Source organism: Panicum virgatum, chromosome 1N (genome assembly GCF_016808335.1).
Source record: "Panicum virgatum strain AP13 chromosome 1N, P.virgatum_v5, whole genome shotgun sequence".
NCBI lineage: Eukaryota > Viridiplantae > Streptophyta > Magnoliopsida > Poales > Poaceae > Panicum > Panicum virgatum.
In genome coordinates, this window is record NC_053145.1 from 25499571 (window position 1) to 25643749 (window position 144179).

The following is a 144179-nucleotide window of genomic DNA, read 5'->3' on the forward strand; positions in this document are numbered from 1 at the left end:
ATTGATTGTGCTCAGCGGACAGTTCACTTATCGGCATCTGATGGCCAAGAGGTGACAGTCAGTGCTTTAGAGCCTTCGGGATTTCTTCATCAGATGGAGGCTAGACCCACGGACGGTATTCGCGTGGTGTCTGAATTCTCGGATGTCTTTCCAGATGATCTGCCAGGTATGCCGCCTGAACGCGCCATTGAGTTTTGTATTGATCTCTTGCCTGGCACAGCTCCTATTGCAAAGCGTCCCTACCGTATGGCACCTATAGAGCATGAGGAAGTCAAGAAGACTATTGATGAGTTGCTAGCCAAGGGCTATATCCGTCGCAACTTCTCTCCTTGGGCTTTTCCATTATTGCTGGTAGATAAAAAGGATGGCTCGAAGAGGATGTGTGTGGATTATCGGGAGCTGAATGCAGTTACTATCAAGAACAAGCATCCACTGCCCCGTATTGAGGATCTCTTTGACTTGCTTCGAGGTGCCCGTATATTCTCGAAGATTGATCTTTGTTCGGGTTATTTTCAGCTGAGGATCTGTCCTGGGGATATTCCGAAGACGGCATTCACCTGCAAGTACGGGCTATATGAGTATACAGTCATGTCCTTCGGCTTGACTAATGCCCCGGCTTACTTCATGCATCTGATGAACATGGTCTTCATGGATTATCTGGATGTCTTTGTGGTGATCTTCATTGATGATATTCTGATCTTTTCCAAGACAGAAGAAGAGCATGAGGAACATCTGAGACTCATATTGCAGAGATTGAGAGAGCATCAGCTATATGCCAAGTTCAGCAAGTGCGAGTTCTGGATCGACGAGGTTCCATTCCTCGGTCATGTTATCTCTCAGGGAGGCATTGCTGTTGATCCGAGCAAGGTGAAGGATGTGCTAGAGTGGGAGACACCGCAGACAGTGAAGGAAGTCAGGTCTTTCTTGGGCTTAGCTGGATATTATCGGAGGTTCATTGAGAATTTCTCCAAGATCGCGAAGCCTTTGACTTCTTTGCTGGAGAAGAATGTGGCTTTCGTATGGACTGATGAGCGTCAGAGAGCCTTTGATGAGCTGAAGAAAAGGTTGACTACGGCGCCAGTCCTGACTCTGCCAGACCAGACGAAGAGGTTCACGGTATATTGTGATGCTTCGAAGGATGGTCTTGGGTGTGTTCTGATGCAGGAAGGCAGAGTGATTGCTTATGCTTCACGGCAGTTACGTCGGCATGAGCTGAATTATCCCACCCATGATCTTGAGTTAGCCGCAGTTGTGCATGCTCTGAAGATTTGGAGGCACTACTTGTATGGGCAGCGTTGTGATATCTACACTGATCACAAGAGCCTCAAGTACATTTTCACGCAGAATGAGCTGAACATGCGGCAGAGAAGATGGCTAGAGTTGGTCAAGGATTATGATATGGAGATTCACTATCATCCGGGCAAGGCCAATGTTGTAGCAGATGCTCCGAGCAGAAGAAGTTATGTCAACATGGCCGTGGCTTTCCAGATGCCTCCAGAGTTATGCGAGGAGTTTGAGCAGTTGAGTCTGGGCTTCTTGCATCATACTTCGAGTGCAGCGTTTGAGGCAGTACCGACTCTAGAGGCAGAGATTAGGCAGTATCAGAAGGATGATGAGAAGCTGCAGGAGATTCGTGAGTTGCTCAAGAAGGGCAAGGCCCCACATTTTAGAGAGGATGATCAGGGTACCTTGTGGTACAAGAACCGGATATGTGTGCCAGATGTGAAGGATCTTCGGAAGTTGATTCTGAGTGAGGCCCATGATACAGCTTACTCCATTCATCCGGGCAGCACGAAGATGTATTATGATCTGAAGGAATGTTTCTGGTGGCATGGGATGAAGCGTTCAGTGGCAGAGTACGTGGCTATTTGTGACACCTGTCAGCGTGTCAAGGCTGAGCATCAGAGGCCTGCAGGTCTGTTACAGCCTTTGATGATTCCAGAGTGGAAATGGGAGGAAATCACTATGGACTTCATTGTTGGATTGCCTCGTACTCAGAAAGGGTACAACTCCATTTGGGTAGTAGTGGATCGATTGACGAAGGTTGCTCACTTCATTCCAGTGAACACTACTTACTCCGGTGCTAGACTTGCAGAGTTGTACATCTCTCGAATTGTCTGCTTACATGGTGTGCCCAAGAAGATCATATCTGACAGAGGGTCTCAGTTCACTTCTCGATTCTGGGAGCAGCTTCATGATTCATTGGATACGAAGCTGCGTTTCAGTACAGCTTATCACCCTCAGACCGATGGGCAGACAGAGAGAACCAACCAAGTGTTGGAGGATATGCTGAGAGCTTGTGCTATCCAGTATGGTACTAGTTGGGATAAGTGCATGTCATATGCTGAGTTCTCTTATAACAACAGCTATCAGGCCAGTCTGAAGAAGTCTCCCTTTGAGGCATTGTATGGCAGAAAGTGCAGGACTCCTCTCTATTGGGATCAGATTGGTGAGAAGCAGCTCTTTGGCCCTGAGATCATAGATGATGCAGAGCAGATGGTTCAGGCTGTGCGAGAAAATCTGAGGATTGCACAGAGCAGACAGAAGAGCTATGCTGATGGCAAACGGAGAGACCTGACTTTCAGTGTTGGTGACTATGTGTACCTGAAGGTGTCTCCGATGAGAGGAATCCGTAGATTCAATGTCAAGGGGAAGTTAGCACCTCGGTATGTGGGGCCATTCAAGGTGCTAGAGCGGAAAGGCAAAGTTGCTTATCGCCTGGAGTTACCTCTCAGTCTCTCAGGAGTTCATGATGTCTTCCATATATCTCAGCTGAAGAGGTGCTTGCGAGTACCCGAGGAGCAGGCACCCCTGGATGGAGTCGATGTGCAGGAAGATCTGACTTATACTGAGCATCCGGTGAAGATTCTGGAGACATCAGAGAGGGTTACTCGGAATAAGCGCATCAAGATGTGCAGAGTTCAGTGGAGTCATCACAGTGAAGCTGAGGCTACATGGGAGCGAGAAGACGAACTGAAGAAGACATATCCAGATCTCTTTGCTAGCCAGCCCAGCTAAATCTCGAGGACGAGATTTCTTTAAGGGGGTAGGGTATGTAACACCCTAATTTAAATTTCAGAATTTATTAATAAATTTAATTGGCTTTATTTAAATTTCTAAGGTTTAATGTGTTTAGCCTTGCATTTAATTTAATTTTGTTTCATAAGTAATTAAAATTTATCATAGGTTTAAATTTTGTGTTGCAATCATGTTGGTGCACACTTTTATTTGAGTGTGGTTTGAATTCAAATTCATATTTGAATTCAAACTTTGTTTGAATTAGAAATAGCAAAGTTTAGAAATAGAAAAAGAAAGGCAAAACCCCAAAACCCAGCCCAGCCCTTCTTTCTCTCTCCCCGCGGCCCGGCAAAACGAACCAGCCCAACAAAACCCTGCGGCCCAAGTCAACCCAGCACCGGCCCAAACCTTTCTCCGCGTCCCACGGCCCGCTCACCCCCGCTCGGCCTGCAGCCTCTCCCTCACCGCGCCTCAAGCCCAACCGCTCGCGCAGCAACCCGTCACCCCGCGTCGCCCCGCATGGGCCCGCCTGCCAGCGTGCGCCCGCTCCCCGCTCGCTGCGTCGTGGCCCCACGGGTCAGACCCATCTTCCCCGCCGTGACGCCCGCTCGTGCTCCCGTCTGCCCTGCTCGCTCCGCTCCTCTGCGCCATGGACCAAGCCACGCCACCCGCCCCCGTGACCCACAGAACAGCCTCGCCCAGCCTCTAGAAGCTTCGCCTGAGCCCGGGATCACGCAGCGCAACGGCTCGATCCGCTTCTCACGCGCGCGGATTCAATCCCGCGAATCTCGCCGGCTTTCCATCTGTGGCACGCTTGCCCAGGATCCCCGGCCCTCCTTATCTAGCGCCTGTGACCTTCCCTGCACCTCACACGCCACACCGCCGCCACCTTCGCCCTCCAGCGCAGCCCAGAGCCAAGCACAGCCACGCCCCGCCGCAGCTCCGTCGTGCCGCGCCCCTGTGCCGCCGAAGAACCGCTGCTCCGCTGCATACTGGGCCGCCCCAACCCCCACATAAGCTTCGCCGCAGCCCTAGGAGACTTCCTGCAGCCCCTGCACCGACTTTGGGCCCTTGTTTTGCCGGAATTGAGCCCGAACTTCAACTCTGGTGAGCTCTGTTCGCAGCCCGATTCCTCGCCGTCGGTGGACCGCCGGCCAAGCTGACCCTTTGAACGCCTTCACAGCACCACCGCGGACCTTCCTTGGGGGAAAGGACGACCGGAGCACCGCTACAGCGTCTCCTCCGCGAGCACCGCCTCAGCGCCACTGCAGGAGCTCGACACTGACGACCCTGCGCCGCGTTCCAACCCGATCCCGACCCGCTGTAAGCACCCCAGTGCATCTCTTGCTCTTTTGCGCTAAGTAGCTCAGCACGTAGGCCGTTCACGGCATTGGAACACCGCACGACCGGCGCTCCGCCGCCGCGCAGCCGCGGTCCGCCGTGGCGGGCACCCCGCCGCGCAGCGCAGCCCCACGCAGGCCTTGCCTGCACTTGCTCTTGCACTATGTACACGACCACAGCCTTTTGCCCCCGTCCTCGAGCCCAGAGCACCGCACGAACGCGCACGCCGGCGAGTCATGCCGTGCAGACCCGACGCCGCCCTTGCGCTCGCCACCTAACGCCTCGGCGAGCCCCTCTGTAACCCTAGGTGGGCTACGCATGTTGCGCCGAACCCGCCTGACCCAAGCACGGGTCGATTTGACCCCCGGAGCATTGTTTTCAACGAACTCCGGTGAGGTTTGACTTAGCGCCGCCGCGGGAACTCGCCCTCCGGCGACCAGCGCCGCCGATCTCACGCCCAGACGCATCGTCACCATTCAATCCAGATCGAACGGCCCAAAACAGATCTACCCCAAGTCAACTTAAGCAGATAACGGTCAGCCCTGGCGTTTTTCCTTAAGAGCCCCCGCTCTTTACTCGAATCAACCCGCAGTCCACAATAGGGTAAAAGTATTTCCAGTTAAGCCCCTTATTTTTTTACGTTTTAGACCCTGAGTTTTCCCAGTTTTAAACCCGCCATCCCTAGACATGCAGTTTCGCGAGTTAGACCCCAGAACTACCCTTTAATTATGTTTTAGTCCTCGTTTTTGCCCAGAAACCCCTGGAACTTCAGTTTTCTTACAAATAAGCCCCTAGAACTTGTTTTTAGCCTAGAAAATGCGTTTTAGCTCCGTTTTTAGCGTTCTTTATATCCACGCGATCGTTGTAACGCGTAGAATAGTTTTAGCTTAGTTTTTCTTGCTGTTTTTATGTATTGATGTACTGTTTCTTAGTTTTTGTTAGTGTTTGCTTGTATGCTTATTATTGTGCATTGTTTGGCCATGTGTTCGTGAGTAGACGTTGATCCTTCTGAGGAGCCCCAGTACCAGTACCCGGAGCAGCCGTCTTCGGAGCAGTTTGAGCAGCAGCCAGAGCAGTACGAGGAAGGCAAGTATAACATGAACAACCTATCACTTTAAATACAATTTCATACTGCATTTTAATATTGTATGCCTATAAGGATTTCCTAGCCACTTTATATCCTTTATATATACCTTTGGGTTGCATTTTGGTTAGTTGTGCTAGGTTGCTGCGCTATAACACATTCTGGTCCTTTTTAATTAAATTGATTAATGGTTTACTTGAATTTAATTCTGAGAGTGGCACTCTGTGTGTCTTGAGTGGCTCACTTCTCGTTAAAATTTGGTTTTGTTAGAAACATGGTTTAGGGGGCCAGCACGGTGCTTAGTGCTTGGTTGGCCACTCTCCATAAGGACCGGTTCATAGAGCGACAACCTGGGACAACAGCGCTACCACAAGGCTAGAATGGGATAGACTTGGCGTAATAATTAGATCTTTTTGGTTTGGAGTAACTTAACTGCGGGGCAGGGGCGGTAAGCTTCTATGGCCCTCGTGCTGAGTGGCCTCGTCTGTGCTTCGTGTCTTGATGCCCACTAGACCTGCTCCATAGTCGCTGATCCACCCTCGCGGTTACTCCCTACCAACGAGATTCTTTGTAAAGGCCTCGTAGTGAGTCGCTAGTCATCTCAGCTAAGGAAGTGTGATGAACCTCTGGCGTAGCTAACGACTTGTGGGTAAAGATGTGCAACCTCTGCAGAGTGTAAAACTGGTATACTAGCCGTGCTCACGGTTATGAGCGGCCCAGATCCTCCTTTTGATTAGTGGAGTTATCTCATTCCGACGAGGGAGGTGCTTCTCGGGGTTACCTTGGTGGCTTGGTTTTGGTTTGGTTCTCAATAGTAACATGCTTAATCTTGATTAATTACTATGTAACTGGGTTAATGGTAATTCATCAACTTGTAGTAAATAGCTTTAATAAAATCTTGCCAACACTTAAAAGCTAATGCAGTTGAGTCAGCCAACCTTAGAGCCTCATAGTTTGTGTTATACTTGTTGAGTACAAGTTGTGTACTCACTCTTGCCTCTTCTCTACTTTTTCCTCTTGGTTACGCTACTGCTGCTCAGTTCCTGCTGACTCGAGGGAGTTCGTCCAGCGCTACCAGGACTACGAGGACTTCTAGGTGTTCGTCTCCCAGTCGACATCCCTGTGGCGCCCTGCTTCAGCTTCGGAGAGCTTTATTCGTATTTTGTACTTCGCTTCCGCTGTATCAGACATTTTTTGTCATTATTGTAATAAATAACATTCGTATTCGCTTTATTATATCTTTTTACATGATATGTGCTATGATATACTGTTCATTCTGTTGTATATACGTGGGACTTGATCCTGGCACGTATATGATTGCTCGGTTTATGTTCTTTTATAAACCGGGTGTTACACGTTGCATAAATTTCTAATGCGACTTTGTGGAACGAACTTTTGCATTGATTGCACCATTTCAGCCCATTTTGCATCGAGTTTCGTGTAGTAGCGAAACTGTTCCAAATGCTCCCAATGGAAAGAAACACAGCTAAACATGAGTCTAGGTTCCAATAGTGAGGACCGGGAGCGTTCGTTGCGAAATATTCCAACATGACTTCGTTGCACATACTTTTGCATTAATTGCAATAGTTTGGCCCATTTTACACCGAGTTTCGTGCAGTAGCGGAACGGTCCCAAACGCACCCAAATAGAAAGAAACACACCAAAACATGAGTTTAGGGTCAAATGTTGTGGATTGGGAGCACTGGTTGCGAAAACTTTCGACATGACTTCGTACCACAAACTTTTGCATTAATTGCCCCATTTTGGCGCATTTTGCATCGAGTTTTGTGCAGTAGCAAAACAGTTACAAATGCATCCAAACGGAAAGAAACGCACCAAAACATGAGTTTAAGGTCCACTGGTGTGGACCAGGAGCGTTCGTTGCAAACATTCTGACGCGACGTCGTGATAACGTTTGCATTAATTGCAATAGTTCGGCGCGTTTTGCATCGAGTTTCAAGTAGTATGGAAATGGTCCCAAATGCACCGAAACAGAATAAAATGCATGAAGACATGAGTTTAGGGTAAAGTGCTGTGGATCAAGAGTGCTGATTGCGTAAAATTCTGACACGACTTTGTGACACTAACTTTTGCATTATTGCAACAGTTTGGCATGTTTTGCACAGAGTTTCGTGTAGTAGCGAAATGGTCCCAACGCACCTAATGGAAAGAAATGCACCAAAACATGAGTCTAGGGTCCAACGGTGTGGCACAAACTTCTGCATTAATTTTTCCAGGTTGGCCCATTTTGCACCATGTTTCGTGCAAGTAGCAAAACGGTCCCAAATGCACCCGAATTGAAGGAAACACACAAAAACATGAGTTTAGTGTCCAATGTGGTGGATCGGGAGCGTTCGTTGCATAAATTTCCGATGTAACTTTGTGGCACAAACTTTTGCCTTAAGTGTACCATTTCGGCCCGTTTTGCATTGAGTTTCGTGCAGTAGCAGAGTGGTTCCAAATGCACCCACACCGAATAAAATGCACCTATACACGAGTTTAGGGTCCAATGGTGCAGATCGGGAGCGTCCGTTACGAAGAATTCCGACATGACTTCGTTGCATAAACTTTTGCATTAATTGCAACAATTTGGCGTGTTTTGCACCAAGTTTCGTGCAATAGCGAAATGGTCCCAAATGCACCCACATCGAATAAAACGCATGAAAACATGAGTTATGGGTCCAATGGTGTGGATCGAGAGCGCTCGTTGCGAAAAATTCTGACACGACTTGATTGCACAAACTTTTGCATTAATTGCAACAGTTGGCTCGTTTTGCACCTAGTTTCGTGCAGTAGAGAAACAGTCACAAATGGACCCAAAAGGAAAGAAACGCACCAAAATGTGAGTTCAGGGCCCAATGGTGTGGATCGGGAATGTTCGTTGCGAAAAATTCGGACATGACTTCGCACCACGAACTTTTGCATTAATTGCAACATTTGGCGTGTTTTGCACCGAGTTTCGCGCAGTAGTGAAACAGTCCCAAATGCACCCAAACAGAGAGAAACACACCAAAACATGTGTTTAGGGTCCAATGGTGTGGACCAAGAGCGTTCGTTGGGAAAAATTCTAACGCGACTTCGTCGCACGAACTTTTGCATTAACTGCACTAGGTTGGCCCATTTTGCATCGGCTTTCGAGCAGTAGCGAAATAGTCCCAAATGCACCGAAACAGAAAGAAACACATGAAAACATAAGTTTGGGGTCCAATGGTGTGGATCAGGAGCGTTCATTTCGGAAAAGTCTGACCCGACTTCGCGGCGCGAACTTTTGCATTAATTGCACCAGGTTGGCCCGTTTTGCACCATGTTTTGTGCAAGTAGCGAAACGATCCCGAATGCACCCAAATGGAAAGAAACGCACCAAAACATGAGCTTAGAGTCCAATGGGGTGGATCGGGAGCGTCCATTGTGAAAAATTATGATGCGACTTCATGTCACGAACTTTTGCATTAAGTGCACCAGTTTTACCTATTTTGCATCGAGTTTCGTGCAGTAGCGAAACAGTCCCAATTGCACTCAAACAGAAAGAAACGCATGAAAACATGAGTTTAGGGTCCTATGGTGTGGATTGAGAGCATTCTTTGCAAAAATTTCCGACGCGACTTCGTGGCACAAACTTTTGCATTAATTGCACCATTTCGACCCGTTTTGCGTCGAGTTTCGTGCAGTACCAAAATGGTCCCAAATGCACCCACACAAAATAAAACGCACCTAAACATGAGTTTCGAGTCCAATGGTGTGGATCGGGAGCGTTTGTTGCGAAATTTTTTGACATGTCTTCATGGTACTTTTTGCATTAATTGCAACAGTTTGGCCCGTTTTGCATCGAGTTTGGTGGAGTAGAGAAACGGTCCCAACTGCACTCAAATAGAATAAAACAAATGGAAACATAAGTTTACGGTCTAGTGGTGTGGATCAGGAGCATTCATTGCGAAAATCTTGACACGAAACAGTGACACTAACTTTTGCATTAATTGCAATAGTTTGGCGCGTTTTGCACCGAGTTTCATGCAGTAACGAAACAGTTGCAAACGCACCCAAACAGAAAGGAACGCACCAAAACATGAGTTTAGGGTCCAATGGTGTGGCACGAACTTTTGCATTAAATGCACCAGTTTTACCCATTTTGCATCGAATTTCGTGTAGTAGCGAAATGGTCCTAATTGCACCCAAACAGATAGAAACTCTTGAAAACATGAGTTTAGGGTCCAATGGTGTGGATCAGGATCGTTCTTTTCGAAAAATTCTGACACGACTTCGTGGCGCGAACATTTGCATTAGTTCCACCAGGTTGGCCAGTTTTGCATGAAGTTTCATGAAAGTAGCGAAAACACATTAGAGAAACGCATGAAAACATGAGTTTAGGGTCCAGTGGTGTGGATCAGGAGCGTTCATTTCAAAAATTCAGACGCAACTTCGTGGCACGACCTTTTGCATCAATTGAACTAGGTTGGCCCATTTTGCACCATGTTTCATGCAAGTAGTAAAACGGTCCCAAATGCACCCAAATGGAAAGAAACGCACCAAAACATGAGTTTAGAGTCCAATGGGCTGAATCGGGAGCGTTCGTTGCGAAAAATTCCGACGCGACTTCATGTCACGAACTTTTGCATTAACTGCACTAGTTTTACCTGTTTTGCATCGAGTTTCATATAGTAGAGAAATGGTCCTAATTGTACCCAATCGTAAAGAAACACATGAAAACATGAGTTTAGGGTCTTGTGGTGTGGATCGAGAGCATTGTTGCAAAAATTTCCGACGTGACTTCGTGGCACGAACTTTTGCATCACCATTTTTGCCCGTTTTGCATCGACCCACACCAAATAAAACGCACCAAAACATGAGTTTAGGGTCCAATGGTGTGGATCGGGAGCATTCGGTGCGAAACATTCTACATTAATTGCAACAGTTTGGCCCATTTTGCATCGAGTTTCATGCCGTAGCGAAATGGACGCAAACGCACCCAAACGGGATAAAACGCATGAAAACATGAGTTTAGGTCCAGAGGTGTGGATCAGGAGCATTCGTTGCGAAATATTCCGACACGACTTTGTGACACTAACTTTTGGATTAATTGCAACAGTTTGGCGCATTCGGTCCCAAATGCACCCAAACAGAATAAAACGCATGAAAACAAGAGTTTAGGGTCCAGAGGTATGGATCAGGAGCGTTGATTACGAAATTTTTTGACACTAACTTTGTGACACTAACTTTTGCATCAATTGCAATAGGTTAGCACGTACTACACCGAGTTTCGTGCAGTAGCGAAACGGTCCCAAATGGAAAGAAATGCACCAAAAAATGAGTTTAGGGTCCAATGGTGTGGCATGAACTTTTGCATTAATTTTACCAGGTTGGCCCGTTTTGCACCAAGTTTCGTGCAAGTAGCGAAATGGTCCCAAATGCACCCAAATGGAATGAAACACACCAAAACATGAGTTTAGTATCCAATGGGGTGGATCGGGAGTGTTCGTTGCATAAATTTCTGATGCGACTTTGTGGCACAAACTTTTGCATTAATTGCACCATTTCGGCTCGTTTTGCATCGAGTTTCGTGCAGTAGCAAAATGGTCCCAAATGCACCCACATCGAATAAAACACACCTAAACATGAGTTACGGGTCCAATGGTGCAGATCGGGAGCGTTCGTTGCGAAAAAATCTGACACGACTTGGTTGCACAAACTTTTGCATTAATTGCAATAGTTGGCTCGTTTTGCACCAAGTTTCGTGCAGTAGAGGAAAAGTCCCAAATGCACCAAACTGAAAGAAACACACCAAAATGTGAGTTCAGGGTCGAATGGTGTGGATTGGGAATGTTCGTTGCGAAAAATTCAGACATGACTTCGTACCACGAAATTTTGCATTAATTACAACTTTTGGCACGTTTTGCACCGAGTTTCGCGCAGAAGTGAAACGGTCCCAAATTCACCCAAACGGAGAGAAACGCACCAAAACATGAGTTTAGGGTCAAATGTTGTGGATTGGGAGCACTGGTTGCGAAAACTTTCGACATGACTTCGTACCACAAACTTCTGCATTAATTGCACCATTTTGACGCATTTTGCACCGAGTTTTGTGCAGTAGAGAAACAGTCCCAAATGCACCCAAACTGAAAGAAACTCACCAAAACGTGAGTTCAGGGTCCAATGGTGTGGATCGGGAACGTTCGTTGCGAAAAATTCGGACATGACTTCGTACCACGAACTTTTGCATCACCATTTTTGCCCGTTTTGTATCGAGTTTTTAGAGTACCAAAATGGTCTCAAAAGCACCCACACCAAATAAAATGCACCTAAACATGAGTTTAGGGTCCAATGGTGTGGATCGGGAGCATTCATTGCAAAAAAATTCTGACACGACTTTGGGACACTAACTTTTCCATTAATTGCAACTGTGTGGCGCGTTTTGCATCGAGCTTCGTGCAGTAGCGAAACTATCCCAAACGCACCTAAACGGAAAGAAACACACCAAATCATGAGTTTAGGGTCCAATGGTGTGGATCGAGAGCATTCGGTGTGAAACATTCTACATTAATTGCAACAGTTTGGCCCATTTTGCATCGAGTTTCGTGCCGTAGCGAAATGGACGCAAACGCACCCAAACGGGATAAAACGCATGAAAACATGTGTTTAGGTCCAGAGGTGTGGATTAGGAGCATTCGTTGCGAAATATTCCGACACGACTTTGTGACACTAACTTTTGGATTAATTGCAACAGTTTGGCGCATTCGGTCCCAAATGCACCCAAACAGAATAAAACGCATGAAAACAAGAGCTTAGGGTCTAGTGGTGTGGATCAGGAGCGTTCATTTCAAAAATTCGGACGCAACTTCGTGGCGCGACCTTTTGCATCAATTGCACCAGGTTGGCCCGTTTTGCACCATGTTTCGTGCAAGTAGTAAAACGGTCCCAAATGCACCCAAATGGAAAGAAACGCACCAAAACATGAGTTTAGAGTCCAATGGGCTGAATCGGGAGCGTTCGTTGCGAAAAATTCTGACGCGACTTCATGTCACGAACTTTTGCATTAACTGCACCAATTTTACCTGTTTTGCATCGAGTTTCGTATAGTAGAGAAACGGTCCTAATTGTACCCAATCGGAAAGAAACACATGAAAACATGAGTTTAGGGTCCTGTGGTGTGGATCGAGAGCATTGTTGCAAAAATTTCTGACGTGACTTCGTGGCACGAACTTTTGCATCACCATTTTTGCCCGTTTTGCATCGACCCACACCAAATAAAACGCACCTAAACATGAGTTTAGGGTCCAATGGTGTGGATTGGGAGCATTCATTGCAAAAAAATTCTGACACGACTTTGGGACACTAACTTTTCCATTAATTGCAACTGTGTGGCGCGTTTTGTATCGAGCTTCGTGCAGTAGCGAAACTATCCCAAACGCACCTAAACGGAAAGAAACACACCAAAACATGAGTTTAGGGTCCAATGGTGTGGATCGGGAGCATTCGGTGCGAAACATTCTACATTAATTGCAATAGTTTGGCCCATTTTGCATCGAGTTTCATGCCGTAGCGAAATGGACGCAAACGCACCCAAACGGGATAAAACGCATGAAAACATGAGTTTAGGTCCAGAGGTGTGGATCAGGAGCATTCGTTGCGAAATATTCCGACACGACTTTGTGACACTAACTTTTGGATTAATTGCAACAGTTTGGTGCATTCGGTCCCAAATGCACCCAAACAGAATAAAACGCATGAAAACAAGAGTTTAGGGTCCAGAGGTGTGGATCAGGAGCGCTGATTACGAAATTTCCGACGCGCCTTCATGGCACGAACTTTTGCATTAAGTACACAATTTCGGCTCATTTTGCGTCGAGTTTCGTGCAGCAGAAAAATGGTCCCAAATGCACCCACGCAGAATAAAACGCACCTAAACATGAGTTTCGGTCCAATGGTGTGGATCGGGAGCGTTCATTACGAAAAATTCTGATACGACTTCGTGGCACTTTTTGCATTAATTGTAACAGTTTGGCCCGTTTTGCGTCGAGTTTCGTGCAAAAGAGAAACGGTGCCAAATGCACTCAAATAGAATAAAATGCATGAAAATATGAGTTTAGGGTCCAGTGGTGTGGATCAGGAGAGTTCGTTGCGAAAAATTCCGACACTACTTTGTGACACACTTTTGCATTCACTGCAACAGTTTGGCGTGTTTTTCACTGAGTTTCATGCATTAACAAAACAGTTCCAAACGCACCCAAATGGAAAGAAACACACCAAAACATGAGTTTAGGGTCCAATGGTGTGGCATGAACTTTTGCATTAATTGCATCAGGTTGGCCCGTTTTGCACTAAGTTTCGTGCAAGTGACAAAACGGTCCCAAATGCACCCAAATGGAAAGAAACGCACCAAAACATGAGCTTAGGGTCCAATGGGGTGGATCGGGAGCGTTCTTTGCAAAATATTTCCGATGCCACTTTGTGGCACAAACTTTTGCATTAATTGCATACTTTCGGTCCGTTTTGCAACGTGTTTCGAGCAGTAGCAAAATGGTACCAAATGCACCCACATCGAATAGAACGCACCTAAACTTGAGTTTAGGGTCCAATGGTGTGGATCGGGAGCACAAACTTTTGCATTAATTGCAACAGTTTGGCCCATTTTGCACTAAGTCCTCGAGATCATCATAAGGTTTAAGGTTATCTAGACTTTCCATGAACTCATCGAAATCCTGATCAAACAAGGGATTAGTGAAATCAGTGGGATCAGGCATCCAGTTGCGAATAGGTTTTGATGAGGATGCCTGGGAGTCCCTAAGAGAGGTGGTCCCATCCGGTCAAACTGGGAGTATGCCTTCTCGAGTTTCCCGCAAGACTTTCCCATCGAAGCCTTATTTTTGGAATCTTTGTGTTGCAGAGTATCCTCGGCCATACTGAAGCAGTCGATTGTTAACGGCCATAATTTCACATTCTAAGCTGTCAACTTCTCGGAAATAACACAAGCTTTACACTATGTTCCATTCATATTTTGTTTAATTCTAACAAGTTCCACAAGTTTTGGATGAGTTTTGATTGCAGGAGCAGGTGTACCAAAATTGGGCAGAAACCCAGGCCGACCGGCCTCTCCTAGGCCGGCCGGCCTAGCATCTTCAAGAGCAATGTGCCGGCTTCGATCCAGTAGCCATGAGACACACTCATGAGGCTCTGAGTCGATGGTTGGCCTCTGGTTCAATTGGATACACCGAAAGGCATCAAATTTGGTCCAAAGACTCACAAGGCAGCCCAAAATCCAAAGTAATCCAGCAACCCAGTTCCCTGAAGAATGCACGAAGGCAGAGTGAAGCATTGGCAAAACCAGAGGCCGAGATGGGCCAGAGGGAGGCCGGCTGGCCTCCCCTAGGCCGGCCGGCCTAGCAATTGCAACCGCCAATCGAAACCAACTGCCAACCGACTCCAGGAGAGGATCAGAGCCATTGTCCGATAGGCGGTGGACACGTTGTGGCATCCCTAGGCCGGTCGGCCTAGGGGAGGCCGGCCGGCCCCACATGGAAGCCCCTCAAGCTAGGGTTTGGCGTGGATGTCAAGCACAACTGTATTACCTACTTTCAACCGATGCTACCTACAGTAACCGCCAGAACCGACCTTGGGAGGGCTATAAATAGAAGCACCATCCATCACTTCAAGACACACACCATTGGAGCTCTTCTGTTCGACTTGTACTTTCTAGAGTAGGTTAGTAGCTTGGGAGTTAAAGTCGAGTCGAGCTTGCTCGAGATTTCAGAGTCGTCGGAAGTCTGGTATAGCACTTGTATCTTTCTTTTGACTTTATTAATATAAGTTATCTTCTTTACTTTTCTGAGTCAGCTTTACTTTCCGTAGTCTTTTATTTACTCAAGTCTGAGGTTCAGCTTGAGTACGGAAGTTTTCCTTAGTGATCAAGAACTTATCTTACGAGTTTTCTCGCCCGAACTAGAGTATCTCATGTTAGTGCTCTAGGTTGAGGGGGATTTCTCTTGAAGGCCTCGAGAGAAATCCTAACACCGAGTGCAGACGTGGTGTCTGACCTTAGTGTTAGCTAGAAAGAGTGTTCCACCCCACGGAACCGTTGTGGTAGTCGGTAGGTGGTGACAGCCCTATCCGTCCTTTGTAGTCCACCACGTTCAGGAGTTTTCATAGCAGTAGTGCAGGTTGCCGTTGGACTCCCCTCTCATCCCTTTCTGAAGTCCTTCCTCTTCCGGCCGCCGAAGTAAGCTCTGCTTTCTCGAGAACTAGTTAGGTGTTTAGTCTGATCTAGAGAGGCTAGCTTGATAGTTCAGAATTGTATTAGGTGTCTTATCTCGCTCGTTGTCCTCCCAGCTGCTACCTCTCTAAGGATTATAATCTCCGTGTGTCGCTCGGTCATTGCCTGGCCATTTATCTCACTTACCTATCTGGCTTACCCCCGTCTAGTCAGTCGATCGATAAAGTTAGTATGGTTATCACTCGATTTACGATACTCTTTACCATAATACTTCCCTGAGGAAAAATACGATACCCTGGAATACTCCAAGGTGAACTGCTACAACGGTGATTCTGTGCGCTTGCAGAATATCTATTCTAATCGGGCATAAGAAATGCCAACATCGATGAGCTTGGAATCGACTCGATCGATCCCAGAAATCATGTCGCCCATCCAATTGTGTCGTGGGTTCGGGTTTTCTGGGTCTTGCTGCATCTTGGTCGGGCCAAGGGCTGATTCTGCAAGCTTAGTGCATCCCTCGATGGATCGTGAAACTCGATCTACTCCGTCGAGTAGTTCCGAGTTGAAAACTATGGGATACTTGATTGACTTGAGATAAGCCACGTATTTTCCAAGGATTTCAGAAAATTGAAAATTTTCGGAGTCGGGGGTAACGTCAGACTCGGCTGACTCACCTAGGCGAGTTGGGGTTGGAGCGTTCCCAGCACTTTCTGAAATGGGGTCAGGTGAAGTTTGAATCGATGGTTTCTCGCCGAGTTCAACAGATGATTCGAGGAGTTGGTCATCAACGTTTGCTTTTGGTTCCTTGGGGCGATTAGGTGGCCGGTGAAGTCACCTGATCCATCGGCCGTGAGGGCCCAGGAGCCAAAGACAAGAGTCGTGCCCTTGGGCACGTTGTTGGCGTCGTTTGATTCGGCCATCGGATTCGTTATTGAACTTGCCAAATCCCCAACCTGGCACGCTAGTTGTCGGTGTTTAACCACCAAGCCTGCTCAGGGATACCTTTAGCAATAGGATTGAAGACAAGGGATCGACTAGCTTTGGAACACAATGGTGCAAGGAACACAAGGATTTAGATAGGTTCGGGCCATGAGGTGCGTAATGCCCTACTTCTTGTGTGGTTGCTTGTATTGCCTTAGAGGTTGATGTGAAGTTGTATGTTTCGAGGGGGTTCCTGCCCTCCCTTATATTTTCTGGGGGGACTAGATTATATGGAAAGTTCTAGCCGAGTACTGTTAGAGTCCTACCTCAACTGGGTCGAGTAGTTTCATTGTACCACAACTAGTTCTATGCCTATTCAGGTAGTTACAACAGCATAAGGTACACCATGCGCTATCCCTTACTCTAGAATCTTCTATGCCTATGAGCAGTCCCGCTGCCCCGGGTCTGACAGCGACTTCATGGCACAAACTTTTGCATTAGTTCCACCAATTCGGCTTGTTCTGCACCGAGTTTGTGCAGTAACGAAACTGTCCCAAATGCACCCAAAACATTACAAAATGCAACAAAACATGAGTTTATGGTCCAATGGTGAGGATCTGGAGTGTTTGTTGCGTTAAAATCCTACGCGATTTCGTGGCACGAACTTTTACATTAATTGCACCAGTTTGGCCATTCTTCACCGAGTTTCATGTAGTAACAAAACGGTCCCAAATGCACCGAGACTTTACAAAACACACCAAAACATGAGTTTAGGGTCTAATGGTGTGGATCGGGTGTGTTCATTGCAAAAAATTCCAACGCGACTTTGTGGCATAAACTGTTGCATTAATTGCATCATTTCGGCCCATTCTGCATTGAGTTTCATGCAGTAACGAAACTCTCCCAAATGCAGCCAACCAATACAAAACACACCAAAATATGAGATTAGGGTCCAATGGTGTGGATAGGTGTGTTCTAAGCGAAAAATTCTTACGCGACTTTGTGGCATTAACTTTTGTATTAATTGCACTAGTTCGGCCCATTTTGCACCGAGTTTCGTACGAAACACACCAAATCATGAGTTAGGGTCCAATGGTGTGGATCGGGTGAGTTTGTTGCAAAAAAAATTCCTACACGACTTCGTGGCACGTACTTCTACATTAATTGCATCATTTCGGCCTATTTTGCACAGAGTTTCATGCAATAGAGAAACAGTCCCAAACGCACCAAAACGGTACGAAATGCACCAAAACTTGAGTTTACGGTTGAATGGTGTGGATAGGCTGTGTTTGTTGTGAAAAATACTGATGCGACTTCATGGCACAAACCATTGCATGAATTACACTAGTTCGGCCCGTTCTGCACCGAGTTTTGTGATGTAACGAAAGTGTTCTAAATGCACTCAAATGGTACGAAAGGAACCAAAACATTAGTTTATGGTTCAATGGTGTGGATCGTGTCCTTTCTTTGTGAAAATTTTTGATGCGACTTGGCACGAATTTTTGCATTAGTTGCATCAGTTCGGCCCAATCTGCACTGAGTTTTGTGCAGTAACGAAATTGTTTCAAATGCAGGTTAAACATTACGAAACGCAACAAAACTTGAGTTTAGGGTCCAATAGTGTGGATCGTGTGCGTTCGTTGTAAAAATTTCTAAAGCGACTTTGTGGCACGAATTTTTGCATTAATTGCACTAGTTCGGCTCATTCTGCACCGAGTTTCGTGCAGTAATGAAATGGTCTCAAATGCATCCAAATATTACAAAACACACCAAAACTTGAGTTTAGGGTCCAATGGTGCGAATAAATGTGTTCGTTGCGACAAATTCTTAAGAGACTTCATGGCACGAACTTTTGCATGAATTGCACTAGTTCGACCCATTTTGAATCGAGTTTCGCATAGTAGCGAAACGGTCCAAAATGCACCCAAATGGAAAGAGACAAAACAAAACAAAACATGTGTTTAGGGTCCAATGGTGTGGATCAGGAGTGTTCATTGCGATAAATTTCTAAGTGACTTCATGGCACTAACTTTTACATTAATTGCACAAGTTCAGCCAATTCTACGCCGAGTTTCATGTAGTAACAAAATGGTCCCAAATGCACCCAAACTTTACAAAACACTACAAAACATGAGTTTAGGGTCCAATGGTATGGATCGGGTGCGTTTGTTGTAAAAAATCTGACGCGGTTTCATGGCACAAACTTTTGCATTAATTCCACCATTTCAACCCATTCTGCACCGAGTTTCATGCAGAAACAAAACGGTCCCAAATCCACCCAAACAATACAAAACGTACCAAAACATGAGTTTTGGGTCCAATTGTGCGGATAGGGTGCGTTCGTTGCGAACAATTCCTACGCGACTTTGTGGCACAAACTTTTGCATTAATTGCACAAGTTCAGCATGTTTTGCACCAAGTTTTGTGCAATAATGAAACTATCCCAAAGGCACCCAAACAATACAAAATGCACCAAAACATGAGTTTATAGTCAAATGGTGTAGATAGGCTGTGTTCGTTGCGAAAAATGCCGATACGACTTCGTGACATGAACTTTTAGATTAATTACACCAGTTCGTCCCATTCTGCGGATGCTAAATTCTAAAATCCTCTCTTGGGTGTAGCATCTTTCTTTAGACTTAGGTAGATCTCACAGCTTACTTAAAATATTCCTCGGTTACTGACGGAGGTAGATCTATGTACCTCCCTACCAAATGGGGTCCCCGAACCCAGGAGACTACCCTGCTCGGTGAATCGGCTACAACTACTCGGCGCGCAGGACTCAGCTGTGCGCAGAGAGGATCCCCAGAGGATTAGGAAGAGAGGCTCCAACTAGAGGCCTAGATATCTAGAGATCTTAACCGACCTCCTTCCTTGTAAAACAACCCGAGTATATCATTTCTTGTACCCCTATGCCTCCTGGTCTATATAAAGGAGACGTAGGCCGACCCATAGACACTCTCCACTTTTCGCAGCATTCCACAAACCCTAATACAACCCTGAACACAGGACGTAGGGTATTACACTCATTGCGGCCCGAAACTGTCTAAGTCCCTGCGTCTTCGTGTTACCATCGAGCTCTTGGTCCTGAGATCCCCATCCTGAAATTCTACCACCGGGTACACCCCCTGGTGGACTGGCCGGAATAACAATCCGACTGTGTCAGACCCGGGGCAGCGGGACTGCTTATAGGCATAGAATGTTCTAAAGTAAGGGATAGTTCATGGAAGTACCTTACCTCTTTTGTAACTACTCGAATAGGCGTAGAACTAGCTACAATACAAAGGAAACTACCCGATTGTGTTGTAGTAGGATTCCAACTGTACTCGGCTAGGACTTTCCATGTAACCCTGTCCCCTCGGATATATAAGGGCGGGCAGGGACTGTGACATCCCGACCCAAGGCTTAATAGGATTAATAGGATAGTCATACCAATAAGTTGCAACTTCTTTTCCGGAAGCCGCTCTCGAAAGAACTCCAAGGTTAAGCGTGCTTGACTCAGAGAAATTTGGGGATGGGTGACTGACCAGGAAGTTCTTCCCGGGCGCGCACGAGTGAGGACAAAGTGTGCAAAAAAGACTGGTGTTGGTCTGTGAGGGTAGTCTATATCCTAAGTTAAGCTGCCAGATGTAAGCGGGCCCGACCTCGGGGAGGCGGGATGTTACAGAATGGTATCAGAGCTGACTCTCGCGGTTTCACGGGCACGTACGGGCGTAAGTGCACGGGCATGAGCACGGGCACGTGGGGGCGCAGATGCCACCAGCATGTGGACGGGCGCGTGGCGGGTCAGTGCGCGGGCATCTAGGATGCGCCGTTTGCACTGGATGCACAGACGTGGCACAGGGACTGTTGGCACTGGACCCACGGACGTCGCACATGGGCCGTTGCCACTGGACGTACAGGACGTGGCCAAGAGAGGACGTTCCTGGCTTGGGATTGACCGACGAGGACGTGGGATTGACCGACGAGGACGTCGGTCTCTTAAGGGGGTGAGTATGTGACATCCCGACCCACGGCTTAATAGGATTAATAGGATACTCATACCAATAAGTTGCAACTTCTTTTCTGGAAGCCGATCTCGAAAGAACTCCGAGGTTAAGCGTGCTTGACTTGGAGAAATTTGGGGATGGGTGACCGACCGGGAAGTTCTTCCCGGGTGCGCATGAGTGAGGACAAAGTGCGCAGAAAAGACTAGCGTTGGTCTGTGAGGGTAGTCTATATCCTAAGTTAAGCTGCCAGATGTAAGCGGGCCCGACCTCGGGGAGGCGGGACGTTACAGGGACCCCCTCCAAACAATCATCAACACCTAAGGCAATACAAACCACACAGGATGTATGGTATTACGCAGACTCACCGCCCGAACCTGTCTAAATCTTTGTGTTCCTTGTACCATCGAGTTTCAGAGCAGCCGATCCCTACCTACAATTCCTACTGCTAAGGGTATCCCTGAGCAGGCTTGGTAGTAAACACCGACAGTTGGCGCGCCAGGTAGGGGATTCGGCGAGTTCATTAGCGAATTCGTTGGCCGGATCAAGCGACGCCAACAACATGCCAGAAGGCACAACCCTCGTTTTCGGCTCTTGGGTATGCACGGCTGACGGAACGGGAGGCTTCTCCGGCCACCTCGTCACGCCTAACTTGCCTAAACCGAAAACCAGCTCCCAAGTCGCCGACACTCGCAAGCCTACTGATCTTGGCAAAAATAGAGTTCTACCCGAACTCGACTCAGACAACTTAGGAAACATGTCAACTCCGACCCGAACTCTCGGTTCAGTCAAGTTCGACACAAACTTTGATTCCGAAAAACCTCACTTTTCCAGAACTCTTGGAAAATACTTGACTCATCTCAAGATCATCAAACGCCCTGAGATCAAAAACTAATAATTACTCGATGGAGTAAATCGAGTTTCTCGATCAATTGAGGGCTGAATTAAACTTGTAAAAAACTTTCTTGGCTCATCTACATCACAGCAGAACCCTAAAGCACTAAACCCACCATAGAAAAGGTCGGGTGTTATGCTCTCAGGGATCGATCGGCTGAACTCAAAGCTGGCCGACTGCATCAAGGTAGCCGAAAGCACTCTGCAAAACAAAGAGCAGAAAATGGGAGGAGGAATCTGCGGGGGATCTGGTGAGACAAACCCCCGGCTTGTTCAGTTGGGACCGTCTACCTCCAGGATACCTCAGAACCCTTCACCGAAACCTGCTCATACTCGGACTCTTAAAACAGTCGAGTCCTCATTCGATCAAGACTTTGATCATTTCATGAATGGTCTCGAGAACTTTGAACCATTCGACGATCTCGAAGATTGGTCAGACAACGTCGAGCTATTCATGGATGCTACGGTCAGCCTGCCCAAACACGCTGACGCCCTTTGGGAATTGGCCAAGCTTAAAAAAGGAAAAGCCAAAGCACCAAAACAATCTAGCGATTCAATTTACAACAAACCCTGGATCAAGGAGCCTGAAGGGCTGACTCCCACTCAATCATGGCTACACTTGATGAACGAGAATGTCCTCCGTGTAGATATGGGCATCCCGCTTCTCGCTCACCCAAAGCATACGTACTCTAAAATCGGTAGGCTAACCAATTTTGAATCTGAGTACTCTTCCAACTCGGAGGATGAGCTAGATAACCTAATCCAGTACAGCAAGCAAGTCGAGTCCAACTTGGCTAAAAACTCGAAGTTTGATCAGGACTCCCTCCCTAACTTGGTCATATATGCAATGCCGCAAGGACGGACAGTGCACCTAAGGAAGACTCAAGATCCCAACTCCTCTGGTTCACAGCCAGTGGATCTGCCTTACCAATAGAGCACCCCTCTAGACCCGTCCTCAAGCAAACAGGACCAAGAAGTTCAAGATCTCTGCCGTGAAATCCTCATGGTTCATATCTCCGAAGAACCTGAGGGCGATCCGACGGAGCGTCTCAACCTCGATGACTACAACTCCGACGATTTCGACGAGTACCTTTCCGACAACATGGAAACTACTCCTCCCACAATCATTGAAGCCCAGGCTACCACCAAGGAGGACCTACCCGCTCCTCCTCCATCGGTAACCGTCACCATCCAACTGGATGAGCAGCATGCAGTAGAAGATCTCTATGAACATCGTCGCCAGCTCAATCAGAAGAGGGCGTTCAGGCGTCAGTGCCTCGCCAACAGCCTACAGGAACAACAAGGCGACAACTACAACTACTCCAACTGTGACCTTCGCAGCGTGATCAACGTTGGGTGCGATGCGCGCAACATAATCATCTCAAGGAGAAAGGAACGCGAGGAAGTCGAGGCTTAAATCCCTTCTTCCAACTATCGCATTCCACCGAAGGCTTTCGCATCCTTCAAGAAGTACAAGCCAGCAACCACCAGTACCCGTCCTCAGGGTAAACTGCGCACCCCACACCAGGGAGAATCATCTCAGGGTGGAAACAAGATCAACAAAGTACTGCTACGCAAGTGCTTTATCCACCCAAAGAGCTCTCACACGATCTTCCAGTGTGACTCACTCCGCAAGGCCCTTGGGGCACCTCCCCTAAGGGATACCCTCCCACAAATCTAGTCGACCCCCGTATCAATTAGTTTATCTCCGAATAAGTTTTATCCTGTCATGTAAACCATTGCTCACATTCAACGAGCAAGGGGAAGGTCTTAAGAATCAAAGTCTGTCATTTTACAGTTATTGTAATTTCGACAAATCCAAATAAAGTTGATCCTTTCTTATATCGACTACTTGGCTATCGCTCACAGGGCAAAAACCCCATCTAGAAAGTTATGCTCATCATTGAAGCAACTATCGAGTAGTTTTCACGGTTTACACTCGAGTGCTCTTTCGACATTTACATCTTGGGCAACCCAATGGGGTTTGTACCTAACAGTTCTGTCTTAAAAGTCACTCTAGTCCATGTTCTGGACATCCTACTCACCTCGCTCGAGTAGGCATTGGATACTCATTTGGCACCTTCGTCTTGGGCAACCCGACGGGGTTAGTACCTAACAGACTTGCCCAAGAGTTACTCCAGTCCTTGGTTAAAAGGATACCTTACTCGCCCCGCTTGAGTAAGTTTTAGATATCTTTCTGGCATTTACGTCTTGGGCAACCCAACGGGGTTCGTACCTAACAGTTCTGTCTTAAGGATTACTCCAGTCCTTGGTTAAAAGGACACCTTACTCGCCTAGCTCGAGTAAGTTTTGGATATCTTTCTGACATTTACGTCTTGGGCAACCTGACGGGGTTCGTACCTAACAGTTGTCTTAAGGATTACTCCAGTCCTTGGTTAAAAGGACACCCTACTCGCCGACTCGAGTAGGTCTTGGATACTCTTTTGTCACCTTCGTCTTGGGCAACTCGACGGGGTTAGAACCTAACAGACTTGCCTCAGAGTTACTCCAGTCCTCAGGTAGGACACCTTACTCGCCCAGCTCGAGTAAGTTTAGGATATTTCTAGAATACTCACGTCTTGGTTAACTCGACGGAGTTCAATCCTAATAGTCATATTCTAGAAATCAATCCAGTCCATATATAGGATGTACTACTCGATATGATTGAGTAGTTTGGGATACTTCCGCAACAGTTGCACGCTATCTGGTCAACTACTGTAACACCCGGTTTATAAAAGAACATAAACCGAGCAATCATATACGTGCCAGGATCAAGTCACACGTATATACAACAGAATGAACAGTATATCATAGCACATATCACGTAAAAAGACATAATAAAGCGAATACGAATGTTATTTATTACAATAATGACAAAAATGTCTGATACAGCGGAAGCGAAGTACAAAATACGATAAAGCTCTCCGAAGCTGAAGCAGGGCGCCACAGGGACGTCGACTGGGAGACGAACACCTAGAAGTCCTCGTAGTCCTGGTAGCGCTGGACGAACTCCCTCGAGTCGGCAGGAACTGAGCAGCAGTAGCGTAGCCAAGAGGAAAAAGTAGAGAAGAGGCAAGAGTGAGTACACAACTTGTACTCAACAAGTATAACACAAACTATGAGGCTCTAAGGTTGGCTGACTCAACTGCATTAGCTTTTAAGTGTTGGCAAGATTTTATTAAAGCTATTTACTATGAGTTGATGAATTACCATTAACCTAGTTACATAGTAATTAATCAGAATTAATTAAGAAAACTACTGAGAACCAAACCAAAACCAAGGTAACCCCGAGAAGCACCTCCCTCGTCGGAAGGAGATAACTTCACTAATCAAAAGGAGGATCTGGGCCGCTCATAACCGTGAGCACGGCTAGTATACCAGTTTTACACTCTGCAGAGGTTGCACATCTTTACCCACAAGTCGTGAGCTACGCCAGAGGTTCATCACACTTCCTTAGGTGAGATGACTAGCGACTCACTACGAGGCCGTTACAAAGAATCTCGTTGGTAAGGCGTAACCGCTAAGAGTTAGGTCGGCGACGATGGGGCCCACCTCCGGGGGTACAAGCACAGGAGCGCAATCCAAGCACAGACCAAGCCGGAGGAGCAGGGACCATTGAAGCTTACTACTCTTGCCCCGCAGGTAAGTTACACCAAACCAAAAAGACCTAATTAATAAGCCAAGTCTATCCCATTCTAGCCTTGTGGTAGCGCTGTTGTCCCAAGTTGTCGCTCTATGAACCGGTCCTTATGGAGAGTGGCCAACCAGGCAATAAGCACCGTGCTGGCCCCCTAAACCATGTTTCTACAAAAACCATCTTTTAACGAGACGTGAGCCACTCAAGCCACACAGAGTGCCACTCTCAGAATTAAGTTCAAGTAAACCATTAATCAATTTAATTAAAAAGGACCAGAGTGTGTTATAGCGCAGCAACCTAGCACAACTAACCAAAATGCAACCCAAAGGTATATTTAAAGGATATAAACTGGCTAGGAAATCCTTAAAGGCATACAGTATTAAAATGCAGTATGAAAATGTATTTAAAAGTGATGGGTTGTTCATGTTATACTTGCCTTCCTCGTACTGCTCTGGCTGCTGCTCAAACTGCTCGGAAGACGGCTGCTCCTGGTACTGGTACTGGGGCTCCTCAGAGGGATCAACGTCTACTCACGAACACATGGCCAAAACAAAGCATGATAATAAGCAGACAAGCAAACTCTAACAAAAGCTAAAGAACAGTACATCAATACATAAAAACAGCAAGAAAAACTAAGCTAAAACTATTCTACGCGTTACAACGATCGCGTGGATATAAAGAACGCTAAAAACGGAGCTAAAACGCATTTTCTAGGCTAAAAACAAGTTCTAGGGGCTTATTTGTAAGAAAACTGAAGTTTCAGGGGCTTTTCTGCTAAAACCGAGGGCTAAAACATAATTAAACTAAAACTCTGGGGTCTAACATGCAAAACTGCCAAGGGTGGACGGCGGGTTATAATTTAAAGAAACTTAGGGGGGTTCGGTGGAAATTTTTGGGCCAAACTGCAAATAATTCAGAGTAAGGATGGATCGCGGGTTAAATCAGGGAAAGGGCAGGGGCTCTTCAGAAAAATCTACTGGCGCTGACCGTTTTGTGGTCTGTTTGACCTTGGCCCTATCAGATCTCAGCCGTCCGATGCAGATCCGGTGGCTCAGGACGCGAGGCGAGGGCTGCGGTGGTGCGGGGTCGCCGGTGTGCGGTGTCCGCGGCGGAGCGCCGCCGGACTTCACCGAAATGGTGTTCCCGGGACCGTTTCGGCTCGTGTTCAGGTCGGGGAGCGAGTGTGCGCGACGGCGAACCCTCCTGGGCACATCCAAAGAGCGGGTCAGGGCTCGGTGAGGCATGCCGCGGCGAGGGGCGGTCCTAGGTCGCCGGCGAGCCGTGGTAACGTGGTTCCGGCCCGAAATTGGGTCAAGCTTTGCTACGGGAAGCAACCATGCGGCACGGGTGAACTTCTATAGTACCTAACACGGCCTATGGTTTCGCAGGGCGGCGGGTCGTCCACGGCGTGGCGGCGCTGCCAAGCAACGGCGAGGAAATCCCCGCGCGCGCAGAGGGAGGAAGGAAGGGGCACAAGGGCTGGCGAGGGTCCTTACCTCCTCGTGAAGCTCCTACGGTGGTCTAATTCGGCGCGGAAGGAGCGCAGCGGCCGATCCTCGTCGGCTCGGCGGCTCGGTGGAGATCCGGCGAGGAATTCCCGTGCGTGGCGCGGGGTAGAGGGAAGAAGACGCGGCCGGTGAGGATTCCGATCCTGCGGCGGTGCTCCTGCAGCAGCTCGTGGTAGCAGAGGCACTGCAGAGTGGCCGGACCACGGTAGCGCAGGGGCACGGCGAGGCCGAGCGGCGCGGGCGGCGCTGGATCTCGGCTGGGACTGCGGCTAGGGTTTAGGGCGGCGGGATGGGAGGCGTAGGGTGGCAGCGGTTGTGTTTAAAGGGGAGAGGCCAGGAATTTCGGCGTGCGTGCCCGGGTTGGCGTAGCGCTGCTATCGCGGTGGGCCGGTGCAACACGAGGGAAGTGGATCTTGGTGTGATCCAGCCCCGATGTGGCACTTCTAGAAGGAGGGAGGTGCTCCAGAGGCTGGCCTGTAGGTCCAGGCACTAGAGCGGGGGAGGCGGGGCCACGGGTCAGCGGAGAGCGGCGCTACGGAGCGGAACAGAGGCGCGGGCCGGGCGTCGCGGCGAGGAAGAAGGAGCTGCCAAGTGGGTCCGGCGCGTCAGCGAACGCAGAGACACGCGGGCGAGTGCGGTGCGGGCGAGCAACACCGACAGGTGGGCCCGGGTGCGCAGGGAGAGAGGGCGACGCGCGAAGCGAGCTAGGCCGCGGCGCTGGACCGGGCTGAGGCGAGCACGTCGCGCTGAGCGGAAAGGAGCGCCGACAAGTGGGGTCTGCCGGTCAGGGAAAGGGTGCGGGACGCTGGTGCGTGGGCCGCTGGGCATGCTGCTGCAGTGCGTGCGGGGGTGCTGGGCCGTGTGCGGGAGTAAGCCCATGCGGAAGAGAGCTGGGCGCGCGTGGGAGCAGGCCGAAGGGGAGAGGAGTCCCGGGAGCGTGTTTGCGGACTGAACCAAGGCGGGGTGAGGAAGTGGGCCGCCGGGAGAGAGAGGGAGCAATTGGGCCCGCGTGGAAGTGGGTTGGGCCAGCTGGGCTGAGGGTTGGGTTTGGGTTTTTTTTTTCCTTTTTCTTTTCCTTTCTATTTCTAACTCAAAATCAAGTCTAATGAATTCAAATAAATTTGAATTCACTCTAGCACTCAAACAATTAAAACAATGCTCCAGCATGATGCACAAACATGTTGACCCTAAAATAATTTTTAATAACTTATGCAACAAAATTAGATTAAATGCAAACTAAGCCAATTAAATTTATTATTAACTAGGAAAATTAAGTTAGGGTGTTACAAATCCTACCCCCTTACAGGAATCTCATCCCGAGATTCTGGGCTGGCTAGCAAAGAGATCCGGGTATGTCTCCATCAACTCTTCTTCCTTCTTCTGGCAAGTGAACTGTCCGCTGAGCATAATCAATTCTGACTCCCCACCTGGTAAGGGTCTCCATGCCCAAAATCACATCTATCTCTGAGGAATCAATGACAATCAAACCAGTGCGGAATTCTGCCCCCCTTACGACAATACTAACTCTGGAGCATATAGAGCATGTGTGTATCTGGCCCCCAGGTGAGGTAACTACCATAGCTGACCTCAGACACGAAACTGGAATACGATGCTGCTCGGCAAATGACTTGGAAATGAAATAATGAGTAGCGCCGGTATCGAAAAGCACCGTAGCTGGATAAGAGTTGACCATGAATGTACCAATAACCACATTAGGAGCCTCAGCAGCTGACTTGGCCGTCACATGGTTCACCTTCCCCTGTCGTGGCGCCCTGGGTTGGGCTGGGTGCCCCTGCTGTCCTGCCTGCCGTGGAGCCTGGGGTGCTGGACAACTTTTGGCATAATGACCTTTTTGCCCGCATTTGTAGCACATGCGGTGGTGGTGAATGGCACTACTTGGTTGACCTCCCTGTGAACTTAACGTCGCATCTTGCATTATTTCTGCTGCTTGCTCTTTGGACTCCTTGCGGCCGTGTGGCTGGATCACATTCATAGTGATAGTCAACCCATCAACATAATCATAGAGTGCTCGGTTCTTGACCTGTGTATCTATAGAGCACTCAGGATCCTTTCTCTTCTGGATGGTCTGTAGCTCATCGACTGCTGGACCGTCAAGGAAGAGGGAATCCTCTGCTAGCTGCTCTTGATGAGACATCTTTCTCTTTGTACTGGAGAACAACCTCTGGTCCCTCCTAGTTGTGGCTTCATCTTCAGTCACACGAACTTGACGACAAGGAACGCCATAGAATTGGCAACACGAGCAAGGTTTCTCACCATCACCCATTGCACTGTCTCCAAGGTCTTTTTGTTCTGCCGACATCTGAGCTGGGATAAAAGGAAATACAGATTGGTAAGGTCAAGGAAAAGAGAAAAACTCCATTATTTAAGGTTCTATCCTATTTAGATAACACTGCTCAGGCATTACTGCTGATAACTCCAGATAAATGTTACATAAATCCGGGAACAAGTAACTATAGCATAACTCTTCTGTCTTGTCTGAGAGATTCTCGAATTCTTCTGTACTATCTGTAGGCCGGGGTGTCACATCCCTACCCCCTTACAGAAACCGACGTCCCCGTCGGTGACGTCCTTGCCAGTGAATCCCTGGATATCATACCCTCTTCGTATTATCCTTCTTCTCAACAAACAAGACCGGGGAAACTCAAGGCATGATAAGGTAGAGAGGATAGAGTGGATTGTTTTACCCCCCAACGATCTAACTCATTTTATTATTTAATTAAATTTAACTTAAGACTGATTTTCATTAAACAAATTTAACTTCTAAACTATGCAATCAATCAAAAATCCAAATCAAGCATGTAGCATAATAACAAGCATACAATTTCACAACTTTAGCCGAGTTTAACATACGACTCGACTAACACAACGCGTCGCAGAACGTGCTATCGTATTATTATAAAAGGGTCAACTACCTAATACTCATGGTGGTCAGATGACTGATTCAGGCCAAAATCTACGAAGCTATTCTTCAGAGAGAGAAATCAAGGCAAGAAGGGTAAAAGTCAAAGAAGTCAAGGGGTATAATAGTAAAATAATTTCAGCAGGCAAGGATTGGTGAGAAGAAGTCCTAAAACTCGACCAGTTCTATCTAGGCTTCGTCCTACAGTCGATATGGCTCTGATACCACTCTGTAACACCCGGTTTATAAAAGAACATAAACCGAGCAATCATATACGTGCCAGGATCAAGTCACACGTATATACAACAGAATGAACAGTATATCATAGCACATCTCACATAAAAAGACATAATAAAGCGAATACGAATGTTATTTATTACAATAATGACAAAAATGTCTGATACAGCGGAAGCGAAGTACAAAATACGATAAAGCTCTCCGAAGCTGAAGCAGGGCGCCACAGGGACGTCGACTGGGAGACGAACACCTAGAAGTCCTCGTAGTCCTGGTAGCGCTGGACGAACTCCCTCGAGTCGGCAGGAACTGAGCAGCAGTAGCGTAGCCAAGAGGAAAAAGTAGAGAAGAGGCAAGAGTGAGTACACAACTTGTACTCAACAAGTATAACACAAACTATGAGGCTCTAAGGTTGGCTGACTCAACTGCATTAGCTTTTAAGTGTTGGCAAGATTTTATTAAAGCTATTTACTATGAGTTGATGAATTACCATTAACCCAGTTACATAGTAGTTAATCAGAATTAATTAAGAAAACTACTGAGAACCAAACCAAAACCAAGGTAACCCCGAGAAGCACCTCCCTCGTCGGAAGGAGATAACTTCACTAATCAAAAGGAGGATCTGGGCCGCTCATAACCGTGAGCACGGCTAGTATACCAGTTTTACACTCTGCAGAGGTTGCACATCTTTACCCACAAGTCGTGAGCTACGCCAGAGGTTCATCACACTTCCTTAGGTGAGATGACTAGCGACTCACTACGAGGCCGTTACAAAGAATCTCGTTGGTAAGGCGTAACCGCTAAGAGTTAGGTCGGCGACGATGGGGCCCACCTCCGAGGGTACAAGCACAGGAGCGCAATCCAAGCACAGACCAAGCCGGAGGAGCAGGGACCATTGAAGCTTACTACTCTTGCCCCGCAGGTAAGTTACTCCAAACCAAAAAGACCTAATTAATAAGCCAAGTCTATCCCATTCTAGCCTTGTGGTAGCGCTGTTGTCCCAGGTTGTCGCTCTATGAATCGGTCCTTATGGAGAGTGGCCAACCAGGCAGTAAGCACCGTGCTGGCCCCCTAAACCATGTTTCTACAAAAACCATCTTTTAACGAGACGTGAGCCACTCAAGCCACACAGAGTGCCACTCTCAGAATTAAGTTCAAGAAAACCATTAATCAATTTAATTAAAAAGGACCAGAGTGTGTTATAGCGCAGCAACCTAGCACAACTAACCAAAATGCAACCCAAAGGTATATTTAAAGGATATAAACTGGCTAGGAAATCCTTAAAGGCATACAGTATTAAAATGCAGTATGAAAATGTATTTAAAAGTGATGGGTTGTTCATGTTATACTTGCCTTCCTCGTACTGCTCTGGCTGCTGCTCAAACTGCTCGGAAGACGGCTGCTCCTGGTACTGGTACTGGGGCTCCTCAGAGGGATCAACGTCTACTCACGAACACATGGCCAAAACAAAGCATGATAATAAGCAGACAAGCAAACTCTAACAAAAGCTAAAGAACAGTACATCAATACATAAAAACAGCAAGAAAAACTAAGCTAAAACTATTCTACGCGTTACAACGATCGCGTGGATATAAAGAACGCTAAAAACGGAGCTAAAACGCATTTTCTAGGCTAAAAACAAGTTCTAGGGGCTTATTTGTAAGAAAACTGAAGTTTCAGGGGCTTTTCTGCTAAAACCGAGGGCTAAAACATAATTAAACTAAAACTCTGGGGTCTAACATGCAAAACTGCCAAGGGTGGACGGCGGGTTATAATTTAAAGAAACTTAGGGGGGTTCGGTGGAAATTTTTGGGCCAAACTGCAAATAATTCAGAGTAAGGATGGACCGCGGGTTAAATCAGGGAAAGGGCAGGGGCTCTTCAGAAAAATCTACTGGCGCTGACCGTTTTGTGGTCTGTTTGACCTCGGCCCTATCAGATCTCAGCCGTCCGATGCAGATCCGGTGGCTCAGGACGCGAGGTGAGGGCTGCGGTGGTGCGGGGTCGCCGGTGTGCGGTGTCCGCGGCGGAGCGCCGCCGGACTTCACCGAAATGGTGTTCCCGGGACCGTTTCGGCTCGTGTTCAGGTCGGGGAGCGAGTGTGCGCGACGGCGAACCCTCCTGGGCACATCCAAAGAGCGGGTCAGGGCTCGGTGAGGCATGCCGCGGCGAGGGGCGGTCCTAGGTCGCCGGCGAGCCGTGGTAACGTGGTTCCGGCCCGAAATTGGGTCAAGCTTTGCTACGGGAAGCAACCATGCGGCACGGGTGAACTTCTAGAGTACCTAACACGGCCTATGGTTTCGCAGGGCGGCGGGTCGGCCATGGCGTGGCGGCGCTGCCAAGCAACGGCGAGGAAATCCCCGCGCGCGCAGAGGGAGGAAGGAAGGGGCACAAGGACTGGCGAGGGTCCTTACCTCCTCGTGAAGCTCCTACGGTGGTCTAATTCGGCGCGGAAGGAGCGCAGCGGCCGATCCTCGTCGGCTCGGCGGCTCGGTGGAGATCCGGCGAGGAATTCCCGTGCGTGGTGTGGGGTAGAGGGAAGAAGACGCGGCCGGTGAGGATTCCGATCCTGCGGCGGTGCTCCTGCAGCAGCTCATGGTAGCAGAGGCACTGCAGAGTGGCCGGACCACGGTAGCGTAGGGGCACGGCGAGGCCGAGCGGCGCGGGCGGCGCTGGATCTCGGCTGGGACTGCGGCTAGGGTTTAGGGCGGCGGGATGGGAGGCGTAGGGTGGCAGCGGTTGTGTTTAAAGGGGAGAGGCCAGGAATTTCGGCGTGCGTGCCCGGGTTGGCGTAGCGCTGCTATCGCGGCAGGCCGGTGCAACGCGAGGGAAGTGGATCTTGGCATGATCCAGCCCCGATGTGGCACTTCTAGATGGAGGGAGGTGCTCCGGAGGCTGGCCTGTAGGTCCAGGCACTAGAGCGGGGGAGGCGGGGCCACGGGTCAGCGGAGAGCGGCGCTACGGAGCGGAACAGAGGCGCGGGCCGAGCGTCGCGGCGAGGAAGAAGGAGCTGCCAAGTGGGTCCGGCGCGTCAGCGAACGCAGAGACACGCGGGCGAGTGCGGTGCGGGCGAGCAACACCGACAGGTGGGCCCGGGTGCGCAGGGAGAGAGGGCGACGCGCGAAGCGAGCTAGGCCGCGGCGCTGGACCGGGCTGAGGCGAGCACGTCGCGCTGAGCGGAAAGGAGCGCCGACAAGTGGGGTCTGCCGGTCAGGGAAAGGGTGTGGGACGCTGGTGCGTGGGCCGCTGGGCATGCTGCTGCAGTGCGTGCGGGGGTGCTGGGCCGTGTGCGGGAGTAAGCCCATGCGGAAGAGAGCTGGGCGCGCGTGGGAGCGGGCCGAAGGGGAGAGGAGTCCCGGGAGCATGTTTGCGGACTGAACCAAGGCGGGGTGAGGAAGTGGGCCGCCGGGAGAGAGAGGGAGCAGTTGGGCCCGCGTGGAAGTGGGTTGGGCCAGCTGGGCTGAGGGTTGGGTTTGGGTTTTTTTTTTTCCTTTTTCTTTTCCTTTCTATTTCTAACTCAAAATCAAGTCTAATGAATTCAAATAAATTTGAATTCACTCTAGCACTCAAACAATTAAAACAATGCTCCAGCATGATGCACAAACATGTTGACCCTAAAATAATTTTTAATAACTTATGCAACAAAATTAGATTAAATGCAAACTAAGCCAATTAAATTTATTATTAACTAGGAAAATTAAGTTAGGGTGTTACAACTACTAAAATCCCTTGAGGAGTACATACAAGTTCTTGATACTCTAAAATAGGTTGACACATGTTTCTCGCTTGCTCAGTCTACTATGGGAATCTTCGTTACAGAAGCTTTTTGCCTCAAGTACTTGACAGGTACTACTCGCTTGCTTGAGAAACAAAAAGAAGTTCTGTTTTCCTATAGCACTCTGAGTAGTTGTCGAGAGCTTCATGTCTTCTTATCTATCAAGAAATTTCTTATACCTCCTAATACTCGATAAGAGTTCTTCTCTTGATGGGACAACAAAGTCCATATTAGCTTCGTGCTAATAAAACACTTCCTTCAAAAAGGAAACCCATACTAAGCCACAGCTTTCTAACACCTTGATAGTGCTATTCCCACTTGGTTAATCCTGAGGGATTCAATCCTAACCGGTCAGCACCATGGTTTCAATTTAGAACCATACAAACTCGATTCTATTCGAGATAACATTGCCGACCAAGGCACTGATGGATACAATCCCTTGTATCTACTACCATGACTGAGTGGGCCCGATGCCACCTACACTCAGGATCTTCGAGTACAACTACTCGAAACAGCAAAGGATTCCATAATCCTAACAACAAGTACTTAACATTACACAAATATTCCACTTTTATTCAAAAGTACTTCTGGCCCACACGCCAACTCAATTACAATAAAAAGTTCAAGGAGACTCGGCCTTGTTCAAGGACTCTACAATCTGGTCAGCCACCCTGGAAGTCTTCACCAAATACTGATGGAATTGATCATCCGTACAGTCAGCCCGAGCTCCTTGCCCAAGCGCGTCCAGGTGAGTAGATGGCCTGTAAGTCTTCACCTGCCCGAGTACATGACCCACATACTTTCGGGTGATGGTGGAGACATACCTCTCAAAGGCCCCTGGGACTTTGCGAAGTCTCCCCGCCAGCGTGAGCAGTTCATCTCCGTCCCTTTCTGGGATGTCCATGGCCTCGGCTACCTCCAGGGCGGCATCCCTGACTTTCCTCAAGCCTACGAGTTCTCGATGCATCGAGTCTCGTGACTGCGATAGGGTCTTGAGCTGTTGCAGAGTCGATGCCGCCTCCCAATCAGAGTCCTCCTTAATCTTCTTAAGCTTCTCTATTTCATCTGCGTTTCGGTACATAAGTATCTTTAGATCCAGTACCAAGCTTTTCTGAATCTCTAAAGATTTGGCACAAGCTGTGTCCTCGATTAAAAAATAAAAAAACTTATAAACACCAAGAAGATCAACTAGTCAAATGCATATCCAATGCTAAAGACTAACCTTTCTTTGACTGGGAGAGCTTCTTCAGCTTTCCCTCGAGAGCAGTCTTCTTAGATGAGATCGTCTTAACCCTCTCCTTGAGAGCATTCAGTTCTGTCTCATCCGAGGACTGGACACCCTACCTTCCCAGTGCCTCCTGCAAAATAAAAAGATCAGTACACTACTCGATCTAATTTAAAAAGTACTTGAAGTATTCGACTACTCACTGTTGATGCTCACTAACGATCATTTCTAGGCGTCAACTTGATCAGAAAATCATGAGAGTTTGCATTTCTTATATGCATCCTTATACAATAAAGTCCCTAAACCACACTTCACCTTTTAGAATATGCAAGTTGTGTTTTCAACCTAATATGCAGGTTAAGCACACTTTGGCCCGACATAAAATCACAGAAATTATTAGAGCACCGATTCAGGCTCAGATGGACAAAAGTGATGCAAGAACCCAATTCAAACAAGTCAAGACAGGCCAACCCCAGCGTGGATCAGACAAAGAGGCCCAAGACAGCCAACCAGAAGAAGTTGGGGGTGGTTGGTGGCCCGGGCAGGCCGACCGACCTACCTGGTCGGTCGACCTGGCCTGTGGGCCCCACACCTCAACCAGGGCATGTGGCGCTTCCCCATTGGTCCCCTACGTCGGTTGTGCTAGCTTCACCCCGTGGCTCCCTGAAATAAATAGAAGGGGGGTGGAGAATAGGACACACACACACACACACCACACACCACTCACCTCTCCTCTCTTGCATTCCTTGCATAGTCTTTAGGCTTAGTGGAGTTTAGGAGAAGTCTAGGAGTCATCGAGTCACCGGTGTTGCTCGAGAGTCTGGTATGGGTTCATCTCTAGCTCTCTCTTGTAATATTCGGTTGTTTGCAATAGAATTAGACTATGGTTACCGATATCTGCTTGAAGTATATTCTGAGTTATCAAGTATATGCTTCTTGTCATGGTTGCGTTATGATTCTATGCTTGCATTGTATGATCGCCCTGTGCTAGAGATGGTTAGTCTTTTGTTCTTAGAACTCTATCAACTACTCCAGTATTCGTATGATTGCTCTAGTGTGATGTCTGTCCATCCGGAGGGTGGGGGCTCCACGCGGGACACTAGAGGATCCCTTACTAGTGTAGACATAGTGTCTAGATTAGCTAAGTGTTGCCAGATGTCAACTACACCCACGGTTTGTAGAGGTAGCCGGCAGGTGGTGATAGCCCTATCCGAGCCTTTTAGTAATCCTCCACATTCGGTATGGGGGGTAGGAGGTACATAAAGTCGCCGGTGTGTGCGGGCTCCTCTCGTCGCTTCGATAGCGATCTCCCTGTTGTGTAGTTTAATCTCTGACGAGCTAACTAATGAGAAAGTGTAGATATAGCTAGCCTAGTACAGCTGACTCGAGCTCTGACTTTTACCTTGCTCCCGGCCTAAAGCATCTTTTATCTTTCTTTTATTTATTTATTCGAGAGGGTAGTTTGTGTGTGTGTCACACTACCTCCTACCATGTTATTATCTTACCCCTGTTTATGCATGAGAATATTCAATCTAGTTAGAGTTCACCCACTAATCTATATATTCTCTCACTCACCGCCTTCCCTGTGAAAATATAAATGACACTCCGGTATACTCCTAGGTAAAATGCTACAGTGGTATTCCGTGCGCTTGCGGATTTATTCGTGGTTCATGAAATACTGCCACCCCAAATTGGCGTCTGTGGGCGTCATCACTGGTGATGTCGTTAGGCGCCAACAAGCATTTTTGGCGCCATTGCCGAGGAAGGCACAGAGTGAAATATATAGATAAAAGTTGTGAACAAAATCAAAATTGGTATTCGCTTGCTAAACAGGCTAACTTGGCTTTATTTTCTTGTCTTTGTTGATATGAAAACAGGGTAGTGTATGACCAGTTTCGAGTTGCCGCAAAACTTTCATTCCGATCTAGAGTCACTTTTGAGAAGAGTTCGACCTCGTATCGTACCTCCTCAGATCTCACTCTCGGCAGTCGATCCAGTCATCGCATCATCGTCAGCTCCTAGAGCTATGGCCCAGAAGACGCTCCGTGATTACTCTGCTCTGTCTGCTAACTAGGTCCCTACCGGGCCCGAGGTTAACACTGGAGGAGAAAATTTCAAGATCAAGATAGATCTCATTGCGATGGTGCAGGCCAGCCCATTCTGTGGCAAGGCCAATGAGGATGCCAACGCTCATCTCTAGCAGTTCCTGGAGCTCTGTAGTACTTTTGTTATCAAGGGTGTATCACAAGATGCTATCCGGCTCCATCTGTTTCTGTTCTCTCTCTTGGGGAGAACGAAGCAAAGGTTTTATGCTAACAAGGCTGCTGTGCATACTTGGGACAAATGTGCCAAGGCGTTCCTCTCGAAGTTCTTCCCGATGGGCAAAACCAATGCTCTTCGTGGTCGGATTTCAAACTTCCAGCAGGCATCAAATGAGTCAATTCTGGAGGCTTGGGAGAGGCTTCAAGAGTACATTCTAGCATGTCCGCACCATGGAATGGATAATTGGCTCATTCTACAGAACTTCTACAACGGGTTGACACAGTCATCCCGTGATCATGTGGATGCCACTGCAGGTGGAGCTTTCTTCTCGCTAACCATTGAAAGATCTACATCATTGATCGAGAAGATGGTTTCCAGCCAAGGTTGGAGTGATGATCGCCTCCAACTGCGCCAGCGAGGTATGCACTCTGTTAAGGAGGCCGACATGTTTACTATGAAGATTGATCTCCTCCTCAAGAAATTTGAGGATTATTCCCAATATAAGGTTCAATTGCAAACACTTCAAGCCTTGGAGACTCGCATGACGTGCGAGGTCTGCGGGAATGTTGGACATTCGGGCGATAATTGCCCAGAAACCCAAGAAGAAGCTCTATTCCTCAATGGCAGCAATGGGTTTTGTCCACAAGGAGGTCAGGGGTGGAATCAACCACGCCCATACTACCAAGGAGGTAATGGGAATTCAAATTCTTTCGGTCCTAACCAGCTTACCTTGAGAGATCTTGTCTACGGCCAAGCGAAGATCAATGAGTCTCTTCAAAAGAAGTTGTCCGCTATAGACAAATCCATGGAGACTATCCATGCCATGATGGATGGATTCTCCACGGCTATGAAGAACCAGTTGAGTTTCAATAAGGCGTTAGAAACTCAATTGGCTCAACTAGCTGCTGCTACACCTGCTGCTGAACTAGGGAAGATTCCATGGCAACCCGAATCAACTCTAGAGAGCGTAAATGTCATCAATGCTATGTGGAAAGAGTCACTTAGTAGGACATCCCTCAGCTATGCAGAGAACCTCACACGCCCAATAAGAGGTGCGTGGGGCGAGTTGGCAGCCACAATAAGAGAAGATCCCGGAACCCCAGTGATCAGTTGCTCAATCTTTGACTATGAATTTGATCATGCCCTTTGTGACCTTGGAGCCAGCGTCAACATCATGCCCAAGGTAACTTTTGAGAAACTAGGCTATCCATCAATCTCCCCTACCACTATGTGTGTTCAGCTGGCGGATTCCACAATAAGATATCTAGAAGGAGTTTGTTGACGCTCACTAACGACCATTTCTGAGCGTCAATATTGCCATAATAAATGGACGGACATGCATTTCTTACACTTATGCCACTAATAAATCACTGAATTCCACATGTCCCTCTAGATTTCTATGAGTGCAGGATTTAGCTGAAAATGGAGGACATTCACACCCTTTGTACCGAGGAGCAAACACCGACTGATCCGATGTCGCCACATATGGACCAAAAGGCCACCAGAGAAGAAATCCAGTAGGAACGAAGCCCAGCCAAACACCATTGACAAGTGGGTCCTTAGAACAGCCCACAGGAAAAAGAGGTCGATGGGGCCATTGGGAGGTCGGCCGACTTGCCCATCGGCCCCACCGCCTTCAGGCTTCGACGTGGCACTCTCTAATTGGCTCACAACGCCGGTTCTAAAGGTTACCTGCTGATTCCACGGCCGAGGAGATGGTGGCTCCCCACTATATATATGAGGGGAGGGGTTCCATTTCTAACATCTCATCACAACATCAACACAACATTCATCCAAGCAAGATGTAGTTAGCTTCTCTTGTAGAGGTCTTAGGACTAGAGGAGTTCGGGTTTGAATCGTAGTTCGAGGTCTTAGAGTCTTCATGGAGAGTCTGGTATGTTTATTACTTTCTCTTTATGTAATTCTCTAAGTTTGTACTAGATGCTTATTTATTCCATTCAGTACTTTGGTTCATATGCTCTTGTTATGTATGTGATCCTTCTTGTGAGTTATGATTGTCTTGAGTGATTTATATGCATAGACTAGTCGTGTATCATGGCTTTGTTTCATGTTCCTTAATTGGGCGCTCTAGAACTAAGGCCCCGGATAGACAAGGGTGTCCTTGCGCAAGGCTAGAGTGGTGCTCGTGAGCGTAGGCGTGGTGCCTAGGTTGATGAGCACGTGTGAATGCAACTTTACCCCACGGTTTGTAGAGGTAGCCGGAAGGTGGTGACAGCCCTATCCGGTCTCGAGTAATCCTCCACGTTCGGGTAGAGGAGTAGGAGGCGCATAAAGCCGTCGAATGTTTAGGCTCCTCCTGTTCATCTGGTTGCGGTGTCCCTAGTCCATTGATCAGACTTTTTCCTTTTGCTGTGAACGACTCAGTTCAGTTGCTCGCGAGAGTACCATAGAGTGTAGCCGTAGTTATCCTTGATCTTGTTCTTTCCCTCTCCGACGTCCTAGGCATGTTATCCGGTTGTGCTTGTGTGATCACTACCCCCTTTTTACCATGATTATTATCACCCTACTCGGATCATTGACATTAATCCATAGTGGTTCCTCCTAACTTAATTAAATTCTATATACCGCCGCCTTCCCTGCGGAAATATAAATGACATCCCGGGTACTCTCAGGTAAAATGGTACGGCGGTACTCCGTGCGCTTGCGGATTTATTCATGGCTCATGAATTACCTGCCACTCCATTGACGTCTGCGGACGCCATCGCTGATTCCCAGTGGTGACGTTGGTAGGCATCAACAAGCATTTTTGGCACCATTGCCGGGGAAGGCATAGGTTGAAAGAATTTATTTAAGCAAGGAAAATCTCTATGGTTAGTGGCCAGTGATCTGGCAGGACAACCATGCTGCCTTCTTTTTGTGTGAAGACAGGGGTAGTCTCCGATCAATTTCAATTCGCCAACGAATTTCGCGACGAATTCGAGTCGACTTCAAGACAAGCGTGATTTGGCACTCTTGATTTCGAGAAGTCAACACTTTGGCAATTGAGTTGATCATGATTGCATCTACCCTTGGAAAAGGCTCGAATTCTCTATTCGAAGAAGTGCTCTATTGTTGTTGCCTGATCACCAACAGCAATGAACACAGCATCAACCGAGAAAGCGACCACATTATGGTGCAATCCAGGTAAGTAATTTCTAACAATTTAGGGGCAATACTAAGGGATGATATGTATCATGAGAAGTTCAACCTGATCAAAAGAGGACCAAATGATAATCCCGAAAACCCCAGACACCACATCAAGGTACGAATTTTTCCGATAATTCTCATAAAGCAGTGTCACACTTTGGAACTATTTCATCGAGCTATTCAAGGTTGACGAAATAAAATGTCTCATTCAAAAGACTCTAAATTTTGAGCCCTTGCCGACAGGTAAATCGGTAGTTATCCCATATTTGATTTCAACCATTGCATGTTTGAATTTCCCTCAATTCCATTTGCTTCCTTGCATGAACATTGCATCTTTTGCATAAAAACGCTTGCATATTTTGTTTCCTCATCTTTTTCATCATAAACCCCCATGAATCTTGGAATTAGACAAGTGCCCAAGGGGTAATTTTGGATGAAAATGGCAGCCATAAAAGTTTGGAGTGTAGTGCATGCATGAACTTGGATGATTTACATGTCCAAGTGCATTTGGGGCCACTCCTAGGCCTGCACCGGCCTACCCCTGCGCTCACTCATGCATTTTTGGACCATGTGGCAGCCATTATGAATCACTGAAAAAAGGAGGACGAAATTGGGGCTAGCCACAGGCCGGCCGACCCCTTGGTCGGCCGACTCAGTGGTGGTGCTCCTCTATAAGAACCGGTGCATAGGGAGCACATGGCACTCCCTCTGCCCAGTTATACTAGTTTCACTCTGAGCTCTCCTTTCCTCTGCTCTCTTTGCTCTTGTTTCTCTCCAAGTTCATAAGAAAAAGAAGAAAAAGATTTCCCTCTTTTGCATTTTCATTTGCATCTCATTTGCATTTCGTGTTTACCTTCTTCTCTTCACAAGAACGTGTTTGTGGTGGTACTACTACCCTGCAAGAACAGTTTTGTGTTGCGTCATCGGCCACAAGAACGATTTTGTGGAGTGTTATCACCCACAAGAACGATTATTGTGAGAGGCAACCATGCCCCACAAGGGCTACTAACTCTTGGACAGCTGACTTGGTTTTCACTAACTCTCGCATAATCCCTCCGAGTGTTTGGTTTGTTTGTTTGCTGCAATGTCTTTCAGGAACATCGGGAGGAAGATGTCGGGAGCGCTCAGGAAGGTGGCCGGGTCAAGCTCAAGTCGATCAAGCTCGCATCGCTCATCCACCCCTACACCAAGCTACACTCATCAAGATGAACAAGTTGAGTCCCAGGCGCCAGAAGAGCAACCAGCACAACAACAAGAAGAAGAGGCGCCGAATGACTCCCACCTCGACATTCGAGGGGAGCGAGAACTCCAAGCATACAACATCCTGAAGGATTGAACCTTCGGTCATACATAGGAGTTCGATGAGGACCTACTGGAAAAGACAGGTATGAACGCTGAATTTGCGAGTGTTTGGAAAGCCGTGGGTTGGTCTTCATTTGCTGAAATTTCTGAGTTAGGGTCAAGAGATTTAACCATTCAATTTCTTTGCACACTTGTGGAGACAAATAATGGGATTTCATTCCAATTTTTCGGGGAGGAATTTTCTTTGTCATGGAAAGAGTTGAGTACTGTTTTGGGTTTTCACCATAGGTGTAATCTTGATCTTGAGCAAGCAACCAAGGGTTATCACTGGGAAAGTTTTTGGCACACCATCTCTAGGTTAAATGCGTACACGCACCCACGTTGCAATGATATTTAGCATCCGACTTTATGTTTGATGCATAAATGGGTCGCTCTTACGTGTTTTCCTAGAGATGATGTCTGGACAGTTCGTATGGATGAACTTCGTATTTTTTATGCCATGGTGAACAAAATAAAAATTGCCCCTGTGCAAGAAATGGTTCGCCAATGGCTCGAAAATTTTCAAATGTCCGGACCAGTTGAGTGTACTTCTTTGGTCACAAGAATTGCTACAAGTTTGGGCGTGCTGAATTGGGCTCGATTTTCTTTTATCACTACTCCATGCCCATCGATCGATTTGGCATATTTAGTTCAAGGACATACTCTGAAAAGTGCTCCAGACGGCTCTATTATATTTTTCTTTCCCGGCTATATAAACGAGATCCCGCTTCCTAACTCGGGACTTTGTTTATATAAGAGCCATGGTTATACTTTTGAGTTGCAGCCCGCCGAAGCACCTCGCCGGAGTAGTGTGTCGGGAAGGATGACCAGAAGCCGGTCACGGAATGCTGTGATGGATATGCCGCCACTACAACCACAAGCTTTTCATGGTTATGCAGGTTATGCACCCATTGCTGGAACAGCCAGAGCCTCGTCCGGACAGCAGTCCAGTTGGGACCGATATATCCCACAACCTGATGCTGGGGGTTCATCCTGGCAGAGCGGTGGTAGCTCTAATTGGGATCAACCCGGACGAACAAACTGGGCATATGCCAGTGGTTCTAGTTCAAGCGGAGCACCTACAATCTTTGCTACCCGACGCTCATTTTCAGCTCGAGGTTATCGTGAACTCTCTCAGGGGATACACGACATCAACATCCGAGTCGGCGACATTGATGATAGGACGCAGTAGACCCATGGAGCTCTCACTCAATATATCCAAGACACCGAAAGATATCACGCACAACAACAAGCAAATCATGAAGCCACCATGGAACTGCTTCAAAAGCAGTATCAGGACGCTCAAGCATTCTACCAGCACTATGGGTATTACCCTCCACCCGGTCAGTAAGCCAGCTTGGGGGGAAGGAGTCCCCGAAGGTAACATGTATCTTGCATTTGCATATTTCCCTTTTCATCATCTTGCATTGCATGCTAAAAAAAAGTCGAGTCAGTTATCTTTATTTCCCTTTTAGTGTCTTTTTCTTTGTTTTCTCATGAGTGGTAAGAATGCCTAAGTTCTCCAGTTGAAATGATGAATAGTTGCTCTATTTTAATTTCCTTGTTATGCATAGTTTACAACTCATATTCTCCAAAAACTGAGTTCGTTGGTCTCAAAAAGTTTATCCGGAACCTGAAATTTTGTGGGTTGCGAGTGCATGATCTGAGTCTAAGCTATTGAGAAATATGACATGATGGATTAGAGTTGCTACAACCCTATTCTGAGCAAAATTTTATGTCCGGAACTTTTATCTTTGAAAACTAGAAAATAAAAAGTTCCTCGATGATGAAAAATACCTACCAGAACCATATGCACGCCTACAACGAAACAATCTTTTTACATGCTGCTTGTGTCATTTTGAGCTTTGTCAAATTTTGTGACCTTAGTGAGTTGCTTTTCATACTCTCATGATCGAGAATCACGTACACACCACCCCCACATGCTAAAACTTTCACACTGGAAGAATAGCATTTCCATACCATCCACTCATTTCTATGCTTTTTTATGTTCCACACTCCATAAAGTTTCTCCCAAAATTCTCTCCAATAAGGGCATGAGCTATGTAATGAAAAAGAGAAGAGAAGAGGGCCCATGAAGGCCCATGAAAAAAAAGGGGACACATGAAGGTCCATGAAAAAAAAATGGACACATGAAGGTCCATGCAAAAATAAGAAAATTAGCCATGCCCAAAATTTAAAGGGAGGAACAAAATCATGGAACACCTTATTTTCTCGCTTCCCACTCCATCCACCACATATCCACACACATGCACTTCTCGATCATGGTTGTATGACTTGCTTACTCTTTGGGTCCAATCTTTGACTTTGCAAAATATTTGAGACAAGTATGCCTTAGTTTTTCTCCCTACCTTGAGCTCCACCAAAAAGCCTTTAGAAGTAGGAGAAAGAAGGCGTACAAAAGGCCTTGGTGAGGATACAAACACTTGTGAACGAATGAGAGTGTCATTTGAGGAAATTGTTTTTATTTTTGAAAACTTTTGAAAACCTCCGGACGTAAACTTGAGCAAGGAATGGGTAAGTGGTGCTCCATGAAACGTTCTATCTCTCAACCTCCCAAGACAAGGAGAACGCCAAAAGCCCCATGAAGATTAAGTTAACGGGTGAGCAAAGTTTGACCAACTTATTCAGGTTGAGAGATAGAATGTTTAGTTGTAACTTGTGCATGATGAAGAGATGAAGCATTGTAGCAACTCCTGATCAACAACCTAAAGTTTAGCTTTGCTTAGGGACAAGCAAAGTTCAGATTGGGGGGTCTTGTTCACGCTCACTAACGACCATTTCTGAGTGTCAATATTGCCATAATAAATGGACGGACTTGCATTTCTTACACTCATGCCACTAATACATCACTGAATTCCACATGTCCCTCTAGATTTCTATGAGTGCAGGATTTAGCTAAAAATGGAGGACAATCACACCCTTTGTACCGAGGAGCAAACACCGACCGATCAGATGTCGCCACATATGGACCAAAAGGCCACCAGAGAAGAAATCCAGCAGGAATGAAGCCCAGCCATACACCATTGACAAGTGGGCCCTGAGAACAGCCCATAGGAAAAAGGAGAAGGTTGGTGGGCCCACAGGGAGGCCGGCCGACCTATAGGTCGGACGACTTGCCCATGGGCCCCACCGCCTTCAGGCTTCAACGTGGCACTCTCTGATTGGCTCACAATGTCGGTTCCAGAGGTTACCTACTGATTCCACGGCCGAGGAGAGGGTGGCTCCCCACTATATATATGAGGGGAGGGGTTCCATTTCTAACATCTCATCACAACATCAACACAACATTCATCCAAGCAAGATGTAGTTAGCTTCTCTTGTAGAGGTCTTAGGACTAGAGGAGTTCGGGTTTGAGTCGTAGTTCGAGGTCTTAGAGTCTTCATGGAGAGTCTGGTATGTTTATTACTTTCTCTTTATGTAATTCTCTAAGTTTGTACTAGATGCTTATTTATTCCATTCAGTACTTTGGTTCATATGCTCTTGTTATATATGTGATCCTTCTTGTGAGTTATGATTGTCTTGAGTGATTTATATGAATAGACTAGTCGTGTATCATGCCTTTGTTTCATCTTCCTTAATTGGACGCTCTAGAACTAAGGCCCCGGATAGACAAGGGTGTCCTTGCGCAAGGCTAGAGTGGTGCTCGTGAGCGTAGGCGTGGTGCCTAGGTTGATGACCACGTGTGAATGCGACTTTACCCCACGGTTTGTAGAGGTAGCCGGCAGGTGGTGACAGCCCTGTCCGGTCTCGAGTAATCCTCCACGTTCGGGTAGAGGAGTAGGAGGTGCATAAAGCCGTCAGATGTTTAGGCTCCTCCTGTTCATCTGGTTGCGGTCTCCCTAGACCATTGGTCATGATTTTTCCTTTTGCTGTGAACGACTCAGTTCAGTTGCTCATGAGAGTACAATAGAGTATAGCCCTAGTTATCCTTGATCTTGTTCTTTACCTCTCCAACATCCTAGGAATGTTATCCAGTTGTCCATGTGTGATCACTACCCCCTTTTTACCATGATTATTATCACCCTGCTCGGATCATTGACATTAATCCATAGTGGTTCCTCCTAACTTAATTAAATTCTATATACCGCTGCCTTCCCTGGGGAAATATAAATGACACCCCGGGTACTCTCGGGTAAAATGCTATGGCGGTACTCCGTGTGCTTGCGGATTTATTCGTGGCTCATGAATTACCTGCCACTCCATTAACATCTGCGGATGCCATCGCTGATTCCTAGTGGTGACATTGGTAGGCGTCAACAGAGTTGTGGAAAGGTTAATGGTAAAGGCAAGAATACCTACATATTAGTGGACTTTGTAGTCCTTGATATGGAAGGAGATCTTGGAATTCCGCTCATACTTGGGCGACCATTCCTCAAGGATAAAAATGCTAGAATTGATGTGGGGACAGGAAGAATCAGCCTTCGTATCATGGGAAAGACCATGAAATTCAAGTTCCAGAACAAAAGGGAGGTATTCCTGATTCATGAGGATAGTGAGAAACAAGGGCTATGGGCAGAGCCAGGTTGGGATGATCAAGATTATCATCCCCCTTCCAAGCCAGCTTGGGAGGATTGGGAAATTCATACTCCACCAACCGAGCCAGTGGAAGATGACCAGAAGATCCCTGACTTCATCACCAACACAGTATGGGAAGATCTGGAAATTGTCTATCCTGCATCCGAGGATCCTGTTCCTGCGCCTCCTACGCCACCAAAGAAGACCAAGAAGGTGTGGCACAAGAAGAACAAGACATCATCGACCGCTATTACTTCTCCAGGTACGGACAAAACGACCTCACCCTGATCACATATGGAGAAAGGTCCTGCTTTTTGGACCCTAAACCAAGAGCTAGCTTGGGGGAGGTTCCCTCCCCTAAGTCAACTGTATCCCTTTATTTGCTTTCAATAAAATTTGATAAAAAAACTTTCAAAAACAAAATAAAAATTTACTGCTTTATTTCCCTTTTTCATGATGTGCGGTAAGAATGTTTTAACTCCTTTTGATAAGTTGAAAGGATGAGTTTTGCTTTGCTCTATCATGTCTGTTGTGCCTAGTTTGAAAATAAGAGTTCTCTTGAGTTTAAATCTGCTGGTTATGCAAATATCTTGTCAATGAACCTGAAAGTTCCGTGGGTTGCATATGCTTGATTCGAGTCTAAGTTGTTGCGAGTTCAGATATGGTAAATAAGGTTGTGCAAGCTTGTTCTAGTGATGCTTGAAGTCTAGAGTTGTTTTCAAAAATTCTAAAAGAGGCAAGTTCCCCAGCGATATGCAAAGTCCTACCAGAGCCATATGTCATATTCCATGAAAACCCCTTTACACATATGTTGCTTGATATTCTGTTGAGTTTTGTCAAATTGTGTGACCCTAGAGAGATGCTTTTCATGCTTTCTCGATCATAAGCACATACACGTCCCATCCAATTGCTACATTCCTATACTGGGAATTGGCACCACCACCCATTCATTCCACATAATAAGTGCTCCATTTCTTGGTAATCTCTCTCGTAGAACATCCCTGAAATAAAATAAAGTCAGATTATGGTTGCCCCAAAAAGAGAAAAGATGGCATGCCAAAGAAGCATGACCCAAAAAAAAGGAGAGAGAGAAAAAAAGGGGGTAGCCATGTCCCAAAAAAAAGAAAGAGACATAGGGATGATTCGAGAGAGAAAAGCCATTACCTCAAGGAGTAAGTCATATCCATCCATCCATCCATCCACTCATACACTTGCACCTTTTGATCGAGATTGCATGACTTGTTTCTCCATGGATCCTCTCTTTGACTTTACAATAAATAGAATACAAGTGTGCCCTATTCTTATCCTACCTTGAGCTCCATAAAGGCTTGTAGTAGTAGGAAGATCAAAGGCAGATACTGCCCTGGTAAGGAAATACAAGATGAGTGCCTCGAGAGAGTTATCCTGGGAGCTTTGCCATGTTTTCAAAAATTCTTTCAAAATAGTATCTCCAGATGGATTGCGGATCTATGAACAAGTAAGTATCACTTTATGCACCGTTCTGACTTTCAACAGCCCAAGACAAGGATATAGCTAAAAAGCCTCATGAAGGAGTAAGGTAATTGAGCAAAGGTATGCTAACCGACTTATTTAAGCTTATAGATGAATCCCTTTGCTTCAGACTATGACATGACAGGTAAGGTATGAATCAAAATGGTTTTCTGATCAACAACCTGATTTGTCCTACTTTGCTCGGGACGAGCAAAGGACAGCTTGGGGGATCTTGTTGACGCTCACTAACGATCATTTCCAGGCGTCAACTTGATCAGAAAATCATGAGAGTTTGCATTTCTTACACGCATCCCTATCCAATAAAGTCCCTAAACCACACTTTACCTTTTAGAATATGCAAGTTGTATTTTCAAGCTAATATGCAGGTTACAAGCACACTTTGGCCCGACATAAAATCACAAAAATTATCAGAGCACCGATTCAGGCTCAGATGGACCAAAAGTGATGCAAGAACCCAATTCAAACAAGTCAAGACAGGCCAACCCCAGCGTGGATCAGACAAAGAGGCCCAAGACAGCCCACCAGAAGAAGTTGGGGGCAGTTGGTGGCCCGAGCAGGCCGACCGACCTACCTGGTCGGTCGACCTGGCCTGTGGGCCCCACCGCCTCAACCAGGGCACGTGGCGCTTCCCCATTGGACCCCTACGTCGGTTGTGCCGGCTTCACCCCATGACTCCCTGCTATAAATACAAGGGGATTGGAGAATAGGACACACACACACCATACACCACTCACCACTCCTCTCTTGCATTCCTTGCATAGTCTTTAGGCTTAGTGGAGTTTAGGAGAAGTCTAGGAGTCATCGAGTCGCCGGTGTTGCTCGAGAGTCTGGTATGGGTTCATCTCTAGCTCTCTCTTGTAATATTCAGTTATTTGTAATAGAATTAGACTATGGTTACCGATATCTGCTTGAAGTATATTCTGAGTTATCGAGTATATGCTTCTTGTCATGGTTGCGTTATCATTCTATGCTTGCATTGTATGATCGCCCTGTGCTGGAGATGGTTAGTCTTTTGTTCTTAGAACTCTATCAACTGCTCTAGTATTCGTATGATTGCTCTAGTGTGATGTCTGTCCATCCGGAGGGTGGGGGCTCCGCGCGGGACACTAGAGTATCCCTTACTAGTGTAGACATGGTGTCTAGATTAGCTAAGTGTTGCTAGATGTCAACTATACCCATAGTTTGTAGAGGTAGCTGGCAGGTGGTGACGACCCTGTCCGAGCCTTTTAGTAATCCTCCACATTCGGTATGGGGGGTAGGAGGTACATAAAGTCGCCGGGGTGTACGGGCTCCTCCCGTCGCTTCGATAGCAATCTCCCTGTTGTGTAGTTTAATCTCTGACGAGCTAACCAATGAGAAAGTGTAGATATAGCTAGCCTAGTACAGCTGACTCGAGCTCTGACTTTTACCTTGCTCCCGGCCTAAAGCATCTTTTATCTTTCTTTTATTTATTTATTCGAGAGGGTAGTTTGTGTGTGTGTCACACTACCTCCTACCATGTTATTATCTTACCCCTGTTTATGCATGAGAATATCCAATCTAGATAGAGTTCACCCACTAATCTATATATTCTCTCACTCACCGCCTTCCCTGCAGAAATATAAATGACACCCCGGTATACTCCGTATGCTTGCGGATTTATTCGTGGTTAATGAAATACTACCACCCCAAATTGTCGTCTGCTGGTGTCATCGCTGGTGACGTTGGTAGGCGCCAACACTCACCTCCAGCAGCTTGACAGCAAGGTCCACCTTTTCTCGTGGCAAGACACTTCCCGATGTGACCTGGGAAGTACTCGCCAGCACATCAGCCACAGCCCTTTTGGGCACATCTTCTGTCCTTTCTATATTATTCCTTGTGACTTGGGAATCTAAAGAAAGAGCATGCTACTTAATCACATTGAGAGCAAATAAAAGGATACCTTTCCTACAAGGCGCTACAAGCTTACCTGTAGGGGTCTCCGCAGGCTGTTTATCATTGCCTCCCTCAGGAAGCTTCTTGCCTTCTCCTCCTTCTGGAAGCTTGCCGCTTCCGTCACCTTTTGGGATTTCCTCATTGACTCTTTCCAAGTTCGGCAATGGAGAGTCCATAAGCATGGAGTCAACCATTGCCTCTGCATCATGAGCACTCATGTCAGGAGTGTTCGGGGGCTTCTCCACCCCCGACTTGGAAATAGAGTTGTTCTCAGTTTCCACGTCCCCCTCCAGGACCGCATCTCTACAAGGACAAAGTAGTTAAAAACTACTAGACTCAAAAACAGATCCTATGGCTACAAGTTCTAAGGAACTTACGCAGGAGCTCTTATTAGGGTAAACACCTTGATGCCAAATTTGCGGGCAGGCTTTGTGATCACGGCCAGCTTACCTGCATCAACGGATTTATTTACATCGGAACTACTCGCTGAAGGAGTAGCCCCAATCCCACTTGACGGGTCCACTGTGGTGGAGGGGACAGTCTGTCCCACCACAGTATCATCCCCAGAAGATGATACCCATGGTATTTTAGCCGCCCGACTTGAAAAGAAGAACACAAATAAGCAAATCGATACCAAAAGTATTCGATTCTGAAAACAACTAGCTACTTACCTATTGCTAGTAGTTTAAGAGGAGCCATGACGTTTCCTCGCCGCAGTTCGAGTACCTCTTGGATGCCCAGTTTGGGTATCAGTACTTGGAGTAGGGCTCCCTCCCCTATCACTCCTTTCTCCAGCTTCTTCTTCATCTGAACAACCAAAACTACGCATAAGTATTGTTTGTATGAAGTTTCATATGAATATATTTAAAACTTGGTTAACAGATCGAAAAATTTGGAAGAACAAAAGGGCGAATAAATGCCTGGTAGCGAAGGACTACTCTTAAGGCGATCCATGTCCTCCTACAGAAAGTAAATCATATCAGATTTACACTATGATGAAGTACTCGATTTCTACATATCGACTACTAAGTACCTGCTTCGGTGGATTGCCAGCAGAAAAAGCATCAGGTACAATTGGAACTTTCTTTACGTTCCTCAGCAGCCGTTGTACTCGACCAAACACTATATCATCTAAGATCTCTTCCTTCGAGTACCTTGATGGATCAGTTGTTCCTTGATACTAGAATCCAATGGTTTCCTGAGCCTGTAATGGCTGGATCCTTCGCTTCATCCAGTCGAATACAACAGCTTCTCCAGTCAACATATTTTGCCTCAACTTGGCAATTCGATCGAGTAGTTTAGAGACCTGACTCTCGTTGACTGGTTTTTTATTCCATTCAGGCCATTGGATTGGAGGGCCAGGAGTAATAGGTGGAAAGCATCCTAACTAGTTCTCGACATAGAACCACTTGGGTTTCCATTCGATCACTTTAATACTAAGGCTATATGAGATATACTCTCTATGTTTCCCTTGCCTAAGTTGGAGACCCGCACCTCCTACTACATCTAAGACGAAGGAGTCGGGTTGAGGCTTCAAATGGAAAAAGAATCGGAAAAGCTCGAAATGGGGCTCGATGCCCAGAAAAGCTTCGCACAAATGCACGAAGATAGAAATATGAACAAAGGAATTGGGGGTCAGATGATGCAACTAGATCCTGTAGTAGCCCAGGAGCCCAGAAAAGAAAGAAGAGCAAGGAAACCCCAATCCCCGTTCCAAGAATGAGGTAAAAGCAACAATTTCCCCTGTATTTTCATACGGATGATCTTTTCCCAGGGCAGGATGCCACTGGACAACAGATACGGGAGCCAAAAGACCTTGCTTTATCAGAGATTCCAAGTTGGATTGGGAACACTTACTTGTGTTCCAGCCATCCTCTTGAGTTGGCTCCGCAGCCACGACCTTCCCCTTGATTGTCTTCTTGGGTGCCATCCGAAAATCCACGAGATGCTTCACGCGCATACAATGGCGGAAACCCTAGGCTAAGAATGGGTAGCGCAAGGGGAGGAAGATCTCTAGATCTGGGGGCTCGAGAGATAAAATAGATCTAAGGCAGTGAAAACAAATGGCAGGCGGTGGGGTAAAACCTAAGTTACTGTTTCATTTTATAATAGTGGTAGCAGCATGGTAAAAACCTTCAGTAGGCCAACAGTCCGTTGCAAATCGCGGAAACAACGGGATTTTACAAGAGACATTCCTTTTTCTGAGATTATATTCTGGAAAAAGAAAACACTCACATCTCTAGTCGACTACTCGACTCTTCTTTCCTTAACTGGGATTACATTCCAGAACAAGGATAAGTACTCGACACAGTACAACTACTCGACACTACAACTCGAGTACTTTTTTATATAACTTTACAAATGACTCGGGTCTGCATGCACACTTGTTGGCTTCCTGGGACACCTGCTGCAGCTAGATCGGCCCGAGGCCATGACAAAGTATAAACTTATTATTCCGTTCAAGGGAATAATGATATTCGTATCCAGGGAGAAAAGTTTCAAGAGGTTTTGAGGTAGATTACTGTAATCACCTCGCAAGTCCTCTTGTAGCATCTTGTGGAAAAATTTCTCTTTCTCCCTGAATACATTGTGACAAGATTAAGTCTCCTCACCAGAGATGCAGGTCTTCGGTGCTCACACCCTAGGAATCCCTAGGATGTGACACAACAAGACTCCACTCATCCCCTAAAACCCTACCTCATTGGAATATGCAAGGAAATGATTTCCAAAATGGATTCGATGAGAGCATTAGGGATACAGGAGGAGGCAGCAGAGACTTCTCTTATCACTCGCAAGTTCTCTTCTAGCATCTTATGTTGGAAGGAACTACACAAAACTCAGGAGGGCGAGAGCAAGAACACCAACAATAAGCCATGGCTGCTGCACTTTGGTGCTTCTGTCAAAGGCCTCTCCCCTGCCTTTTATAGCCACAAGGGGGCTTGCTGATGGAGAACTCATGAATCAACAGTGCACGTTTCACGGATGCATTCATGGCAGCATTCACGGATGCAGTCAAAAGATGCAATAATGCAGATTCTCCGAACAGTACCGTCCCACGTGAGCACTGAATAAAGAGCCGTACATCTTGGGTTTTATTCCTGAAATTATTTCGGGTGCAATCAGTGTGGCGGATCCAATTGAATCATTTTTCTGGGATTTTACTCGAAAAAGAGGTCTTTTCGGATTCCGAATCTGATGAATCCTGCAAATAATTTGAAGGATGAAATCTGATGCCACGTCTTAAATCCTTAATTCCAAATCTATGCTTGGGGGCTACTCGCAGCAAAAGTGATTTTGATTTTAGGCTTGGGGGCTGCGGGATATAGGCATCAGAGATTTATTTTTCAAATTTTTTGGAAAATAAAGAAATAAAAAAGACTGAAGTGACCCTCAGCCTGATTCTGTGATTCAACCTAAGGCTTGGGGGCTACTCCATATGGAGTGCGAGTACTTCGCGCACCATATATGAACAAGATTTCGGGGCTTGAGCAACTCACAGTCTCGAAGCAAATGGAAGTACTTGGAGGACTACTCGACGTATTTGGAGGAAGGGTCAGAAGCAACCAGAAGGATGTTTTGACTACTAGACGCCTGCAGGGCTCGGCTACGAAGAGCTCGGGGGCTTGTTAGACCTGGGGCAGCGGGACTGCTTATAGGCATAGAATGTTCTAGAGTAAGGGATAGTTCATGGAAGTACCTTACCTCTTTTGTAACTACTCGAATAGGCGTAGAACTAGCTGCAGTACAAAGAAAACTACCCGATTGTGTTGTAGTAGGATTCCAACTGTACTCGACTTGGACTTTCTATGTAACCCTGTCCCCCCGGATATATAAGGGCGGGCAGGGACCCCCTCCAAACAATCATCAACACCTAAGGCAATACAAACCACACAGGACATAGGGTATTACGCAAACTCGTGGCCCGAACCTGTCTAAATCTTTGTGTTCCTTGTACCATCGAGTTTCAAAGCAGCTGATCCCTACCTACAATTCCTACTGCTAAGGGTATCCCTGAGCAGGCTTGGCGGTAAACACCAACAGACAGTTGGCGCGCCAGGTAGGGGACTCAGGGCTCATACGTCGAGTTCAATGGCAGCCAACACCGGCGTCGTCTTCTCCGCAAGCGTCACCGCCCAGATGGAGGTGACAGTTGGCTTCTCCTTCACCTTCGGAAGCTTCCCGGAGGTCACGGTTCCCAGGAACCCCGCTTCCAGCTACCCCGCCGCCGGAGGCAATGTCTTCACTGGGGTTAGATCCGATCTAATCCCCCCCTCGAGCACCTGTCATCTCTCGGATTCCCGAATCTGAGTGCTTCGACGTGGTGACCACGCCAACCAGGGTGACCCGTCGCCCTGATGAGTCTGCTGATGATCTGATCTTCCAGATAGATCGCGTTAGTAGATCCATCGCCGAGTGCATTCGACTCAGCGAATTCGCGCTTCACCATTGAGACGACTGTAACACCCGGTTTATAAAAAGACATAAACCGAGCAATCATATACGTGTCAGGATCAAGTCACACGTATATACAACAGAATGAACAATATATCACAGCACATATCACGTAAAAAGATATATTAAAACGAATACGAATGTTATTTATTACAATAATGACAAAATGTCTGATACATAGTATGCGAAAGCGTAATACATAAACGATAACTCTTGTCGGAAGCTGAGCAGGGCACCACAGGGACGTCGACTGGGAGACGAAACGCCTAGAAGTCCTCGTAGTCCTGGTAGCGCTGAGCGAACTCCCTCGCGTCGGCAGGAACTGAGCAGCAGTAGTGTGTCCCCAAGAGGAAAAAGAGTAGAGTAGGCAAGAGTGAGTACACAACTTGTACTCAACAAGTATAACACAAACTATGAGGCTCTAAGGTTGGCTGACTCAACTGCATTAGCTTTTAAGTCTTGGCAAAATTTTATTAAAGCTAATTACTACAAGTTGATGAATTACCATAATCCCGGTTACATAGAAATTAATCAGAATTAATTATGATGCTACTGAGAACCAAACGAAACCAACCACCCGGGGAAACCTGCCTCGTCAAAGGAAGATAACCCCACTAATCAAAAGGAGGATCTGGGCCGCTCATGACCGTGAGCGCGGCTAGTATACCAGTTTTACACTCTGCAGAGGTTGCACATCTTCACCCACAAGTCGTGAGCTACGCTAGTTGTTCATCACACTTCCTTAGGTGAGATGGCTAGCAAACTCACTACGAGGCCGTTACAAAGAATCTCGTTGGTAAGGCGTAACCGTGAAGAGTTAGATTGGCGACGATGGGGCCCACCTCACGGGGGACAAGCACAGGTGCGCAAACCAAGCACAGACCAAGCCGGAGGAGCAGGGACCATTGAAGCTTACCACCCTTTGCCCGGAGGTAAGTTACTCCAAACCAAAAAGACCTAATTAGTAAGCCAAGACCGTCATATTCCAGTCTTGCGGTAGCGCTGTTGTCCCAGGTTGTCGCTCTATGAACTGGTCCTTATGGAGAGTGGCCAACCAAGCACTAAGCACCGTGCTGGCCCCCTAAACCATGTTTCTAACAAAAACCAATTTTAACGAGACGTGAGCCACTCAAGCCAACACAGAGGGCCACTCTCAGAGTTAAGTTGCATAAACCATTAATCAAATTAATTAAAAAGGACCAAGTGTGTTATAGCGCGGCACCTAGCACAACTAACCAAAATGCAACCCAAGGGATATATAAAGGATATAAAGTGGCTAGGAAAGTCCTTATAGGCATACAGTATTAAAATGCAGTATGAAAATGTATTTAAAGTGATAGGTGGTGTTCATGTTATACTTGCCTTCCTCAAACTGCTCCTACTGCTGCTCAAACTGGTCAGAAGACGGCTGCTCCAGCTACTGATACTGGGGCTCCTCAGATGGATCAACGTCTACTCACGAACACATGGCCAAAAATAAGGCACAACAGTAAGCATACATGCAAACAATAGCAAAAACTAAGAAACAGTACAACAATACATGAAAACAGCAAACAAAACCATGCTAGAACTATTCTACGTGTTACAACGATCGCGTGGACATAAAGAACGCCTAAAACGGAGCTAAAACGCAAAATCTAGGCCAAAAACAAGTTCCAGGGACCTATTTGTAAGAAAACTGGAGTTCCAGGGGGTTTCTGGGCAAAACCGAGGACTAAAACGTGAAAACCGAAAAGATCTAGGGGCTAACGCATGAAAAGGTCAGGGGTGGATGGCGGGTTCCATTTTTGTAAAGCTCAGGGGTCTAAGCGAATAAATTCTGGACTAAACTGCGAATACTTTTGACTAGAGGTGGACTGCGGGTTGATTTCAAAAGAGTTCGGGGGCTCTTTAGCAAAAGCGGTAGCGCGAAGGGGTATCTTCTAATCTGGACCAACGGTTTTGGATCTGACGGTCCAGACTAAATCTGGATCTGATCTAATCTAGCCCGTTGGGTTCTGATCGGGCGGCTCAGAGGATTTGGGCGTGCGGGCGGCGGCGCTGACGGGACGGCGAGCGGCGGCGCTGCGCTGCCGCGGCGGTGACTCGCCGGAGAAGGCCAAATCGATGTTCCAGGGGGTTATTCGAGCCGCGATTTGTCTGGGGAACATCCACATGGCATGCGTAATGCACTGGTGGCAACAGGGAGGCGGTTCGGGGCTCGCCACGGCAAGGGGCGGACCTGCGCGGCGGCACCCGCCGGCGTGGGCACGTTCGCACTGTGCTGGGCTTGAATCCGAGTGAAAGGGGTCCGTGAGCGTGTGTGTTGTTAACGCAAACCCAAAACAAGGGTCACGCAAGGCTGGGGTGCTCTACAGCGGGTCCGCCATGGCGGCTCCACGGCGCGCACGACGGCTTGAAGACGGCGTGGGGTGTCTGGGCAGTTGGGGTGAGCCACGGCAGAAAATAACTAGAGCAAGAGGACGGGGAGGTTCCAGCGGTGCTCACCAAGGCTTGGCAACGGGCGGAGATGCGGCGCATGATGGTCCACGTCGAGGTCGGGCGGCGGCGATGGGGCAGAGCTCGCGGTCCGGGCGGTGCTGGCTCCCCGAGCTCCTGGGCTGCACGGGTCGACGAGTGGTTGCGCTGCGAAGCCGAGCAAGGGGTCAGGGAGGGCCGAGGACCACTAGTGGCGAGAAAATTCGACGGCGACCTGTTCTCACCTGACTTGAAATCCAGCACGATTCTGGCATTGCACGGGTAGAGCTCGGGGATGGTGGCTTCGGGGAGCTCCCTGGTGCTCAGGCGGAGCTTCGACGGGGTCTTTTCGGGGCTGTGGCGGGGTGGAGTGGTTAGTCCACGGTGGCGCAGGGGCTGTGCGTGGCGGAGCAAAGGCGGCTAGGGTTCGGGGTTTGATGTGGTGGCGAGGTAGGTTTCCAGAGGGGGCAGCGGGGTGGTTTAAAGAGGGGGCACCGAGATCTCGGCGTGCGCGTCCGATAAGGAAGGCCGGCGAGCATCTCGGGCGGGGATCGCGGCGTTCGGTTGCGAACGCGTGGTGCGGGGGAGACGAAACCGACAGCTGGGCACGGGGTGTCAGTCGCAGAGCGGCGGGGCGATGCGGGGGGAAGCGGGCCGGTGCTGGGCCGTGAAGCAGGCATCAGCAGGGCGAGCGCACGCTCGCTGGTGTGCGGGCCCAGGTGCGGGAACGGCGCTGCGCGTCCGCGCGGAAGAAATGCTGGCCGTGGAGACTCTTGCTAAGTGGGGAGTCCGGATAGATTGTGCTCAGAGGACAGTCTTATTGTCGGCTTCCAGTGGTCAGGAGGTTACTATCAGTGCAGTGGAACCTTCTGGATTTCTTGATCAGATGGAGGCTAGACCCACGGATGGTATTCGTGTGGTGTCTGAATTCCCGGAAGTCTTTCCGGATGATTTGCCAAGTATGCTGCCTGAACACGACATCAAGTTTTCTATTGATCTCTTGCCTGGCACAGCTCCTATTGCAAAGCGGCCCTACCGCATGGCACCTATAGAGCATGAGGAAGTCAAGAAGACTATTAACGAGTTGCTAGCCAAGGGCTATATCCGTCGCAGCTTCTCTCCTTGGGCTTTTCCATTGTTGCTAGTAGATAAGAAGGATGGGTCGAAGAGAATGTGTGTCGATTATCGGGAGCTGAATGTAGTTACTATCAAGAACAAGCATCCACTGCCCCGTATTGAGGATCTCTTCGATCTGCTTCGAGGTGCTCGTATATTCTCGAAGATTGATCTGTGTTCGGGTTATTTTCAGCTGAGGATCCATCCTGGGGATATTCCGAAGACGGCATTCACCTGCAAGTACGGGCTGTATGAGTACACGGTCATGTCCTTCGGCTTGACTAATGCCCCGGCTTTCTTCATGCACTTGATGAACATGGTTTTCATGGATTATCTGGATGTCTTCGTGGTGATCTTCATTGATGATATTCTGATCTTCTCCAAGACAGAGGAAGAGCATGAAGAGCATCTGAGTCTCGTGTTGCAGAGATTGAGAGAGCATCAGCTGTATGCTAAGTTCAGCAAGTGCGAGTTCTGGATTGACGAGGTTCCATTCCTCGGTCATATCATCTCCAAGGGAGGTATTGCAGTTGATCCGAGCAAGGTGAAGGATGTGCTCGAGTGTGAGACACCGCAGACGGTGAAGGAAGTCCGGTCATTCTTGGGCTTAGCAGGATATTATCAGAGGTTCATTGAGAATTTCTCCAAGATCGCGAAGCCTTTGACTTCCTTGCTAGAGAAGAATGCGGCATTCATATGGACTGATGAGCGTCAGATGGCCTTTCATGAGCTGAAGAAGAGGTTGACTACGGCGCCAGTCCTTACTCTGCCAGACCAGAGCAATAGGTTCACGGTGTACTGTGATGCTTCGAAGGATGGTCTTGGTTGTGTTCTGATGCAGGAGGGCAGAGTGATTGCTTATGCTTCACGGCAGTTACGTCGGCATGAGCTGAACTATCCCACTCATGATCTTGAGTTAGCCACAGTTGTGCATGCTCTAAAGATTTGGAGGCATTACTTGTATGGGCAGCAGTGTGATATCTACACTGATCACAAGAGTCTCAAGTATATTTTCATGCAGAATGAGCTGAATATGCGGCAGAGGAGATGGTTAGAGTTGGTCAAGGACTATGACCTGGAGATTCACTATCATCCGGGTAAGGCCAATGTTGTGGCAGACGCTCTGAGCAGAAGAAGCTATGTCAACATCGCCGTTGCTTTCCAAATGCCTCCAGAGTTATGCGAGGAGTTTGAGTAGTTGAGTCTGGGTTTCTTGCATCATACTTCGAGTGCAGCATTCGAGGCAGTACCCACTCTAGAGGCAGAAATCAGGCAGCATCAGAAAGAAGATGAGAAGCTGCAGGAGATCCGTGAGTTGCTCAAGAAGGGCAAGGCTCCTCATTTCAGAGAGGATGATCAGGTACCTTGTGGTACAAGAACTGGATCTGTGTACCAGATGTGAAGGATCTCCGGAAGTTGATTCTGAGTGAGGCTCATGATACAGCTTATTCTATCCATCCGGGCAGCACGAAGATGTATTATGATCTCAAGGAACGTTTCTGGTGGTATGGGATGAAGCGTTCAGTGATAGAGTACGTGGCTATTTGTGACACCTGTCAGCGTGTCAAGGCTGAGCATCAGAGGCCAGCAGGTCTGTTACAGCCTTTGAAGATTCCAGAGTGGAAATGGGAGGAAATGACTATGGACTTCATTGTTGGATTGCCTCGTACTCAGAAAGGGTACAACTCCATATGGGTAGTAGTGGATCGTCTGACGAAGGTTGCTCACTTCATTCCAGTGAACACTACTTACTCCGGTGCTAGACTTGCAGAGTTGTATATCTCTCGGATTGTCTGCTTGCATGGTGTGCCCAAGAAGATTATATCAGACAGAGGATCTCAGTTCACATCACGGTTCTGGGAGCAGCTTCATGATTCTTTGGATACGAAGCTGCGCTTCAGTACTGTAACACCTCTGGTGTTTAGCACTGTTTAAACATGCCATTAACATCAAATGACACAGTAAACCCTGTTTTGGTGATCATGTAAAAGCCGAATTTCCGTTTGGATAAACCAAAAAGTCAACTCTCGCATGTTCGCTCAAATGAACTTTTGCCCAACACGAAAGTCGTGAAGTTTGACAAGATAAACAACTTTTGCGTTCAAAGTTTTTCAAGTTACAACATGAAATTTGGAGAAAAACCCCGAAAAATAGCGGGATCATTAAACTTGAATTCAAATTTTAAACTTTCAAATCATCGCTCAAATGAAGTTCTGCCTGAAAGGAAAGTTGTAGGAAATTTAATTTTGAACAACTTTCGTGTTCAAAAATTTTCGAGTTTCAATTGAAAATCTTGAGTTTGGACCAAGTCAAACTGCTGACTTTTGTTTTCTCTCTCCACTCCCATTCTCTCTCTTCTCTCTCCCTCTCTCGCTGACCCTCCCCTCTCTGCTCTGCGCGCGCTCGTAGGCAATCGAGCACGCCGCGCGTGCCTCGCTGCGCCGCTGCCGCGCTCGCTGCCCTGCTGCCGCCCCGCACTGCCTCGCCGCGCCGCTGACCCCCGCCCCGCTCGAGTGCGCACGCTCCCGGACGCCGCTCGCTGCCGCCCGCACGGCACCCTCGCCACCAGAGCCGCCGCGTCATTACTGCCCCGTCGCCCGGCCACGCCACCCCGCTCCCATCCCCGTCGTTGACCCCACGCCGCGCTCGAGTGCTCGCCTGCCCTCACTGTGCCATGCTCGAGTGCCAGCACTCCGCGACGACGACGACGCGACAAGCCGCCGCCCACGCCAGTGCGCCCGCCCTTAACTCCTCCCCCACCGAGCTCCCCTCTGCAGCCCTCTTCTCCCCATTTTGCCTTGCCACCCCGCGTTCCCGCTCCTCCCCTCTCCGCTCCACCCCAAACCGAGCTCGCCCTCCGCTCGCCGCGCCCTGGAACGCCGCCGCCCACGCCATTGCCGCCGCCGAGCACCACATCACCGTGGAGCCCCCATCTCCGGCCTCCCTCCGCCCCAACGGAGCCCGGGAACGGGATCCCCACCTCCCATTGGTGCTCCCCGACCCCTCCACCACCGCCCCAACCCACTGGAACGGCGCCGCCGCGGTCCAGACCGCCGCCGGCCGCCCGCTCCACGTGGAGCTCCGCCTCCGCCCCTCCTCAACCCAAATCGAGCCCACAGCTCCCTTCCTCACCCCCCACCGAAGCCCCCAAGCCCGGACGGCCCATCCCTGCCCCGCCGGCGAGCCGCCGCCGCGGCACAAAACCAGCGCCGCCGCCCCCTTCCACGGCGCCGCCACCACAGGCCGTCTCGGCCCAACCCGAGACCGCCAGTGGGTGCGCGCCGACGTCCTCTTGCTCTTCCCCTACGGGCTACGGGCCCCCACCCCCGGTGACCCTCCTCGCCGGGAAAAGCGCCGCCGTGCCCTCCTCTGTTCCAAGACCCGTCCAGGGACCACAGGTTAAAAGAAAACAAAGTTCCAGGGGCCTAAATGCAAGATTACATTTCCTTTTTCTTTTTGTTTTGAAAAACAGCAAACTAGTAAATTCGTTTAAAAATCGTAGAAAAAGAAAAATCAGAAAAATGCAAACTCAACTATTATGGAATCTTTGCAAAGAGATCTACAACTTTTGTTACATACACTTTTTCATCTGCTCAATAGTTTTTACTTCATTTAAAATACAAAGAAAATGTACTTTATATTAGATCTCAAGTTACAAGCATGAGTTTTTAGCCATTTTTGGTCAGTGGGGTACATGTTTGATGTATAACCTTGTGTAAAAGTTTCATAGACTTTTGACATGCCTAGCTATCGGTTTATTTAAATCTTGCTTTATGCCTTGTTTAAATTAGTTTGTTTGTACATACTGTTTAACTTGGTTTACTGAGCTCAAACTTTTACAGTACCTTTAACTTGATATTTAGTTACTGTACAAAAATTTTGAGAAATTTTAGATTGGTGGAACCAATCCAACTAATTAATAGTTTAGATATTTACACTAAATCAAGAAAAATAGTTTCTTTGCATAGAAAAATCTAATAATTTTTCTAGGGGATGAAATTTAGTTTATAACAATACTGGTAAAAGATGAGGCTCTGGAACATGCTATAACAGTCTGTGGAAGTTAATTTTGATCCATGCAGCAATACTTTGTACTATTTTTCATACCCTGTACAATGCTTTTTTAATTGTCAAAAATTTATGGCTGGCTCATCTTTAGGTAGACAACACTCAGTTAAAATTTCATTACCAGTACTTGTATAGTTTGACCTGTAAAATTCATTTTTGCTTCTAGCAGTAGCTGGTTATTTTATTTTTCATGGTTAATGGGCTGCATGAAATAGGCTAAAAATTTCACAGTAGGCTTTTTACTCAGAGGTGTATCTTGCATAAAAATTTCAAACCCAGAATCTCTGTTTAACATTATTTGTGATTAGGACATGCGTAACCTAGTAATAAATGAGAAAAATCCTTTCTTTTGCTGCATAAGGATAAAAGGTACAATCCACCCTAGTTACTTTGTGGAGTCAGTTATAATGATTATTACTCTATAAAGGATTGTCCAAAATGATGTAACATAATCCTTTGCAAATCATCTTGAGTTTGTGTTGGATTACAACTCTTTAGTGAAGAATTGATTAAATCGTATCACTAAAATAACTCACGCATATGCATTTCATATAGATTCGACTACTCTCCCTGACGGTACGTACGAGTTGGTGCCGGAGTCCAAGAGTAAGCAGCGTGAAGCTCAAGTGAATCTAACTGAAGCCACTGAAGACCTGAACCCGAGTTCAGAAGAGCCCAAGGCTAGCTCCGCTCAGGAAGGCAAGCCCCGGAGCATGTCCTACCTATTTTAATTTATGCAACTATTTGTATTCCTATTTATTGTGCATTTAAGTTGCAGGAATTGTTTGGAACCTTAGTTGCATGATCCTAGGTACCTATGCTTGAACACTAGTATGTGTAGGTCGCTAGTTGGCTATGCTAATGGTTCGGTAGAAGTCGAGTGATTTCCTGTCACTCGCGAGCTCATAGGAGTTGAATGCTTACTACACACTGCAATATAAGGTTTACGGGCGGGGTTGTTGTACTTGTGATACCCCGTCCGTTTAGTCAAAATGGATAAGGTCGCGGTGTGTGGTAGTGGTGGTTAAGCGTTTGAACGTACTAACCACATGCCGAGAATATGGTAATCGGTAAGCTTAAGTATCTGATGGAACCGGCCGTGGAACATACTCCCCACTGTCTGGTCTATGGTCACGCACGGGTGCAGGGCACCCTAGGACGGTGGGCCTGTTTCATGCCCGGGGAAAAAGGGGAAAAGTCGCGTGGGTGATTGCATTCCCCATGCGTGTGTTTAGGTCTGCCTGGCCAGGTTAACAAATTCGATTCGAATCGTCCGTCTCTCACGGATATTGAGACTGCTTAACCCTTTTGCCACATAGAGTAAGAAGTGGAACAATGATGATGAGAAATATGGTTGAATGATGAAAAATAATTGCTTTCCACCATGTATGCTTTAGGATAGATGCTAATGAATAATGGTTAATCATAATAGAACTTGAAAGCTAAAATCGGAAAATAAGGACTTACTGCTTTTCGGCAAAGACAAACCCCTCAAGCCAAAAGCCTTGCATGTCTAGTTAGAGGGTTAGTTATATCCTAGTCGGGTAAGCCTTGCAGAGTATTAGTATACTCAGCCTTGCTTGTGGCTCCACTTTGTTTCAGGTGATACATTTGAAGATCAGATAGCTAGTTTGACTTGGCCGTGTACTCTGCCTCCTGGTTGGTCGGTGGAGTGGGATACGACTCCGGCCAATGATGACATTGCCGAGTGATGTCATGTACGGGCTTCATCATGACATCATGTATCGTCGTTTAGAACTCGTTTTATTTCCGCTGCAGTGAACTCTGAACTACTTTCAATTCGAATTTCAAGTACCTTTCGAAGATTTCGAACTTGGTTTGTAATAATTAAGTTAAGACTCTGTAATGTAATATATCTGTGAAATGTTGTACTCTCTGGACTCACCTTCGTGTGGGTTACATGTAAGCTTTGGGTTCGATCGACGCTCAGGTGGATTCTTCGGGACTTTACCCGACAGCACTGCCGAATTACTCCGTTTGAAGTGCGTGTTAGCCGGGATTGTCTTTAAGATGATGGTTTGCGCACTTGAGTCGGATTAATTAGGGCGGTACTGCCACAGCTGGTATCAGAGCCGAACAAAGCGCACACCTGAGAGTGCGACTAGATTTTAAAAGTTTTACTTAAAACTTATCCACATAATCGCGTTTGGTAAATACGTTGGTTCGTTAAGGATTGTGTATAGTACGTAAAGCCCTAGGGATATTATGGGAGTTTTTAGGTGGTTATCTAACTTATGGTTTATTTATAACTGACTTCCAGCACATTTCTTCTGTACTTTAAATTCAGCACTTTACATTATGTAACGACGCACCTACGCTAAGGTAAGACGGTAAGAATCATCAGTCAGCTGAGAGAGTTTGACCTTCCCGTCGGTGATGCGAGCCGAACGCTGCCCTCAAGCAGTGGCTTACTTGAGGTGCTGCCAATATACCAACTATTAGTTGGCTATATTGGGAGTAAAGTATACTCTGTCAGCTGAGAGAGTTTGACCTTCCCGTCGGTGATGCGAACCGAACGCTGTGCTCAAGCAGTGGCCTACTTGAGCTGCTGCCAATATACCGACCATCGGTTGACTATATTGGGAGTAAAAGAAACCGTGAATACGTCACCTCGGTAGCGTATGAACGTTGTCCATGCAGTGTTGGACGCATGGATGCCGCTTCTATAGTAAGCGGTAATGTATGGGGACGCTTTCATGTGTGCTGGCATGAAAGGTTCAATGAATATATATCTGTCAATTTTCTGCAGGTACACTAACCGCGATTATGTAAGTTAAGCACGGTTAGAACTCGGCTAGAAAGATATATCTAGGGAGAGACGTAAATTGTGCCATGCCACCGGTGCTAACCCCGTAAGTCCAAAACTATTTGGCAATTGTTTTCCTTGGGAGGACGATCAGGTCATGCATGCATCATATTCATATAATTGAAAGCCCTTGAAACTAGATGTGGGTTAGTCGGTAAGGTTAAGGTTTGCACGTGAGCACGGTTCATCTTCTCTCAATTAAGGTCTATCTAGAAATCTGTCATTTCTGCTATACCCTGGAAGATGAAATTGTTTGGCATGGTAGAAGACTTTATCTGTAGAAGTGCCAGCGGAAAATTTTGCTCCAAAACTTGTCTACTTGCTGCTGTTTAAATTTGAAAAATTTTCGACTAGTATACAGTGGGGAAACACTAGAAACTTTGACACCCTGTTTTTCTGTCAGCTTTAAGTACTTGGGTTGCACGAATTTTTAGGCCTTCCTAGAGATGTTTTATGCAGAAGTGTTCAACACAAAACTTGTGCCAAATTTACTCACCAAGTTTCTGAAAAAATTTGGTGATTTTAGGCTTAGTAGTTTGTCCTCAGCACTCAGTTTACTAGCTCTCTGGTCACTAAAAATTTTGGGACATCCTCAGCACTTCATTGTTGGATTACCCAACACATCCCAGAAGCATGATTCCATTTGGGTTATCGTGGATAGACTCACCAAGACGGCACATTTTATTCCGGTACATACTACTTACACTGCCAAGAAGTATGCTGAGATCTATCTCGATCGCATTGTTTGCTTGCATGGGGTACCCAAGACAATTATTTCTGATCGTGGGACACAGTTCGTTGCACGCTTTTGGGAACAGTTGCAAGCATCTCTTGGGACAAAATTAATTCGAAGCTCAGCTTATCACCCACAAACCGATGGGCAAACTGAGAGGGTGAACCAAATCCTAGAAGACATGTTGAGAGCTTGCGTCATTCATTATGACAAGAGTTGGGACAAATGTCTAGCTCTAGCGGAGTTCTCATATAACAGTAGTTATCAAGAGAGTTTGAAAATGGCACCATTTGAGGCCTTATATGGTCGACGGTGTCGTACCCCTTTGAGTTGGTCGCAAGTCGGAGAACGAGTGGTATTCGGACCCGATCTCGTAACTGAGGCAGAAGAGAAGGTGAGGGTAATACAAGAGAATTTAAAGGCCGCCCAGTCTAGGCAAAAGAGTTATTTTGATAAAAGGAGAGACCCTTTGCAATTTGAAGTAGGTAATCATGTCTATCTTCGAGTCTCGCCAACCAAGGGTGTGCAGAGATTCGGCGTGAAGGGCAAATTAGCTCCACGATATGTTGGCCCTTATGAAATCACTGAGCTTTGTGGACCCGTGGCCTATAGACTACGACTTCCTCCTCGACTGGCAGCAGTACATGATGTTTTCCATGTTTCTCAACTCAAGAAATGTGTTCGAGTTCCCACCGAGATCATTGAACAAACAGAAATATTGGTAGAACCAATCTCTCTTATGTCGAATACCCTATCAAGGTTCTTTATCAAAAGGAAAGGGTCACTCGAAGAAAAGCAGTCAAAATGTACAAGATTCAATTGAGTCACCATACCGAAGAGGAAGCTACCTGGGAAACGGAAAGCTACCTAAATCAAAATTTCCCCGGTTTTCTGAATTCAACTGGAGGTACACCTCTTTCCTGCACTTAGCTTGCTTATCTGAATCTTCGGACGAGATTCTTTTAAGGGGGGTAGGCTGTAACACTCCGGTGTTTAGCACTGTTTAAACATGCCATTAACATCAAATGACACAGTAAACCCTGTTTTGGTGATCACGTAAAAGCCGAATTTCCGTTTGGATAAACCAAAAAGTCAACTCTCGCATGTTCGCTCAAATGAACTTTTGCCCAACACGAAAGTCGTGAAGTTTGACAAGATAAACAACTTTCGCGTTCAAAGCTTTTCAAGTTACAACATGAAATTTGGAGAAAAACCCCGAAAAATAGCGGGATCATTAAACTTGAATTCAAATTTTAAACTTTCAAATCATCGCTCAAATGAAGTTCTGCCTGAAAGGAAAGTTGTAGGAAATTTAATTTTGAACAACTTTCGTGTTCAAAATTTTTCGAGTTTCAATTGAAAATCTTGAGTTTGGACCAAGTCAAACCACTGACTTTTGTTTTCTCTCTCCACTCCCTTTCTCTCTCTTCTCTCTCCCTCTCTTGCTGACCCTCCCCTCTCTGCTCTGCGTGCGCGCGTAGGCAATCGAGCGCGCCGCGCGTGCCTCGCTGCACCGCTGCCGCGCTCGCTGCCCTGCTGCCGCCCCGCACTGCCTCGCCGCGCCGCTGACCCCCGCCCCGCTCGAGTGCGCACGCTCCCGGACGCCGCTCGCTGCCGCCCGCACGGCACCCTCGCCACCAGAGCCGCCGCGTCATTACTGCCCCGTCGCCCGGCCACGCCACCCCGCTCCCGTCCCCGTCGTTGACCCTGCGCCACGCTCAAGTGCTCGCCTGCCCTCACTGTGCCATGCTCGAGTGCCAGCACTCCGCGACGACGACGACGCGACAAGCCGCCGCCCACGCCAGTGCGCCCGCCCTTAACTCCTCCCCCGCCGAGCTCCCCTCTACAGCCCTCTTCTCCCCATTTTGCCTCGCCACCCCACGTTCCCGCTCCTCCCCTCTCCGCTCCACCCCAAACCGAGCTCGCCCTCCGCTCCCCGCGCCCTGGAACGCCGCCGCCCACGCCATTGCCGCCGCCGAGCACCACATCACCGTGGAGCCCCCATCTCCGGCCTCCCTCCGCCCCAACGGAGCCCAGGAACGGGATCCTCACCTCCCATTGGTGCTCCCCGACCCCTCCACCACCGCCCCAACCCACTGGAACGGCGCCGCAGCGGTCTAGAACGGCGCCGCCGGGTCCAGACCGCCGCCGGCCGCCCGCTCCACGTGGAGCTCCACCTCCGCCCCTCCTCAACCCAAATCGAGCCCACAGCTCCCTTGCTCACCCCCCACCGAAGCCCCCAAGCCTGGACGCCCCATCCCTGCGCCGCCGGCGAGCCGCCGCCGCCCCCTTCCGCGGCGCCGCCACCACAGGCCGTCCCGCCCCAACCCGAGACCGCCAGTAGGTGCGCGCCGACGTCCTCTTGCTCTTCCCCTACGGGCCCCGCCCCCGGTGACTCTCCTCGCCGGGAAAAGCGCCGCCGTGCCCTCCTCTGTTCCAAGACCCGTCCAGGGACCACGGGTTAAAAGAAAACAAAGTTCCAGGGGCCTAAATGCAAGATTACATTTCCTTTTTCTTTTTGTTTTGAAAAACAGCAAACTAGTAAATTTGTTTAAAAATCGTAGAAAAATCAGAAAAATGCAAACTCAACTATTATGGAATCTTTGCAAAGAGATCTACAACTTTTGTTACATACACTTTTTCATCTGCTTAATAGTTTTTACTTCATTTAAAATACAAAGAAAATGTACTTTATATTATATCTCAAGTTACAAGCATGAGTTGTTAGCCATTTTTGGTCAGTGGGGTACATGTTAGATGTATAACCTTGTGTAAAAGTTTCATAGACTTTTGACATGCCTAGCTATCGGTTTATTTAAATCTTGCTTTATGCCTTGTTTAAATTAGTTTGTTTGTACATACTGGTTAACTTGGTTTACTGAGCTCAAACTTTTACAGTGCCTTTAACTTGATATTTAGTTACTGTACAAAATTTTTGAGAAATTTTAGATAGGTGGAACCAGTCCAACTAATTAATAGTATAGATATTTACACTAAATTAAGAAAAATAGTTTCTTTGCATAGAAAAATCTGATAATTTTTCTAGGAGATGAAATTTAGTTTATAACCATGCTAGTAAAAGATGAGGCTCTGGAACTTGCTATAACAGTCTGTGGAAGTTAATTTTGATCCATGCAGCAATACTTTGTACTATTTTTCATACCCTGTACAATGCTTGTTTAATTGTGAAAAATTTATGGCAGACTCATCTGTATGTAGAAAACACTCAGTTAAAATTTCATTACCATTACTTGCATAGTTTGACCAGTAAAATTCATTTTTTCTTCTAGCAGTAGCTAGTTATTTTATTTTTCATGGTTAATGGGCTGCATGAAATAGGCTAAAAGTTTCACAGTAGGCTTTTTACTCAGAGCTGTATCTTGCATAAAAATTTCAAAGCCAGAATCTCTGTTTAACATTATTTGTGATAAGGACATCCGTAACCTAGTAATAAATGAGAAAAATCCTTTCTTTTGCTGCATAAGGATAAAAGGTACAATCCACCCTAGTTACTTTGTGGAGTCAGTTATAATGATTATTACTCTATAAAAGATTGTCCAAAATGATGTAACATAATCCTTTGCAAATCATCTTGAGTTTGTGTTGGATTACAACTCTTTAGTGAAGAATTGATTAAATCGTATCACTAAAATAACTCACGCATATGCATTTCATATAGATTCGACTACTCTCCCTGACGGTACGTACGAGTTGGTGCCGGAGTCCAAGAGTAAGCAGCGTGAAGCTCAAGTGAATCTAACTGAAGCCACTGAAGACCTGAACCCGAGTTCAGAAGAGCCCAAGGCTAGCTCCGCTCAGGAAGGCAAGCCCCGGAGCATGTCCTACCTATTTTAATTTATGCAACTATTTGTATTCCTATTTATTGTGCATTTAAGTTGCAGGAATTGTTTGGAACCTTAGTTGCATGATCCTAGGTACCTATGCTTGAACACTAGTATGTGTAGGTCGCTAGTTGGCTATGCTAATGGTTCGGTAGAAGTCGAGTGATTTCCTGTCACTCGCGAGCTCATAGGAGTTGAATGCTTACTACACACTGCAATATAAGGTTTACGGGCGGGGTTGTTGTACTTGTGATACCCCGTCCGTTTAGTCAAAATGGATAAGGCCGCGGTGTGTGGTAGTGGTGGTTAAGCGTTTGAACGTACTAACCACATGCCGAGAATATGGTAATCGGTAAGCTTAAGTACCTGATGGAACCGGCCGTGGAACATACTCCCCACTGTCTGGTCTATGGTCACGCACGGGTGCAGGGCACCCAAGGACGGTGGGCCTGTTTCATGCCTAGGGAAAAAGGGGAAAAGTCGCGTGGGTGATTGCATTCCCCATGCGTGTGTTTAGGTCTGCCTGGCCAGGTTAACAAATTCAATTCGAATCGTCCGTCTCTCACGGATATTGAGACTGCTTAACCCTTTTGCCACATAGAGTAAGAAGTGGAACAATGATGATGAGAAATATGGTTGAATGATGAAAAATAATTGCTTTCCACCATGTATGTTTTAGGATAGATGCTAATGTAGAATGGTTAATCATAATAGAACTTGAAAGCTAAAATCGGAAAATAAGGACTTACTGCTTTTCGGCAAAGACAAACCCCTCAAGCCAAAAGCCTTGCATGTCTAGTTAGAGGGTAAGTTATATCCTAGTCGGGTAAGCGTTGCGGAGTATTAGTATACTCAGCCTTGCTTGTGGCTCCACTTTGTTTCAGGTGATACATTTGAAGATCAGATAGCTAGTTTGACTTGGCCGTGTACTCTGCCTCGTAGTTGGTCGGTGGAGTGGGATACGACTCCGGCCAACGATGACATTGCCGAGTGATGTCATGTACGGGCTTCATCATGACATCATGTATCGTCGTTTAGAACTCGTTTTATTTTCGCTGCAGTGAACTCTGAACTACTTTCAATTCGAATTTCAAGTACCTTTCGAAGATTTCGAACTTGGTTTGTAATAATTAAGTTAAGACTCTGTAATGTAATATATCTGTGAAATGTTGTACTCTCTGGACTCACCTTCGTGTGGGTTACATGTAAGCTTTGGGTTCGATCGACACTCAGGTGGATTCTTCGGGACTTTACCCGACAGCACTGCCGAATTACTCCGTTTGAAGTGCGTGTTAGCCAGGATTGTCTTTAAGATGATGGTTAGCGCACTTGAGTCAGATTAATTAGGGCGGTACTGCCACAAGTACCGCTTATCATCCTCAGACGGATGGGCAGACAGAGAGAACCAACCAGGTGTTGGAAGATATGCTGAGAGCCTGTGCTATTTAGTATGGTACTAGTTGGGATAAGTGCCTGTCGTATGCTGAGTTCTCCTACAACAACAGCTACCAGGCCAGTTTGAAGAAGTCCCCCTTTGAGGCATTGTATGGCAGAAAGTGCAGGACTCCTCTCTATTGGGATCAGATTGGCGAGAAGCAGCTCTTTGGCCCTGACATTATAGAAGATGCAGAGCAGATGGTTCAGACTGTGCGGGAAAATCTGAGGATTGCAAAAACGGAGAGACCTGACTTTCAGTGTTGGTGATCATGTATACCTGAAGGTGTCTCCGATGAGAGGAATCCGCAGGTTTAATGTCAAGGGGAAGTTAGCACCTCGGTATATTGGTGCATTCAAGGTGCTAGAGAGGAAAGGCGAAGTTGCTTATCGCCTGGAATTGCCCACCAGCCTCTCAGGAGTTCACGATGTCTTCCATATATCTCAGTTGAAGAAGTGTCTGCGAGTACCCGAGGAGCAGGCACCACTGGATGGAGTAGATGTGTAGCAAGATCTGACTTATACTGAGCATCCGGTGAAGGTTCTGGAGACATCAGAAAGGGTTACTCGGAACAAGCGCATCAAGATGTGCAGAGTTCAGTGGAGTCACCACAGTGAAGCTGAGGCTACATGGGAGCGAGAAGATGAGCTGAGGAAGACATATCAAGATCTCTTTGCTAGCCAGCCCAGCTGAATCTCGGGGATGAGATTCCTATAAGGGGGTAGGGTCTGTAACACCCTAATTTAAATTTCAGCATTTATTAATAAATTTAATTGGCACCAATTAATTTTCTAAGGTTTGCTATGTGTAGTGTTGCATTTAATCTAATTTTGTTCCTCAAGTAATTAAAATTTTGTCTAAGGTTAAATTTTGTTGTTGCATTCATGCTGGTGCATGGTTTTATTTTTGCTTGATTGCATAGGAGTTTGAATTCAAATTCATTTGAATTCAAATTCATTTGAATTCAAATTCATTTGAATTCAAATAGATTTGTTTTGTTTGGAAATAGAATAGAAAAGAAGAAGAGAATAGGAAAACCCAAAACCCAGTAAACCCACTACCTCTTTCCCTGCGGCCCGTTTTCTTCTTTTTTTCCGGCCCAAGCTGGGCCAGCCCAGTCCATCGACCCCTCTTCCATCTCCCGTAGTTTAGCGGCCAGCGTTTCTTCCGCGCGGACGCGCAGCGCCGTTCCCGCACCTGGGCCAGCACACCAGCGAGCGTGTGCTCGCCCCGCTGACGTCTGCTTCACGGCCCAGCACCGGCCCGCTTCCACCCGCGTCGCCCCGCCGCTCTGCGACTGACACCCCGGGCCCAGCTGTCGGTTTCGTCTCCCCCGCGCCACGCGTTTGCAACCGAACGCTGCGATCCCCGCCCGAGATGCTCGCCGGCCTTCCTTATCGGGCGCGCACGCCGAGATCTCGGCGCCCCCTCTTTAAACCACCCCGCTGCCCCCTCTGGAAACCTACCTCGCCACCACATCAAACCCCGAACCCTAGCCGCCTTTGCTCCGCCACGCACAGCCCCTTCACCGCCGAACTATGCTCTAGATATTTTCGGCCGTGGCGCACCCCAACTGCCCAGACACCCCACGCCGGCGTCACGCCGTCGTGCGCGCCGTGGATCCGCCATGGCGGACCCGCTGCAGAGCACCCCAGCCTTGCGCGACCCTTGTTTTGGGTTCGCGTTAACACCACACACGCTCACGGACCCCTTTCACTCGGATTCAAGCCCGGCAAAGTGCGAACGTGCCCACCTCGGCGGGCGCCACCGCGCAGGTCCGCCCCTTGCCGTGGCGAGCCCCGTCCGAGCCCCGAACCGCCTCCCTGTTGCCACCAGTGCGTTACGCATGCTGTGTGGATGTTCCCCAGCCAAACCACGACTTGAATAACCCCCTGGAACACCGATTTGGCCTTCTCCGGCGAGTCACCGCCACGGCAGCGCAGCGCCGCCGCTCGCCGTCGCGTCAGCGCCGCCGCCCGCACGCCCAAATCCTCTGAGCCGCCCGATCAGAACCCAACGGGCTAGATTAGATCAGATCCGCATTTAATCTGGACCATCAGATCCAAAACCGTCGGTCCAGATTAGAAGATACCCCTTCGCGCTGCCACTTTTGCTAAAGAACCCCCGAACTCTTTTGAAATCAACCCGCAGTCCACCTCTAGTCAAAAGTATTCGCAGTTTAGTCCAGAATTTATTCGCTTAGACCCCTGAGCTTTACAAAAATAGAACCCGCCATCCACCCCTGACCTTTTCACGCGTTAGCCCCTAGATCTTTTCGGTTTTTACATTTTAGTCCTCAGTTTTGCCCAGAAACCCCCTGGAACTCCAGTTTTCTTACAAATAGGTCCCTGGAACTTGTTTTTGGCCTAGATTTTGCGTTTTAGCTCCGTTTTAGGCGTTCTTTATGTCCACGCGATCGTTGTAACACGTAGAATAGTTCTAGCATGGTTTTGTTTGCTGTTTTCATGTATTGTTGTACTGTTTCTTAGTTTTTGCTATTGTTTGCATGTATGTTTACTGTTGTGCCTTGTTTTTGGCCATGTGTTCGTGAGTAGACGTTGATCCATTTGAGGAGCCCCAGTACCAGTACCCGAAGCAGCCGTCTTCTGACCAGTTTGAGCAGTAGCTGGAGCAGTTTGAGGAAGGCAAGTATAACATGAACACCACCTATCACTTTAAATACATTTTCATACTGCATTTTAATACTGTATGCCTATAAGGACTTTCCTAGCCACTTTATATCCTTTATATATCCCTTAGGTTGCATTTTGGTTAGTTGTGCTAGGTGCCGCGCTATAACACACCTGGTCCTTTTTAATTAATTTGATTAATGGTTTATGCAACTTAACTCTGAGAGTGGCCCTCTATGTTGGCTTGAGTGGCTCACGTCTCGTTAAAATTGGTTTTTGTTAGAAACATGGTTTAGGGGGCCAGCACGGTGCTTCGTGCTTGGTTGGCCACTCTCCATAAGGACCGGTTCATAGAGCGACAACCTGGGACAACAGCGCTACCACAAGACTGGAATGGGACGGTCTTGGCTTACTAATTAGGTCTTTTTGGTTTGGAGTAACTTACCTGCGGGGCAAAGGGTGGTAAGCTTCAATGGTCCCTGCTCCTCCGGCTTGGTCTGTGCTTGGTTTGCGCACCTGTGCTTGTACCCCCGTGAGGTGGGCCCCATCGTTGCCAATCTAACTCTTCACGGTTATGCCTTACCAACGAGATTCTTTGTAACGGCCTCGTAGTGAGTTTGCTAGCCATCTCACCTAAGGAAGTGTGATGAACAACTAGCGTAGCTCACGACTTGTTGGTAAAGATTTGCAACCTCTGCAGAGTGTAAAACTGGTATACTAGCTGTGCTCACGGTCATGAGCGGCCCAGATCCTCCTTTTGATTAGTGGGGTTATCTTCCTTTGACGAGGCAGGTTTCCCCGGGTGGTTGGTTTCGTTTGGTTCTCAGTAGCATCATAATTAATTCTGATTAATTTCTATGTAACCGGGTTTATGGTAATTAATCAACTTGTAGTAATTAGCTTTAATAAAATTTTGCCAGGACTTTAAAGCTAATGCAGTTGAGTCAGCCAACCTTAGAGCCTCATAGTTTGTGTTATACTTGTTGAGTACAAGTTGTGTACTCACTCTTGCCTACTCTACTCTTTTTCCTCTTGGGGACACACTACTGCTGCTCAGTTCCTGCCGACGCGAGGGAGTTCGCTCAGCGCTACCAGGACTACGAGGACTTCTAGGCGTTTTGTCTCCCAGTCGACATCCTTGTGGCGCCCTGCTCAGCTTCCGATGAGAGTTATCGTTTATGTATTACGCTTCCGCATACTCTGTATTAGACATTTTGTCATTATTGTAATAAATAACATTCGTATTCGTTTTAATATATCTTTTTACGTGATATGTGCTGTGATATATTGTTCATTCTGTTGTATATATGTGTGACTTGATCCTGGCATGTATATGATTGCTCGGTTTATTTCCTTTTATAAACCGGGTGTTACAACGACCCTGACCGCGTTCTCCGTGAACTCGGCAACGCTCCTACCAGGACCAGATCCGATCTGGTCACTCTGAGATCTGCTTCACCTAGGGTTCCCGAACCCGAGGCGGACTACGCGACGATCACTAATTCTAGGATGACTCGTCGCCCACCTATGTCTGCTGATGATCTTATCTCTCAGATAGATCGAGTCGGCAGATCCATTGCTGAGTGCATCAGGCTCGGCGAGGACACGCTTCGACACCGCGACGACCCGGATCAGATCCCCCTCGGACTCCGCAACGCCATTGCAGCGTACTTGGATCAGATCCGAGTGCGACTACACGACCCGACTACCCTCGGTTAGATCCGATCTGACCCAACCTTGGAAGAGGAACTTGGCTTCCAAAACGCCTCATTCACCCTCCCGCCCAACCGCTCCTCGGCGACAGAACATCGCCGGATCTACATCATCTCCGACGACTCCGACACTCGTGAAAACGAGACCAATGAGGAGAAGGCCCAACGACTCTGCCGCAATGAGATCCGCGCCGACATGAGGCACAATGACGGGGCCATCGATCAGGCCAACCACGACCTGGAGAACTCCGAACGCCGCAACCCCAGGAATCGGCGCTCACTGATCCGCCCCCGTAACCTTGACGCCGACTTCGTCCTCAACTACAACGGCCAAGATGTCTTTGTTACGCCGTCAGCCAACCTTGCCGCGGTGTTCCAGGTGCTCGAGGGTCTTCAGGAGACCCCCGAGATTGTCAAGGCTCGTGCTTGTCTGCACGTGGCCGCCACGCAAGCCCAGCAGCTGTGCGAGGACAACTCGGCCTACTGCGCCCAATCGAGCCACCACTCGACACGACCCCATGGCGACGATGGAGAGGTCAACCAGGGCGACCTTCGCCTCCAACTCAAACAGCAAGACTTGCGTCAGCGCATCAACAACCGTCATCGCCAACGTGATGCTGCAGAGCGCGAGTGACATCACCAGTACGACAAGGAACATGGCGACTCCGACGTTGACTACCAGAACTGCGGCTGTCGGGACGACAACCGTCCACGACGCCACCGCCACGATAATGACCCCGGCAACGACCTCGACGGCTTCTCCGCCTTCTCACGTCAGCTCCGGGCCATCCAGTGGCCCGCCACCTTCAAGCCCACCGGGATCGAGAAGTACGACGGCGAGTCGGACCCCAAGACGTGGCTACGCACCTACTCCATCGCCGTCCGAGCTGCGCGCGGCAACAACGACATCATGGCCGCCTACTTCTCGGTCATGATGGGTCCCCAAGCTCTCAACTAGCTCGAAGCGCTCCCAGCTGGCTCCATCAACAGCTAGCAAGATCTCTGCAACGCCTTCGTCCAGTACTATCAGGCATCTTGCCCGGGTCCCAAAACCAGATGGGATCTGGCAAGTGTCGTGCAACAACCGGACGAGTCCCTCCGCGACTACATCAAGAGGTATTTTGCTAACCGTAATACCATTACGGAAGCTGATGACAGGGACGTCATCCACTACTTCAATGAAGGCCTCCACAACATTGAACTATGGAGGAAGATGTTCGAGACCTACCCCAAGACCGTGGGCGACATTATTACGGTCGTCAACAAGCACGCTGACATGGAAGAAGCCGAGCGGGCACGCCGCCGGCACAAGAACGACTACTCCGAGCGTCCCCCTCAGCGGGACAACCGCTCGGAACGCCGCCGCGACTACCGCCCACCTCGCTACGAGAAGATTCCCCATGGAACTTCCAGGAAGAAGATAGGACCATCAACTTCATTTGCGGTAGTCCCAGCAAGCCATCATCCCGGTGCAAGCTCAAGCTGGACGATCGCGAAGTCAACCTGGTGTTCAAACACCCGGTTGAATCCCTCCGGTGGTCGGAGACGCCGAGCACCTTCGACCTCCGCGACCACTGGGTCCACCTACCCAGGCCGGGTGCCTACCCCCTCGTGGTCAGTCCGATGGTGAGCCAGGTCCGCCTGGCCAAGGTACTCATCGACGGCGGCAGCGCCCTCGACATCATCTTCTCCAGCACATTGCAGAGCATTGGCTACGACATGGCATCCCTGGTCCCATCCGACCAGGCCTTCTACGGCATCATCCCAGGAGCCGGGTCGACTCCAGTCGGTCGGGCAACTCCGCCGGTCACCTTCGGCACCCGCAACAACAATCGCACCGAGTACATCAACTTTGAGGTTGCCGAGTTCGAGACATCCTACCACACCATTCTGGGAGACCCTACCTCGCCAAGTTCATGGCGATCCCCAACCACACATATCTGCTCCTGAAGATGCCAGCTCCAAAGGGGGTCATCTCGGTCTACGAAGATCTGCAGACCTCCTACACGTGCGAGGCCAAGAACATCGAGCTCTCCAACACCCTGGAATGATCCAGGAACTCGGTTCTTGTTGCCCAGGCAGCAAAGAACCTCCCGGCGGACCAGCAGCTCATCCCCGCCAAGGAGTCGACTTCTGAGTCGCAGCTCACGCCGGCCGTGGCGACCAAGACCATCGTCCTCCGGGACGACGAACCGCACAAGACCACCGTGATCGGGGCCAGCCTCAACTCGGTGTAGGAAGGTGCGCTCACCTCCTTCCTCCGGGAGAATTGGGATATCTTCGCATGGAAGCCATCTGACATGCCCGGAGTCCCAAGGGAGGAGGCTGAGCACTCCTTAGATCTAGACAAGAAGGCGAAGCCCGTCAAGCAACGGCTTCGTCGCTTCGCGCAGGATCGAAAGGAGGCTATTAGGATAGAAGTAACTCGGCTCCTAGCTGCTGGTTTCATCAGAGAAGTCGCACACCCAAATTGGCTGGCAAACCCAGTCCTTGTAAAAAAAGAAAAATGGTGAATGGAGAATGTGTGTTGACTATACCGACCTCAACAAACATTGTCCTAAGGACCCCTTTCCTCTACCTCGCATCGACCAGGTCGTTGACTCGACGGCCGAGTGTGTCCTTCTTTCTTTTCTTGACTGTTACTCAGGGTACCACCAGATAGCCCTCAAGGAGTCGGATCAAGAGAAGACTTCCTTCATCACCCCCTTTGGGGCCTACTGCTACAACACCATGATGTTCGGCCTCAAGAATGCTGGCGCGACCTACCAGAAGGCCATTCATGAGATGCCTCCAGGGGCAGATCGGGCGCAACGCCGAGGCCTATGTCGATGATGTCGTCATCAAGACAAAATGTAATGACCAGTTCATTACAGACCTCTCCGAGACATTTGAAAATCTCAGGAAATTCAAATGGAAGCTCAACCCGACCATGTGTGTGTTCAGTATCCCGTCCGGAAAACTACTCGGCTTCATAGTCAGTAGTCGGGGCATCGAAGCCGACCCCACCAAGGTCAACGCGATCAGGTTCATGAAGCCTCCCAGGAGCTAAAAGGACCAGATGAAGCTTACAGGGTGCATGGCTGCCTTGAGTAGGTTCATAAGCCGACTCGGCGATAGAGGCCTACCCTTCTTCAAACTTCTCCGGAAGTCTGACAAGTTCGAGTGGAACGACGATGCTTCCAAAGCATTCTAGGAGCTCAAGGATTTCCTCACCTCGCCGCCCGTCCTAGCAGCACCAGAAGACGGGGAAGTCCTCCTCCTATATATTGCCGCTACCACCAGTGTGGTGAGTACTGTCCTTGTCATTGAGCGCGATGAGCCAGGTCACATCTACAAAGTGCAGTGACCCGTCTACTTCATCAGTGAAGTACTCGGCGAATCGAAGGCACGCTACCCTCAAGTGCAGAAGCTGTTGTATGCCATCCGCATCATGTCAATGAAGCTCCAGCACTACTTCCAAACTCACAAGATCAAAGTGGCCTCATCATACCCACTCGGCGACATCTTGCACAACAAGGACGCCAATGACCGAGTCGTCAAATGGTCAGTAGAACTTGGTGCATTCTCGATCGAATTCACACCGCGCTCCACCCTCAAGTCTCAGGCGCTGGCCGACTTCGTTGCCGAGTCGACTGAGATACAAGATCCTCCACCCGACACCAGATCCGAGCACTGGATCATGTACTTTGACGGCCTCAACCGCGATGGAGCCAGCGCTGGAGTCCTCTTCATCTCCCCGAAAGGCGAACAACTCAAGTACGTCCTCCAGCTACTTTTCAAGGCTACCAACAACGCCGCCGAGTATGAAGCTCTTATTCACGGTCTCCGGATCGCTATCACGCTCGGCATCAAGCTTCTGTTGGCATATGGCGACTCTAAAGTCGTCATACAACAAGTCAACAAAGACTGGGAGTGCACCAAGGAAAAGATGGATGCCTACTACAGGGAGATTAGGAAGCTCGAAACCAAGTTATACGATCTGGAGTTCCCCCACGTCCCCAGGGACGACAATGTAGAGGCCGATGCATTGTCCAAGCTCAGATCCAAGCGGTCCATTGTACCACCCGGCGTGTTTGTTCAAGCACTCAATAGCCCTACAGTCAAGATGGAAGAGGAACCTCCCACAAAGCCCGACTTGGTTCCAGCCACAGGGCAGGAGGTGCTAACCCTCGACACCAACTGGCGCTCCCCAATCATTGACTTCATCAGAAACAACAAAAGCTACCTGAAGGGAAAGGAGCACGAGAAGCTTGCTCACTGGTCAAGCAATTACATCGTCATAGGAACCAAGCTGTTTAGGCACTCGGCTTCCTCAGGAACCCTGTGCAAATGCGTTGCACAGGATGAAGGAATCCAACTCCTTAGCGATATCCACTCGGGTATCTACGCCAACCATGCGGGCGCCTCTACCCTCATGGGAAAAGCCTTCCGATCAGGCTTTTACTGGCCCACGGCCCTGGCCGACGCCCGAAACATCGCCAGGCGATGTCCCGGGTGCCAGTTCTTCTCCAAGCAGCAGCACGTCCCGGCTCAGGCCTTACGGACCATACCGCCTTCCTGGCCCTTCGCTTGCTGGGGACTCAACTCGGTGGGACCCCTAAAGACGGCCATCGGCGGATACAGTCACATATTCGTGGCCATCGACAAATTCACAAAATGGATCGAAGTCAAGCCAGTGACCGCCACTACAACAGCCAAGGTAGCCGAGTTCATTGAAGATATATCACACTGATTCAGGTTGCCTAACCGGATCATCACAGATCTGGGTACTACTGCCAAGAAAGCTGCATCGACGTCTATTATGCCTCCGTGGCACCCAGGTGCAATGGCCAAGTTGAAAGGGCCAACGGCTTGATCCTCCAGGGGCTCAAAGCCAGAATTTTCGACCCGATCGAAAAGTATGGTGCAAAGTGGCTCCAAGAACTACCAAGAGTAGTTTGGGGACTCCGCACACAAAGAAGCCAGGCTACTGGCTACTCACCATTCTTCATGGTGTACGGTTCTGAAGCAGTCTTGCCATCGGACATAGCTTTTGGTGCTCCGCGCATCCAGAACTACGACGAGAACGAAGCCGAAGCAACCCGATGCACCGACATTGACTCAGCAAAGGAGCACCGCCTGACGGCCTCTATCCAGCATGCGAGATATGAGCAGTAGCTCCGGCGGTATCACGATCTGTAACACCCTAATTTAAATTTCAGTATTTAATAATAAATTTAATTGGCTTTATTTAATTTTCTAAGGTTTATTGTGTTTAGTGTTGCATTTAATCTAATTTTGATCCTCAAGTAATTAAAATTTATCATAGGGTTAAAATGCTTGTGCATTCATGCTGGTGCATAGTTTTATTTGGTTGAGTGTGGTTTGAATTCAAATTCAAATTTGAATTCAAATAAGTTTAGTTTGGTTTGAATTAGAAATAGAAAAGGAAAAGAAAAGAAGAAGACCCAAACCCAGTTTCCAACCCAGTCAGCCCAGCCCATGTAACACCCGGTTTATAAAAGAACATAAACCGAGCAATCATATACGTGCCAGGATCAAGTCACACGTATATACAATAGAATGAACAGTATATCATAGCACATATCACGTAAAAAGACATAATAAATCAAAATACGAATGTTATTTATTACAATAATGACAAAAATGTCTGATACAGCGGAAGCGAAGCACAAAATACGATAAAGCTCTCCGAAGCTGAAGCAGGGCGCCACAGGGACGTCGACTGGGAGACGAAGCACCTAGAAGTCCTCGTAGTCCTGGTAGCGCTGGACGAACTCCCTCGTGTCGGCAGGAACTGAGCAGCAGTAGCGTAGCCAAGAGGAAAAAGTAGAGAAGAGGCAAGAGTGAGTACACAACTTGTACTCAACAAGTATAACACAAACTATGAGGCTCTAGGCTGGCTGACTCAACTGCATTAGCTTTTAAATGTTGGCAAAGTTTTATTAAAGCTATTTACTACGAGTTGATGAATTACCATTAACCCAGTTACATAGTAATTAATCAGAATTAATTATACTACTACTGAGAACCAAACCACGACCAAGCCACCAAGGTAAACCCCGAGAAGCACCTCCCTCGTCGGAAGGAGATAACTTCACTAATCAAAAGGGAGGATCTGGGCCGCTCATAACCGTGAGTACGGCTAGTATACCAGTTTTACACTCTGCAGAGGTTGCACATCTTTACCCACAAGTCGTGAGCTACGCCAGTTGTTCATCACACTTCCTTAGGTGAGATGGCCAGCGACTCACTACGAGGCCTTTAAAAAGAATCTCGTTGGTAAGGCGTAACCGCGAGAGTTAGGTCGGCGACGATGGGGCCCACCTCCGGGGGTACAAGCACAGGAGCGCAATCCAAGCACAGACCAAGCCGGAGGAGCAGGGACCATTGAAGCTTACTACTCTTGCCCCGCAGGTAAGTTACTCCAAACCAAAAAGATCTAGTTATTACGCCAAGTCTATCCCATTCTAGCCTTGTGGTAGCGCTGTTGTCCCAGGTTGTCGCTCTATGAACCGGTCCTTATGGAGAGTGGCCAACCAGGCAGTAAGCACCGTGCTGGCCCCCTAAACCATGTTTCTAAAAAAAACATCTTTTAACGAGAAGTGAGCCACTCAAGCCACACAGAGTGCCACTCTCAGAATTAAGTTCAAGTAAACCATTAATCAATTTAATTAAAAAGGACCAGAGTGTGTTATAGCGCAGCAACCTAGCACAACTAACCAAAATGCAACCCAAAGGTATATATAAAGGATATAAACTGGCTAGGAAATCCTTAAAGGCATACAGTATTAAAATGCAGTATGAAATTGTATTTAAAGATGATAGGTTGTTCATGTTATACTTGCCTTCCTCGTACTGCTCTGGCTGCTGCTCAAAGTGCTCGGAAGTCGGCTGCTCCGGGTACTGGTACTGGGGCTCCTCAGATGGATCAACGTCTACTCACGAACACATGGCCAAAACAATGCACGAAAATAAGCATACAAGCAATCACTAATAAAAACTAAGAAACAGTACATCAATACATAAAAACAGCAAGAAAAACTAAGCTAAAACTATTCTACGCGTTACAACGATCGCGTGGACATAAAGAACGCTAAAAACGGAGCTAAAACGCATTTTCTGGGCTAAAAACAAGTTCTAGGGGCTTATTTGTAAAAAAAACAGGGTTCCAGGGACTTTTCTGCTAAAACCGAGGGCTAAAACATAAATAAACATTAACTCCAGGGTCTAACTCGCAAAAAGACTAAGCTTGGACGGCGGGTTCAAAATCTACAAAGCTCAGGGGCTAAAGTGCTAAAATATGGGCATGACTGTAATTACTTTTGAAAGGCATAGGACTGCGGGTTGATTACTCAGAACTCGGGGGGCTCTTTAGCAAAAGGGTAAAGACGAACCGGTATCTACGCTTATGGGCCGTTAGATCGGAATCGGGCGGTTTGGATCTAAACGCGGGGCGATCTAATCCCAGCCACAGGAAACGGATCCGACGGCCAGGACGGCTCGGTCGCGTGGGGGCGGCGCGGCTCGCCGAGAACGCAAGCACCGCGGCGGCGCATCGTCGGAGAAGTCCGAATCTGGCCTTCCCGGGGTGGACTCGAGCGGGGCTTGGGTCTAAAAGCAACTATGAGGCATGCGTAGGACACTGGTGTGCTCAGGCGAGAGGATTCGGGGCTCGGGACGTGGGTGCGGCGGCGCAGGCGGCGAACCTCGCCGGGGCGCGGCGTGCAGGGTCCTCGGGAGCGGGCTAAAGGCTAACCAACGAGCGTAACAAGTTCAGGGGGATTCACTGGTGCTCACCGAGGTGCGGGTCGGCCGGAGCTGCAGTGCTGAAAGGGCGGCGGCGATGACCGGCGATAGCGCAAGATCGGTTTCGCGGAGGGGGGTCGGTGCGGCGGTCCTCCTAGCGTCTGGATCCCCCGGGTGGGCTCCTGGTGTTCCTGCGAACGAGTGCAGAGGGTCAGAAGGGCTCTAAGATGGTCGGCGGCGAGCAATTGCTCGAAGAACTGATCAACTGCGGCGGCGGGTCCGTGGCGAAATCCGGCGCGGCGAGGAACGAGAGCGGGAAAGACGGACCTTGGGAGCTTCTTGAAGCCAAGGTGGAGCAGCTGCGGGGTTCTAGTAGGTCTAGAAGGCGGCGGGGTAGCACGGCCGCGGCGGAGCGGGGAACTCTGCCCCGGCGGATCAAAGGGAGCGTGACGCAGGGGGCTGGGGTTTGGGGGCGGCGAAGGGAGTGGATGGGGTGCGAGGGGGGTGCCTTGGGCCCCTTTTTGTAGGGCGGGCGGCCAACCTGGGCGTGCGCGCCCGGGGTTGGGAAACCGGCGAGATCCCCGGCGGGAGTCGCGGGCGGGCGTTGCGGGAGGAAGGCGACGGGTCTGGCAAGTGGGGTCGGGCGCGCAGAGAGAGAGAGGGGCGGCTGGCGCGCGGGGCCGCGCTGTCAGCGGGATCGCGGCGCGGAGCGACGCTGGCGGGTGGGCCTGCGCTCGCGCGTTGCGGAGTGAGGCAGGGATGCGGGCGAGCCGGCGTGGGAGGGGCCTGATGGGCGGGGCCCGGTGGCAGGCGGTGCTGAGCGCGCGCGGGGCGACGCGGGAGCAGGCCGGGTGGCGCGCTGGCGGGCCGGGGAGCGGGCTGGCAGGGAGAGCCAGTTGGGCCACGGGGAGAGGAGCAGGGTGGCGAGCTGGGCCGGCCGGGTTGGGCTGGATCTCGCGAGTTTGGGCTGAGGTAGTGGGCCGGACTGGGTTTTGTATTTTCTGGGTTTGGGTTTAAGGCTTTCTTCTCCTTTCTAAATCTAACCAAAAACAACTAATTGAATTCAAACTAATTTGAATTCAAACCTAACCACAACAAAAGAAAAGATGCTCCAGCATGAATGCAACACAAAAATTAAACCTATGATAAATTTTAATTAATTAAGGAACAAAAATTAGATTAAATGCCAACTAAACACAATAAACCTTAGAAAATTTGAAAAAAGCCATTTGAATTTATTGATAAATACTGAAATTTAAAATTAGGGTGTTACAGACCCTACCCCCTTAAAGAAATCTCGTCCCGAGATTTAGCTGGGCTGGCTAGCAAAGAGATCTGGATAGGTCTTCCTCAACTCATCTTCTCGCTCCCAAGTAGCCTCAGCTTCACTGTGGTGACTCCACTGAACTCTGCACATCTTGATGCGCTTGTTCCGAGTAACCCTCTCTGATGTCTCCAGAATCTTCACCGGATGCTCAGTATAAGTCAGATCTTCCTGGACATCGACTCCATCCAGGGGTGCCTGCTCCTCGGGTACTCGCAAACACCTCTTCAGCTGAGATATATGGAAGACATCATGAACTCCTGAGAGGCTGAGAGGTAACTCCAGGCGATAAGCAACTTCGCCTTTCCGCTCTAGCACCTTGAATGGCCCCACATACCGAGGTGCTAACTTCCCTTTGACATTAAATCTGCGGATTCCTCTCATCGGAGACACCTTCAGATACACATAATCACCGACACTGAAAGTCAGGTCTCTCCGTTTGCCATCAGCATAGCTCTTCTGCCTGCTCTGTGCAATCCTCAGATTTTCTCGCACAGCCTGAACCATCTGCTCTGCATCGTCTATGATCTCAGGGCCAAAGAGCTGCTTTTCACCAATCTGATCCCAATAGAGAGGAGTCCTGCACTTTCTGCCATACAATGCCTCAAAGGGTGACTTCTTCAGACTGGCCTGGTAGCTGTTGTTATATGAGAACTCAGCAAATGACAGGCACTTATCCCAACTAGTACCATACTGAATAGCACAAGCTCTCAGCATATCCTCCAACACTTGGTTGGTTCTCTCTGTCTGCCCATCTGTCTGAGGGTGATAAGCTGTACTGAAACGCAGCTTCGTATCCAACGAATCATGGAGCTGCTCCCAGAACCGAGAAGTGAACTGAGACCCTCTGTCAGATATGATCTTCTTCGGCACACCATGCAAACAGACAATCCGAGAGATGTACAACTCTGCAAGTCTAGCTCCGGAGTAAGTAGTGTTCACTGGAATGAAGTGAGCAACCTTCGTCAGACGATCCACTACTACCCAAATAGAGTTGTACCCTTTCTGAGTACGAGGCAATCCAACAATGAAGTCCATAGTGATTTCCTCCCATTTCCACTCTGGAATCTTCAAAGGCTGTAATAGACCTGCTGGCCTCTGATGCTCAGCCTTGACACGCTGACAGGTGTCACAAATAGCCACGTACTCTGCCACTGAACGCTTCATACCATACCACCAGAAACGTTCCTTCAGATCATAATACATCTTCGTGCTGCCCGGATGAATAGAGTATGCTGTATCATGGGCCTCACTCAGAATCAACTTCCGGAGATCCTTCACATCTGGAACACAGATCCGATTCTTGTACCACAAGGTACCCTGATCATCCTCTCTGAAATGTGGGGCCTTGCCCTTCTTGAGCAACTCACGAATCTCCTGCAGCTTCTCATCATCTTTCTGATGCTGCCTGATCTCTGACTCTAGAGTCGGTACTGCCTCAAACGCTGCACTGGAAGTATGATGCAAGAAACCCAGACTCAACTGCTCGAACTCCTCGCATAACTCTGGAGGCATCTGGAAAGCCACGGCCATGTTGACATAACTTCTTCTGCTCAAAGCATCTGCTACAACATTGGCCTTGCCCGGATGATAGTGAATCTCCAGATCATAGTCCTTGACCAACTCTAACCATCTTCTCTGCCGCATGTTCAGCTCATTCTGCGTGAAAATGTACTTGAGGCTCTTGTGATCAGTGTAGATATCACACCGCTGCCCATACAAGTAATGCCTCCAAATCTTCAGAGCATGCACAACTGCGGCTAACTCGAGATCATGAGTAGGATAATTCAGCTCATGCCGGCGTAACTGCCGTGAAGCATAAGCTATCACTCTGCCCTCCTGCATCAGAACACACCCAAGACCATCCTTCGAAGCATCACAATATACCGTGAACCTCTTCGTCTGGTCTGGCAGAGTCAGGACTGGCGCCGTAGTCAACCTCTTCTTCAGCTCATCAAAGGCCATCTGACGCTCATCAGTCCATACAAAAGCCACATTCTTCTCCAGCAAAGAAGTCAAAGGCTTCGCGATCTTGGAGAAATTCTCAATGAACCTCCGATAATATCCTGCTAAGCCCAAGAAAGACCTGACTTCCTTTACTGTCTGCGGTGTCTCCCACTCGAGCACATCTTTCACCTTGCTCGGATCAACAGCAATGCCTCCCTGAGAGATAACATGACCGAGGAATGGAACCTCGTCAATCCAGAACTCGCACTTGCTGAACTTGGCATACAGCTGATGCTCTCTCAATCTCTGCAATACAAGTCTCAGATGCTCCTCATGCTCTTCTTCTGTCTTGGAGAAGATCAGAATATCATCAATGAAAATCACCACGAAGACATCCAGATAATCCATGAAGACCATGTTCATCAGATGCATGAAGTAAGCCGGGGCATTAGTCAAGCCGAAGGACATGACTGTATACTCATATAGCCCGTACTTGCAGGTGAATGCCGTCTTCGGAATATCCCCAGGACGGATCCTCAGCTGAAAATATCCCGAACGAAGATCAATCTTCGAGAATATACGAGCACCTCGAAGCAGATCGAAGAGATCCTCAATACGGGGCAGTGGATGCTTGTTCTTGATAGTGACTGCATTCAGCTCACGATAATCCACACACATCCTCTTCGAGCCATCCTTCTTATCTACCAGCAACAATGGAAAAGCCCAAGGAGAGAAGCTGCGACGGATATAGCCCTTGGCTAGCAACTCATCAATAGTTTTCTTGACCTCTTCATGCTCTATAGGTGCCATACGGTAGGGCCGCTTTGCAATAGGAGCTGTGCCAGGCAAGAGATCAATACAAAACTCAATGGCGCGTTCAGGCGGCATACCTGGCAGATCATCCGGAAAGACATCCGGGAATTCAGACACCACGCGAATACCGTCCGTGGGTCTAGCCTCCATCTGATGAAGAAATCCAGAAGGCTCTACTGCACTGATAACAACCTCTTGGCCACTGGAAGCTGATAGCAAGACTGTCCTCTGAGCACAATCTATCCGAACTCCCCATTTGGCCAGAGTCTCCATTCCCAGAATGACATCAATGCCCTTGGTGTCTAGCACCATCAGATCAGTACAGAACTCTACTCCCCTCAAAGAAACACTGACTCTCGGGCAGTAAGTGTGAGACCTCAACTGTCCACCCGGTGAAGATACTAACAGGCACCTCTTTAATGTGCTAGTATGAATACCATGATGCTCGACAAAAGACTGAGTAATGAAGGAATGCGTAGCACCAGTATCAAAAAGCACTGTAGCTGGATATGAATTAACCATGAACGTACCAATAACCACGTTGGGAGCCTCGGCCGCTGACTCGGCCGTCACGTGGTTCACCCTGCCCTGTGCTGGCGCCCTGGGCTGAGCTGGGCGCCCCTGCTGTCCCGCCTGCGCCTTCCGGGGGCAAGCGTTGGCGTAGTGCCCCGGCTGGCCGCAGTGAAAGCAGGTGCGAGGAGGTCCCTGAGCCTGCTGTCCGGTAGGAGCTGCCGGACGTGGAGCCTGCGGTGCTGGTGGAGCTGCACGAGCCGGAGGTGCCGGTAACCTCTGGCCCTGACCTGCCTGCTGCTGTCGAGGCGGGTACTGCTGCGGTGGCCTCTGCTGGTACTGCTGAGGAGGCCGGTACTGAGGCTGGTACTGCTGGGGCTGCTGGAGTCGAGGACGAGTGTTGCTGCCGGAAGCAACGGGGACAATCTTCCTCTTCTTGTCCTCCATCTCCAGGTGCTTACGCTCAATGTTGAGCGCACTGTCAACCAGATGGTTGAAGTCGTCGAAGCGGAGGTTGAGCAGCGCGTACTGGAGGTAGTCCTCAAGACCCTCCATGAAGTGCTCCTGCTTCTTGCGGTCATCCGCAACCTCGGCAGGGGCGTAGCGAGCCAGCTGAAGAAAGCGATCACGATACTCCGTGACCGACATAGTCCCCTGAATTCACAAAGACAGATAGATATCGGAAGATTAACTCAAGATTCATAAGGATAGAACAAGGGGCATTAGCTCAAAAGAAACCGCTGAATGATTATACTTAAGATTACCTGCTTCAGTGCAAGGAACTCCTTCTGCTTCATCTTCATAACGCCCGCGGGGACGTTGTGGCTACGGAAACGCTCCCTGAACTGGAGCCAGGTAAGAGACTCACGGTCGTGAACTGGGTGGGACTCCCACCAGTCCAAAGCTGCCCCTCGCAGCTGTCCTGCTGCGTACAAGACGCGCTCACGATCATCGCACTGGGCGATGTCCAGCTGACGCTCCACTGCACGGAGCCAGTCGTCAGCCTGAAGAGGGTCGGACGTGTGAGAGAACGTCGGCGGGTGGCCCCTCAGGAACTCAGCACGCCTGTCGCGAGGCTGCGGCGGTGGAGGAGGCGGAGGCTGAGTGTGAGCGTGCTGGAGAGCCTGAACAGTGTTGTTCAGGGTAGCCATCATCTGCATCTGGAGCTGGAAGTACTGCTCCGGAGTCAAAGGCGGCGGCATCGGGATCCCAGTACCCTGGTTGTTCTGACCCTGCTGCTGGCCAGAACCTGAACCGGTGCTCCTAGTGTTCACCATCTGATTTGAACAAAAGATTTCACGAGTAAGGATATTGCAGGAGTAAATTCAGATGGATATGATAACTCTTTGCGGAAAAAGACTCAGCCATGATAAAGTAGACAGGATAGAGTTGACTGTTTTACCCCCAACGATCTAACTCATTTTATTAACTAGTTAACTTTAACATCTAAGTGATTTTCTTTAAACAAATTTAAGCTACTAAGCTATGCAATCATTCAAAAATCCAAATCAAACATGTAGCATAATAACAAGCAGACAATTTTCACGACTTAGCCGAGTTTAACAATAGACTCGACTAATACAACGCGTCGCAGAACGTGCTATCGTATTATTATAAAAAGGTCACCTAGCTAACTCATGGTGGTCAGATGACTGATTCAGGCCAAAATCTACGAAACTATTCTTCAGAGAGAGAAATCAAGGCAAGAAGGGTAAAAAGTCAAAGAAGTCAAGGGGTATAATAGTAAAATAGTTTCAGCAGACAAGGATTGGAGAGAAGAAGTCCTAAAACTCGACCAGTTCTATCTAGGCTTCGTCCTACAGTCGATATGGCTCTGATACCACTCTATAACACCCGGTTTATAAAAGAACATAAACCGAGCAATCATATACGTGCCAGGATCAAGTCACACGTATATACAACAGAATGAACAGTATATCATAGCACATATCACGTAAAAAGACATAATAAATCAAAATACGAATGTTATTTATTACAATAATGACAAAAATGTCTGATACAGCGGAAGCGAAGCACAAAATACGATAAAGCTCTCCGAAGCTGAAGCAGGGCGCCACAGGGACGTCGACTGGGAGACGAAGCACCTAGAAGTCCTCGTAGTCCTGGTAGCGCTGGACGAACTCCCTCGTGTCGGCAGGAACTGAGCAGCAGTAGCGTAGCCAAGAGGAAAAAGTAGAGAAGAGGCAAGAGTGAGTACACAACTTGTACTCAACAAGTATAACACAAACTATGAGGCTCTAGGCTGGCTGACTCAACTGCATTAGCTTTTAAATGTTGGCAAAGTTTTATTAAAGCTATTTACTACGAGTTGATGAATTACCATTAACCCAGTTACATAGTAATTAATCAGAATTAATTATACTACTACTGAGAACCAAACCACGACCAAGCCACCAAGGTAAACCCCGAGAAGCACCTCCCTCGTCGGAAGGAGATAACTTCACTAATCAAAAGGGAGGATCTGGGCCGCTCATAACCGTGAGCACGGCTAGTATACCAGTTTTACACTCTGCAGAGGTTGCACATCTTTATCCACAAGTCGTGAGCTACGCCAGTTGTTCATCACACTTCCTTAGGTGAGATGGCCAGCGACTCACTACGAGGCCTTTAAAAAGAATCTCGTTGGTAAGGCGTAACCGCGAGAGTTAGGTCGGCGACGATGGGGCCCACCTCCGGGGGTACAAGCACAGGAGCGCAATCCAAGCACAGACCAAGCCGGAGGAGCAGGGACCATTGAAGCTTACTACTCTTGCCCCGCAGGTAAGTTACTCCAAACCAAAAAGATCTAGTTATTACGCCAAGTCTATCCCATTCTAGCCTTGTGGTAGCGCTGTTGTCCCAGGTTGTCGCTCTATGAACCGGTCCTTATGGAGAGTGGCCAACCAGGCAGTAAGCACCGTGCTGGCCCCCTAAACCATGTTTCTAAAAAAAACATCTTTTAACGAGAAGTGAGCCACTCAAGCCACACAGAGTGCCACTCTCAGAATTAAGTTCAAGTAAACCATTAATCAATTTAATTAAAAAGGACCAGAGTGTGTTATAGCGCAGCAACCTAGCACAACTAACCAAAATGCAACCCAAAGGTATATATAAAGGATATAAACTGGCTAGGAAATCCTTAAAGGCATACAGTATTAAAATGCAGTATGAAATTGTATTTAAAGATGATAGGTTGTTCATGTTATACTTGCCTTCCTCGTACTGCTCTGGCTGCTGCTCAAAGTGCTCGGAAGTCGGCTGCTCCGGGTACTGGTACTGGGGCTCCTCAGATGGATCAACGTCTACTCACGAACACATGGCCAAAACAATGCACGAAAATAAGCATACAAGCAATCACTAATAAAAACTAAGAAACAGTACATCAATACATAAAAACAGCAAGAAAAACTAAGCTAAAACTATTCTACGCGTTACAACGATCGCGTGGACATAAAGAACGCTAAAAACGGAGCTAAAACGCATTTTCTGGGCTAAAAACAAGTTCTAGGGGCTTATTTGTAAAAAAAACAGGGTTCCAGGGACTTTTCTGCTAAAACCGAGGGCTAAAACATAAATAAACATTAACTCCAGGGTCTAACTCGCAAAAAGACTAAGCTTGGACGGCGGGTTCAAAATCTACAAAGCTCAGGGGCTAAAGTGCTAAAATATGGGCATGACTGTAATTACTTTTGAAAGGCATAGGACTGCGGGTTGATTACTCAGAACTCGGGGGGCTCTTTAGCAAAAGGGTAAAGACGAACCGGTATCTACGCTTATGGGCCGTTAGATCGGAATCGGGCGGTTTGGATCTAAACGCGGGGCGATCTAATCCCAGCCACAGGAAACGGATCCGACGGCCAGGACGGCTCGGTCGCGTGGGGGCGGCGCGGCTCGCCGAGAACGCAAGCACCGCGGCGGCGCATCGTCGGAGAAGTCCGAATCCGGCCTTCCCGGGGTGGACTCGAGCGGGGCTTGGGTCTAAAAGCAACTATGAGGCATGCGTAGGACACTGGTGTGCTCAGGCGAGAGGATTCGGGGCTCGGGACGTGGGTGCGGCGGCGCAGGCGGCGAACCTCGCCGGGGCGCGGCGTGCAGGGTCCTCGGGAGCGGGCTAAAGGCTAACCAACGAGCGTAACAAGTTCAGGGGGATTCACTGGTGCTCACCGAGGTGCGGGTCGCCCGGAGCTGCAGTGCTGAAAGGGCGGCGGCGATGACCGGCGATAGCGCAAGATCGGTTTCGCGGAGGGGGGTCGGTGCGGCGGTCCTCCTAGCGTCTGGATCCCCCGGGTGGGCTCCTGGTGTTCCTGCGAACGAGTGCAGAGGGTCAGAAGGGCTCTAAGATGGTCAGCGGCGAGCAATTACTCGAAGAACTGATCAACTGCGGCGGCGGGTCCGTGGCGAAATCCGGCGCGGCGAGGAACGAGAGCGGGAAAGACGGACCTTGGGAGCTTCTTGAAGCCAAGGTGGAGCAGCTGCGGGGTTCTAGTAGGTCTAGAAGGCGGCGGGGTAGCACGGCCGCGGCGGAGCGGGGAACTCTGCCCCGGCGGAGCAAAGGGAGCGTGACGCAGGGGGCTGGGGTTTGGGGGCGGCGAAGGGAGTGGATGGGGTGCGAGGGGGGTGCCTTGGGCCCCTTTTTGTAGGGCGGCGGCCAACCTGGGCGTGCTCGCCCGGGGTTGGGAAACCGGCGAGATCCCCGGCGGGAGTCGCGGGCGTTGCGGGAGGAAGGCGACGGGTCTGGAAAGTGGGGTCGGGCGCGCAGAGAGAGAGAGGGGCGGCTGGCGCGCGGGGCCGCGCTGTCAGCGGGATCGCGGCGCGGAGCGACGCTGGCGGGTGGGCCTGCGCTCGCGCGTTGCGGAGTGAGGCAGGGATGCGGGCGAGCCGGCGTGGGAGGGGCCTGACGGGCGGGGCCCGGTGGCAGGCGGTGCTGAGCGCGCGCGGGGCGACGCGGGAGCAGGCCGGGTGGCGCGCTGGCGGGCCGGGGAGCGGGCTGGCAGGGAGAGCCAGTTGGGCCACGGGGAGAGGAGCAGGGTGGCGAGCTGGGCCGGCCGGGTTGGGCTGGATCTCGCGAGTTTGGGCTGAGGTAGTGGGCCGGACTGGGTTTTGATTTTTCTGGGTTTGGGTTTAAGGCTTTCTTCTCCTTTCTAAATCTAACCAAAAACAACTAATTGAATTCAAACTAATTTGAATTCAAACCTAACCACAACAAAAGAAAAGATGCTCCAGCATGAATGCAACACAAAAATTAAACCTATGATAAATTTTAATTAATTAAGGAACAAAAATTAGATTAAATGCCAACTAAACACAATAAACCTTAGAAAATTTGAAAAAAGCCATTTGAATTTATTGATAAATACTGAAATTTAAAATTAGGGTGTTACAGCCCAGCCCGTTCCTTTTTTTTTCCCCGGACGGCCCAACAAGCAGCCCAGCTGGCCCAACCACGCGGGCCCAGCTCACTTCCTTTTCCCCCCTCCGCGCGGCCCGTGAGCAGCCCAACCCCCCCTTTGGCCCGCTCCCTCCCGCGCTCAGCCTGCCTCCGCACCCAGCGCAACGCACTGTCAGCGAGAGCCCCCCCCACGTGGTCCCATGCGCCAGCCCCATGCTCGCCCATCTCCCCGCGAACGCTTCGCCGCGCCCCGCTGACAGCGTGGCCCCGCTCGTCAGCGCTTCAGCTGCTTCGCCCGCGCCCCGCTCAGCCCCGCGGCCCAGCTAGCGCTGCTCCCACTCTGGCCCAGCTCCTCTTCCCTCCCGCACGCCTCCCACGGCCCGTCTCCCCGCACTCCGCTCGGCCCGCTGCAGCCGCTCGCCACGCCAGAAGCCCAGCGAACCAACGCCTGCGTTCCCCTGACGACCCGGCCCCGCACGCCTGCGACTCACCCGCGCGGCGACCGCTCACTCCGCTCGGCCCGCATCGCACGCGCGCCCCGTCGCTGACACCCCGGCCCCATCGGTCAGCTTCATCTCCCTCCTCATCCCGTGTCCCCCGCTCGCGCGCGCAACGGAATCCCGAGATCTTTGCCGGCTTCCTTTCCTGGGCACGCCCGCCCAAGATGCCCGGTGCCCCTTTAAACGCCCCCCTGCGACCCCACTTCCCCCATCCTCGCCCCGCAGCGCCGCGCCCAAACCCTAGCCGCTCCGCCCTGCCTCTGCTCGGAGCAGAGCATCTCGCCGCCGCGGCCACGCCGCCCCGCCACCTCCCAGGCCCTGGCAAGAACCGCAGGAGCTCCTCCTTAGCGCCAGGATCCTCCTCGAGATCTCCTTCCTCGACTTCGACCCCGGCAGCGCCCTCCTCCGCGAACGCCAGTCCCCGCCGCGCCGCCGTACCTCACCTCCAAACCCCGCTGCGCCACTTTCCCGTCCGATTCCGGGCACGGTGAGCACCCTCTCAACTCCCCGCTTCCTTTGCGCTAGATCCCATAGGCAGCGGCACCCTCTAGTGGCCAGCACGCCGCACGCCGGCGAGCCCCGCCCCGTAGGGCCGCCGCCCGCACAGCAACCGCCGCCCAAAGCGTCCCCGCACTCTGCTTTTGGCCCAGGTGGGTTACGCATGGCGAGCGCTTCCTTTTGCACCAGATAACGGCCCGAGAGACCCACTGTAGCGTAAGAAACACTACTCCGGCGAACTCGCCGCCTCGGAGTCCTGCTCCGGCGAGTTCCACCGCTCTACCCCGCGCTCGGCTAATCCTGGCCGCAGGATCTCGATCGGACGGCCCTCAGAGACCCGAGCTCAAGTCAATGCTCCAACTTACCGGTCAGCGCTGTCCTTTTTACAGAAGAGTCCCTGCTGTCTTTCAAAATCAACCCGCAGTCCGCTCTTATTCAAAAATATTTACCCTGAGGCCCAGTTTTTAGCAGTTAGGCCCCTGGGTTTTCCCAGATTCGAACCCGCTGTCCACCCTGGCTTTTTCACGCGTTAGACCCTGAAGCTTTAGTTTAATTACGTTTAGGCCCTCTGTTTTAGCAGAAAAGTCCCTGGAACCCTATTTTTATTACAAATAAGCCCCTGAATCTTGTTTTTAGCCTAGAAAATGCGTTTTAGCTCCGTTTTAGGCGTTCTTTATGTCCACGCGATCGTTGTAACGCGTAGAATAGTTTTAGACTAGTTTAGTGTGCTGTTTTTATGTATTGATGTACTGTTTCTTAGTTTTTGTTAGTGTTTGCTTGTATGCTTATTGTTGTGCCTCGTTTTGGCCATGTGTTCGTGAGTAGACGTCGAGCTACCGGAGGAGCCCCAGTACCAGTACCAGGAGCAGCCGTCTTCCGAGCACTTTGAGCAGCAGCAGGAGCAGTATGAGGAAGGCAAGTATAACATGAACAACCTATCATCTTTAAATACAATTTCATACTGCATTTAATTCTGTATGCCTATAAGGACTTTCCTAGCCACTTTATATCCTTTATATATACCTTTGGGTTGCATTTTGGTTAGTTGTGCTAGGTTGCTGCGCTATAACACACTCTGGTCCTTTTTAATTAATTTGATTAATGGTTTACTTGAATTTATTTCTGAGAGTGGCCCTCTGTGCTTCGTGCTTGGGTGGCTCACATCTCGTTAAAATATGGTTTTTGTAGAAACATGGTTTAGGGGGCCAGCACGGTGCTTAGTGCTTGGTTGGCCACTCTCCATAAGGACCGGTACATAGAGCGACAACCTGGGACAACAGCGCTACCACAAGGCTAGAATGGGATAGACTTGGCATAATAATTAGATCTTTTTGGTTTGGAGTAACTTACCTGTGGGGCAGGGGTGGTAAGCTTCTATGTCCCTCGTGCTGAGTGGCCTCGTCTGTGCTTCGTGTCTTGACGCCCACTAGACCTGCTCCATAGTCGCCGATCCACCCTCGCGGTTACTCCCTACCAACGAGTTTCTTTGTAAAGGCCTCGTAGTGAGTCGCTAGTCATCTCACCTAAGGAAGTGTGATGAACAACTGGCGTAGCTCACGACTTGTGGGTAAAGATGTGCAACCTCTGCAGAGTGTAAAACTGGTATACTAGCCGTGCTCACGGTTATGAGCGGCCCAGATCCTCCTTTTGATTAGTGGGGTTGTCTCCTTCTGACGAGGGAGGTGCCTCTCGGGGTTACCATGGTGGTTTCGGTTTGGTTCTCAGTAGTAACATGATTAATTTTGATTAATTACTATGTAACTGGGTTTTAATGGTAATTCATTAACTTGTAGTAATTAGCTTTAATAAAATTTTGCCAAGAATTAAAAGCTAATGCAGTTGAGTCAGCCAACCTTAGAGCCTCATAGTTTGTGTTATACTTGTTGAGTACAAGTTGTGTACTCACTCTTGCCTCTTCTCTACTTTTTCCTCTTGGATACGCTACTGCTGCTCAGTTCCTGCCGACACGAGGGAGTTCATCCAGCGCTACCAGGACTACGAGGACTTCTAGGTGTTCGTCTCCCAGTCAACGTCCCTGTGGCGCCCTGCTCAGCTTCGGAGAGTTTTTATCGTATTTGTACTATGCTTCCGCTGTATCAGACATTTTTGTCATTAATGTAATAGATAACATTCGTATTCGCTTTATTATATCTTTTTATGTGATATGTGCTATGATATACTGTTCATTCTGTTGTATATACGTGTGACTTTATCCTGGCACGTATATGACTGCTCGGTTTATGTTCTTTTATAAACCGGGTGTTACAGAGTGGTATCAGAGCCGTATCGACTGTAGGACGAAGCCTAGATAGAACTGGTCGAGTTTTAGGACTTCTTCTCTCCAATCCTTGTCTGCTGAAACTATTTTACTATTATACCCCTTGGATTCTATGACTTTTACCCGTCTTGCCTTTATTTCTCTCTCCGAAGAATAGTTTTCGTAGATTTTGGCCCGAATCAGTCATCTGACCACCATGAGTATAAGCTAGGTGACCCTTTTATAATAGCACAATAGAACGTTCTGCGACGCGTTGTGTTAGTCGAGTTGTGTGTTAAACTCGACTAAAGTATGAACTTTTGAATGTTTGTTATTATGCAAATGTTTGATTTGGATCTTTGGTTGATTGCATAGTTTAGTAGTTAAATTGGTTTAAAGAAAATCACTCTTATGTTAAAGTAAATTAATTAATAAAACGAGTTAGATCGTTGGGGGTAAAACCGTCCACTCTATCCTCTCTACCTTATCATGTCCTGAGTTTTCCCCGGTCTTGTTTGTTGAGAAGAAGGATAATACGAAGAGGATACGATATCTAGGGATTCACTTGCAATGACGTCACCGACGAGGACGTCGGTTTCTGTAAGGGGGTAGGGATGTGACACCCCGGCCTACAAATAGTACAAGAGAAGTTGAGAATCTCTCAGATGAAACAGAAGAGTTATGCTTTTTCGGATTTATGTAACACTTATCTGGAGTTATCAGCAGTAATGCCTGTGCAGTGTTGTCTAAATAGGATAGAACCTTAAATAATGGAGTTTTTCTCTCTTCCTTGACCTTACCAATCTGTGTTTCCTCTTTGCCCCAGCTCAGATGTCGGCAGAACAAAAAGACCTTGGAGGCAGTGCAATGGGTGATGGTGAGAAAGCTTGTCCGTGTTGCCACTTTTATGGCGTTCCTTGTCGTCAAATTCGTGCGACTGAAGATGAAGCCACAACTAGGAGGAACCAGAGGTTGTTCTCCGGTACAAAGAGAAAGAGGTCTCATCAAGAGCAGCTGGCAGAGGATTCCCTTTTCCTCGACAGTCCATCGGTCGATGAGCTACAGACCATCTAGAAGAGAAAGGATCCTGAGTGCTCTAGAGATACACAGGTCGGGAATCAAGCTCTCTATGATTATGTTGATGGGTTGACTATCACTATGAAGGTGATTCAGCCACGCAGTCGCAAGGAGTCCAAAGAGCAAGCAGCATAAATGATGCAAGATGTGATGCTAAGTTCACATGAAGGTCAACCAAGTAGCACCATTCACCACCACCGCATGTGCTACCAATGCGAGCAAAAAGGTCATTATGCCAAAAGTTGTCCACAGAAACGCCCTTCACCGACTCCACGGCAGGAGGGGCGCCCAGCCCAACCCAGAGCACCACGACAGGGGAAGGTGAACCATGTGACGGCCGAGTCAGCAGCCAAGTCTCCGAACGTGGTTATTGGTACGACCATGGTCAACTCATATCCAGCTACGGTGCTGTTCGATACTGGTGCTACGCATTCCTTTATTGCACAGTCTTTTGTCGAGCATCACGGTATTCGCACTAACACATTAAAGAAGTGCATGTTAATATCTTCACCTGGAAGACAATTGAGGTCTCGTATCTTCTGCCCCAGAGTCAGTGTTTCCATAGAAAGAGTAAAGTTCATTACAAATCTGATGGTAATAGACACCAAGGGTATCAATGTGATTCTGGGAATGGATACTCTTGCCAAGTGGGGAGTCAGAATTGATTGTGCTCAGCGGTCAGTTCACTTGTTAGCATCTAATGGCCAAGAGGTGACAGTCAGTACTACAGAGCCTTCTGGTTTTCTTCATCAGATGGAGGCTAGACCCACGGATGGTATTCGCGTGGTGGCTGGATTCCCGGATGTCCTTCCGGAGGATTTGTCAGGAGAAGGAAGAGGAGTTGATGAAGACCTATCCTGATCTCTTTGCTAGCCAGCACAGAATCTCGGGACGAGATTCCTGTAAGGGGGTAGTATTTGTAACACCCTAATTTAAATTTCAGTATTTAATAATAAATTTAATTGGCTTTATTTAATTTTCTAAGGTTTATTGTGTTTAGTGTTGCATTTAATCTAATTTTGATCCTCAAGTAATTAAAATTTATCATAGGGTTAAAATGTTTGTGCATTCATGCTGGTGCATAGTTTTATTTGGTTGAGTGTGGTTTGAATTCAAATTCAAATTTGAATTCAAATAAGTTTAGTTTGGTTTGAATTAGAAATAGAAAAGGAAAAGAAAAGAAGAAGACCCAAACCCAGTTTCCAACCCAGTCAGCCCAGCCCAGCCCATTCCTTTTTTTTCCCCGGACGGCCCAACAAGCAGCCCAGCTGGCCCAACCACGCGGGCCCAGCTCACTTCCTTTTCCCCCCTCCGCGCGGCCCGTGAGCAGCCCAACCCCCCCTTTGGCCCGCTCCCTCCCGCGCTCAGCCTGCCTCCGCACCCCGCGCAACGCACTGTCAGCGAGAGCCCCCCCACGTGGTCCCACGCGCCAGCCCCATGCTCGCCCATCTCCCCGCGAGCGCTTCGCCGCGCCCCACTGACAGCGTGGCCCCGCTCGTCAGCGCTTCAGCTGCTTCGCCCGCGCCCTGCTCAGCCCCACAGCCCAGCTAGCGCTGCTCCCACTCTGGCCCAGCTCCTCTTCCCTCCCGCACGCCTCCCACGGCCCGTCTCCCCGCACTCCGCTCGGCCCGCTGCAGCCGCTCGCCACGCCAGAAGCCCAGCGAACCAACGCCCGTGTTCCCCTGACGACCCGGCCCCGCACGCCTGCGACTCACCCGCGCGGCGACCGCTCACTCCGCTCGGCCCGCATCGCACGCGCGCCCCGTCGCTGACACCCCGGCCCCATCGGTCAGCTTCATCTCCCTCCTCATCCCGTGTCCCCCGCTCGCGCGCGCAACAGAATCCCGAGATCTTCACCGGCTTCCTTTCCTGGGCACGCCCACCCAAGATGCCCGGTGCCCCTTTAAACGCCCCCCTGCAACCCCGCTTCCCCCATCCTCGCCCCGCAGCGCCGCGCCCAAACCCTAGCCGCTCCGCCCTGCCTCTGCTCGGAGCAGAGCATCTCGCCGCCGCGGCCACGCCGCCCCGCCGCCTCCCGGGCCCTAGCAAGAACCGCAGGAGCTCCTCCTTGGCGCCAGGATCCTCCTCGAGATCTCCTTCCTCGACTTTGACCCCGGCAGTGCCCTCCTCCGCGAACGCCAGTCCCCGCCGCGCCGCCGTACCTCACCTCCAAACCCTGCTGCGCCACTTTCCCGTCCGATTCCGGGCACGGTGAGCACCCTCTCAACTCCCCGCTTCCTTTGCGCTAGATCCCGTAGGCAGCGGCACCCTCTAGTGGCTAGCACGCCGCACGCCGGCGAGCCCCGCCCCGTAGGGCCGCCGCCCGCACAGCAACCGCCGCCCAGAGCGTCCCCGCACTCTGCTTTTGGCCTAGGTGGGTTACGCATGGCGAGCGCTTCCTTTTGCACCAGATAACGGCCCGACCCACTGTAGCGTCCGAAACGCTACTCCGGCGAACTCGCCGCCGCGGAGTCCTGCTCCGGCGAGTTCCACCGCTCTACCCCGCGCTCGGCTAATCCTGGCCACAGGATCTCGATCGGACGGCCCTCAGAGACCCGAGCTCAAGTCAATGCTCCAACTTACCGGTCAGCGCTGTCCTTTTTACAGAAGAGTCCCTGCTGTCTTTCAAAATCAACCCGCAGTCCGCTCTTATTCAAAAATATTTACCCTGAGGCCCAGTTTTTAGCCGTTAGGCCCCTGGGTTTTCCCAGATTCGAACCCGCCGTCCACCCTGGCTTTTTCACGCGTTAGACCCTGAAGCTTTAGTTTAATTACGTTTAGGCCCTCTATTTTAGCAGAAAAGTCCCTGGAACTCTGTTTTTATTACAAATAAGCCCCTGAATCTTGTTTTTAGCCTAGAAAATGTGTTTTAGCTCCGTTTTAGGCGTTCTTTATGTCCACGCGATCGTTGTAATGCGTAGAATTGTTTTAGACTAGTTTAGTGTGCTGTTTTTATGTATTGATGTACTGTTTCTTAGTTTTTGTTAGTGTTTGCTTGTATGCTTATTGTTGTGCCTCGTTTTGGCCATGTGTTCGTGAGTAGACGTCGAGCTACCGGAGGAGCCCCAGTACCAGTACCAGGAGCAGCCGTCTTCCGAGCACTTTGAGCACCAGCAGGAGCAGTACGAGGAAGGCAAGTATAACATGAACAACCTATCATCTTTAAATACAATTTCATACTGCATTTAATTTTGTATGCCTATAAGGACTTTCCTAGCCACTTTATATCCTTTATATATACCTTTGGGTTGCATTTTGGTTAGTTGTGCTAGGTTGCTGCGCTATAACACACTCTGGTCCTTTTTAATTAATTTGATTAATGGTTTACTTGAACTTAATTCTGAGAGTGGCCCTCTGTGCTTCGTGCTTGGGTGGCTCACGTCTCGTTAAAATTGGTTTTTGTTAGAAACATGGTTTAGGGGGCCAGCACGGTGCTTAGTGCTTGGTTGGCCACTCTCCATAAGGACCGGTTCATAGAGCGACAACCTGGGACAACAGCGCTACCACAAGACTGGAATGGGACGGTCTTGGCTTACTAATTAGGTCATTTTGGTTCGGGAGTAACTTACCTGCGGGGCAAGAGGGGAGTCGAGCTTGAATGGTGGTCAGGCTACGAGGCTGGTCTGTGCCAAGAATTAAAAGCTAATGCAGTTGAGTCAGCCAACCTTAGAGCCTCATAGTTTGTGTTATACTTGTTGAGTACAAGTTGTGTACTCACTCTTGCCTCTTCTCTACTTTTTCCTCTTGGATACGCTACTGCTTCTAAGTGCCTGCCGACACGAGGGAGTTCGTCCAGCGCTACCAGGACTACGAGGACTTCTAGGTGTTCGTCTCCGAGTCGACGTCCCTGTGGCGCCCTGCTCAGCTTCGGAGAGTTTTTATCGTATTTGTACTACGCTTCCGCTGTATCAGACATTTTTGTCATTAATGTAATAAATAACATTCATATTCGCTTTATTATATCTTTTTACGTGATATGTGCTATGATATACTGTTCATTCTATTGTATATACGTGTGACTTGATCCTGGCACGTATATGACTGCTCGGTTTATGTTCTTTTATAAACCGGGTGTTACATGATCGCAATGTTCACATGCACGACTTCAACGTCGGCAATCTGGTTCTGCGACGAATCTAGTCGACCACTGGTGCTCACAAGCTGTCTTCCCCATGGGAGGGCCCCTTTATAGTCAGTGGGATAGTGGTTCCAGGAACCTACTACCTACAGAGGCCAGACGATACAGATGTGGGCAACCCATGGAATATCGAACACCTACGACGCTTCTATCCGTAGAAGCATAGGAAATGCAAAGCTATGTACCCATCTACTCATTCAATAAAGTTTGTTATATTTTAAATATTGCATCTTGCTTACTCTTCGTTCTTCACTGAGTTGTTTTCAACACGCTCGAGGGCTATGTCTCGGCCACCCAGCTAGCCCCCACTTGGAGTCTGACCAGTCGGACAAGAACAACCCGGTTCGTCTTTACTGAACATAGCTGAGTATGTTCAGGAACCACTCTGTGTCACCCTGACCAAACACGCACATCGATGATCTACTCTCAAGCGCTAGTCAAAGGGCTCAGAGATCACTTTCCACCTACTCGGCAAATTCAGAAAAGAACTCAGACCGTGGGGATAACACTAACATTAAATAAAAAAAACATTATTTACATAAATATTGTTCTCAGCTGGTCCATTCTGACCAACTTTCATTGCAGCAAAACAAATGAAACAAACTCCTGGAGACCGGCAGCCTACAGCTCGGCCACGACGCGCTCGGCGATCTCCAGGGCGGTGGCGTGGTTGGCCTCCCAATCGGCGTCTGAGCAGTCCTTGGGGATGCCGTCTCCCACAGGATCCAGATCCGCTTCTGGGAGGTGTTATCGCCATAAATTAATAGGATTAATTTATGGGCCGAAAGCAAGATGGGCTTGAAGCAGGAGATTGAAGAAGGCTTGTAAATCGGCTCCTGCGTGAGCGTTTGGGCCACATGGGCCATCTATCTTTAGATTTAGTTTAAGATTAGAGATAGAGTCCGATCGGAACAAGATTAGTTTAGATTGTTTCCAAGTCTCCGGACTATAAATATGTACCCTATGTTATTCATGAAAAAAGAGAACGTCATCACGTCTCGCAAACAACAATCTCGGCGCATCGCCACCCCTAATCCTAGGGTTTCATCCAAGTAAGCGCCATGCTGCCCTGATCGCTTCTCGTGAAGCGTTTTTGATGGCGAGTAGTACTAGTTATCTCGATGTTCGTAGTGTGGCTTTTAGTAGATCTGTTGTGCTTTATTGCTTATCATCTACGAATATCATGTTGTCTTTATGCGATCATGTCATCATCTTATACTAGCTCTTGTTACATAGAGTTAGCTGCGTAAAGGCAACACCCTACTTCTTTTATGTCTGGTAGATCTAATCTGTTATGGTTTTCTCTTATTCTTAAGAGTCAGCGTAATATCTGCTAGATTAGGCCTTGCAAACGGGTTGGATGATCCGGTGGTGTACTAGATGCTTTATCTTAGCCTTAATAGGGATTGTTCCGGGAATCGGCTCCTGCTAGTTCTTAGGCCTCTGTTTTGGGTTATGGTTTAGTTATCTGTTACGTTCATTAGGCCCAGTCATGTGTAGGATGTTCTGATCTAGCAGGGAAGCTCTTACCATCGTGGATTAGATTAATTAAATTTAATTGAAGTAGCTTTACAGTTATTTGCTTTATTTATCAATATCCGGGTGCAAACAGATCCAATTTGTTTGTGTATGCAGGCAAATTATTGCAAGCACATCCGCACCTTCCTGATCGGGTATAGGTCAGGTGGCACGCCCTGCGTCTTCACAAGCCGCGGCGTGTGCCGGAATTGCGGGCCGTCAATGAGGGAGCAGTGCCTGCCAGCGCCCCGGCAACCTCCCGGCTCTTCGTGTTGCCTGTCGCTGCTCGCTGGTGGGTTTCAACTAACAACAGGAGGTGGGTCTTCACAAGACCCAAGGTATGCTGCACTGCATCCTTGGCAGCACCTTTGATGCAGGCCTCCGGCCGACCGCAGGATGCCTCAAGCCTCTCAGCCAGGATCTCGGCAGCCGCCACGCCCTCGGGCTCGAAAGCCACGAGTAACGCCTCCAGCGGCCTGCTCAGGTGGTCCAGTGTCGCTCGGCCCTGCGCCACCTGCTCCTCCGCTTCTGCAAAAAGCACCCGGCTGGGTCAGCCTAAGCCAAAGAACATGATAGAAAGAACATAGCGTATGATCTCCGGGTCATACCTCGCTGAGCCTCCTGCTCCAGGCGAAGCTTCTCCTCGGTGGCGGCATCTCATGCCTCGGCCACCTCTCAAAGCTTCTGTAGCTCCTTGTTGGCCTTGGTGCAGGCCTCCAGCTCTAAACAAAAGCAAGTCAGAGACAAAAATAGTGGGCAAAGAACTCGGTAGACATGACTCCGACTACATACTACGCTTCTCCTTGCGCAGAGCATCCTCGGCCTTGACCTTGTCGGCCTCCAGTTGGCGGCTCCACGCCTCTAGCTCGGCCACCCTGGCCTCGAGCCCCGCCACCCGACCGATGGCGGAGCTCCCTTCGGCCAGCTCCTAGGCGGCCTGCTCAAACAGCTCCACAAGAGCCTAACGAACAACTATGTGTTACAAGACAATGCCTCCAAGAACAAGTCGGCTTCATAAATGGAGAGAGGCAGGAGAATTACCTCAACCAGTCCCTGGGTGAGCTTGGCGGACACCACGAGTTTTCCGGAGACCGTGCCGTCCCCCTCCTCATCCTCGCCTTCCTCGGCCTCCTCCTTTGCTGGCGGGGGCCTGACCCCCTCGGTGGGCTCGGCTCAGGGTCTTCTCCGCCTCGATGGCCGGGACATCCACGGTCCTAACCACCTCAAGGGCCGGGACCTCCAAGGCGCCGACCCCAACGTTCGTCGCCCCTTTGTCGCTGGGGAGGGGGGGAGACCTTGTTGCTTGCCTCCTCCTCCTCCTTCCTCCTCTCCTCCTCGCAGCGGGCTCGGCTCTTCACCGGGCTCACCCGCGGCAAGGTTAACTTCAACACATCACTGAAGCCGCCCTCATTGGATGACTCCTCCGCCTTCCTCTTGGTGCAGCTAAGCGTCGCCCTCCTACGCCAACAACAAGGGCGCTAAGAACGACTCCAGGGAACAAAAATCAAGACGGAATGGGATCAAGATTGCAGAACTTACCCGCCGCTGCGACGCAACGGGAACTTCAGCCTTAGCGGCACGGTCGACGGAGTCCCTGAGCTGGCACGCGGGGGCATCACCTCTCCGTGCAGCTGGCCTAGCACCTGGGCCGCCTCCTTCTCGACTTGGGGGCCGGCCGATGCCGACCGCACCTCAACGGTGGCTGGGGGCGCCGATGCTCCCCGGACTTTTCTCGCCCCCTTCCGGGTTGAGCTCCTCAGTGTCTGCTGCGCCGCCGCCAACCCAGCTTTCGACAGCTAGATCTTTTTGATGGTGCGGCGTGTCTTCCTCTTCAGGGCGGCCGATGGCGGTGGACCCGAGGCCCCGGTAATCTCCACCTCCGGCTCACTCCCCACAGAGGAGTCAGAGGAGAACTCGGCCTCCTGCTTCGCCGGCTGGCACAGCTCAGTGGGGGCGACAGCGGCCTTCCTAGGGTCCCCCTCAGGTAGAGGAGCGGGGGACCAGTACTCCAAGACCTTGGCTTGCAGAAGAGCCGAGTTGTTATACAACCCAACGGGTGCACTCGGAAAAACAGAGCAAAAACAGAGGAAACAACCCGGAACGAATAAAACAACTCGGCAAAGTTCAAGAAGACTTATGGCGTCGGTCGGCCACTTCAGGCAGTGGGCTTTGGGACAGCCCTTGTCCCGGATCTACCCCACCATGATGCGGGCGACCCGGTACGCGATCTCGTCCAGGGGAACCTTTCGTTCATGTCTCCAGGTGGGTTCCCGATGACCCCAGTATTTGAAGGCCGGGTGGACCCTCTCCTGGATCGGCTGCGTGAGTCGCCTGCAGAAGGAGATGGCCACCGCGGCCCCCGTCAGGCCCCGTGTCGACAAGTCGGCAATCTCCTGGAGGAGGTGCTCCACTTGCACCATCTCCTCGATGGTCGGCGGCTCCTCCCAGCACGCCTTGTACTTCGGCGCGCGGCCGGTGTGTGCCGGGAGGCAGGGCGCCGGGTTCACCACCACGAACCATTCCTGCGCCCACCCCTTGTTGGTGTCGTGGAGCTCGAAGTTGGGGTAGGCGCTCCCCTGGCGCAGCGAGAAGGCAGCCCCACCCACAACTTTCCGGAGAATGTTGGATGGGTGCCCCTTGAGGCAGTACAGAGCCCGCCACAGATTAAAATGGGGAGCGATCCCTAGGTACCCCTCACAGAGGTGGATGAAGATGGCGATTTGTGCAATTGAATTGGGCTTGAGATGAGTTACCTCGAGCCCGTAGAAATGGAGAAGCCCGCGGAAAAATGCCCCTGCGGGCAGCGCGAAGCCCTTCTCATAGAAGGACTTGAACTCGACCACCTGGTTCGTGTCCTCCGACGGGAATTCCTCCCCGTAGCAGCACCGCCATCTGGAGATCTGCTTCTCCGGGAGGACGCCGCGCTCCACAAGGTCCTGGATGTCGCTCTCTTGGAGCGAGCACTTTTGCCAGGACGACGATGGTGGCGAGGCCTCCCCGGAGCTCCTCGAAGTCGAAGACGCAGACGCAGCGGGTGAGGCAGCCATGGCGGCGGTGGCGAAGCTCAGGCGAGGGAGAAAATCGCAAGGGAGAAGAAGGCCGAGATCTCTGGAGACTTGTCGAGTTGGCTAAGGCGGCGAAAAGCTCTGGAGCGCTCAGGAACAGGGTGGTCGCTCCGTGCTACCTCCCCTGTTTAAATATCAGAGGCCCTGCAATGGGCAGATCCGAAATTTGCGGCCGGATTCGATCGGGCCGGCGATCTCACATCGGACAAGGCGGGATAAACGGTAACTTCCTTCTTTTTTTACCGTTGCCTCTGACAACCCCGCTCCCCTATCAGCCGCGACAGATCCCCGCGGAGAATAATGGTTGGATCTTTTTTACCCCGGTGTGAATATGCTTCGAATATCCCGGAAACGACTCGGCGTGTCTCTGTGACCCAGCCACGGCCTCAAGGCCCGGATGCCGAGATGACTCGGCGCGTCTCCGTGACTCCGCCAGCAACCCTGCTCGGGGGCTGGGCGCCACATACGACTCGGCGTGTCTCTAGGACCTAGCCAGGTGTAGCGAAAATGGCCTCTCATGCCATATTTCAATATAATGTTTTGGTGATTGATATAGACAACACAACACTTGGACTAATATGATTGTTAAGATGACCATTCTCAGGCTTTTAGGTTCAAGTGATGACAAAGAGAAGATAGGCGTAGCTAGGCCCGAAGGGCCGCCCCTACGGGGGTTCCGTGAAGATTGAAGATTGAAGAGACCGTGAAGAAACCAAGTCAAAACAATCAAGACGGAGATATTTTAGTATCACCGGTTGAACCGATGCTAAGAAAATTACATACGTCGGTGCATTGACTTGGAGCACGTCTGGGAATTTTGGTAACACCGGTTGAACTGACGCTAGGAAAGTTGAATACGTCGGTACAATAAACTCAGCAGCTGAGGCAAAATCTATACACCGGATGAACCGACGCTAGATATTGGTGAACGTCGGTGCAGTTGTCCAGAGAGTTAGTTTTTCAGCAACTACACTCATCGGTTAAACCGACGCTGCATCGGTTGATTACGTCGGTCGATTGAGGTAGCCGTTGAACTATAACGGCTAGTTGGAAAATGCACTCACCGGTTAAACTGGTGAGGACAAAAACGGGAGCATCGGTTTAACCGGTGATAACGCTTTTTGTCAGACTTTTTCCAACGGCTAGTTTGAGGTGTGTGGGCTATATATATGGCACCCCACGGCTCATTTGAGGTTGCTGGAGACTAAGGAAGCATACTACACTTGAAGAACACCTCCAACCACCATAGAGCTTCATTGTACATCATATAGGCTTAAGCACACTTGTGAGAGTGCTTAGTGCTTGTAATAGGGATTAGTTCTTGCGAGATCTCCCTTGAGAGAAGTCTTGCTGTGGCAAGCAATCCTTGTGATCTGTCGTGTGAACCTCCGACTTGGTGTGGAGTGGCAATGACACTTTGTGCGTCGGAAGAGGAGACCCCCTCCTTGGTGGAGAAGCTCCGTAGTGGATTATGTGGTGCCCAGCCCCCGAGCAGGGGCGCTGGCGGAGTCACGGAGATGCGCCGGGTCATCACAGCATCCGGGCCCGGAGGCCCTGGCTGGGTCACGAAAACACGCCGGGTCGTATGTGGTGCCCAGCCCCCGAGCTGGGTTGCTGGCGGAGTCACGGAGACGCGCCAAGTCGTCACGGCGTCCGGGCCCTGAGGCCCTGGCTGGGTCACGGAGACACGCCGAGTCGTATGTGGTGCCCAGCCCCCAAGCAGGGTCGCTGGCGGAGTCACGGAGACGCGCCGGGTCGTCACGGCATCCGCGCCTTGAGGCCCTGGCTGGGTCACGTGTTGGAAATATGCTCTAGAGACAATCATATTTTCTTGTATTCATGATTAATAAAGTGTTCCTTGAATATTCATGGATGACAACTTGTATTGATTAAATCCTTATGTGAAGTATTTGTGAAACTCTTTACTTGTATGAATATTCTAAAGTGTTCCTAATCGGAGTTTATGTGAGGACACACATGAATATTAGACTAGCACATGTATTAGTTGATGTAACACCCTAATTTAAATTTCAGCATTTATTAATAAATTTAATTGGCTTTATTTAATTTTTTCTAAGGTTTATTATGTTTAGCATTGCATTTAATCTAATTTTGGTTCACAAATAATTAAAAATTTGTCTAAGTTTAAAAATTTGTTGTTGCATTCATGCTGGTGCATTGTTCTTTTTGTTTGAGTGCTGGGTTTGAATTCAAATTATAATTTGAATTCAATTAGAATTTGAGTGTTTGCTTTAGAAATAGAATAGAAAAGAAACTAGAAAATCTCAAACGCAAAGCCGGCCCAAGAACCCCATCAGCCCAACTTCCTTTCTTTCCCCCTCTCCCCGCGACCCGCTTTCCACCCCGGCCCAACCCTTCACTCTGCTGGCCAGCGCCCTTCCCGCACGGCCCAGTTTCGCGTCGGCCCGCTCGCCCTCGCTGCCACCGGGGCCCCGCACGTCAACGCCCGCTGCTGCGATAGTGCGCTCGCCCGCGGCCCGCTCGCGCTGGCTCTGTCACTGACCCGCGGGCCCACCCGTCAGCGGCTCCCCTCCCTTTCCTTTCTCCCTGCAGCGCAACGCAGCGCCCGAGATCACTGGCGAGTTCGCCGGGACCCTTTATCCCGCTGCACCCCGCCGAGATCCCCAGGCCCCTCCTATAATTGGCCCCTGCGACCCACTCTCCCCCATCCTCGCCCCGTAGCACCACGCCCGAACCCTAACCGCCGCACATCTTGCTCCGCCGAGCTGCCGCACCTCTCCTCCGCCGCGGACCGGCCACGCCACGGTCTCCCGGCCCAGGCCAACAACATCTGGAGCTCCGCCTCGTGCGCAAGACCTTCCCCGAGCTTGCTGCCCTCGACCTCCAGCCTGCACGCGCCGGATTTTTTCGACAAGGGCCGCTGCCGGTAAGACGCGCCGCCTGCGCGATTGCTCACCGCCGGTAGACCACCTCCCACCCTGACCCCTGTAGTATCTCCGCAGCAACTCCAGGAGGTGAACCAAGGGAATCCAGGAACCCCGAGATGCCCGCAACGACTCCTCCCCGAGCTCCGCGTCGTCTTCGCCGCCCGGACCTCGCCGCCGGTTCCCTGCGCCGCGCAATCCGGCCTCCCCAAGCCCTCGGTGAGCACAAGCACAGCCCGTTCCCCTTTTGCACTTGTTGTCTTAGACCGTAGGCCGCATCCGAGCCCGGACCACGCCACCCCGGCAAGCGCCAAGGCCCAGCACCGCCCCCGCCGTCGCAGCTGCGTCCCAATGCCTCCCCGAACCCGGATTAACCCCCAGTGGATTACGCGTGATGCGTACTACCTCCCAGGCCAAACCGCAGGACAAAACAAGCCCCGGAACGCCGGATTCGACGAACTCCGGCGAGTTTCCCGCCGCGCCGCTGCGGAACAGAGTCGCTGGCGACCTACCGCCGCTGCCCCGCACACCCAAACTTCCCTGGCCGCCAGATCCGAACTCAGCGGTCCAGATTAGATCAGCCCACCGCTTCGTTCCCAACCACTAGATCAAGATCCGACGGCCCTAATTCGCACGTACCCCTTCGGGCTGCCATTTTTGTTAAAGAGACCCTGGGGTTTTCTTTATTCAACCCGCGGTCCCTGGTAGTTCAAAAATTATCCCAAACAGGCCCAGAATTTTACACGAAGCCCCCTGAGCTCTATAGAAATAGAACTCGCAGTCCTAAGTCGTCGATTTTGCTCGTTAGCCCTTAGATTTAACGGTTAATTACGTTTAGGCCCTCGATTTTTGCAGAAAACCCCCTGGAACTTAGTTTTTATCGCAGATAAGCCCCTAGAAACTTGTTTTTGGCCTAGATCATGCGTTTTAGCTCCGTTTTGGCGTTCTTTATGTCCACGCGATCGTTGTAACGTGTAACACCCTAGTTTAAATTTCAGCATTTAATAATAAATTTAATTGGCTTTATTTAAATTTCTAAGGTTTATTGTGTTAGACTTGCTCTTAATCTAAATTTTTGTTCTATAAGTAATTAAAATTTTATCATAGGTTTAAATTTCGGTGTTGCATTCATGATGGTGCATAGATTTAATTAATTGAGTGTGGTTTGAATTCAAATTGTTTTTGAATTCAAACTTTGTTTGAAATAGGAATAGAAAAGAGGAAAGAAATAGAATAGAAAAGGAAAGCCAAAACCCAGCCCAAAACCCTCTCCAAAACCCAGCCCGGTTTTTCCCTTTTCTTAGCCCAGTAGCATCCCGCGGCCCATCCCAACTCGGCCCGGCTCCACCGCGCCCCCGCTCCCACCGGCCCCTTTTCCCTCCCCAGCAAACCGGCCCATCCCGCTTAGCTCGGCCCGCTACCGCTCAGCCCAGTTCACCCCCCTTCGCTCCCCGCGCGCGGCCCACGCGCTCGCCCCGCACGACCCGGCGACCAGCGCCCAGGCCGCGTCGCCCTTCCCCACCTGCCAGCGCCCACGGCCTCTCTCTGCCACGCCGGGCCCGCGCGTCAGCGCCCTCCTCTCCCCTCCCTTCCCGGCTCCGCAGCGGCCGCCCGAGATCACCGGCGAGGTCGCCGGGATCTTTATCCCGCTGCGCCCCGCCGCAATCCCCGCCCGGCCCCTTTAATTGGCCCCCCACGGCCCCCCTGCAACCCCACCCTCGCCATACCACCGCCCCAATCCCTAGCCGCCACGCCGCGTAGCCCCGCTGAGCAGAGTAGAGCTCTGCGCCGCCGCGGGCATGACGCTCCGCAGCGCCCAAGCCCCACCGGAGCCGTGCACAAGCTCCGCCCGAGTCCCAGGAGACTCCCCGAGCTCTCCTTCCCCGGCCTAGGCCCCTGCAGCGCCGGATCCCCGCCGAACCCGTGTCACCGGTGAGAACGCTCCGCCGTTCAATTTTTCCTCGCCGCCGATGACAATCGTGTCCCTCTGACCCTGAAACGCTCCCGCAGGCCTCCACCGAGTCGATCCAAGGAATTCCGGAGCCCGGCGCACCCCTCCAGCACCCGCCTCCGCGAGCTCCGCCCAGCGCCGCCGCCAGTCCTCGCCGTCGGCACGTCTGCGCCACGATTTCGACCACCCCGCGCCTTCGGTGAGAACCCGTAACCCGGCACTTTCCTTTGCGCTAGCTATAGAGGCGCCTAGACCCAATCCAAGGCTGGAACGCCGCTCGCCGGCGTGTTCCGCCACGCCAACCCGCCACCGCTGAGCCCAGCGCCGCCCAGACACCTGTCGAGCCCAGATTTTGGCCCAGTTGTATCACGCATGCCGCGCTCGTTCATTTGCGCTAAACCGTGACCCAAACCGGGCTCTGTAGCCCCAGTTTCCCTACTCCGGCGACCCCTCCGCCGTGGGAGCTCTGACTCCGGCGAGCTCCGCCGCCGCCGTCGCCCGCGAAGCACTTGAGCCGTCCGATTTAGAACCCGTGGCTAAGATTAGATCACCCCGCGTTTAGATCCAAACCACCCGATCCCGATCTGACGGCCAAGCGTAGATACCGGTTCGCCTGTCAATTTTGCATAAGAGCCCCTGTTCTTTCCTGTTATCAACCCGCGGTCCAGCCTTAGTCAAAAACAATTACAGTTAGGCCCCGGTTTTTACCCAAACCCCCCTGACTTTCCTAGAATTAGTACCCGCCGTCCAGGCCCGCTGATTTTGCCCTCTAGCCCTTAGATGTAATGGTTAATTACGTTTTAGTCCTCGGTTTTTGCAGAAAACCCCCTGAAACTTAGTTTTTCTCGCAGAAAAACCCCTAGAACTTGTTTTTAGCGTAGATTATGCATTTTAGCTCCGTTTTAAGCGTTCTTTATGTCCACATGATTGTTGTAACGCGTAGAATAGTTTTAGACTAGTTTAGTTTGCTGTTTTTATGTATTGATGTACTGTTTCTTAGCTTTTGTAGTGTTTGCTTGTATGCTTATTGTGCATTGTTTTGGCCATGTGTTCGTGAGTAGACACCGAGCTACCGGAGAAGCCCCAGTACCAGTACCCGGAGCAGCCGTCTTCCGAGCACTTTGAGCAGCAGCAGGAGCAGTACGAGGAAGGCAAGTATAACATAAACAATCTATCATCTTTAAATACAATTTCATACTGCATTCAATACTGTATGCCTATAAGGATTTCCTAGCCACATTTATCCTGTATATATTACCTTGGGTTGCATTTTGGTTAGTTGTGCTAGGTGCCGCGCTATAACACACTCTGGTCCTTTTTAATTAATTTGATTAATGGTTTACTTAAATTTAATTCTGAGAGTGGCCCTCTGTGCTTCGTGCTTGGGTGGCTCACGTCTCGTTAAAATATGGTTTTTGTAGAAACATGGTTTAGAGGGCCAGCACAGTGCTTAGTGCTTGGTTGGCCACTCTCCATAAGGACCGGTTCATAGAGCGACAACCTGGGACAACAGCGCTACCACAAGGCTAGAATGGGATAGACTTGGCGTAATAATTAGATCTTTTTGGTTTGGAGTAACTTACCTGCGGGGCAGGGGCGGTAAGCTTCTATGGCCCTCGTGCTGAGTGGCCTCGTCTGTGCTTCGTGTCTTGACGCCCACTAGACCTGCTCCATAGTCGCCGATCCACCCTCGCGGTTACTCCCTACCAACGAGATTCTTTGTAAAGGCCTCGTAGTGAGTCGCTAGTCATCTCACCTAAGGAAGTGGGATGAACCTCTAGCGTAGCTCACGACTTGTGGGTAAAGATGTGCAACCTCTGCAGAGTGTAAAACTGGTATACTAGCCGTGCTCATGGTTATGAGCGGCCCAGATCCTCCTTTTGATTAGTGGGGTTGTCTCCTTCCGACGAGGGAGGTGCCTCTCGGGGTTACCTTGGTGGTTTGGTTTTGGTTTGGTTCTCAGTAGTATCATGTTTAATCTTGATTAATTACTATGTAACTGGGTTAATGGTAATTCATCAACTTGTAGTAATTAGCTTTAATAAAATTTTGCCAAGACTTAAAAGCTAATGCAGTTAGTCAGCCAACCTTAGAGCCTCATAGTTTGTGTTATATTTGTTGAGTACAAGTTGTGTACTCACTCTTGCCTCTTCTCTACTTTTTTCCTCTTGGATACGCTACTGCTGCTCAGTTCCTGCCGACACGAGGGGGTTCGCTCAGCACTACAAGGACTACGAGGACTTCTAGGCGTTCGTCTCCCAATCGACGTCCCTGTGGCGCCCTGCTCAGCTTCGGAGAGTTCTTTTATCGTATTTGTACTTCGCTTAAGTTGTATCAGACATTTTTGTCATTTATGTAATAAATGACATTCGTATTTCGATTTATTATGTCTTTTTACGTGATATGTGCTATGATATACTGTTCATTCTGTTGTATATACGTGTGACTTGATCTTGGCACGTATATGATTGCTCGGTTTATGTTCTTTTATAAACCGGGTGTTACAGAGTGGTATCAGAGTCGTATCGACTATAGGACGAAGCCTAGATAGAACTGGTCGAGTTTTAAGTCTTCTTCTCTCCAATCCTTGTCTGCTGAAACTATTTTACTATTATACCCCTTGACTTCTATGACTTTTACCCTTCTTGCCTTGATTTCTCTCTCTGAAGAATAGTTCTCGTAGATTTTGGCCCGAATCAGTCATCTGACCACCATGAGTATAATCTAGGTGACCCTTTTATAATAATACGATAGCACGTTCTGCGACGCGTTGTGTTAGTCGAGTCGTATGTTAAACTTGGCTAAGTCGTGAAAATTGTCTGCTTGTCATTATGTTACATGTCTGATTTAGATTTTTGAATGATTGCATAGCCTAGCAGTTTAAATTTGTTTAAAGAAAATTACTCTCATGCTAAAGTTAACTAATTAATAAAATGAGTTAGATCATTGGGGGTAAAACAGTCCACTCTATCCTGTCTACTTTATCATGTCTGAGTCTTTTTCCGCAAAGAGTTATCATATCCATCTGAATTTATTCCTGCAATATCCTTACTCGTGACATCTTTTGTCCAAAATCAGATGGTGAACACCAGGCGTGTTTCTGACCAGCAGGGGCAGAACAACCAGGGTCAGAACACCCAGGGGACCGGGATCCCGATGCCGCCACCTTTGACTCCGGAGCAGTACTTCCAGCTCCAGATGCAGATGATGGCTACCCTGAACAACACGGTTCAGGCTCTTCAGCAGGCTCACACGCAGCCTATGCCTCCTCCACCACCGCAGCCTCGCAACAGGCGTGCTGAGTTCCTGAGGGGTCACCCGCCGACGTTTTCTCACACGTCCGACCCTCTTCAGGCTGACGACTGGCTCCGTGCAGTGGAGCGCCAGTTGGACATCGCCCAGTGCGATGATCGTGAGAGCGCCTTGTACGCAGCAGGACAGCTGCGAGGGGCAGCTTTGGACTGGTGGGAGTCCCACCCAGTTCACAACCGCGAGGCTCTCACTTGGCTCCAGTTCCGAGAGCGGTTCCGCAGCCACAACATCCCCGCGGGCGTTATGAAGATGAAGCAGAAGGAGTTCCTTGCACTGAAGCAGGTAATCTTAAATATAATCATTCAGCGGTTTCTTTTGAGCTAATGCCCCTTGTTCTATCCTTATGTAACACCCGGTTTATAAAAGAACATAAACCGAGCAATCATATACGTGCCAGGATCAAGTCACACGTATATACAACAGAATGAACAGTATATCATAGCACATATCACGTAAAAGGATATAATAAAACGAATACAAATGTTATTTATTACATTAATGACAAAATGTCTGATACAGCGGAAGCGAAGTACAAAATACGATAAAGCTCTCCGAAGCTGAAGCAGGGCGCCACAGGGACGTCGACTGGGAGACGAAGCACCTAGAAGTCCTCGTAGTCCTGGTAGCGCTGGACGAACTCCCTCGTGTCGGCAGGAACTGAGCAGCAGTAGCGTAGCCAAGAGGAAAAAGTAGAGAAGAGGCAAGGGTGAGTACACAACTTGTACTCAACAAGTATAACACAAACTATGAGGCTCTAGGCTGGCTAACTCAACTGCATTAGCTTTTAAGTGTTGGGAAAATTTTATTAAAGCTAATTACTACGAGTTGATGATTTACCATTAACCCAGTTACATAGTAATTAATCAGAATTAATTATACTACTACTGAGAACTATAACCAAAAACCAAGCCACCAAGGTAAACCCCGAGAAGCACCTCCCTCGTCGGAAAGAGATAACTTCACTAATCAAAAGGAGGATCTGGCTGCTCATAACCGTGAGCACGGCTAGTATACCAGTTTTACACTCTGCAGAGGTTGCACATCTTTACCCACAAGTCGTGAGCTACGCCAGTTATTCATCACACTTCCTTAGGTGAGATGGCCAGCGACTCACTACGAGGCCTTTAAAAAGAATCTCGTTGGTAAGGCGTAACCGCGAGAGTTAGGTCGGCGACGATGGGGCCCACCTCACGGGGGTACAAGCACAGGAGCGCAATCCAAGCACAGACCAGCCGGAGGAGCAGGGACCATTGAAGCTTACTACTCTTGCCCCGCAGGTAAGTTACTCCATACCAAAAAGATCTAATTATTACGCCAAGTCTATCCCATTCTAGCCTTGTGGTAGCGCTGTTGTCCCAGGTTGTCGCTCTATGAACCGGTCCTTATGGAGAGTGGCCAACCCAGCACTAAGCACCGTGCTGGCCCCCTAAACCATGTTTCTACAAAAACTATATTTTAACGAGACATGAGCCACTCAAGCCACACAGAGTGCCACTCTCAGAATTAAGTTCAAGTAAACCATTAATCAAATTAATTAAAAAGGACCAGAGTGTGTTATAGCGCAGCAACCTAGCACAACTAACCAAAATGCAACCCAAAGGTATATATAAAGGATATAAAGTGGCTAGGAAATCCTTAAAGGCATACAGTATTAAAATGCAGTATGAAAATGTAATTAAAAGTGATGGGTTGTTCATGTTATACTTGCCTTCCTCATATTGCTCTGGCTGCTGCTCAAAGTGCTCGGAAGACGGCTACTCCGGGTACTGGTACTGGGGCTCCTCAGATGGATCAACGTCTACTCACGAACACATGGCCAAAACAATGCACAATAATAAGCATACAAGCAAACACTGACAAAAACTAAGAAACAGTACAACAATACATGAAAACAGCACACAAAACTATTCTAGAACTATTCTACACGTTACAACGATCGCGTGGCCATAAAGAACGCTAAAAACGGAGCTAAAACGAATTTTCTAGGCCAAAAACAAGTTCTAGGGGCTTATTTATAAGAAAACTGAAGCTTCAGGGGCTTTTCTGCTAAAACCGAGGACTAAAACGTAAATAAACATTAATTCTGGGGTCTAACTCGCAAAAGGGCAGGGGCTGGACGGCGGGTTCTATTTTTAATGAACTCAGGGGGCTAAGTGAATAAAACAGGGCCTCTGCGTAAATATTTCTGAATAAGGTCGGACTGCGGGTTGAATTCACTAAAGTGCAGGGGCTCTTTAACAAAAACGCCAGGCTGAAGGGGTACGTTTGGATCCAGGCCGTTGGATTTAGATCTGATGGCTCAGCGGGGTTGGGATTTAGGATCTAATCTGATCCGTTTACTACGGATCGGACGGCCATGGTCAAACGGAGGGTGCGGGACGGCGGCGCTGGTCGACGGCGACCAATCTCCGCGGCGGCGCACAGGGGAAACTCGCCGGAGTCGGGCAATCTCGATCCTCCGGGGGTCAAAACGAGCGGGGCTTTGGCCTGGGGGCAAGTACGCGCGACGGCGAACTCGACTGGGTAGACTAGGCGGCGGGTTAGGGTTCGGTCGTGGCCCGCGACGGTGCAGGGCGGCCCTGGGTCGCCGGCGAGCGTGGCCGGGGCGCCTAGGGGGCGTCACACACGAAGCCATCTAGCGCAAAAGGACCAGGAGACTGAGATGGTGCTCACCGAGCTCGAAATCGGGGGATGGACCGGCGCAGCAGTGCTGGCGGCGAAGTCCGGCGGCAGCGCTCCGGGCAGAGCTCGGCGTTGGGGATGACGGCGTGCTTCTCCGGGCTGCTTTTCCCTATGGGTCGATGCGCCGTCGAGCTGCGAAGGTGGTCCAGGGGTCAGAGAGCTACGGAGGTCGCCGGCGGCGGCAATTGCCGGGAAATCCGTTTACCTGCGGGGGCGGTCTCCGGTGCAAAATCCGGGCGCGCAGGGGTCGAAGCCGTGGATGGTGGCCGCGGGGACACTACTGGTACCAAGGCGGAGCTCCTGCGGCGGATTCGATGGCGGAGGGGGCCTGGGCGTGCGGCGAGGCGGCGCGTGGCCACGGCGGTGCCGTGTTCTGCTCTCACGGAGCGAGGGGAGAGGCGGCTAGGGTTGGCGAGGCGGCGCGTGAGTGGATATGTGCAGGGGGGGTCCGTGGGGTGCTAAAATAGAGGCCGGCGGGGATCCTGGGGGGTCGCGCTCGATGGTAACCCCGCCGAGATTTGCGGGCGAAGGGCGCGGCCGTTGCGCGGCGAGCGCTGTGCGGGGGAGAAGAACCTGCCACGCGGGCCCGGGCGGTCAGGCGGTGCGGGTGAGAGGGAGAAGAAGCTGGCGTGTGGGGTGAACGGGCTGAGGCGCTAGCAGGCCGCACGAATGAGTGGGCCGGCCTGCGGGGCGTCGAGCGCGAGAGGCGGAAGACTGGGCCGCGCGCGAACGGGTGAGAGACGGACCGAGCGGGGGAGAGAGGCTGGGCCAGCGTGCTGGGCCCATGCGGGAAGGGAGAGGGAGACTTGGGCCGCGCTGGGCCGGGCCTGGGTTGCTGTTGGGTTGGGTTTTGGTTGTGGGTTTGGGTTTGGGCTGGGTTAAGGGTTTTCTTTTTCCTACTCTTCTCCTTTTCTATTTCTAATTCAAACAAAGTTTGACTTCAAATTTGAATTTGAGTTCAAACCACACTCAAATAAAATTATGCACCAGCATGAATGCAACAAAAATTTAAACCTATGATAAATTTTAATTAATTAAGGAACAAAAATTAGATTAAATGCCAACTAAACACAATAAACCTTAGAAAATTAAATAAAGCCAATTTAATTTATTAATAAATGCTGAAATTTAAATTAGGGTGTTACAGACCCTACCCCCTTAAAGAAATCTCGTCCCCGAGATTTAGCTGGGCTGGCTAGCAAAGAGATCTGGATATGTCTTCTTCAACTCATCTTCTCGCTCCCAAGTAGCCTCAGCTTCACTGTGATGACTCCACTGAACTCTGCACATCTTGATGCGCTTGTTCCGAGTGACCCTCTCTGATGTTTCCAGAATCTTCGCCGGATGCTCAGTATAAGTCAGATCTTCCTGGACATCTACTCCATCTAGTGGTGCCTGCTCCTCAGGTACTCGCAGACATCTCTTCAGCTGAGATATATGGAAAACATCATGAACTCCTGAGAGGCTGAGAGGTAACTCCAGGCGATAAGCAACTTCGCCTTTCCGCTCTAGCACCTTGAATGGCCCCACGTAACGAGGTGCTAACTTCCCTTTGACATTAAATCTGCGGATTCCTCTCATCGGAGACACCTTCAGATACACGTAATCACCGACACTGAAAGTCAGATCCCTCCGTTTGCCATCTGCATAGCTCTTCTGTCTGCTCTGTGCAATCCTCAGATTTTCCCGCACAGCCTAAACCATCTGCTCTGCATCATCTATGATCTCAGGGCCAAAGAGCTACTTCTCACCAATCTGATCCCAATAGAGAGGAGTTCTGCACTTTCTGCCATACAATGCCTCGAAGGGTGACTTCTTCAGACTGGCCTGATAGCTGTTGTTATATGAGAACTCAGCAAATGACAGGCACTTATCCCAACTAGTACCATACTGAATAGCACAAGCTCTCAGCATATCCTCCAACACTTGGTTGGTTCTCTCTGTCTGCCCATCTGTCTGAGGGTGATAAGCCGTACTGAATCGCAGCTTCGTATCCAACGAATCATGAAGCTGCTCCCAGAACCGAGAAGTGAACTGAGACCCTCTGTCAGATATAATCTTCTTGGGCACACCATGCAAGCAGACAATCCGAGAGATGTACAACTCTGCAAGTCTAGCACCGGAGTAAGTAGTGTTCACTGGAATGAAGTGAGCAACCTTCGTCAGACGATCCACTACTACCCAAATGGAGTTGTACCCTTTCTGAGTACGAGGCAATCCAACAATGAAGTCCATAGTGATTTCCTCCCACTTCCACTCTGGAATCTTCAAAGGCTGTAACAGACCTGCTGGCCTCTGATGCTCAGCCTTGACACGCTGACAGGTGTCACAAATAGCCACGTACTCTGCCACTGAACGTTTCATCCCATACCACCAGAAACGTTCCTTCAGATCATAATACATCTTCGTGCTGCCCGGATGAATAGAGTAAGCTGTATCATGGGCCTCACTCAGAATCAACTTCCGGAGATCCTTCACATCTGGCACACAGATTCGGTTCTTGTACCACAAGGTACCCTGATCATCCTCTCTGAAATGAGGAGCCTTGCCCTTCTTGAGCAACTCACGAATCTCTTGCAGCTTCTCATCATCTTTCTGATGCTGCCTGATCTCTGACTCTAGAGTCGGAACTGCCTCAAAAGCTGCACTAGAGGTATGATGCAAGAAGCCCAGACTCAACTGCTCGAACTCCTCGCATAACTCTGGAGGCATCTGAAAAGCCACGGCCATGTTGACATAACTTCTTCTGCTCAAAGCATCTGCTACAACATTGGCCTTGCCCGGATGATAGTGAATCTCCAGGTCATAATCCTTGACCAACTCTAGCCATCTTCTCTGCCGCATGTTCAGCTCATTCTGCGTGAAAATATACTTAAGGCTCTTGTGATCAGTGTAGATATCACACCGCTGCCCATACAAGTAATGCCTCCAAATCTTCAGAGCATGCACCACTGCGGCTAACTCAAGATCATGGGTGGGATAGTTCAGCTCATGCCGACATAACTGCCGTGAAGCATAAGCAATCACTCTGCCCTCCTGCATCAGAACACACCCAAGACCATCCTTCGAAGCATCACAATATACCGTGAACCTCTTCGTCTGGTCTGGCAGAGTCAGGACTGGTGCCGTAGTCAACCTTTTCTTCAGCTCATCAAAGGCCATCTGACGCTCATCAGTCCATACAAAAGCCACATTCTTCTATAGCAAAGAAGTCAAAGGCTTCGCGATCTTGGAGAAATTCTCAATGAACCTCCGATAATATCCAGCTAGGCCCAAGAAAGATCTGACTTCCTTCACTGTCTGCGGTGTCTCCCACTCGAGCACATCCTTCACCTTGCTTGGATCAACAGCAATGCCTCCCTGAGAGATAACATGACCGAGGAATGGAACCTCGTCAATCCAGAACTCGCACTTGCTGAACTTGGCATACAACTGATGCTCTCTCAGTCTCTGCAATACGAGTCTCAGATGCTCCTCATGCTCTTCTTCTGTCTTGGAGAAGATCAGAATATCATCAATGAAAATCACCACGAAGACATCTAGATAGTCCATGAAAACCATGTTCATCAGATGCATGAAGAAAGCCGGGGCATTAGTCAAGCCGAAGGACATGACTGTATACTCATATAGCCCGTACTTGCAGGTGAATGCCGTCTTCGGAATATCCCCAGGACGGATCCTCAGCTGAAAGTAACCCGAACGAAGATCAATCTTCGAGAATATACGAGCACCTCGAAGCAGATCGAAGAGATCCTCAATACGGGGCAGTGGATGCTTGTTCTTGATAGTGACTGCATTCAGCTCCCGATAATCGACACACATCCTCTTCGAGCCATCCTTCTTATCTACCAGCAACAACGGAAAAGCCCAAGGAGAGAAGCTGCGACGGATATAGCCCTTGGCTAGCAACTCATCAATAGTTTTCTTGACCTCTTCATGCTCTATAGGTGCCATACGGTAGGGCCGCTTTGCAATAGGAGCTGTGCCAGGCAAGAGATCAATACAAAACTCAATGGCGCGTTCAGGCGGCATACCTGGCAAATCATCCGGAAAGACATCCGGGAATTCAGACACCACGCGAATACCGTCCGTGGGTCTAGCCTCCATCTGATGAAGAAACCCAGAAGGCTCTACTGCACTGATGACAACCTCTTGGCCACTGGAAGCTGATAACAAGACTGTCCTCTGAGCACAATCTATCCGAACTCCCCACTTGGCCAGAGTCTCCATTCCCAGAATGACATCAATGCCCTTGGTGTCTAGCACCATCAGATCAGTACAGAACTCTACTCCCCTCAAAGAAACACTGACTCTCGGGCAGTAAGTGTGAGACCTCAACTGTCCACCCGGTGAAGATACTAACAGGCACCTCTTTAATGTGCTAGTATGAATACCATGATGCTCGACAAAAGACTGAGTAATGAAGGAATGCGTAGCACCAGTATCAAAAAGCACTGTAGCTGGATATGAATTAACCATGAACGTACCAATAACCACGTTGGGAGCCTCGGCCGCTGACTCGGCCGTCACGTGGTTCACCCTGCCCTGTGCTGGCGCCCTGGGCTGAGCTGGGCGTCCCTGCTGTCCCGCCTGCGCCTTCCGGGGGCAAGCGTTGGCGTAGTGCCCCGGCTGGCCGCAGTGATAGCAGACGCGTGCAAGTGTCGAAGCCTGCTGTCCGGTAGGGGCTGCCGGATGTGGAGCCTGCGGTGCTGGCGGAGCTGGTGGGGCAGCACGAGCCGGAGGTGCCGGTAACCTCTGGCCCTGCCCCGTCTGCTGCTGCTGTCGAGGCGGGTACTGCTGTGGTGGCCTCTGCTGGTACTGCTGAGAAGGCCGGTACTGAGGCTGGTACTGCTGGGGCTGCTGGAGTCGAGGACGAGTGTTGCTGCCGGAAGCAACGGGGACAACCTTCCTCTTCTTGTCCTCCATCTCCAGGTGCTTACGCTCAGTGTTGAGCGCGCTGTCAACCAGATGGTTGAAGTCATCGAAGCGGAGGTTGAGCAGCGCGTACTGGAGGTAGTCCTCAAGGCCCTCCATGAAGTGCTCCTGCTTCTTGCGGTCATCCGCAACCTCGGCAGGGGCGTAGCGAGCCAGCTGAAGACGGCGATCACGATACTCCGTGACCGACATAGTCCCCTGAATTCACAAAGACAGATAGATATCGGAAAATTAACTCAGGATTCATAAGGATAGAACAAGGGGCATTAGCTCAAAAGAAACCGCTGAATGATTATATTTAAGATTACCTGCTTCAGTGCAAGGAACTCCTTCTGTTTCATCTTCATAACGCCCGCGGGGATGTTGTGGCTGCGAAAACGCTCCCTGAACTGGAGCCAGGTGAGAGACTCGCGGTCATGGACCGGGTGGGACTCCCACCAGTCCAAAGCTGCCCCTCGCAGCTGTCCTGCTACATACAAGACGCGCTCACGGTCATCGCACTGGGCGATGTCCAACTGACGCTCCACTGCACGGAGCCAGTCGTCGGCCTGAAGAGGGTCGGACGTGTGAGAGAACGTCGGCGGGTGACCCCTCAGGAACTCAGCACGCCTGTCGCGAGGCTGCGGCGGTGGAGGAGGCGGAGGCTGAGCGTGAGCGTGCTGAAGAGCCTGAACAGTGTTGTTCAGGGTAGCCATCATCTGCATCTGGAGCTGGAAGTACTGCTCCGGAGTCAAGGGCGGAGGCATCGGGATCCCAGTACCCTGGTTGTTCTGACCCTGCTGCTGGCCAGAACCGGAACCGGTGCTCCTGGTGTTCACCATCTGATTTGAACAAAATATTTCACGAGTAAGGATATTGCAGGAATAAACTCAGAGGGATATGATAACTCTTTGCGGAAAAAGACTCAGCCATGATAGAGTAGACAGGATAGAGTTGACTGTTTTACCCCCAACGATCTAACTCATTTTATTAATTAGTTAACTTTAACATCTGAGTGATTTTCTTTAAACAAATTTAAACTACTAAGCTATGCAATCAGTCAAAGATCCAAATCAAACATGTGGCATAATAACAAGCAGACAATTTTCACAACTTAGCCGAGTTTAGCAATAGACTCGACTAACACAACGCGTCGCAGAGCGTGCTATCGTTTTATTATAAAAGGGTCACTAGCTAATACTCATGGTGGTCAGATGACTGATTCAGGCCAAAATCTACGAAACTATTCTTCAGAGAGAGAAATCAAGGCAAGAAGGGTAAAAGTCAAAGAAGTCAAGGGGTATAATAGTAAAATAGTTTTAGCAGTCAAGGATTGGTGAGAAGAAGTCCTAAAACTCGACCAGTTCTATCTAGGCTTCGTCCTACAGTCGAACCTGGCTCTGATACCACTCTGTAACACCCGGTTTATAAAAGAACATAAACCGAGCAATCATATACGTGCCAGGATCAAGTCACACGTATATACAACAGAATGAACAGTATATCATAGCACATATCACGTAAAAGGATATAATAAAACGAATACAAATGTTATTTATTACATTAATGACAAAATGTCTGATACAGCGGAAGCGAAGTACAAAATACGATAAAGCTCTCTGAAGCTGAAGCAGGGCGCCACAGGGACGTCGACTGGGAGACGAAGCACCTAGAAGTCCTCGTAGTCCTGGTAGCGCTGGACGAACTCCCTCGTGTCGGCAGGAACTGAGCAGCAGTAGCGTAGCCAAGAGGAAAAAGTAGAGAAGAGGCAAGGGTGAGTACACAACTTGTACTCAACAAGTATAACACAAACTATGAGGCTCTAGGCTGGCTAACTCAACTGCATTAGCTTTTAAGTGTTGGGAAAATTTTATTAAAGCTAATTACTACGAGTTGATGATTTACCATTAACCCAGTTACATAGTAATTAATCAGAATTAATTATACTACTACTGAGAACTATAACCAAAAACCAAGCCACCAAGGTAAACCCCGAGAAGCACCTCCCTCGTCGGAAAGAGATAACTTCACTAATCAAAAGGAGGATCTGGGCCGCTCATAACCGTGAGCACGGCTAGTATACCAGTTTTACACTCTGCAGAGGTTGCACATCTTTACCCACAAGTCGTGAGCTACGCCAGTTATTCATCACACTTCCTTAGGTGAGATGGCCAGCAACTCACTACGAGGCCTTTAAAAAGAATCTCGTTGGTAAGGCGTAACCGCGAGAGTTAGGTCGGCGACGATGGGGCCCACCTCACGGGGGTACAAGCACAGGAGCGCAATCCAAGCACAGACCAGCCGGAGGAGCAGGGACCATTGAAGCTTACTACTCTTGCCCCGCAGGTAAGTTACTCCATACCAAAAAGATCTAATTATTACGCCAAGTCTATCCCATTCTAGCCTTGTGGTAGCGCTGTTGTCCCAGGTTGTCGCTCTATGAACCGGTCCTTATGGAGAGTGGCCAACCCAGCACTAAGCACCGTGCTGGCCCCCTAAACCATGTTTCTACAAAAACTATATTTTAACGAGACGTGAGCCACTCAAGCCACACAGAGTGCCACTCTCAGAATTAAGTTCAAGTAAACCATTAATCAAATTAATTAAAAAGGACCAGAGTGTGTTATAGCGCAGCAACCTAGCACAACTAACCAAAATGCAACCCAAAGGTATATATAAAGGATATAAAGTGGCTAGGAAATCCTTAAAGGCATACAGTATTAAAATGCAGTATGAAAATGTAATTAAAAGTGATGGGTTGTTCATGTTATACTTGCCTTCCTCGTACTGCTCTGGCTGCTGCTCAAAGTGCTCGGAAGACGGCTGCTCCGGGTACTGGTACTGGGGCTCCTCAGATGGATCAACGTCTACTCACGAACACATGGCCAAAACAATGCACAATAATAAGCATACAAGCAAACACTGACAAAAACTAAGAAACAGTACAACAATACATGAAAACAGCGCACACAACTATTCTAGAACTATTCTACACATTACAACGATCGCGTGGCCATAAAGAACGCTAAAAACGGAGCTAAAACGCATTTTCTAGGCCAAAAACAAGTTCTAGGGGCTTATTTATAAGAAAACTGAAGCTTCAGGGGCTTTTCTGCTAAAACCGAGGACTAAAATGTAAATAAACATTAATTCTGGGGTCTAACTCGCAAAAGGGCAGGGGCTGGACGGCGGGTTCTATTTTTAATGAACTCAGGGGGCTAAGTGAATAAAACAGGGCCTCTGCGTAAATATTTCTGAATAAGGTCGGACTGCGGGTTGAATTCACTAAAGTGCAGGGGCTCTTTAACAAAAACGCCAGGCTGAAGGGGTACGTTTGGATCCAGGCCGTTGGATTTAGATCTGATGGCTCAGCGGGGTTGGGATTTAGGATCTAATCTGATCCGTTTACTACGGATCGGACGGCCATGGTCAAACGGAGGGTGCGGGACGGCGGCGCTGGTCGACGGCGACCAATCTCCGCGGCGGCGCATAGGGGAAACTCGCCGGAGTCGGGCAATCTCGATCCTCCGGGGGTCAAAACGAGCGGGGCTTTGGCCTGGGGGCAAGTACGCGCGACGGCGAACTCGACTGGGTAGACTAGGCGGCGGGTTAGGGTTCGGTCGTGGCCCGCGGCGGTGCAGGGCGGCCCTGGGTCGCCGGCGAGCGTGGCCGGGGCGCCTAGGGGGCGTCACACGCGAAGCCATCTAGCGCAAAAGGACCAGGAGACTGAGATGGTGCTCACCGAGCTCGAAATCGGGGGATGGACCGGCGCAGCAGTGCGGGCGGCGAAGTCCGGCGGCGGCGCTCCGGGCAGAGCTCGGCGTTGGGGATGACGGCGTGCTTCTCCGGGCTGCTTTTCCCTACGGGTCGATGCGCCGTTGAGCTGCGAAGGTGGTCCAGGGGTCAGAGAGCTGCGGAGGTCGCCGGCGGCGGCAATTGCCGGGAAATCCGTTTACCTGCGGGGGCGGTCTCCGGTGCAAAATCCGGGCGCGCAGGGGTCGAAGCCGTGGATGGTGGCCGCGGGGACACTACTGGTACCAAGGCGGAGCTCCTGCGGCGGATTCGATGGCGGAGGGGGCCTGGGCGTGTGGCGAGGCGGCGCGTGGCCACGGCGGTGCCGTGCTCTGCTCTCACGGAGCGAGGGGAGAGGCGGCTAGGGTTGGCGAGGCGGCGCGTGAGTGGATATGTGCAGGGGGGGGTCCGTGGGGTGCTAAAATAGAGGCCGGCGGGGATCCTGGGGGGTCGCGCTCGATGGTAACCCCGCCGAGATTTGCGGGCGAAGGGCGCGGCCGTTGCGCGGTGAGCGCTGTGCGGGGGAGAAGAACCTGCCATGCGGGCCCGGGCGGTCAGGCGGTGCGGGTGAGAGGGAGAAGAAGCTGGCGTGTGGGGTGAACGGGCTGAGGCGCTAGCAGGCCGCACGAACGAGTGGGCCGGCCTGCGGGGCGTCGAGCGCGAGAGGCGGAAGACTGGGCCGCGCGCGAACGGGTGAGAGACGGACCGAGCGGGGGAGAGAGGCTGGGCCAGCGTGCTGGGCCCATGCGGGAAGGGAGAGGGAGACTTGGGCCGCGCTGGGCTGGGCCTGGGTTGCTGTTGGGTTGGGTTTTGGTTGTGGGTTTGGGTTTGGGCTGGGTTAAGGGTTTTCTTTTTCCTACTCTTCTCCTTTTCTATTTCTAATTCAAACAAAGTTTGACTTCAAATTTGAATTTGAGTTCAAACCACACTCAAATAAAATTATGCACCAGCATGAATGCAACAAAAATTTAAACCTATGATAAATTTTAATTAATTAAGGAACAAAAATTAGATTAAATGCCAACTAAACACAATAAACCTTAGAAAATTAAATAAAGCCAATTTAATTTATTAATAAATGCTAAACTTTAAATTAGGGTGTTACACCTTATGAATCTTGAGTTAATCTTTCGATATCTATCTGTCTTTGTCACATCAGGGGACTATGTCGGTCACGGAGTATCGTGATCGCTTTCTGCAGCTTGCTCGCTACGCCCCTGCCGATGTTGCGGATGACCGCAAGAAGCAGGAGCACTTCATGGAGGGTCTTGAGGACTACCTCCAGTACGCACTGCTCAACCTCCGCTTCGACGACTTCAACCATCTGGTTGACAGCACGCTCAACACAGAGCGCAAGTACCTGGAGATGGAGGACAAGAAGAGGAAGATTGTCCCCGTTGCTTCCGGCAGCAACACTCGTTCTCGCCTCCAGCAGCCCCAGCAGTACCAGCAGCCTCAGTACCGGCCTCCTCAGCAGTACCAGTAGAGGCCACCGCAGCAGTACTCGCCTCGACAGCAGTAGCAGGCAGTCCAGGGCCCGAGGTTACCGACACCTCCGGCTCGTGCTGCTCCACCAGCACCGCAGGTTCCACGTCCGGCAGCTCCTATCGGACAGCAGGCTTCGACACTTCCACGCGTATGCTTTCACTGCGGCCAGCCGGGGCACTACGCCAACGCTTGCCCCCGGAAGGCGCAGGCGGGACAGCAGGGGCGCCCAGCTCAGCCCAGGGCGCCACTTCAGGGAAGAGTAAACCACGTGACGGCCGAGTCAGCGGCCGAGGCTCCTAACGTGGTTATTGGTACGTTCATGGTCAACTCCCATCCAGCTACAGTGCTTTTCGATACTGGTGCTATGCATTCCTTCATTACTCAGTCTTTTGTCGAGCATCATGGTATTCAAACTAGCACATTAAAGAGGTGCCTGTTAGTATCTTCACCGGGAGGACAGTTGAGGTCTCACACTTACTGCCCGAGAGTCAGTGTTTCCTTGAGGGGAGTAGAGTTCTGTACTGATCTGATGGTGCTAGACACCAAGGGCATTGATGTCATTCTGGGAATGGAGACTCTAGCCAAGTGGGGAGTCTGGATAGATTGTGCTCAGAGGACAGTCTTGCTATCAGCTTCCAGTGGCCAAGAGGTTGTTATCAGTGCAGTGGAGCCTTCGGGATTTCTTCATCAGATGAAGGCTAGACCCACAGACGGTATTCGCGTGGTGTCTGAATTCCCGGACGTATTTCCGGATGATCTGCCAGGTATGCCGCCTGAACGCGCCATTGAGTTTTGTATTGATCTCTTGCCTGGCACAGCTCCTATTGCAAAGCGGCCCTACCGTATGGCACCTATAGAGCATGAAGAAGTCAAGAAAACTATTGATGAGTTGCTAGCCAAGGGCTATATCCGTCGCAGCTTCTCTCCTTGGGCTTTTCCATTATTGCTGGTAGATAAGAAGGATGGCTCGAAGAGGATGTGTGTGGATTATCGGGAGCTGAATGCGGTTACCATCAAGAACAAGCATCCACTGCCCCGTATTGAGGATCTCTTTGATTTGCTTCGAGGTGCTCGTATATTCTCGAAGATTGATCTTCGTTCGGGTTATTTTCAGCTGAGGATCCATCCTGGGGATATTCCGAAGACGGCATTCACTTGCAAGTACGGGCTATATGAGTATACAGTCATGTCCTTCGGCTTGACTAATGCCCCGGCTTTCTTCATGCATCTAATGAACATGGTTTTCATGGACTATCTGGATGTCTTCGTGGTGATCTTCATTGATGATATTCTGATCTTCTCCAAGACGGCGGAAGAGCATGAAGAGCATCTGAGGCTCGTGTTGCAGAGATTGAGAGAGCATCAGTTGTATGCCAAGTTCAGCAAGTGCGAGTTCTGGATTGACGAGGTTCCATTCCTCGGTCATGTTATCTCTCAGGGAGGCATTGCTGTTGATCCGAGCAAGGTGAAGGATGTGCTAGAGTGGGAGACACCGCAGACAGTAAAGGAAGTCAGAACATTCTTGGGCTTAGCTGGATATTATCGGAGGTTCATTGAGAATTTCTCCTAGATCGCGAAGCCTTTGACTTCTTTGCTGGAGAAAAATGTGGTTTTCGTGTGGATTGATGAGCGTCAGAGGGCCTTTGATGAACTGAAGAAAAGGTTGACTACGGCGCCAGTCCTGACTCTGCCAGACCAGACGAAGAGGTTCACGGTGTACTGTGATGCTTCAAAGGATGGTCTTGGGTGTGTTCTGATGCAGGAGGGCAGAGTGATTGCTTATGCTTCACGTCAGTTACGTCGGCATGAGCTGAACTATCCCACTCATGATCTTGAGTTAGCCGCAGTTGTGCATGCTCTGAAGATTTGGAGGCATTACTTGTATGGACAGCGGTGTGATATCTACACTGATCACAAGAGCGTCAAGTACATTTTCACGCAGAATGAGCTGAACATGCGGCAGAGAAGATGGTTAGAGTTGGTCAAGGACTATGACCTGGAGATTCACTATCATCCGGGTAAGGCCAATGTTGTAGCAGATGCTCTGAGCAGAAGAAGTTATGTCAACATGGCCGTAGCTTTCCAGATGCCTCCAGAGTTATGCGAGGAGTTCGAGCAGTTGAGTCTGGGCTTCTTGCATCATACTTCCAGTGCAGCATTCGAGGTAGTACCGACTCTAGAGGCAGAGATCAGGCAGCATCAGAAAGAAGATGAGAAGCTGTAGGAGATTCGTGAGTTGCTCAAGAAGGGCAAGGCTCCACATTTCAGAGAGGATGATCAGGGTACCTTGTGGTACAAGAACCGGATCTGTGTGCCAGATGTGAAGGATCTCCGAAAGTTGATTCTGAGTGAGGCCCATGATACAGCTTATTCTATTCATCTGGGCAGCACGAAGATGTATTATGATCTCAAGGAACGTTTCCAGTGGTATGGGATGAAGCGTTCAGTGGCAGAGTACGTGGCTATTTGTGGCACCTGTCAGCGTGTCAAGGCTGAGCATCAGAGGCCAGTAGGTCTGGTACAGCCTTTGAAGATTCCAGAGTGGAAATGTGAAGAAATTACTATGGACTTCATTGTTGGATTGCCTCGTACTCAGAAGGGGTACAACTCTATATGGGTAGTAGTGGATCGTCTGACGAAGGTTGCTCACTTCATTCCAGTGAACACTACTTACTCCGGTGCTAGACTTGCAGAGTTGTACATCTCTCGGATTGTCTGCTTACATGGTGTGCCCAAGAAGATTATATCCGACAGAGGGTCTCAGTTCACTTCTCGGTTCTGGGAGCAGCTCCATGATTCGTTGGATACAAAGCTGCGCTTCAGTACGGCTTATCACCCTCAGACAGATGGGTAGACAGAGAGAACCAATCAGGTGTTGGAGGATATGCTGAGAGCTTGTGCCATTCAATACGGTACTAGTTGGGATAAGTGCCTATCTTATGCTGAGTTCTCATATAACAACAGCTATCAGGCCAGTCTGAAGAAGTCCCCCTTTGAGGCATTGTATGGCAGAAAGTGCAGGACTCCTCTCTATTGGGATCAGATTGGTGAGAAGCAGCTCTTTGGCCCTGAGATCATAGATGATGCAGAGCAGATGGTTCAGGCTGTGCGAGAAAAACCGAGGATTGCACAGAGCAGGCAGAAGAGCTATGCAGATGGCAAACGGAGAGACCTGACTTTCAGTGTTGGTGATCATGTGTACCTGAAGGTGTCTCCGATGAGAGGAATCCGCAGATTCAATGTCAAGGGGAAGTTAGCACCTCGGTATGTGGGGCCATTCAAGGTGCTAGAGAGGAAAGGCGAAGTTGCGTATCGCCTGGAGTTGCCCACCAGCCTCTCAGGAGTTCACGATGTCTTCCATATATCTCAGCTGAAAAGGTGTTTGCGAGTACCCGAGGAGCAGGCACCACTGGATGGAGTGGATGTGCAGGAAGATCTGACTTATACTGAGCATCCGGTGAAGATTTTGGAGACATCAGAGAGGGTTACTCGGAACAAGCGCATCAAGATGTGCAGAGTTCAGTGGAGTCACCACAGTGAAGCTGAGGCTACATGGAGTCCAGATTTCAGTGGAGTCCAGATTTCAGCCCAGCTAAATCTCGGGGACGAGATTTCTTTAAGGGGGTAGGGTCTGTAACACCCTAATTTAAATTTCAGCATTTATTAATAAATTTAATTGGCTTTATTTAATTTTTTCTAAGGTTTATTATGTTTAGCCTTGCATTTAATCTAATTTTGGTTCACAAGTAATTAAAAATTTGTCTAAGTTTAAAAATTTGTTGTTGCATTCATGCTGGTGCATTGTTCTTTTTGTTTGAGTGCTGGGTTTGAATTCAAATTGGAATTTGAATTCAATTAGAATTTGAGTGTTTGCTTTAGAAATAGAATAGAAAAGAAACTAGAAAATCTCAAGCCCAAAGTCGGCCCAAGAACCCCAACAGCCCAACTTCCTTTCTTTCCCCCTCTCCCCGCGACCCGCTTTCCACCCCGGCCCAACCCTTCACTCCGCTGGCCAGCGCCCTTCCCGCACGGCCCAGCTTCGCGTCGGCCCACTCGCACTCGGCCTCACTGCCACCGGGGCCCCGAACTTCAACGCCCGCTGCTGTGATAGCGTGCTCGCCCACGGCCCGCTCGCGCTGGCTCTGTCACTGACCCGCGGGCCCACCCGTCAGTGGCTCCCCTCCCTTTCCTTTCTCCCTGCAACGCAACGCAGCGGCCGAGATCACCGGCGAGTTCGCCGGGACCCATTATCCCGCTGTGCCCCGCCGAGATCCCCGGGCCCCTCCTATAATTGGCCCCTGCGACCCTCTCTCCCCAATCCTCACCCCGTAGCACCACGCCCGAACCCTAGCCGCCGCACATCTTGCTCCGCCGAGCCGCCGCACCTCTGCTCCGCCGCGGACCGGCCACGCCACGGTCTCCCGGCCCAGGCCAACAACATCTGGAGCTCCGCCTTGTGCGCAAGACCTTCCCCGAGCTTGCTGCCCTCGACCTCTAGCCTGCACGCGCCGGATTTTTTCGACAAGGGCCGCCGCCGGTAAGACACGCCGCCTGCGCGATTGCTCACCGCCGGTAGACCACCTCCCTCACTGACCCCTGTAGTATCTCCGCAGCAACTCCAGGAGGTGAACCAAGGGAATCCAGGAACCCCGAGACGCCCGCAACGACTCCTCCTCGAGCTCCGCGTCGTCTTCGCCGCCCGGACCTCTCCGCCGGTTCCCTGCGCCGCGCAATCCGGCCTCCCCAAGCCCTCGGTGAGCACAAGCACACCCGTTCCCCTTTTGCACTTGTTGTCTTAGACCATAGGCCGCATCCGAGCCCGGAACACGCCACCCCGGCAAGCGCCATGGCCCAGCTCCGCCCCCGCCGTCGCAGCTGCGTCCCAATGCCTCCCCGAACCCGGATTAACCCCCCAGTGGATTACGCGTGATGCGTACTACCTCCCAGGCCAAACCGCAAGCCAAAACGAGCCCCGGAACGCCGGATTCGACGAACTCCGGCGAGTTTCCCGCCGCGCCGCCGCGGAACAGAGTCGCTGGCGACCTACCGCCGCCGCCCCGCACACCCAAACCTCCCTGGCCGCCAGATCCGAACTCAGCGGTCCAGATTAGATCAGCCCACCGCTTCGCTCCCAACCACTAGATCAAGATCCGACGGCCCTAATTCGCGCGTACCCCTTCGGGCTGCCATTTTTGTTAAAGAGACCCTGGGGTTTTCTTTATTCAACCCGCGGTCCCTGGTAGTTCAAAAATATTCCCAAACAGGCCTAGAATTTTACAGGAAGCCCCCTGAGCTCTATAGAAATAGAACCCGCAGTCCTAAGCCATCGGTTTTGCTTGTTAGCCCTTAGATTTAATGGTTAATTATGTTTAGGCCCTCGGTTTTTGCAGAAAACCCCCTGGAACTTAGTTTTTATTGCAGATAAGCCCCTAGAAACTTGTTTTTGGCCTAGATCATGCGTTTTAGCTCCGATTTAGGCGTTCTTTATATCCACGCAATCGTTGTAACGCGTAGAATAGTTTTAGACTAGTTAGTGTGCTGTTTTTATGTAATGATGTACTGTTTCTTAGCTTTTGTTATTGTTGCTTGTATGCTTATTGTTGTGCCTCGTTTTGGCCATGTGTTCGTGAGTAGACATTGAGTTACCGGAGGAGCCCCAGTACCAGTACCCGGAGCAGCATCCACCTTCCGATCAGTTTGAGCAGCAGCCAGAGTAGTACGAGGAAGGCAAGTATAACATGAACACCACCTATCACTTTAAATATAATTTCATACTGCATTTAATGTATGCCTATAAGGACTGTCCTAGCCACTTTATATCCTTTATATATACCTTTGGGTTGCATTTTGGTTAGTTGTGCTAGGTTGCTGCGCTATAACACACTCTGGTCCTTTTAATTAATTTGATTAATGGTTTACTTGAACTTAATTCTGAGAGTGTCCCTCTGTGTTGTGATGAGTGGCTCACGTCTCGTTAAAAGATGGTTTTTGTAGAAACATAGTTTAGGGGGCCAGCACGGTGCTTAGTGCTTGGTTGGGCACTCTCCATAAGGACCGGTTCATTGAGCGACAACCTGGGACAACAGCGCTACCACAAGGCTAGAATGGGATAGACTTGGCTGACTAATTAGGTCTTTTTGGTTTGGAGTAACTTACCTGCGGGGCAAGAGTAGTAAGCTTCAATGGTCCCTGCTCCTTCGGCTTGGTCTGTGCTAGGATTGCGCTCCGGTGCTTGTACCCCTGGAGGTGGGCCCCATCGTTGCTGACCTAACTCTCGCGGTTACGCCTTACCAACGAGATTCTTTGTAACGGCCTCGTAGTGAGTCGCTAGTCATCTCACCTAAGGAAGTGTGATGAACCTCTAGCGTAGCTCACGACTTGTGGGTAAAGATGTGCAACCTCTGCAGAGTGTAAAACTGGTATACTAGCCGTGCTCACGGTTATGAGCGGCCCAGATCCTCCTTTTGATTAGTCGGGGTTATCTCCTTCCGACGAGGGAGGTGCCTCTCGGGGTTACCTTGGTGGTTTCGGTTTGGTTCTCAGTAGTTCTTAATTAATTTTGATTAATTATTATGTAACTGGGTTTATGGTAATTCATTAACTTGTAGTAATTAGCTTTAATAAAATTTTGCCAAGAATTAAAAGCTAATGCAGTTGAGTCAGCCAACCTAGAGCCTCATAGTTTGTGTTATACTTGTTGAGTACAAGTTGTGTACTCACTCTTGCCTCTTCTCTACTTTTTCCTCTTGGATACGCTACTGCTGCTCAGTTCCTGCCGACACGAGGGAGTTCGTTCAGCGCTACCAGGACTACGAGGACTTCTAGGCGTTTGTCTCCCAGTCGACGTCCCTGTGGCGCCCTGCTCAGCTTCGGTGAGCTTTTATCGTATTTGTACTTCGCTTCCGCTGTATCAGACATTTTGTCATTAATGTAATAAATAACATTCATATTCGCTTTATTATATCTTTTTACGTGATATGTGTTGTGATATACTGTTCATTCTGTTGTATATACGTGTGACTTGATCCTGGCACGTATATGATTGCTCGGTTTATGTCCTTTTATAAACCGGGTGTTACAGTTGATTGACTACGTTTCACAAGTCATGGACATAGGGATGTCAAACTAATAATGTGGGCTCATGTAAGACTTGAGATTGAACTGACCCAACACGAGATGATGACTTCTCATTACACAATATGTAGGCTGTGTCCTAAGACCTGAGATCATCGTATGTACTCAAGATGTGAACCGACTTACTTAGGAGCCATCAAACGCTGCACCGTAACTGGGAAGTTATAAAGGTGGCTTTCGAGTCTGCCAAGAAGCATGCTGTGAGACATAGTTAATCAAGATGGGATTTGCCCCTCTCTACAAGAGAGAGATATCTCTGGGCCCCTCGAGTGATTCGGATTAGAAAAATGCATGGCCATGCTGGGGTTAAGAGTTAACCAAGGATTCCAAATCACGGGATCGAGAAAGAGTGGTTGTCTTCAAGCTAGACCAAATATCGTGGGGCAAAGGGAACAACATGTATAAGATTGTGACGGCTCGACAGATATGAATCGCGCATGCTTAGGAGTTGACACATCTTGCTAGAGACCGATATCAACTATTGGCCAGTAGGAGTACTGGGCCGTGTCTACTCACGCGTGAGCCCATAGGGTCACACACTTAAGGGCCAGAAGCCTAATGAGGATGAGATCCACATTAGACTAGGCTTAGATGCACTAATGGGCTTCAGTTGGCCCATTAGGGGATGCCCAAGGTGGAGCCCACCTAGGGGCGCCACAAGGGGCTATAAATAGAGGGGTGGAGGGGTGTGATACTGTTCATTGGCTTTCAGTTTATGATTATGATGCATGCACGACCTATTCGTCCTCACAAGGAAATCAATTGCCAAATAACTTTGGACTTACGGGGTTAGCACCGGTGGCATGGCACAATTTACGTCTCTCCCTATATATATATTTCTAATCGAGTTCTAACCGTTCTTAACTTACGTAATCGTGGTTAGTGTACCTGCAGAAAATTGACAGATATATATCCATTGAACCTTTCATGCCAGCACACATGAAAGCGTCCCCATACATTACCGCTTACTATAGAAGCGGCATTCATGCATCCAACACTGCATGGACAGCGCTCATACGCTACCGAGGTGACGTATTCATGGTTTCATTTACTCCCAATATAATCGACCGATGGTCGGTATATTGGCAGCAGCTCAAGTAGGCCACTGCTTGAGCTTAGCATTCGGTTCGCATCACCGACGGGAAGGTCAGACTCCCTCAGCTGACTGAGTATACTTTACTCCCAATATAGCCAACTAATAGTTGGTATATTGGCAGCACCTCAAGTAAGCCACTGCTTGAGGGCAGCGTTCGGCTCGCCTCACCGACGGGAAGGTCAGACTCCCTCAGCTGACTGAGGATCCTTACCGTCTTACCTTAGCGTAAGTGCGTTGTTCCATAATGTAAAGTACTGAATTTAAGGTACAGAAGGAAATGTGCTGGAAGTCAGTCATAAATAAACCATAAGTTAGATAGCCACCTATTACTCCCATAATTTTCCCTAGGGCTTTACGTACTATACACGGTCCTTAGCGAACCAACGTATTTTCCAAACGCGATTGTGTGGCTAAGTTTTAAGGAAAACTTTTGAAATCTAGTCGCACTCTCGGGTGTGCGCTTTGTTAAGCTCTGATACCAGCTGTGGCAGCACTGCCCAAATTAATCCGGCTCAAGTGCGCTAACCATCACCCTAAAGGTAATCTCGGCTAACACGCACTTCAAACGGAGTAATTCGGCATGGCTGTCGGGTAAAGTCCCGAAGAATCCACCTGAGCGTCGATCGAACCCAAAGCTTACATGTAACCCACACGAAGGTGAGTCTAGAGAGTACAACATTTCACAAATATATTACATTACAGATTCTTAACTTAATTATTACAAACCAAGTTCGAAATCTCAGAAAGGTACTTGAAGTTCAAATTGACAGTAGTTCAGAGTTCAACTGCAGTGGAAATAAAACGAGCTCTAAACGACGATACAGGATGTCATGATGAAGCCTGTACATGACATCACTCGGCATTATCATCATTAGCCAGAGTCGTATCCCACTCTACCGACCAACCAGGAGGTAATGTACACGGCCAAGTCAAGCTAGCTATCTGATCTTCAAAGGTATCACCTGAAAACAAAGTTGACCCACAAGCAAGGCTGAGTATGCTAATACTCAGCAAGGCTTACCCGACTAGGATATACTTAGCCCTCTAACTAGACATGCAAGGCTTTTGGCTTGGGGGTTTGTTTTTGCCGAAAAGCAATAAAGAGTAAGTCCTTATTTTCCGATTTTAGCTTTCAAGTTCTAGTTTGATTAACCATTCTACATTAGCATCTATCCAAAAGCATACATGGTGAAAAACATTTATTTTTCATCATTCAACCATATTTCTCATCATCATTGTTCCACTTCTTACTCTATGTGGCAAAAGGGTTAAACAGTCCCAATATCCGTGAGAGGCGGACGATTCGAATCGAATTTGTTAACCTGGCCAGGCAGACCTAAGCACACGCGTGGGAACCCAGTCCCCACGCAACATTTCCCCTTTCTTTCCGGCTCGTGGATCAGGGTCACCCACCTCGACTACAAGAATCCACGCCCGGCGTGCGCCTTCTTGCACCCGCATGTGGCCGCATGTGAACCCAGTTCAAAGAGGGTGAGGGAAAAGTCCACTCCCCGGTCCGATCAGGTACTTAAGCTTACCGATTACCATACTTCTCAGCATGTGGTTAGTACGTTCAAATGCTTAACCACCACTACCACACACCGCGGCCTTATCCAGTTTCACTAAAAAGACGGGGTATCACAAGTACAACAACCCCGCCCGTAAACCTTATATTGCAGTGTGTAGTAAACATCCAACTCCTATAATTCTCGCGAGTGACAGGAAATCACTCGACTTCTACCGAATCACTAGCATAGCCAACTAGCGACCTACACATACTAGTGTTCAAGCATAGGTACCTAGGATTATGCAACTAAGGTTCCAAACAATTCCTACATACTTAAATGCACAAGTAGATAGGAATATAAGCAGTTGCATAAATTGAAATTAGGTAGGACATGCTCCGGGGCTTGCCTTCCTGAGCGGAGCTAGCCCTGAGCTCTTCTGAACTCTGGTTCAGGTCTTCAGCAACTTCAGTTAGGTTAACTTGAGCTTCACGCTGCTCACTCTCGGACTCCGGCACCAGCTCGTACGTACCGTCGGCGAGAGTAGTCAAATCTACACGAATGCATATGCGTGAGATGTGGTGATGGTAACAATCTTAATTTAATTCACTATAGAGTTGTAAAATATTTTCTTTACATCTCCTTGGGCAATCATTTATAGAGTATTATCTAGATCAACTATTTCTCATTAAGTAAGTGGGGGTTTTGTTATTTTTAGAAAAGTTATTTTCAAGTGCAAGCATGGAATATTTAAATCAGCTGATGGGTATAGCTTCTGAAGATGAAATTTTTATGGACAGTCAATTACTTGATTATAAACTTGTCATAAATTTTTCAGCTATTTTCACTGAGCATAATAATTATTAAAAATGCATTACACAGCCACTGCTAGGATTAAGATTCATTTATACAGAACAAATACTACAAGCAAAGATGCTAAAATTTTTACTGAGTTCTTCTAAGCTTATGGTAAGCCTACTGTAAAAATTTTAGATTTAATTAAGCATTACACTAGGCATGAAACATAGCACAATGTATAGCTGCATGGATCAAAACCAAATTCTACAGACTGTTATAGCAAGTTACAGAGCCTCATCTTTTACCATCATAGTTATATACTCAAATTTAACCCCTAGAAAAATTATTAGAATTTTTCATGTGCAGGAACTATTTTTCATGATTTAATGTATCTATCCTGACCAAAAAATCCTTTGATCTAGTTGGATTTAACTAAAACTTCTCAAACTTTTTCTGTAGACTCTGGGAACTAAAGTACAGGTACTGCAAAAGTTTGAACCTATGAAACATGTCATAACAACTTGGATAAATTAAACCATCTATCCTAGGCATACACCAAGATTTAAAAAAAACTGATAGCTAGGCATGTCAACTGTCCACGAAACTTTTACACAAGGCCATTCATCTAACATGTAACCCACTGACCAAAAATGGCTAATATCTCATGCTTGTAACTTGAGATCTAATAAAAGGTATATTTTCTTTGTATTTTAAATGAAGCAAAAACTATTGAGCAAATGAAAAAGTTCATGTAGCAAAAGTTGTAGATCTCCTTGCAAGGATTCCAGAACAGTTGATTTTGCATTTTTATGATGTTTCTACAATTTTTAAACGAATTTACAAGTTTGCTGTTTTTCCAAAACAAAAGAAAAAGGAAATGGAAACTTGCATCTAGGCCCTTGGAAAGAATTGGGGGCTCGCACATGTAACAACCACCACGCGGACAGTCCGCGAGGTGACGGCAGACAGTCCGCGAGGCGTCGCCCAGATATTTATCTGGATGGGCGTGGGACCCACTCGTCAATCCTCTCTTCTTCCTCTTTCCTTCCAGAGCCGAGCGGAGCTCGAGCTCCCGCGCCATCGTCGCCCCTTGCTTCGATCTCCCTCCTCCGTCCACCAGACCTCGATTCCTCGCGCAGGAACCTTCCTCGTCACCTCCTCCACCTTCCCAAACCCCTAAACCGGCTTATCCCCGGCTGGAATCTTTCCACCACCGCCGGACACCATTGGGGGTGCTTGAAGCTTGCTCCACCGCCGATCCGCCTCTCCGGTCGCCCTCCACTCGAACCGACTGCGGGAATGGATTCGTGGTGAGTTTCTTATGCTTCCCAGCCTTTTTCCCCTTCCATGGCGTGTCGCCGGCGCCGGAGGACGGCCTCCGCCGTCGCCGCCGCCCTTGCTGCCGCCTAGGGCGAGGGTCAGGAATTAGTTATCGCGGACGGTCTGCCTGGGGGGCGCGGACGGTCCGCAGGTCAGGTTAGTTTTGTCCAGAGACGATGTTGCCTCTGGTTGTTTTTGCAAGATTGACTGCGGACAGTCCGCTATCGGGGAGCGGACGGTCCGCCATTGAGGCTCAAATTTGTTCCAGAGACGATGTCGTCTCTGGAGGTTCGCAGGGGTGAACTGTGGACGGTCCGCTACTAGGGCGCGGACAGTCCGCAGTAGAGTCTAGGAAATTGTCCAGAGACGTTTTCGTCTCTGGTGGGTTGAGTACTTGAACTGCGGACGGTCCGCCAGGGGTGGCCGGACAGTCCGCAGGTAAAATGGGAAAAAAATTCCAGAGACGTTGTTGCCTCTGCTGGGTTGGTAGGATAGTGCGGCGGACAGTCCGCCACTCGGGCGCGGACAGTCCGCAGGGTATTTCAGTTAAAGTAAACTAGTTACAATTCTTGGGCTGCACTCATTTAATACATATGCATACGTGTAGCATCCGCATCTGAGGGAGCCGTCTTTGAGGCGATCGCGGCACCACAAGAGCAAACGACGCAAGCCCAAGAGGAGAGGTGTGAGCACCCGGCCCAAGGCCCGTCTGGCCCCAGTGTTGAGCAGCAGGCGCAAGGCAAGCCCCGGTGCACATCCTAGTATTTTAAATTAAGACACCTATGTATGTTTCTACTACTTGTGCATTAAGTTCAGGAATTGTTTGGAACCCTAGTTGCATGATTCATAGGATTCCCGGAGTTATACTAGCATGTATAGGACGATAGTTGTGCTAAGCTTAGCGTTACCGGTAGAAGACGAGTGGTCTCCTGCACTCGCGAGATGTAGAATGTTAGGAGTCGAGTAATTTCCGGTTACTCGCGAGATACGTTATTATCTTTATATGATTCAGTATGTGAGATTGGTTTTGAAATGAACATGGAAATGTGAGACCGGGCGGGGATGATGGATAGGTATGGCAGCAGGACAGGGTTCCTGGGTGTCTTAGCCCCGTCTGTGTCGATTAAGGACCGGTGGATGTGGCAGTGCTGATCGGGGATTGAACTGTACTAACCGCATGCCGGGAGTAGGAGGTAGTCGAAACCGGTAAGCCGAGTACTGCCTTGCTTCGAAAGTACAGGAACCCGCACCCAACTCCTGGGGCGAGTCGAGTAGTCGCGGAGAATTGGGATGCATGTGTTTACTTTTGGTGGTCTCACGTTGAGCTCGGCTGACCATATGTCGTTGGGCTGGTTCCTGTAGTTCGAGGCGGGGAGGGGAATGGTTGGTATGTATAGTCCGACGGGGCAAATACGTGCCGTGTTGGTTAGGTCCACCTTGCAAGGTTAAATCGGATCGATTCGCCGTGTCTCGCGGTTATGAGGGCCTTGGTCTCTTTGTCACACCGTAGCAAAAATGTAGAATATGAGTTAGGAATGTTTATATAAAATATTGAGCTCACCAAATTATTTTGCTTGCATCACCATGATTGCTATAGTAGGTCTTCGCGAATATGAGATGAGAGTTAATTTTTATAGAATCTGAAGCTAAAATAATGAAAGTAAGGAATTACTTTAGTTGCTTTTTCTGCAAAATAACCACCAGCCAAAAGCCTTGCATGTCTAGCTATGTGGGCTAAGTTATACCCACTGGTCGGGTAAGCCTTGCTGAGTATTAGAATACTCAGGGTTTGTTGCCAACATTATTTCAGGGCACGCAGACGTAGACTTCTGTCCCTGCTGCGCCAAGTTCATCCGCCGGGATGCAGAGGGATGGGTGGTCGTGGAGCCGGACGTCTAGTTAGGGATCTCTCTAGGGCTCACTTGTGGTAGCTGTAGGCCCCGTTCCTCTAGACGAACCAGGATTTCAGTATTGAAAAGTTTGTGAATTATGTATTTATTCAAACTCGGTTTGTAAAACTTAAGGTCAAGTTCTATGTATATTTGTTGAATATTCAATTATGTGTCGTGCTTGTACCATCTGCGCCCACCTTCGCGTGGGACTATCGGTGATGTTTCGATCGGGACGTGGGTTGCGAAAGGATCGCCAAATTAAGCCATTAAGCTAATGAGCCTGATGTGTTCAAATGACGGCCATTACGCTTAATTAGAGTTTTAATTTGGCGGTTCCGTCACAGCTGGTATCAGAGCCGAAACGCACCGAGGGTGGTACAGGCATGACTAAATTTTGAGTTTTTCTAAAAATATAAAAATGGGTTTTGTGCGTAGGGCGAGCATGCATCTCATTTTTGGAGGGTTTTTGGGGTTTTTCCGTGGGAGTTGGTGGGGGTGTGAGTCTACGATCCTAAGGACCTTTGTAGATGACGTACGGATCGAGAGGGTTGGTAGGGGGGCGTAAAAGGTTGCGAGAGTATCGTCGGTCGGACCGGAGGCACTGTCGCGAGGCATGTTCAGCGGACAGTCCGGTTAGGACCCGCGGACGGTCCGCCAGACCTTGAGAAAAATTTACCAGAGCCGGGTGGAACTGAATCTGGTTGACAGTGCGCACGGCGGACGGTCCGCAGACTCTCCGCGGACAGTCCGGTCGACTAGGATTTTGGGAAGCGGACGGTCCGCCCATGTACTGCGGACGGTCCGCCGTACTAATTTCGGCTGGACCAGGGCAGCTCGGTCAGACCAATTGGTGGCGCCGATCGATCGCCTGGCCCCGCCTGCTAGTATCCTTCAGAATTGTTTTGAAGCCCTACCTTCTGCATTGTGCCATGACTTGCAAGGATTAATTTGCTATCGGTTTTGTCTTGATTTATCTGGATGAGGGAACTAACCTCGTCATGGTTGAATGCAGAATGGGAGAACCACCGAACCCTCCTGAGTTGGCCCAGGCCATTGCGGCCATGCTCACTGGGCGCGATGAGCAGACGGCACTCCTCCGTGAGCTCGTGGCGCAGGGCAGAGCGCCGCAGCCTGGACCTCACCATCAGCCGCCTGCTCCTGGATATCCAGAGTTTCTGGCTACTCAACCACCGCTCTTCCATAAAGCGGATGAACCGCTGGAGGCAGACAGCTGGCTTCGGACTATCGAGTCCAAATTCACCCTACACCAGTACAATGATGGGGACAAGGCAGGATTTGCCGCTCAGCAGCTTAGGGGCCCAGCACGCACATGGTGGGACAATCATGTGGCAATGTTCCCTGCGGACACCCATTTCACTTGGGCACAGTTCCGGGAAGCCTTCAGGGCACATCACATTCCAGCGGGGGTGATTAGAAGGAAGCTCACCGAGTTCTTGGCCCTGAAGTAGGGCAATAACAGTGTACTACAGTACTCCCAAGCATTCAACACTCTCTCACAGTATGCTGGGTACCATGTGGACACTGACGAGAAGAAGCAGGCCTGTTTCAGGCAGGGGCTCAGTACCAAGCTCCAGGATCGCTTGGCGATGGTCAGGTTCGACAGTTTCAGTGAGCTAGTCAACGGGGCTATCATACAGGAGGACGCCCACCTAGCTCACAAGGCAGAAAAGAAGAGAAAGGCGCCGGCAGCGGGGTCCTCTAGCAGTGTCCCTCAGAGGTTTCGCTTGGTGCAGTCGGGCCCACAGCGAGCTCCTTTTCAGCACCAGCCACAGCAGCAGTGGGGATACAGGCCCCCTCAGTACACTCAGCCACAGGGGACGGTCAGGCCTCCTGCTCCTCAGCAGAATGAGCAGAAGGTCTGGGTGCAGCAGCCGGGGGTGCGCCCCAATCTGTTTCCGTGCTACAACTGCGGGCAGCCGGGTCACTTTGCACGGAATTGCCCAATGCCACCCAAGCAAGGCCAGCAGTCGAGCCAGCAGGGTCAGAAGCAGCAAGTGGCCCACTTCAAGCCGGGGCAAGTGCACTACACCACCCTCGAGGGTATTCCTGAGGGAGCTCCAGTGATGGCGGGTACGTTCTCAGTAAATGAACAACCCGTTACAGTATTATTTGATTCAGGGGCGTCTCATACCTTTATTAGCAAGGGGTGTATTGTTAGACTGGGATTAAAAACTGAAAGCATGCCCAAGCCATACCACATTCATTCGCCTGGGGGGAAGTTAATCACCAATCAGTTTGTTAAGCAAGTACCCCTACAGTTGCAAGGAAAAATTTTCCCTATGGCCCTGATAATGTTACCAACCCAAAGGATAGATATTATATTGGGTATGAACTGGATGGAGGGTCAGGGAGTTACCCTGGACACGACCTCACAATCTGTGCACATCAACTCCTCTATTCATGGTAGTATGACTTTAAATTTGAGGGATCCAGCGTCTTTGACTCATGCGGTGCACCACGCCGAGGGCGAGAAGCTAGAGGACATACCAGTGGTGTGTAAATATCCGGACGTCTTTCCGGATGATTTGCCTGGAATGCCGCCTGATCGTGATGTGGAGTTTACCATTGAATTGCAACCGGGTACGGCACCGATTTCTAGGAGGCCTTACCGGATGCCACCCAATGAGCTGGCGGAGTTAAAGAAACAATTACAGGAATTGCTTGATAAGGGCTATATCCGTCCTAGCAAGTCACCTTGGGGCTGTCCTGCACTCTTTGTGAAAAAGAAAGATGAGAGCCTCAGGCTGTGTGTGGATTATAGACTTCTGAATGCTGTCACAATCAAAAATAAATATCCCCTTCCCCGGATTGATATTCTGTTTGATCAGCTATTCGGGGCCAAAGTATTTTCCAAGATTGATCTCCGCTCTGGCTATTATCAGATAAAGATTAGAGCTGAGGATATTCCCAAGACAGCTTTTTCCACCAGATACGGACTTTTTGAATATCTGGTCATGTCTTTCGGGCTAACCAATGCCCCTGCTCATTTCATGTACCTCATGAACTCGGTATTCATGCCCGAGCTAGATAAGTTTGTCGTTGTTTTCATCGACGACATTCTTATATTTTCCAAGAATGAAGAAGAGCATGCAGAGCATCTCCGCATTGTGCTTCAGCGCCTGCGGGAGCACAAGCTGTATGCCAAATTTAGCAAATGCGATTTTTGGCTCAAGGAAGTCCAGTTCTTGGGCCACATCATCTCGGACAAAGGGATTTCGGTTGATCCTAGCAAGATTCAGGATGTCCTGGATTGGCAGGCTCCTACCTCTGTTCCTGAGATTCGAAGTTTTCTTGGGCTAGCAGGATATTATCGCCGGTTTGTACCGGAGTTCTCAAAAATTGCTAGGCCCATGACCGAATTACTCAAGAAAGGAGTGAGATTTAGTTGGGGCAACAATTGTGAGCAGGCTTTCCAGACCTTGAGAAGACTTCTGACGTCTGCTCCTGTCCTGGCTCAGCCAGATATCACTCGACCATTTGATGTTTATTGTGATGCATCAGGTATGAGTTTTGGCCGCATTCTCATTTCCGCCTTTGACTTAGCCAGGTATGATTCTGGCCTTGATGTTTGTATGTGATGCATTAGGTACGGGCCTTGGCTGCGTCCTTATGCAAGATCAGCGGGTGATAGCTTATGCTTCCAGAGCACTTAGGCGACACGAAGAGAACTATGCCACTCATGATTTGGAATTGGCAGCAGTGGTGCATGCGCTGAAGATTTGGCGTCATTATCTTCTGGGTAATCCTGTGCATATATACTCCGACCACAAGAGTCTAAAGTATATTTTTACTCAGAATGAGCTAAACTTGCGCCAGAGACGGTGGTTGGAATTGATTAAGGATTATGATCTGGAAA

General features: G+C 49.3%; 1 protein-coding gene and 1 non-coding gene across 2 annotated transcripts; both read right to left on the reverse strand.

Annotated features, from left to right (window-relative positions):
• Positions 1–34140: 34140 nt before the first annotated feature.
• Positions 34141–60375, reverse strand: LOC120653430 (caldesmon-like). The gene is made up of 5 exons (XM_039931180.1): positions 60149–60375; positions 49490–49758; positions 49266–49411; positions 34741–34858; positions 34141–34583 (listed from the first exon to the last, which is right to left on the reverse strand). The coding sequence occupies exons 1-5, from the start codon at positions 60373–60375 to the stop codon at positions 34141–34143; spliced, it is 1203 nt and encodes a 400-aa protein (XP_039787114.1).
• Positions 37136–37242, reverse strand: LOC120657817. Its single transcript, XR_005668352.1, has one exon. It is a non-coding gene; the product is annotated as a small nucleolar RNA R71 (small nucleolar RNA).
• Positions 60376–144179: the final 83804 nt, after the last annotated feature.

Bases quoted from the DNA above. Each gene is read 5' to 3' on its own strand.
- LOC120653430 (XM_039931180.1), bottom strand. From the start codon at position 60,375: ATGGCGTGGGCGGCGGCGTTCCAGGGCGCGGCGAGCGGAGGGCGAGCT. The intron at 49,412-49,489 runs GTAAGCTTGTAG...CTCTTTCTTTAG, and splicing joins GCCTGCGGAGACCCCTACAG to ATTCCCAAGTCACAAGGAAT. The intron at 34,584-34,740 runs GTTAGTCTTTAG...ACCGAAACGCAG, and splicing joins GCTCTCCCAGTCAAAGAAAG to ATGAAATAGAGAAGCTTAAG.